Source organism: Oncorhynchus clarkii, chromosome 3, assembly GCF_045791955.1.
Source record: "Oncorhynchus clarkii lewisi isolate Uvic-CL-2024 chromosome 3, UVic_Ocla_1.0, whole genome shotgun sequence".
Taxonomy (NCBI): domain Eukaryota; kingdom Metazoa; phylum Chordata; class Actinopteri; order Salmoniformes; family Salmonidae; genus Oncorhynchus; species Oncorhynchus clarkii.
In genome coordinates this window covers 63556064-63700242 of record NC_092149.1, presented here as the reverse complement: position 1 = coordinate 63700242, position 144179 = coordinate 63556064, and the positions used below count along the sequence as shown (strand labels likewise).

Sequence of the window (144179 nt, the reverse complement as noted above, 5' to 3'; positions counted from 1 at the left end):
GGATGCCTGTATATTTGTAGTGACTGGGTGTATTGACACACCATACAAAGTGTAATTAATAACTTCACCATGCTCAAAGGGATGTTCAATGTTTGCATTTTTTTTTTTTTTACCCATCAAACAATAGGTGCCCTTCTTTTCGAGGCATTGGAAACCCTCCCTGGTCTTAATGGTTGAATCTGTGTTTGAAATTCACTGTTCGACTGAGGAACCTTACAGATAATTGTATGTGTGGGATAAACACTACTATTGCACACAGAGTGTGTCCATTTAACTTATTATGTGACTTGTTAAGTACATTTTTACTCCTGAACTTAATTAGGCTTGCCATAATAAAGTTTTTGAATACTTATCGACTCAAGACATTTCAGGTTTTCATTTTTTATTAATTAGAAAAAAATTATAAGAATCATGTTTCCACGTTGACAATATTGGGTTTTCTGGGTAGGCCAGTGACACATGATCTCAATTGAATCCATTTTAAATTCAGGCTGTAACACAACAAAATGTGGAAAAAGTCAAGGGGTGTGAATACTTTCTGAATGCACTGTATATAACCCAAAGGACCAAGAAGACATATTAAAAATGTGCTGGCATTACAGAGGTTGTTTAGTGTGAAGTTAGCAGGAGGATGTTGGTTTTAAGTGATGGAGCATCACCCTCAACACCCTCAGTGCTAAACACTTAGCTGTGATTAATTGGTGGTAGAAAACTCTACCTCAGAAAGGTACCATAAGGCTTCCATGCAGACATCTGCCACAATATATAATGTTGTTTCAGATCCCTGTTACCTATATGCACCGGTTCTCAGAATGACAGAATCCTCCAATGCCTATTGTGGCCTGTGAGTTACAAATCAGGTACTGTCCTCTCCTGTCATTCAGTAATATAATAGTAGTACTATAATAATAATTAGAAAATAATAAAAGTAATTCAGGCCCATTAAATATTGAGGGACAGCATTGAGTAGATTTAGGGGCAAAAATATTTTCATTTAGTCATGCAATGATGTCACCAGGAGACTAAGTGATAATTTGACTTAAGTGGAAGTTAGTGTTCACCCCTGATAGTCCTCCTGGTGCAAGTTGCAGATTTCTATGACTGGGCTGTGTGATGAATATCTGAGATGTGCTCTCTCTACACTGCTTTTAGGAGTTGGTGCAATTAATATCCATTTGAAATGATTCTCTCCCTTCCTCCAATGTACCCATTACCTTTCTCCCAACTACATAATGTTCCAAGGGTTCACTTCAAAATCCATAAGCATAATGTGGTTTGAAGATCTTACAAATTTTTACTGCTGAAAAAACAGTTATCAATTCGGTATTGGACTGACTACTGTGAACTTTGTGTCCTTAAATTCTTAATCACAGTAATTACGTGAAATTAGATGGGGATCTTAAAATATGCATGCAGCACTTAACTATGCCTTTGCCTTTCTCCCCTATCAATCACACACATAGCTACTTAGTGGATGCTGAGTAGCATTAATATTGTCTTGTAAAGGCTTTTTCCTTATATTCTTCTTATTACCTAAATCATTTCAGTGTCTCATTGAGCTGCCTGACGAGAGTGCCCTGAAACAGTTGTTGCAGTGACGTTCTATTGAAATGGATAATTGCATAGTTGAGTCTTTTGTTAAGTTTTACTACGCGATACATTAAAAAAATGATTACCTACACAAACTGACCATCTCATATAGACAGAAGTGTGCTATATTGGCAGACCAATCCAAACTCATCTCTCAAGCATGTCATCATCTCAGCCAATCATGGGTAGCGGGAAGGTTCCTGGCTTTTTCTGTGGCTGAAACCAACTAGGCTGGAAATTAATCATTTTATTCATATTTACAGATGGCATACAAGTTTGTTATTAAGGCACATGAAAGTTCATATGTCGAGAAGGCATTTCTGCAACAACAACAAAAAACATTTTGATAAAAAAAACCATTTATGTTCAAAAGGCTCTGTGAAGTAGTGACTCTCGACATATGCCTAATTTCCTGAAATGGTCACATATGGTGTCTTATGTATGTATGTGTATAGCAGATTGAGCACCATTAATGTAGGGATTGTCCCTTTTTGTAAGGATGTGTATATCAATATGGTATGAGGTTTCAAAATAATGTTATTAGTGCTATAATCAAAGGACAATGAAAGCCATCTAACTCCTCTATTGCCAGTGATGCTGCTTGGTGCCAATGGTTCAGTATGCTGTCCCTCCTGCAAGGCACAGGCCCAGTGCTCTATTCACATGAATGGTAGGGTGGATGGCCATCTGACACTTTTGGCTCTAACACCCTGCCCAAATGGCACCCTATTCCATATAGTGCACTACTTTTGGCCAGGGCTTGTAGGTGCCCACTATGTAGGGAATAGGGTACCATTTGGGATGTAGCCACAGTCTCCTCCGCATTACCCAGTGCAACTCTCCTGACATGGAGCCACAATGGAGAGATCTGTTAATAGTGCTGTCCTCGTATTGTAATGCCATCTGCTCCTCGCCATGCCGTCCAGGGAACACCATCAATTTGACCGTGCAGATTGAATTTTCACGCTTTCTCTTGTCCTGTTCTTCAGCCCACTCTCTTCAGCCTCACTGACTCTCACTACTGTGAAGCTGTGGGGAGAACAGGACTTGAGATCCCACCATAGTGGGCAGATTATTTCCAGTGAGACTGGTACGTTTTGATGCATGTGGCTTGTTTTTTTGGACTCATATACCATGAATGTAGTATTGGTATGATTGTACAGTATGTGCTGGAATTATTAGAAGCTGATTCCACCCTTTCTTGTCCCCTCAGCTCCAACATTGACAATCCTGTCATAATTATATTTGTGCAACCGGAAGCTGAATTGCAAGGCATTTACATTTTAGTAATTTAGCAGACGCTCTTATCCTGAGCGACTTACAGTTAGTGCATTCATCTTAAGATAGCTAGGTGGAAGGACAACCACATATCACAGTCATAGTAAGTACATTTTCACTCAATAAAGTAGCTATCAGCAAAGTCAGAGCTAGTAAGGGGGAAAAGAGTCAAGTGCGAGTGTTAGTTTATGAAAGCCTTTCTTTGGGACGGGGGGGGACGGGGGACGGGGGGGGGGGTATTTAAGATACTCTTTGCTTTGAAGAGGTAGGGCTTCAGATGTTTTCGGAAGATGGGCAGAAACTCTGCTGTCCTAGATTCAGGGGTGGGAGGGCCAAGAGACCAGAGGTGGTAGAATAGAATACTCAGGTTGGGCTGTATGGTTTGAGCAGAGCCTGAAGGTAGGGAGGGGCTATACTTTCTTTCCTCTGTTGGCCTTCCATTGGGTTACATCATGCGTTATAAATGTTTGATGAATACACTGCATTTTGTGTAACGATGTAACGTGCAATGCAAGGTCATTCCAAGCACATTAATGCAATATTTCTTAAGATGAATGCCTGTGTATAAGCTCTAATATGGGTCACTAAATGGGTATTATTGTACTGAACGAACCAAAGCTCTACTTTTGTTATAGAATACAAAGCAATAGATTGTTTTCCATGCACACGCCTAATCCAAAAAACATAATTTCTCACCAAGAACGAGAAACAATGTGCTCAGGAGGTTAAACACAAACACTTATATTGCATGCACTGCTTGCTACAGTTAAATGACATTTTGAATGAATTTCAAAGTTCTTGTTCATCACCTTACATGTAAAAATACATATCTCATTACTTAATTACTGTGTAAGTACACATAGTTACAGTAGCCAATATCTAGATTGCAACCAAACATAACAGGCATAGAAATAGAATAGGAATTTCCAAATTCTCTTTTTCTTAGATATCTTAGGTTTAGGTTTATGGGTGTCTCTCTGCGACTGGATGACTGGCCTCCCTAATTCCTAATTTAGATGAGCAGGAAGAGGAGCTGCTGCCTGCCTGGAGGAATGAATCTGAACAGCAATGAAACTAAAGCCCAGACTGTCAGATGTGCTGTATCTCAGACAGACTAGTGAGGGATGACAGATTCATTTTCACCACTAGCTGAGTCCTAAATGGCACCTTATTCCCTATATGGAATAGGGTGCCTTTTGGTACATATCTTACATCTCTCTGGGAAATGGCCCAAGACGTTTTGGAAATGGGTTGATGTAGGGTTTTGACATGCTGGAAAATGGACAGATGGATATCTAAACTCTTGAGATTGAGTATTATGATTTATGATTGATTATGATGTAACAGGATCATGAAATGTCTCAGAACAGCGTAATTGAGCTCACAATGTTTACATTTGAAACTCAAATGAGACATATCACGGGTCATTCTATTTCTATGATTATCAGCTCAGTTTCTTTGTGCTTGTATTAGGGTTATGGTTATAGGCCTATCAATAATTTGTATTGCAACCTCAATAGTTTTCTCTCAAAGTACTTTTATCTTTATTCTCTCTGAATCAACAACAGTTTTTACTTCCAAGCTTACTGTTAATATCTCAACTGTAAAAGCACCTCCAATTGCTTCCAATAGCTACATTTTCCTGTTCTGCATTTTGACGTCAACTCATTACCTCAACAATGACAAAACATGAGTCATGAGTTGTGCAAATTGTATGATGTGATTTTGTGTTCTCTATCTCTGCATAATTATATATAACACTGCATGAGCAAAGTGTCTCTTGATTGTGAACATTAATCATACCATCTCATGGGGTCTCTCTCTCTCTCTGTGTGTGCGTGTGTGTGCGTGTGTGTATGTGTGCGTGCGTGTGTAGGGATGGGTGAGTTGGTTGGTTCTTCAATCCTTGTGGGCACCTAAAATCCCCAAAGGTCCCCACAAGGATAGTAAAGCAAGGAAAATTCTCCCTCGTGGGGACATTTCTCACATCCTCATGAGGTCAAAGGCTATATGAAGCTTCAGGGTTAGGTTTCGGGTTACATTTAGGGTTAGGGTTACAACTATGGTTAGGGTAAGGGGTTAGTGGTTAGGTTAGGAGTTAGGTTTAGGTTGAGGGTTTCTGTTAGGGTTACGGGTTAAGGTTAAGGTTTTGGTAAGGGTGAGGGTTAGGGTTAGATTTAAGGTTAGGGGTTATGGAAAATATGATTTTGAATGTCCCCACAAGGGTAGAAGAAAGTAAGAGGTGTGTATACGTGTGCATGTGTACTTGTGTGTATCAACAGTGTCTGTGTGTATGGGGAGGGAGATATTGAGAGAGGGGGCAATGGACTGTGTCATTTTAATGCACCATTTCAGCTTGAGCTCAGACCTCCTGCTAACCATACCAATTGCTTATTCACTGTCTGCCATGCTGTTGTGATGAGTCATGTCAGGTTGCAGGCAGAGAGAGGCAGGAGGAAGAGCCAGGTTGACTCTCATTCAGATGGAGGCCTCCACTTGAGTTGAACACAGTCCAGAAGGTCTTTAACTGGAAGGTGGTGGCACAGCAGGTGGCTTTGTACTAGTTAACCATCATTCTTCACATTATGGCCTTTCGTTGGCCTTTCGTTGACCTTTCCTGTGTTGCATCAGTTGGATGTTTGTCAGTTGTAATCTCTAGTGTTGTCTGGCTGATTGATAGGATGAGGAGGGAGGTATGCTATCATCCCTCCTCCCTATTACATCTATAGGAGTGATTTTTACCACATAATGAAAGCTACTCCTGTATGAATGGGACTTTAAAAATTAAACCAGGGAGTGAAACAATGCCAAAAAAATTATAATAAAAAATACAATGAATAACATTCATGCTTTGCCAATTTACACATTACACTATTTTACAATAGTTATAGTCAAAGTTACAAACTCTTTATAGCACCAACTTCAGGAGTACACTATATATACGAAGTATGTTGACACCCCTTCAAATTAGTGGATTTGGTTATTTAAGCCACACTCGTTGCTGACAGGTGTATAAATCGAGCACACATCCATGCAATCTCCATAGACAAACATTGGCAGTAGAATGACCTTACTGAAGAGCTCAGTGGCTATCAACGTAGCACTGTCATAGGATGCCACCTTTCCAACAAGTTATTTAGTCAAATATCTGCCCTGCTAGAGCTGCCCTGGTCAACTGTAAGGGCTGTTATTAATGAAGTAGAAACATTTAGGAGCAAGAACGGCTCAGCCACAAAGTGGTAGGCCACAGTGGTGGAAAAAGTACCCAATTACAATACTTGAGTTAAAGTAAAGATACTTCAATAGAAAATGACTCAATTAAAAGTGAACGTCACCCAGTAAAATACTACTTCAATAAAAGTCTAAAAGTATTTTAAATATACTTAAGTATCAAGAGTAAATGTAATTTCTAAAATATTCGTAAGTATTAAAATAAAAAGTATAAATAATTTCAAAATCCTTATTAGGCAGATGGATAGTCAGGGGCACACCCCAACACTCAGACATTGACAAATGACACATTTGTGTTTAGTGAGTCCGCCAGATCAGAGGCAGTAAGGATGACCAGGCATGTTCTCTTGATAAGTGTGTGAACTGGATCAACTGTCCTGTTAAGCATTCAACATGTAACAAGTATTTTTGGGTGTCAGGGATGTATGGAGAAAAAAGTACATTATTTTCTTTGGGGATGTCGTGGAGTAAAACTAAAAGTTGTCAAAAATATAAATAGTCAAGTAAAGTACAGATACCCCAAAAAACAACTTAAGTAGTCCTTAAAGTATTTTTACACCATTGGTAGGCCACACAGGCTAACAGAACGGGACCGCCGAGTGCTGAAGTGCATAGTGCTAAAAAAATGTCTGTCCTCTGTTGCAACACTCATTACCAAGTTCCAAACTGCCTACCTGACCTAAAGCCAGTGCCAACTGTCAAGTTTGGTGGAGGAGGAATAATGGTCTGTGGCTGTTTTTCATGGTTTGGGCTAGGCCCCTTAGTTCCAGTGAAGGGAAATCTTAGCGCTACAGCATACAAGGCCATTCCAGACGATTCTGTGCTTTCAACTTTGTGGCAACATTGTCATGGTTCAACCTGTCACCAGAGGGCAGAAGAGACCGTCCTAGAGACATTAATGACACCTGTTAAAAGAGGTGTGTTTTCTGGTTTCTTTTGCAGAAGCTTGAATTGTTTACCATGTGCGCTTGTTTCCTGAGTGTGTTTTCGAGACACAGTGTTTGTTCTTTTTTCCAGTGTACTGTGACTCTGCGGGTAATGTTTATCAGTAAAGTATTTATGTCTATCCTTAACCACTGATTCCTTGTCTGGTCTCTTCTCTGCACCTGGGTCCAACCTCACCATGTCACAAACAGTTTGGGGAAGGCCCTTTCCTTGTTTCAGCATGACAATCCCCCCGACCTCGAGTCCCCGATAACGCTGGCAATCAGGATCGACAACTGCCTCAGAGAACGCGTGAGACAGTGCCTTTGTGACACCACCCCAGTATCCGGGTTTCCTGAGCACCCCAAGCCCCCCGAACCCAGCATTGAGGAGCCCATGCAGCTGGGACGCACACATCTGAGTCCACAGGAGCGTGTCAGGTGAATGCACTACCTCTATTGCGGAGGTCTCGGCCATCTCTGAGCTACATGCCCAGAGCTGACGGGAAACGCCAGGGCTTGCCAGGACAAGGGGAGACCCTGACGAGCTGTGCAGTTACCCCACGGCTACTCTGTCACCGTCTGTCACTACCCGCAACCCTACACTGGGACAACCGTCAGCACCCGATTCAAGCCTTCGTGGACTCCGGTGCCACAGAAAATCTCATTAATCAAGACTTCGCCAGAGAATTACAAATACGCAAGGATATGTTGAATATGTCTCTAACGAGGAGAGGGACTCCGAGCCCATCATCCCCAGCTCCCGCATTGTGGCCACTGTTATATGGAGTATTGAGACCAAGGTACGACAAGCCCAGACCCGAGAGCCTGACCCTGGCAGGGGTCCCACTGAAATTCTGGTGGCACAACATGATTGAGATTGTGAGATCCTTTGTTGCGGCCTGTTCCACCTATGCCCAAAGCAAGTCCTCACGACAGCGACCGGTTGGGTTGCTCTAACCTCTGCCCATCCCCAGCCGCCATGGGTCCCACATGTCCGTAGACTTTATCATAAGGTTACCTCCATCCCAAGGACTTACCACTATTTCATTGCCTTGTCCTTGGCGAAGGAGACCGCTGATATCATGATTACCCATGCCTTTTGACTACACAGGTTTCCCCAGGATATTGTCTCAGATCATGGGCCCCAGTTCATCACATGGTATTTTAAGCCCTTCTGCTCCCTGTTGGGGACATCGGTGAGTCTCTCCTTTGTGTTCCAACCAGAGTCTTATGGGCAAACCAGTAACCGCTGTTTCACCTCTACTAGCCGCTCCTCAAAAAGGCTAGCAACTGAAGCAAGTAACTCGTCTGGGAGGAATATGCTCATAACACACTGCCGAACTCATCCACTGGACTGTTGCCGTTTGAGTGTCAGCCCCCCCCCCTGTTTCCTGTACAAGAGGCCGAAGCGGGGGTGCCATCAGCCGAGGCGTTCATGCAACGATGTCACCGCACCTGGATCAGAGTACGATCGTCCTTGCTCCGCTCCTCTGCCCGACACCAACACCAGGCAAACCGCCACCGAAGGCCTCTTTGGCTCCTCCGACCAGGTCAATGGTTGTGGCTCTCCATCCGTGGTCTTCCCTTAAAGGTGGTCTCGTAGAAGCTCGCGCCACGCTACATAGGACCATTCAAGATCCAGAGTCGCATCAACCCGGTCACCTATCGTCTCCAGCTTCCCAGGTTTACGAGGGTCTGTCCATCCTTCCATGTCTCCAATCTCAAGATGGACCAGTCCCTTCTCCCCCCCACACCTGCCCCTCTGCCCCCTCGACTTGTGGATGGCCGCCTAGCCTACACTGTCCGGCATCTGTTGGAGGCTCGTCAGGTCCGAGGCAGTACCTGGTGGACTGGGAGGGCTATGGTCCCGAGGAGCGGGCGTGGGTGCCTGCCAAGGACATCCTGGATCCGGGACTTGTTCGGGACTTCAACCAACTACGTGGTGGTCGCCCTGGCTCCGTGGCTGTAGCCTCTCCTAGAAGGGGGTACTGTCATGGTTCAACCTGCCACCAGAGGGCGAGAGAGACCGCCCTTGAGACATTAGTGACACTCAGGTGTGTCCTATTACTCATTTTGATTCCCTGTTAAAGGATGTGTGTTTTCTGGTTTCCTTTGCAGAAGTTTGAATTGTTTGCCGTGTGCGTTTGTTTCCTGAGTGAGTTTGAGACTCAGTGTTTGTGGTTTTTTCCAGTGTACTGTGATGCTGCAGCTACTGTTTATCAGTAAAGTATTTATGTCTATTCTTAACCACTGATTCCTTGTCTTGTCTCTTCTCTGCACCTGGGTCCAACCTCACCATGTCACAAAAGGTTTGGGGAAGGCCCTTTCCTGTTTCAGCATGACAATGTCCCCGTGCACAAAGCGAGGTCCATACAGAAATGGTTTGTCGAGATTGGTGTGGAAGAACTTGACTTTCCTGCACAGAGCCCTGATCTCAAGCCCATTGAACACCTTTGGGATGAATTGGAACGCTGACTGTGAGCCAGGCCTAATCGCTCTAAATCAGTGCCCGACTTCACTATAGCTCTAATGGCTGAATGAAAGCAAGACCCCGAAGCAATGTTCCAACATCTAGTGGAAAGAGTTCCCAGAAGAGTGGAGGCCGTTATAGCAGCAAAGGGGGGACCAATTCCATATTAATGCCCATGATTTTGGAATGAGACGTTCGATGAGCAGGTGTCTACATACTTTTTTTGTCATGTAGTGTACTTTGAGAGAGCATTACAGAGCTACTGTAGTGATTACGTCTTCTGTTTTGTACTTGGAACTCCTAATTTACCTCAATTATGATGCTAATGAGGTTAATAAGGTTGAAACTTTGAGGCACATTAGACCAATCATGTACCCCTCATTTTCTAATGAAATTAAACTAATCAGATCCTCCAAAGCTGACTTCTTGCTGTTTGACTCTGCCTGAGTTCATTGATTAATAAAGTATAGACTTTATATCTCACAAGACCAAGTGCATCTTAATTAGAGGTATTTGATAGCACGCTGTGCAAAGATTGTGTGACTGCGGGCGTGTATGTGTTTGAAGGTTACCAAATTCAACCACTGTTATCAACTAAGATCATCACATTGTTTTGTTAAAATAATGTCTATCTTCAACATTGGCGAACATTCATGGCAACATAATAACATTTCCAGTTTCCTAGGTAACAACAGGTGTTGTATTAGTGCACAGTTTATTCACAGTACAAATATGCCCAACCTCCACATAACATTTTACACCATCAGTATTCTGCCACATACTGTATCAAAGAGATTACACACTGTTACCTGCATTATAATTAGCTGCAAGAGAGGCTACAGCCACTGCAGCAAATCCTGAATCAGAATTTGACATATCTGAGGTCAAAAAATCTGTCAGGGAGGAATTGCTTGTTGGTGAGGTACATAAACAAAGAGCACTGAGTGACAGACAACAGAGGACAAGATAACAAGACCATAAAGATAACCAAAACGATGGATATAGGGTTGTGGAATTCACTTATTTGAACATAAATGATGTCAAGAAATGCAGAGTGGAGGATTGTAGTTATGAGTAGTCTGTTTTCTGTAAGCTGCAAGGTTGACCAACATCAGTTCATGTTATGATCGGTCAAAGGGTACCTTGTACTTGGTTGGATTTTGAACACATGGATCACAAGCTACGATAAGAAGATATCTATAATGTGTAATACCTGCAGTTGAAGTCGGAAGTTAACATACAGCCAAATACATTTAAACTTAGTTTTTCACAATTCTGACATTTAATCCTAGCAAAAATTCCCTGTCTTGGGTCAATTAGGATCACAACTTTATTTTAAGAATGTGAAATGTCAGAATAATAGTAGAGAGAAGGATTTATTTCAACTTTTCTTTCTTTCATCACATTCCCAGTGGGTCAGAAGTTTACATACACTCAATTAGTATTTGGTAGCATTGCCTTTAAATTGTTTAACTTGGATCAAACGGTTCGAGGAGCCTTCCACAAGCTTCCCACAATAAGTTGGGTGAATTTTGGCCCATTCCCCCTAACAGAGCTGGTGTAAATGAATCAGGTTTGTAGGCCTCCTTGCTCGCCATGCTTTTTCAGTTCTGCCCACAAATGTTCTATAGGCTTGAGGTCAGGGCTTTGTGATGGCCACTCCAATACCTTGACTTTGTTGTCCTTAAGCCATTTTGCCACAATTCTGGAAGTATGCTTGGGGTCATTGTCCATTTGGAAGACCCATTTGCAACCAAGCTTTAACTTCCTGACTGATGTCTTGAGATGGTGATTCAATATATCCACATAATTTTCCTACCTCGTGATGCCATCTATTTTGTGAAGGGCACCAGTCCCTCCTGCAGCAAAGCACCCCCACAACATGATGCTGCCACCCCTGTGCTTCATGGTTGGGATGGTGTTCTTCGGCTTGCAAGCCTCCCCCTTTTCCCTCCAAACATAACGATGGTCATTATGGCCAAGCAGTTCTGTTTTTGTTTCATCAGACCAGAGGACATTTCTCCAAAAGTTTGATCTTTGTCCCCATGTGCAGTTGCAAACCGTAGTCTGGCTTTTTTATGGCGGTTTTGGAGCAGTGGCTTCTTCCTTGCTGAGCAGCCTTTCAGGTCATGTCGATATAGGACTCGTTTTACTGTGGATATAGATACTTTTGTACCTATTTCCTCCAGCATCTTCACAAGGTCCTTTGCTGTTATTCTGGGATTGATTTGCACTTTTCGCACCAAAGTACGTTCATCTCTAGGAGACAGAACACGTCTCCTTCCTGAGCGGTATGACAGCTGCGTGGTCCCATGGTGTTTATACTTGCGTGCTATTGTTTGTACAGATGAACGTGGTACTTTTCAGGTGTTTGGAAATTGCTCCCAAGGATGAACCAGACTTCTTGAGGTCTACAATTATTTTTCTGAGGTCTTGGCTGATTTCTTTTGATTTTCCAATGATGTCACTCAAAGAGGCAATGAGTTTGAAGGTAAGCCTTGAAATACAACCACAGGTACACTGCCAATTCACTCAAATGATGTCAATTAGCCTATCAGAAGCTTCTAAAGCCATGACATAATTTTCTGGAATTTTCCAAGCTCTTTAAAGGCACAGTCAACTTAGTGTATGTAAACTTCTGACCCACTGGAATTGTGATACAGTGAATCATAAGTGAAATAATCTGTCTGTAAACAATTGTTGGAAAAATGACTTGTGTCATGCACAAAGTAGATGTCCTAACCGACTTGCCAAACTATAGTTTGTGAACCAGAAATTTGTGGAGTGGTTGAAAAATGAGTTTTAATGACTCCAACCTAAGTGTATATTCATTTCCAACTTCAACTGTACATACCAGCTTTGGCTACTCACACATATGGAGAAGAGTCTTAGGGGAAGACTCTTCTTGATGGCCTGTCAATGTGTGAAGAAGAAATATGTGATTGGAACCAGATTGTTCACCACCTCTAGTGATGGTTATTGAGAGAAACTGCTCTAGGGTAGGAGGCCAAAGAACATGAATAAACTTCATTCGCTCAGTTGCTTTAAACCTGACTTCCCACTCATCCACTCCAATGGCTCAGTAATACCGGACAGCAGGTTTGTGTCAAAGACTCAGCTTCATAACACAAAACTGCTTTTACTGCTCTGGTACCTCCTAAGGATAGCTGAGGTGTTCTATCTCCCATGGAGGAGGAGCAGCTACAGAAGAGAGAGAGAGAGGTACAGGAATGGAACTAGACGATCACCGATGTTTCTCGAACGTCAAATGGTCAAATGTAAGGTGTTTAAGGTTACATTTAGACATTAACTCCAAATTATTAAGGCTAGGGTTAAGTTTAGGCATGAACTCCGAAATCATAAGGTTTTAACTGAATGGTTATGGTAAGGTTTAAGGTTTCGGAGAGGCTTAAAACAACTATCTATCACTGGATTTGAATATGTAACCTTTGGCTGACACCCATGCGCCACATCCGTCCACAATGCAGTTGCAAAACCGAAATCTACTTGTAGGTAACAGCGCTCACTGTTGCCCCTAATGGCTGCTTTCCACGTCATTTCCTGATATCCTCAGACATGGATGGACGTCGAATACTTACTTGTATCACATGTGACCTGGCTGGTCAGCCAGGCTAGTAAACTGCAATTTTAACTAGCTCGGGTCCAAAATTTGTGCCATGCAATATTTGAAAATACAAAATTAAACTAGCCAGCGGCTAGTTGGTCACATTTTCTACTAGCCCGGGACGAAAAGTACTAGCCATGGGCTAGCGAGCTACCTTAATTTCCATCCATGGGTGTACACACACACACAAATACACACACACACCAACGAAGAGCGAGTTGTCAAATCTTTAGTAAAGATTATGCCATTCTGCTGACTAATGACTGATTCAGTGTCTCTCACGCCCACTGGCAGGAAGAGGTGTCAACGTGCTGTCTGTGATACCTGTCTGGGAAGAAAAGTATTTTAGCTACTGGCGCTGGTAGGTTTGCATCCAAGAGGATTATACCCCGTGTAGTGGTGCACAGCACATCCCACTGAGTAAGTATATCATTATATCGATGAAAACGAGTTGACTGCGTCTGCATCTTATTTGTTGAATGTTGCATGTTCGAATAAGAGCCATGTGTGTCCATATTATTCACCCTGTGGGGAACTTGGAAAAGCTCATCACCATTGATTATCCAATTTGACAGCCAAAATAATTTGAGAAACTGTCGCTTTGCTTTTAATGTAATTATAACCTTTAATTGTAAACTGAGTGTACAAAACATGCTCTTTCTATGACGTAAAATGACCAGGCGAATCCAGGTGAAAGCTATGATCCCTTATTGATTTCATCTGTTAAATCCACTTCAATCAGTGGAGATGAAGGGGAGGAGACAGGTTAAAGAAGGATTTTTATGCCTTTAGACATTTGAGACATGGTGTATGTGTACCATTCAGCGGGTGAATGGGCTAGACTAAATACTTAAGTGCCTTTGAACTGGGCATGGTAGTAGGTGCCAGGCACACCGATTTTGTGTGTCAAGAACTGCAACACCGCTGGGTTTTTCACACTCAACAGTTTCCTGTGTGTATCAAGAATGGTCCACCACCCAAAGGACATCCAGCCAATAGCCAACATTTGTGGGAAACATTGGATTCAACATGGGCCAGCATCCCTGTGGAACACTTTTGACACCTTGTAGAGTCCATGCCCCAACGAATTGAGTCTGTACTGAGGGAAAAACCGGGTGAAACTCAATATCATGACGATGTTCCTAATGTTTTATACACTCAGTGTTATTCATGATCTGCTTCATTCATACTTATGAGGTAAACATATAGAATGTTTATGTATCATTCTCTGTGTGTGCTGAATGCAGTTACAGTATGAGGACCTACCCTAGAGGTATTTCAGTTGTATTGTAATACGATCAACAGTAGCCTATAAACTAATTGACCTTTTCTGTTAATGTTGCAGATTGTGTTACTGAAATTAGCATAATTCAACATATAGTCGTGGCAGTGGATCTCGTGGCTTTTAAAAAAATAATATTAATTTGGTTGGAAATATTGCTATTCTTCAGGAGATTTGGCCTGTACAGGAAGAAAGTTTGGGAGTGCAATGTAGCGTTGCATCCGTTACTGGGTTGAGGGACACTTTTTTCATTTGCATGTCACTAACTCTGAAAGCTTGGCTTTGAAAAGCCAACTGACATTTACTCCTGAGGTGCTGACCTGTTTCACCCTCTACAACCACTGTGATGATTATTATTATTTGACCCTGCTGGTCATCTATGAACATTTGAACATCTTGGCCATGTACTGTTATAATCTCAACCCGGCACAGCCAGAAGAGGACTGGCCACCCCTCAGAACCTTGTTCCTCTCTAGGTTTCTTCCTAGGTTCATGCCTTTGTAGGGAGCTTTTCCTAGCCACCGTGATTCTACATCTGCATTGCTTGCTGTTTGGAGTTTCAGGTTGGGTTTCTGTATAGCACTTTGTGACATTGGCTGATGTAAAAAGGGCTTTATAATGAAATGTGATTGATTGATTGGTTAGTCTATGTAATTCACCTCTGGTACCTTGTAGGAGTCCATTTGAAGTACAGATGTAGGATCTTCATTTGTTCACCCTGTTGCAGGAGAACTTTCCTGCATTTAAAGAAACGTCAAACTTGTAGTGTAATTTGAGGTTTGAAAAGGCTTCTGAAGTCTGTAATTTACACTTTAAAATTTCAGACTTGGTTTTCCCTTCCGAAAAATGTATCAACCCTTACAAAAATGTCCATTAATTGTAATCCACATAATAATTCACATTTCCTGTTGCTGCTAGATTATTATCCTGCTGTAGCAATCTGGCTCAAATTAAGATTCTACATCTGTACAGTAGTCCATATGTACCTTAGGTTCAGTGACTCTATGCAATATGACTACCAACTCAAATGTTTCTATTATGAGCCCAGCATATTCCTCTGTTGTATGTGCATGATTCAGGTGTCATACCATCTATGGTTTAGAGGCTTACATCCCTTCTCTATATCATAAAATAAAGTTACAGCAAGTAGCTTGACATCAGTTACTCAGTGGGTATAGCAATGTACCTAAACACTGCTTATACCCAATTACCTGTTGGTTTACATAATAAGGATTTATTTATCCGTTTTGATCTCTGTCTTCTGCTATTCACTTTGCTTCAATATAATCTCTCATCAGTCTCTCAATCTCTCATTCATCCAGAGTGAATGGCTGTGTTGTGAGGCAGAGGGCTTTGGAAATCAGCCTTTTTAGTGGAAGTCTCTCCCCATTTGGAGCAGGGCTCATATACTTCCTGAGGCTGCTGCCATCTGCTTATGGGGAGCACAGAAACAGACGCACCAACGATGAGGTTTTCAAAACTGTGTGTGTGTGTGTGTGTGTGTGTGTGTGTGTGTGTGTGTGTGTGTGTGTGTGTGTGTGTGTGTGTGTGTGTGTGTGTGTGTGTGTGTGTGTGTGTGTGTGTGTGTGTGTGTGTGTGTGTGTGTGTGAAAAGCTTGGGAGGTGTGTGTTAGGCTAACTTAGCCCAAGGTTGACTCTTCCAATATAGTATAAACAACTTGCTGACATCTTGCATTACTCATCTCATATGTATATACTGTATTCTATACTATTCTACTATATCTTAGTCCGTTCCGCTCTGACATTGCTCGTCCATATGTATATAGTCTTAATTCATTCCTACTTAGATTTGTGTGTATTGGGTATATGTTGTGTCATTTGTTATATATTACTTGTTAGATATTACTGCACTGTCGAAACTAGAAGCACAAGCATTTTGCTACACCCACGATAATATCTGCTAATCACGTGTATGTGACCAATCAAATTTGATTTGATTTGCAGTACATCCACTATGCTTGACTCGTTATGAGTGGCTCGTTGTCCGCATCTTAACTACCTCAATCAGTGTATACTGTATATTTGTTCCCAGTGTAATTGACAGCCAAGCATGAATGCCAATATCCTCTGACCTACAAACAAATAATGATTTGCCTCTCTCATGTGAAAATGTATTTATAAATGACACTTTAATGCATTGCATGAATATTAAACTGTCCCCAGACGATGGCAAAGGAACAATTGCATTATGGAAAACCTCACAATATATTTAAATACCTATTGAAACACAATCAGATCACTGACATTGGCATATTCATGACATTATTTGGTTTCAGTAAACTAAACATACCTGAAAAACAGAGTTGTACTTTGAGAGAGGGGACAGGGTGCACTAAAATCTCTATATATCTATTTAGGATTGATGTCAGCAGGGACATATCAACGGATCATTAAGCAATACGCTGAGTGTGATGGATGGTTTTGGGGTGTTGTAAAATAGATTTTTTTCATGTTGTAAATTGCATTAGATAATAAAACTGGAAGCTATTACAATGCAAATGTAGTTGTTTTTGCCTCAAAATACAGTGCCTTCAGAAAGTATTCATACCCCTTAACTTATTCCACATTTTGTTGTGTTACAGCCTGAATTCAACATTTCTCACCCATCAACACACAATACCCCATAATGAAAAAGTGAAAAGATTGTTGCAAAATTATTGAAAATGACATACAGAAATATCTCATCTACTGTATGTAAGTATTCACACCCCCTGAGTCAATACTTTGTAGAAGCACTTTTGGCACTGATTACAGCTGTGATTTTTTTCCGGGTAAGTCTTTAAGAGCTTTCCACACCTGGATTATGCTACATTTGTCCAATATTCTTTTCAAAATTCTTCAACCTCTGTCAAATTGGTTATTCATCATTGCTAGACAACAATTTTCATGTGTTGCCGTAGATTTTCAAGTAGATTTAAGTAAAAACTGTAACTCGGCCATTCAGGAACATTTACTGTCTTCTTGGTATGCAAATCCAGCGTAGATTTGGCCTTGTGTTTTAGGTTATTGTCCTGCTGAAAGGTGAATTAATCTCCCAGTGTCTGGTGGAAAGCAGATTGAACCAGGTTTTCCTCTAGGATTTTGCCTGTGCTTAGCTCCATTCCGTTTATTTTTTATCCTGAAAAACTCCCCCGTCCTAAACGATTACAAACATACCGATAACAAGATGCAGCCACCACTATGCTTGTGAAGTGAAACAAAAAGTGAATTGCTTTGCCACTTTTTTTTTTTGCAATATGCCTTTAGTGCCTCGTTGCAAACAAGATGCATGTTTTGGAGAACTTGTATTCGTGTTAGGCTTCCTTCTTTTCACTCCATCAATTAGGTTAGTGTTGTGGAGTAACTACAATGTTGTTTCTCCTATCACATCCATCAAACTCTGTCATTGTTTTTAAGTCACCATTATCCTCATAGTGAAATCCCTAAGCGGATTCCTTCCTCTTCTGCAACTGCGTAAGGAAGGACGCCTGTATGTTTGTAGTGACTGCATGTATTGACACACCATCCAAAGTGTAATTAATAACTTCACCATGCTCAAAGGGATATTAAATATCTGCTTTTAAAATCTTTACCCATCTAACAATAGGTGCCCTTCTTTTCGAGGCATTGGAAACCCTCCCTAGTCTTTGTGGTTGAATCTGTGTTTGAAATTCACTGCTTGACTGACTGACCTTACAGATAATTGTATGTGTGGGTACAGATACAATCATGTTAAACACTATTATTGAACACAGAGGGAGTCTATGCATCTTATTATGTCAAGATTACTTTTATTCCTGAACTTATTTAGGGTTGCCATAACAAAGGGGTTGAATACTTATTGGCTAAAGACATTTCAGCTCTGAATTATTAATTAATTTGTAAATATTTCTAAAAACTTTGACATTATTAGGTATTGTGTCTAGGCCAGTGAAAAATAAAAAAAATTCAGGCTATAACAACGAAATGTGATAAAAGTCAAGGGGTGTGAATACTTTCTGAAGGCACTACACTACCCCTTCACTATACAGACAGTGTTTGTGTGCAGTATAGAACAAAGAGTTGATGAAACCTTTCTTTGTAGTTCAACAAAAACTTGTGCGGTGTCACACACACACACACACACACACACACACACACACACACACACACACACACACACACACACACACACACACACACACACACACACACACACACTCTCTCTCTCTCTCTCACTGTTGAGAACAGAATACAGCTCTTTAAATGCACTAGAATCAACAACAAACTTAACAAGAAAATTAACAGAATGTACAACAAACCATTTTGTTACTATAACATTTAAGGGAGGCTTATCTTACACAATTTCCCAAAACATTAACTATTTTGAACCTAAAAGGTTTTGTCCCACCTGTCATACCCCTCTGTTTGGTACAGCTATCTGAGGGAATCATCTAAAAAGGAGCAACACAGTTGTTGGCAACCATAAAATGGAACCCTAGGTCTTGTATGTCATCAGAACAATTTTCATTTTCTGTCCAAGCCAGAGCTTCCTCCTGGTTTACAGTAATATTTCACAGAAAAATAACAAAGGATCCCAAAGGATCACACGGGTCACTATGGCGGAATTTGTCATAGTTCAAAAACTTTTTCTCCAAAACTAAGACGAATATAAAACAAAGAAAGGTAGCAATAAAACCAAGATTTGTGACTGTAATAACTGAATTACAACACAATGAGCCCAACTGGATAGACACACACTCCATTCATCCAACCATTTTACTGGATATTTCCTATTTTTCTCCCTCTCTATACTTTATATTGTTTCATTAAAAAAAAATGTATCTAGAGGATCTATCAGAACTGGTTGGGGGTGTGGATGGTGTAAAGGGTGATTTATCATTTTCTCTCAGCTGGAGAGAGACCATCTGTTTTTCTCCTGCATGGTGCATTGAAATCACTGAATATTCATACCTTTTCCCCTGAATCCCCACAGAATTCTGCTTGAACTCTGGTCTTAGATAGGACATACAGGGCAAATAGGATATGATAAATTACTTATTAGTTAGTAAGAAACATGGGGTTTCTAGTTATTTATGTGGTTAAAATTGGGCCACTAAAGTAATGTGTCACAATGTTGGCCTTTCCATCACACTAAATACAAAGTAAAAAGGCAACTACAAAGTAAACTTCAAATGTATAAAACTCCTTTACTTGTATGGGTTTTTGTAAGTATAAGCACCGTATAACTAAGCATGTCTAATGAAAGGTAAATGGAAAGGAGGATACCTAGTTAGTTGCACAACATGAGACAGGAGAGCAGAGTACCCACCTTTATCTCTTTATCCCAGTCCACAGGCTGATCTCCTCCTGCCTCTTCTCTCCCAGCCAATAATACAGCTGATTGATGACCAGGGGTTGAGGAGGTCAAGGTAAGGAGAGCTCTTTAGTCAATGGCAATATTTTCCATGTATGTAGATTGATTTCTAATTCTAGCACATTAGGTCTCCATGGGTTCAACTCAGAGTAACGTTTTACTGCAGAGAAGTGGAAATGCCTGATGTATGTGTAATGCTTGTAACGGCAAATTGCCATTTGAGTCATTACGTTACTGTACCTAAAGGTTTTATTGACCAGCAGCACAAAACCCTGCCAGGGAGAGAGGATATATGCTTTTGTACAGTAATGACTGCTTGTTAAAATGGATTCTAATTGCAATGACACAGCTCCATACACATTAGATTATACCAAATATTTTGGTGAAGGAATGCAGTGTTTTTAAGAACAATTCTGTAAGCCTCAGGTTTGTTTTCATATTATTACATTAAGGAGTCATTGTGCATATCTAAACGACATTATGTTTGCAGGAGCTGACAACTCCCCCGTGACACGGAACTAGTCAATGGGCTTAAAAGCTAATTAAACGGCTGGCTTTCATACAGTATTTGAGCCAACTTTATTTTCTTAACTTTTCTTTTTTACTTTTTATTTTCTTTTTTAACTATGGCTTCGACCCCTGTTTTCATACAAACACACATAAGAAATGTAAAGATTGCAGGAAAGGAGCTTTAAAACAGAAAAAAAAGATTTGCGGGAAATTGGATTTAAAACTTTTCTCTCCGCCAACAAGAGGAGGGTGAACAGTTTGCGGTCACATGGGTTGTGAGGAGGGGGTTCGTTATTATGCCGATAAATGACAATATCCATCCGGACCTTTGCCATCTGAAGATTTGTGTGACCAGACCTCAAATAGTAGTTGAGTACCCCTGCTATATTCAGTATATTAAATGTTTTCTACACTGACTATTACTGTTTCCCTCAAATAACTATTTGACAGGTTAAGAGTCATTTAGAAATGTTCAAGGTCAAGGGGACTTTTAATCAAATGGCAAGATGGCTTTGAAAATTACAGTCGAAGTATAGCAAGTGTCATGATCACAAGTGTCAATAGTATCACAATATGTTCAATCAGGCTTAATTATATGTCCAGACTACTTGAACACATTATCAACTATATTTTCACATTATTATTTTACATAATTTACATCAATACTTTGGTAACAGTCCCAAAAATGGTTAATACACCACTCCAAAGTGCTTGTAACAACCATTGCTACAGTAACCAACAACATCAAGATCCAGTTCCACATCACACAACACCAGGTACACAGAGAGCTGGAAATTCAAAGTACTGTCCACTCAGATACAGCTAAAATCTCAGGTGTTTAGCTATGCAGCCACTTTACCTCTCTGAGCATGTCTAGTTTATAAAGCAAGCCTGGCTTTATCATAAGAAATTGAATATGACTTGTGAAATAGCAGCACCAAATGGCCTTAAGCCTCACCATGATAAAGTGTCTATGCTCTCAGAACCCCACTGTTCTGTTGAGGCTCTCTCCATTTGCCTGCTAATAGCCCACAGAAACATGAAGCCGGCAGAGAAAGTTCAGGGATAATTTGTTGCTCTCTTATCAGAGGTGCAAAGATGTGCCGGAGACAGTTCTGTTGACACAGCAGCATGGCCAGTGCTTGGCCCACTCATAATCATCTCTAATTTGAAAATGGCTGAGTCATAGGCTAGGTGACAGAGAGTGATGTTAGGAAGACACACTCATGGAAGTACCAAGTCTTTTATAAAGTAAACATGAAGTAGCAAACTGGAAAACATTCAAACCTTGATATCGAGGCAAACTTTAGTACCTGATATGAAGCAAAGAATGATGTGCATTTGTTACTCCTGTATAGAAAAATCAAAGAAAGGCTATTTATTTAAATTAACAACGCAACATTATCAGCGAAGCCACAAAACAAAGGATGCCACATGCTGGCAATTATTCCCCTGCCTCTGAGTAATTTTCAATTAACTTACTTTATTAAGTTAACCAGTGTTGTCAAGGTGGTGTGGGGATTTTCTGTTAGATTTCATTTTTGTAATTTCATTTTAAAACAAAATCTATTGGAGCAACCTGTTTTACCCTTACTTGAGTTGTGAGATAAAGACTAAAAGCTGGTTTAAACACAAACGACACACCTCTATATACATCAGTGGTGGTCGGTGCCGTTTAAGACGAGGGAGGATCATTATTTTTTTATGAGCATGGCCTTATTTCTATTACAGCATATTGGATGACTGTCATTTATATTCTATTCACCCAGCTCAAAGTAACATTGATAGGTTTAGGCTAATACATGACACTCAATTTTTCCCTGTACCTATCATGAGGTTGCTTCAACCTAGCCTATGAAAGAAAGTTTATAACGTAGAGAATTTTGAGTAATCAAGGTGACAGACATTAGTCCAGACATTAGTCCAGTCATTAGTCCAACAGTTGCAAATGTGAATTTCTTTTGGACAAAATTATTTTTATCCCTGTTTTGTTCCATTTGCTTCCATTTGAGAAATGTTTTTCTACAGAATCGGCAAAATAAATAAACCTCTGATAACACGCAAAACACAGTTCACTTTCATAGCAGCCACATAAAGACAGCATGATCACTTTGCTCGTTGTATATATAATATAATTCCTTCTCACAACTATCTACGCATTCTCCTCCTATCAACTTTTCCCTTCGCTTGTGGACTTCAGTGCACAACACATCAGTTGTCTGTGACCAGGCAAAAAATCCATTCAAAGCCAATCCTTCATATCATGACCGCTATAACCGCAGCACACGACCTACATCATTGTCATGTCATAGTCAACATAGCTAATAGAACTAACATGTTAGTAAACCCTGTAGCTACAATCATACATTCAGAAAGCAGTTTAGCAGTTTCACCAGTGGGCCCTTGTGGCAATAAATTAATAAAATCCAAAGCTTATCTTGACTTTGAAAAGTTCCCGTGTTGGATAGCCATAGCCAGCTAGCTAACATAGCATCCCTATCTGTTTAATCCGTGTGTTTGAGTAGGATAAACTAGCTAGTTGCATCCTCTAGCTAAGTGAAAGTTTTAAAAAATACAACCAAATATATTTAGCTCTCTCTCTCTTTCTCACTTCTCTTTCATTTTCAGAAGAAATTAATTTGTTCAAAACTGTTAAAATATTTTCTTTCTCTCTCTTTGAGTCAAGTACTCGCCACATTATATGCACTACAGTGCTAGCTTTCCATAGCTTATGGTTTCAGGACTAGATTCATTCTCTGATCTTCTGATTGGGTGGACAACATGTCAGGTCATGCTAAAAGAGCTCTGATAGGTTGGAGGACATCCTACGGAAGTTGTCATAATTACTGTGTAAGTCTATGGAAGGGGGTGAGAACATTGAGCCTCCTAGGTTTTGTATTGAAGTCAATGTACCCAGAGGAGGACAGAAGTTAGCTGTCCTCCAGCTACACCATGGTGCTAACCTTCCATAGTGCTGCTGAGGCTACTGTAGACCGTCATTGCAAAACAGTTTGTTTAAATCAATTATTTGGTGACATGAATATATTTAGTATAGATTTATCTAAAGAGGATACTTTTTTAATGTTTCACTATTTTTATTTTATTAAATTCTCTGAGAAAGATGGTCCTCCCCTTCTTCCTCTGAGGAGCCTCCACTGATATATGTCTTGTGTTTTTCTTAAATCATTGACACCCTGACAAGACGTGTATTTATACAGTATATCTTGTTGTTTTATACTGTATTATAATGAGATGTTTGTGACATAGCCTGTAACAGTAAATGTCATATTATCTTAAATACTACACATTGCTCTGTGAAATTGAGGTTTTAAATGTGCCTTCGTACTATTGTGCCTTTCGATGTTATGCTCTAGACATACAAAATCTGAGCACAGTTCAATCAAAAAACAACACTATCCTGCTTGATTCTTTGTGTTCTCTTACAGAAGGATTCCATGCACTGTAAAAAGTGCAATGACACTGTTGTTCATTTGAAGTGCTTTCTCTGATTGGTATGATCCTAAATTACACCTTGGTTCATTCAACCTATTTTATTAAAATTGTCTGAAATCAAATAACGAATTTGACAGATCAATGTGATTTTGTTTCATTGAATGGAAGATTCTAAATTGCTTTCAGGACCTCATGCGCATACGCATCAGAAGAGTTGCGAGACGTGGCCTATTGGGGTGTAACTTTAAGTTTGTTATTTTTTTCCCACCTTTGAGAGTGTTTGTCATTTCAAGTAATTGGTTCCGTTCTTTTTTTAATGATTATATGTTCACTGCCAGCACTGTATCTTAAATGGTATCTACATACACTGTAAGTACCGTGATACTACAGAGCCTGGAAAGCTTTCTATAGATGAGATGGTCACCATTAGGAAAGTGTCTGGAGTCATTATGTTATGGAACCAACTTAATATCTTGATTAACAGGAACTTGATTTAATTGCTTGTAATTGAATTAAATAATATAGTATAGGTAATTCCAAAGTGAAAAATCTACTTGGTACAACATGAAATAATTTGCCTTCAGAAAGTATTCACACCCCTTGACCTTTTACACATTTGTTGTGTTCTAAAGTTGGATTCAAATGGATTTAAAAAAAAAAGGTAAACGATCTACACAAAATACTCTGTAATGCCAAAGTAGAAGAAAAAATTCTAACATTTAAAAAATATTATGGAAAATGAAACACTAATGTACCTTGATTAGATACGTATTCAGAATCAATACATGTTAGAATTACCTTTGTCAACGATTACAGCTGTGAGTCTTTCTGGGTAGTCTATAAGAGCTTTGCATACTTGGATTGAACAATATTTGAACATTATTCTTAAAATAATTCTTAAAGCTCTGTCAAGTTGGTTATTGATCATTGCTAGACAGCCAAAGCCAAAGTCAAAAGTGTAACTAGGCCACTCAGGAACATTCAATGCCATCTTGGTAAGCAACTCCATTGTATATTTGGCCTTCTGTTTTAGGTAATTGTCTTGCTGAAAGGTAAATTTGTCTCCCAGTGTATGTTTGAAAGCAGACTGAACCAAGTTTTCCTTTAAGATTTTGCCTGTGCTCCCTTGTCCTTGTCGTTGACAAGCATACCCATAACATGATGCGGTCACCACAATGCTTGAAAATATGAAGAGTGGTACTCAGTGATGTGCTGTGTTGGATTTGCCCCTAACATAACACTTTGTATTCAGGACAAAGAGAAAATGTCTTTGCCATATGTTTTGCAATATTACTTTAGTGCCTTATTGCAAAACAGGATCTCAGGTTTGGGAATATTTGTATTCTGTACAAGCTTACTTATTTTCAGTCTTTCATGTAGGTTAGTATTGTGCAGTAACTACAATGTTGTTGATCCATCCTCAGTTATCTCCTATCACAGCCTGTAAACTCTGAAACTGTTTTAAAATCTCTTAGGAAGGACACTTGTATCTTTGTAGTGACTGGGTGTATTGATACACCATCCAAACTGTAAATAATAACTGCGCCATGCTCAACGTGATATTCAATGTCTGCTTTTCACCCATCTAACAATAGGTGCCATTCTTTGCGAACCATTTGAAAACCTCCCTGGTCTTTGTGGTAGAATCTATGCTTGAAATTCACTGTTGTAATGAGGGACCTTGCCTATAAATTGTGTGTGGTGTACAGAGATGGAGTAGTCATTCAAAAATTATGTGAAACACTATTATTGCACACAGAGTGAGTCTATGCAACTTATTATCTGACTTGTTAAACACAATTTTACTGCTGAACGTATTTAGGCTTGTCATAACAAAGGGGTTGAATACTTATTGACTCAAGACATTTCAGCTTTTCATTTTTTATTGATTTGTAAACATTTCTAAAAAACATAATTCCACTTTGACATTATGGGGTATTGTGTGTAGATCAGTGACACAAATTCTTAATTTAATCAATTTTAAATTCAGGCTTTAACACATCAAAATGTCTGAAAAGTCAAGGGGTGAGAATACTTTGAAGGTACTGTATACATTAGTTTGGATTTATGTTATTTATTATGTGTAACCAAAGGGGAAAAGTAAGTTTAGTGTTAAAAGGAATAGGTTGCAACTTGAAATATAGGTTTGTTAATAATCAAATACAACAGTTGGTAATGAATCATAGTCCTGTGTGGCTCAGTTGGTGACCCTGGTGTTTGCAATGCCAGAGTTATGGGTTTGGTTCCCACAGGGGACCAGTGCAAAAATGTATGCACTCTCTACTGTAAGTTGCTCTGTATACGAGTGACTTCTAAATTACTCAAATGTTTTAACAAATGTAATTTGTAAAAATTGAATCTAATTTAATTGTAATCAGTTCACAGAATTGTTTTAGGTTGAGCCAAAGAGTCTTTTTTTTTTACAGTGTGTGCAGACAATGTGAGGGGAAGATACCAGGTTGCATGGAACATGGCCTTGGAGGAAGTGTAATTTGTTCTCATCCATTATGATTTATCCATTGAAAGCTGAAGAGTTCATGTCGAGGAAAAAACCCACACAATATTCTTGAATTACTGTGTGGAAAGATTGAAAACTATAAGTTAATTCAGCTTTTCCGCAAGTCGTGTACCCCAATTCACACAATAAGAGTCATTGAATTTAAAACAGATGATGCCAGTCGACTTCTTCAGGACCATACAGGGGTTGTCTCTCGGTCTCGAATCATATTTATTTTTGCCTTGGTAGCTACTTCCTTTTCTTCTTTAGCGTTGTCTGAAATGCTCCGAAACACAGTTCATCACTCATACAGTAGAGGAGATTCATTTTTCGACAGGTAGACAAGTCAGATAAAACATATACTGTATTTCAAGGTAGTAATATTTCACTCCAATGGATATTCACCCAATAGCTTCGTTCATCACTACAATGGATTACACAGCTTCGTAAATGACTTTGTTCAACTTCAGGTTCAAGAGGTGATAGCAATATCCTAAACAGGTGTTCATTTTTTTATAATCCTTTCAGAGATACAACAGCAGAAGGATGTTATCTGTCACCTGTCGTTCAGTATTGGGTCCAATATTGTGAGGAATGATTTATAGGTTCTTCCCTGTTTCATTTTTCAGAATGTGTCTTTTTGGTTATCCTGTGGCACACGAAGATGAAGTGGCCTGTTTGATAAATGGCAGATGCAATATACAAGCTGTCCGGGTGGTTTTAGGAATCTAATGCTGCCTCTGATAATGCCCCCAACATCTCTTATAGTAACCCAAGATTTTAATAGCTTTTGTCTTTGTGTCAGAACCAACTGGTGGTCTTGTTCATATATACAAAAAAAGAGGGATTCTATGTGGACTGTCAGAGGAGAAAAACGATCACACCAGGAGCCATAGTGATGATATGACATCAGACCATGTTCCATGATCAATTTATATATATTTGCATCCACAACTCTAAATTGTACGGTGTGTAGTCATTTTTGTAGTACTAAAGGTTGCTCGGGATTGGCGACGAATATGTAGGGAGGACCAGCAAACGAGAGCATACAGGTCACAGTGGTGGGTAGTATATAGGGCTTTGGTGGCAAAACGGATGGCACTGTGATAGACTGCATCCAATTTGCTGAGTAGAGTGTTGGAGGTTATTTTGTAAATGACATCACTGAAGTCAAGGATCGGTAGGATAGTCAGTTTTACAAGGGTATGTTTGGCAGCATGAGTGAAGGAGGCTTTGTTGCGAAATTGGAAGCCGATTCTACATTTAACTTTGGATTGGAGATGCTTAATGTGAGTCTGGAAGGAGAGTTTACAGTCTAGCCAGACACCTAGGTATTTATAGTTGTCCACACATTCTAAGTCAGAACCGTCCAGAGTAGTGATGCTAGTTGGGCGGGCAAGCGCGGGCAGCGATCAGTTGAAGAGCATGCATTTCCTTTTACTAGCATTTAAATGCTGAGCTGTAGTCGATGAACAGCATTCTTACATAGGTGTTCCTCTTGTCCAGATGGGTTAGGGCAGTGTGCAGTGTGATTACGATTGCGTCGTCTGTGGACCTATTGGGGTGCTAAGCAAATTGGAGTGGGTCTAGAGTGTCAGGTAGGGTGGAGGTGATATGATCCTTGACTAGTCTCTCAAAGCACTTCATGATGACGGCGTGAGTGCTACGGGGCGATAGTCGTTTAGCTCAGTTACCTTAGCTTTCTTGGGAACAGGAACAATGGAGGCCCTCTTGAAGCATGTGGGAACATCAGACTGGGATAGGGATTGATTGAATATGGCAAAGAAGTTCTTTAGTTTGTCTGGGAGCAAGACATCGGGGTCCGCGACGGAGCTGGTTTTCTTTTTGTAGTCCGTGATTGACTGTAGACCCTGCTACATACCTCTCATGTCTGAGCTGTTGAATTGTGACTCTACTTTGTCTCTATACTGACGCTTAGCTTGTTTCATTGCCTTGCGCAGGGAACATTTACAGTATTTGTATTCAGCCATGTTTCCGTTCGCCTTGCCCTGATTAAAAGCAGTGGTTCGCGCTTTCAGTTTTGCGCGAATGCTGCCATCAATCCACGGTTTCTGGTTGGGGAAGGTTTTAATATTCGCTGTGGGAACAACATCACCGATGCACTTGCTAATAGACTCGCTCACCGAATCAGCGTATACATCAATGTTGTTGTTCTACGCTATGCGGAACATATCCCAACATTACCCTCTGCAGTGCCTTGCGGTCGGAGGCCGAGCAGTTGCCATAAAAGGCAGTGATGCAACCCGTAAGGATGCTCTCGATGGTGCAGTTGTAGAACATTTTGAGGATCTCAGGACCCATGCCAAATCTTTCCAGTCTCCTGAGGGGGAATATGTTTTGTCGTGTCCTCTTCACGACTGTCTTGGTGTGTTTGGACCATGTTAGTTTGTTGGTGTTGGTGATGTGGACACCAAGGAAGTTGAAGATCTCAACCTGCTCCACGACAGCCCTGTCGATGAGAATCGGTCCTCCTTTTCCTGTAGTCCACAATCATCTCCTTTGTCTTGATCACGTTGAGGGAGAGGTTATTGTCCTGGCACCATACGGCCAGGTCTCTGACCTCCTCCCTAAAGGCTGTCTCGTCATTGTCGGTGGTCAGGCCAAACTTAATGATGGTGTTGGAGTTGTGCATGGCCGTGCAGTCATGAGTGAACAGGGAGTACAGAAGGGGACTGAGAATGTACCCCTGAGGGGACCTCTGTTGAGGATCAGTGTGGCGGATGTGTTGTTATCTACTCTTACCACCTGGAGGCGGCCCGTCAGGAAGTCCAGGATCCAGTTGCAGAGGGAGGTATCTAGTCCCAGGGTCCTTAGCGTAGTGATGAGCTTCGACGGAACTATGGTGTTGAACTCTGAGCTGTTGTCAATGAATAGCATTCTCACATACTGTAGGTGTTCCTTTTGTCCAGGTGTGAAAGGGCAGTGTGGAGAACATATCGTCTGTGGATTTTTTGGGGCTGCATGCAAATTGGAGTGGGTCTATGGTTTCTGGGATAATGGTGTTGATGTGAGCCATGACCAGCCTTTCAAAGCACTTCATGGCTACAGGCATGAGTGCTACGGGTTGGCAGTCATTTAGGCAGGTTACCTTAGTGTTCTTGGGCATAGGGAATATGGTGGTCTGCTTGAAACATGTTGATATTACAGACTCAGACAAGGAGAGGGTGAAAATGTCAGTGAAGACACTTGCCAGTCGGTCAGTGCATGCTCGGAGTACACGTCCTGGTAATCCGTCTGGTCCTGTGGCCTTGTGAATGTTGACCTATTTAAAGGTCTTACTCACATAGGCTTCAGAGAGCGTGATCAGACAGTCGTCCAGAACAGCTGATGCTATCATGCATGCCTCAGCCTTACTTGCCTCGAAGCAAGCATAGAAGTAATTTAGCTTGTCTGGTATGCTCGTGTCACTGGGCAGCTCTCGGCTTTGCTTCCCTTTGTAGTCTGTAATAGTTTGCAAGCCCTGCCACATCCGACAAGCGTCAGAGCTGGTGTAGTATGATTCGAACTTTGTCCTGTATTGATGCTTTGCATGTTTGATGGTTCGTTGGAGGGAATAGCAGGATTTCTTATCAGCTTCCAGGTTAAAGTCCCGCTCCTTGAAAGCAGCAGCTCTACCCTTTAGCTCAGTGCGGATGTTGCCTGTAATCCAAGGCTTGCACTTATTGATGAAGCCAGTGACTGATGTGGTGTACTCCTTAATGCCATCGGAAGAATCATGGAACATATTCCAATCTGGGCTAGGAAAACAGTTTCTGTAGCCTACCATCTGCTTCATCTGACCACTTTTTTATTGACAAAGTCACTGATGCTCCCTGCTTTCATTTTTGCTTGTAAGCAGGAATCAGGAGGATAGAATTATGGTCAGATTTGCCAAACGAATGGTGAGGAAGAGTTTTATACATGTCTCTGTGTGTGGAGTAAAGGTGGTCTAGAGTTTTTTTTCCCTCTGGTTGCGCATTTAACATGCTGGTAGAAATGAGGTAAAACAGATTTAAGTTTCCCTGCATCAAAGTCCCCAGCCACTAGGAGCGTCGCCTCTGGATGAGCGTTTTCCTGTTTGCTTATGGCTGTATACAGCTCATTGAGTCCGGTCTTTGTGACAGCATCGGTTTGTGGTGATAAATAGACAGCTACGGAGAATATAGACGAAAACTCTCTAGGTAGATAGTGTGGTCTACAGCTTATCATGAGATTCTCTACCTCAGGCGAGCAAAATCTCGAGACTTACTTAGATATCGTGAACCATCTGTTGTTTACCAATATACATAGACCGCCACCTCTTGTCTTACCAGAGGCTGCTGTTCTATCCTGCCGATACAGTGTTTAACCCACCAGCTGTATGTTATTCATGTAGTCGTTCAGCCACGACTCGGTGAAACACAAGATGTTACAGTTTTTTATGTCCCTTTGGTAGGATATACGTGCTTGTAGTTTGTCCACTTTATTAGCCAGCGATTGTACATTAACTAATAGTACCGATGGCAAAGGCAGATTAGTCACTTGTCGCCGAATCCTCACAAGGCACCCCGATCTCCTTCTGTGATACCTCTGTCTCCTTCTCCTACAAATGACAGGGATGAGGGCCTCTTCGGGTGTCAGGAGTAAATCCTTCTCGTCCAACTCGTTAAAGAAAAATGATTTGTCTAGCTAAAAGGTGAGTAATCTCTGTTCTGATGTCCAGAAGCTCTTTTCGGTCATAAGAGACGGTAGCAGCAACATTATGTAGAAAACAAGTTACAAGCACTGCAAAAAATATAAAAATAGCACGGTTGGCTAAAAGCCCATAAAATGGCAGCCATCCCCTCCAGCACCATCTCATCTCATCTCATCTCAATCACTCCCAACAAACACAAGCAAAAACTCTTACCTTAATGTATCAGCCTACACACCTAAATATTTGAGATCTGACATGCTGTATTGCATGGAAACCAGACTATGTTTCAGTCTGATCAACTGTAGGCTACTATCAGCAGTTGCATAGTCTAGTCTTCTGGCTACGGTCAACAACCGGTAACATTGTGTATTTGTAAGAAAATGTGAATTGGAGGAAATTTGGTTAATATTTTCAACTTGTCTAGGCTACCTAGACTTTTTCAATCCACAATTATTAACTGGAATTAATCAACAAACACAGTAGCTGATATAGTTTGTGAGCTATTGTTGTATTATGGTATTATTGTAAATAAGAATTTCTTCTTAACTGACTTGCCTAGTTAAAAATGTAATATTGTAAATTAAAAACTCATGCTCCAAATACATTTGTAGATAACAGCAATGGAAGAGGGAGAAAGGATTTTCTGCTCCAGCTGTCAGAAAAGAGAGTAGGTGTACTAGTTAGATAGGGCAGGTTGTGGGATGACATTATGAAAATATTTTCCAGTTTTAGTCCCTAGAGAGGAAAACTATGAAGCAAACAGAGAGATAATAGTCAGGCTGTCTAATTGTAATAAAATGAAGCCTGTTTCTTTGTGATGTCTGTGAAAGCCTGTCTACAGTTGAAGAGGTCCCAGTGAATGTCCCAAGACACTGCTTGCTCATCCTTGTATGCCATGGGTTGTATGTGCACTTATGTTAGCAATGTTTTATACAACAATACAGTTAAAAGTCACACACACTGTAGGCTACAAACGTATTACAACTGTAGCAGGCCAATCCTTCTCCTTGAGGTATGCTGGGTGTGCAGGCTTCTGTATCAACCCACCATTAACACACCTGATTCAACTTATCAAAACAAATGAGTTGATAATAATGTGTATTATTGCTGGGCTGGAATAGAAGTCTGCTCACCCAGTTAGATCAGGGCAAGGTTGACCACCTCTGGTATGGACTTTTTTGTTTACCCGTAATTATGCTTTAGTAATTATAGCCTTCAATCAATGTTGATTAATTGAAGTGAAGTGCTTAAACTTGTTGTAATTGTTAACTTAAAAACATTATTCAAGGTGAACTAGTGTCAATGTTAATTCATCACAGATCACAATTCTGCAATAAAGAGGTGTGAAGGGGATCTGTCTCTAATTTGTCTGTTTCTGTGTTGCTTTCTCAAAATGACATCACATATGTCTTGTTGTGAGCTCTATAATCCGTTTTATTTGATTGTCACTGTCTCAGGATATCAGCCATGTGAACCCATTTTGCAGCTTATCATAATAGCATGCATCACCAATTCAGCCATAGGCCTACAGTATGATAGTATAACTGGCCTAATGGGCATGTGCAATCAACGTGCCCTTGTCATTGTACATCTGAAGCAGAGAATAGCTAAACTCACACAACATTTGCATATAGATGAGCTAGCTAGCTATATGTTCTCATTTTAAAATGATACATATGGATAATGAATATGAGGCTAACCACAAGACAGATTTTCTACATTATTTTTTCTGACATAAAATTGTTTAGTGCAAATCCAACCCTTGCATTCTAGGTACAGTACTGCGCATAGAAATAAGGAGCAATTTGTGGACTAAATAAAATGTCAAAAAAGGTATGTAATGTGTCCTGGGAGCGTTGTAATTGTACCTCATTTATTTGCTGAGAATGATTTTCAAATACAGAGACAAAATCATAAGGTCAATGGCATGGAGGAGGATTGCAGAGATGTTGGTTTTGATGGTGGTTAAAGTCAAGACGTGCTTTAAGTGGTCCGTTTCTGCCCAGGGAGCTTTTGATCTCCTCAAGAATCGTTTTACATCCGCTCCTATCCTTGTTACACCTGACGTCTCTAGACAGTTCGTTGTCGAGGTTGACGCGTCAGAGGTGGGCGTGGGAGCCATTCTTTCTCAGCGCTCCCTCTCTGACGACAAGGTCCACCCATGCGCGTATTTTTCTCATCGCCTGTCGCCGTCGGAACGTAACTATGATGTGGGTAACCGCGAACTGCTCGCCATCCGGTTAGCCCTAGGCGAATGGCGACAGTGGTTGGAGGGGGCGACCGTTCCTTTTGTCGTTTGGACTGACCATAGGAACCTTGAGTACATCCGTTCTGCCAAACGACTTAATGCGCGTCAGGCGCGTTGGGCGCTGTTTTTCGCTCGTTTCGAGTTCGTGATTTCTTATCGTCCGGGCTCTAAGAACACCAAGCCTGATGCTTTGTCTCGTCTCTTCAGTTCTTCAGTAGCCTCCACTGACCCCGAGGGGATTCTCCCTGAGGGGCGTGTTGTCGGGTTGACTGTCTGGGGAATTGAGAGGCAGGTAAAACAAGCGCTCACTCACACTCCGTCGCCGCGCGCTTGTCCTAGGAACCTTCTTTTCGTTCCCGTTCCTACTCGTCTGGCCGTTCTTCAGTGGGCTCACTCTGCCAAGTTAGCCGGCCACCCTGGCGTTCGGGGTACGCTTGCTTCCATTCGCCAGCGTTTTTGGTGGCCCACCCGGGAGCATGACACGCGTCGTTTCGTGGCTGCTTGTTCGGTCTGCGCGCAGACTAAGTCCGGTAACTCTCCTCCTGCCGGCCGTCTCAGGCCGCTTCCTATTCCTTCTCGACCGTGGTCTCACATCGCCTTAGATTTTGTCACCGGACTGCCTTCGTCAGCGGGGAAGACTGTTATTCTTACGGTTGTCGATAGGTTCTCTAAGGCGGCTCATTTCATTCCCCTTGCTAAGCTTCCTTCTGCTAAAGAGACGGCACAAATCATCATCGAGAATGTTTTCAGAATTCATGGCCTTCCGTCAGACGTCGTTTCGGACAGAGGTCCGCAATTCACGTCTCAATTTTGGAGGGAGTTTTGCCGTTTGATTGGGGCTTCCGTCAGTCTCTCTTCCGGCTTTCACCCCCAGTCTAACGGTCAAGCTGAACGGGCCAATCAGACTATTGGTCGCATCTTACGCAGTCTTTCTTTTCGCAACCCTGCGTCTTGGTCAGAACAGCTCCCCTGGGCAGAATACGCCCACAACTCGCTTCCTTCGTCTGCGACCGGGCTATCTCCTTTTCAGAGTAGCCTCGGGTACCAGCCTCCGCTGTTCTCATCTCAGTTCGCCGAGTCCAGCGTCCCCTCCGCTCAGGCTTTTGTCCAACGTTGCGAGCGCACCTGGAAGAGGGTCAGGTCTGCACTTTGCCGTTATAGGACGCAGACTGTGAGGGCTGCTAATAAGCGTAGAACTAAGAGTCCTAGATATTGTCGCGGTCAGAGGCTCTCCACTCAGAACCTTCCCCTTAAGACGGCTTCTCGCAAGTTGACCCCGCGGTTCATTGGTCCGTTCCGTATTTCTCGGGTCATTAATCCTGTCGCAGTTCGACTTCTTCTTCCGCGATACCTTCGTCGCGTCCACCCGGTCTTCCATGTCTCCTGCATCAAGCCCGTCCTTCGCGCCCCCGCTCGTCTTCCCCCCCCCCCCCCATCCTTGTCGAGGGCGCACCCATCTACAGGGTCCGTAGAATTTTGGACATGCGTCCTCGGGGCCGTGGTCACCAGTACCTCGTAGATTGGGAGGGGTACGGTCCTGAGGAGAGGAGTTGGGTTCCCTCTCGGGACGTGCTGGACCGTGCGCTGATCGAGGATTTCCTCCGTTGCCGCCAGGTTTCCTCCTCGAGTGCGCCAGGAGGCGCTCGGTGAGTGGGGGGGTACTGTCATGTACTGTCATGTTGTGTCTTGTCTCTGTCCTTTCCCTTCACCCTGTCTCCCTCTGCTGGTCGTTGTTAGGTTACCTTTCCACCCCCTCTTTCCCCCAGCTGTGCCTTGTCTCCTCCTAACCACCTCGTCACCCCTTTTCCCACCTGTTCCCTTTTTCCCTCTGATTAGGTCCCTATATCTCTCTCTGTTCCTGCTCCTGTCCTTGTCGGATTCTTGTTTGTTGTGTTTCATGCCTGAACCAGACTGTCGTCATGTTTGCTGTAACCTTGTCTTGTCCTGTCGGAATCTGCCGGTCCGTCTGAGCCTACCTATGTTTGGTAATTAAAGAAGCTCTGTTTAAGTTAATTCGCTTTTGGGTCCTCATTCACGCACCGTAACAGTATATGCATATTCTAGCATCTTGTCCTGACAAAATATCCTGTTTACTACGGGAACGTTTTTTTTCTAAAAATGAAAATACTGCCCCCGAGTCAACAACAGGTTTAAGTTCAATTTTGTAATTCAATTGTTAAATGCTTAATAATGACAAATAACACTGTCATAAATGTCATTCATGTCAGGAAAGAAAAAGTAGTGTTTTATCTCCCAAGATCTATGAAGACTCCAGGCATTAACTCATGAATTATGAACTCATGATCTATATGTAATGATATGCTTGTTTTGATTCAACTCATGTATTATATTGAATGTAGGCTACCTATTCTGCATGTAGAGTTATATTCTCCTACATTCCTTTCATATTTCCACACACTTCAAAGGGTTTCCTTTTAAATGGTACCAAGAACATGCATATCTTTGCTTCAGGGCCTGAGCTACAGACATTTAAATTTGGGTATGTCATTTTAGGCAAAAATGTATCTGATCCTTAAGAGGAAATGTAAAAAAACAAATGCATTGTAAGTATAGGGAGCATTACTTTTTCACTAGCAATCAGAGTTTGAAATCTGGCCTCAGAGTATTTTGTATTATACTGACCCTCTATTTAATATGATATGTTATGAATGACAATTAATATGATATGAATTTGTACAATATGTTACGATTTTTGCAAAAATTTTACAAATTCCAATTTGTGTTTTTTTGCCTTAGCACTACACTTAGCACTACACAGTTGATTCAAATAACCAACTCAAATAACCAAATAACCAACTTTGATTATTTGAATCAGCTGTGCAGTGCTAGGGCAAAAACCAAAACGTGCACCCAGGGGGCAGGACCGACTTTGGGAAACCCTGCAATACAGGGACCCCCGAATGTCATGGTATAATTTGCACTCTGGGCGCACATCTCGTTCAAATTATCAATATTTAAAGACCCCCCAAAGTGTATCTTTTGATGCCTTTAGCGCCCCCTGGCTACCCCATAATTTGCAATCTGTTTCTAAGCATACTATACACTGAGTGGATAAAACATTAGGAACACCTGCTCTTTCCATGACTTAGACTGACCAGGTGAATCCAGGTGAAAATGAGTATAGTAGCATGTGCCAAGAGCACCTGTTTGAGTGTGTCAAGAACTGCAACACTGATTGGTTTTTCATGGTCAACAGTTTCCCGTTTGTGTCAAGAATCGTCCACCACCCAAATGACGTCAAACCAACTTGACACAATTGTGGGAAGCATTGGAGTCAACATGGGTCAGCATCCCTGTTTGAACGTGTTCGACACCTTGTAGAGTCCATGCCCCGATGATTTGAGGCTGTTCTGAGGGCAAAACTGAGTGCAACTCAATATCAGGAAGGTGTTCTTAATGTTTTGTGCACTCTGTGTATAGTTATAATGGGATTATGGACATGTATTATATAGTGTATAAAGTCATATTGTATTTGAATGCAATCCATTAACTGCCTCAGCAGCCCTTTAACGAGGTTCTCTGTTTGTCATTGTGTGTTCCTGCAACTTATTAAACTGTAACACAAGCATTTGGAATCAAGCACAGTAAAATCAATTGGGGCGAAAATACATCTTTGCAGCTTTTAATAAATGCAACTAGTTTCCTATCAAGAACATCAGGAGTAAACTGTATATGATTACCCATAAACCTAGCTGAATTCCATGCTTATTCACATTCAAATTAATCTTGCAGAGAAATTTCAGGAGAGTGAAAGAGTGAAAGCGAAGGGTTTCCCATTGGTTTGGCAATCATCTCTCATGCTAGCTTTGAAATAGTGATGGATGATAATGGGTTGTTGGACATTTAAAAAGATCTCTGATCATTATCTTCACTCTATTAGAGTCTTTTTTCCTTCACTATCCAAACCATTTGTTAATCTTTTTACAAGCTTAAAGGTCCATTGCAGCCGTTTTTATCTCAATATCAAATCATTTCTGGGTAACAATTAAGTACCCAACTGTGATTGTTTTCAATGAAAATTGTAAAAAAGAAACAAATTGCTTATTAGCAAAAAGCAATTTCACAAGCAAACATTTTGCTAGGACTGTCTGGGAGTGGGGAGGGGAAAAATCATTTTTATTGGCAGAGATTTGGAACTCTTTCTTATTAACTCATTTACTTCCTGGTGATGTGAGGCCAAAACTCCATCCCACCAAAACAGGCAAAGAATGTAGGCGTCCTTTTCATCATTTTCACACTTTCACAGTGTCATTCCAACCTCATAAAGGGCCTTTAACCACTACATACAGTTGAAGTCGGAAGTTTACATGCACCTTAGCCAAATACATTTAAACTAAATTTTTCACAATTCCTGACATTTAATCCTACTAAAAATTCCCTGTTTTAAATTGCTTCCAATGATGAACCAGACTTGTGGAGGTCTTGACTGATTTCTTTTGATTTTCCCATGATGTCAAGCAAAGAGGCACTGAGTTTGAAGGTAGGCCTTGAAATACATCCACAGGTACACCTCCAATTGACTCAAATGATGTCAAGTAGCCTATCAGAAGCTTCTAAACCATGACATAATTTTCTGGAATTTTCCAAGCTGTTTAAAGGCACAGTCAACTTAGTGTATGTAAACGTTTGACCCACTGGAGTTGTGACACAGTGAATTATTAGTTAAATAATCTGTCTGTAAACAATTTTCGGAAAAATGACTTGTGTCATGCACAAAGTAGATGTTCTAACCGACTTGCCAACTATAGTTTGTTAACAAGAAATTTGTGGAGTGGTTGAAAAACTAGTTTTAATGACTCCAGCCTAAGTGTATGTAAACTTCCGACTTCAACTGAAGTTGCTGTTTAATTTGGATCATGAGAACATTGTCTTCAGCGTTGAACTTTTCCTCTCCCATTAGATATGTTCTGATGTGCTAATTACAGTAAGCAATAATACATGAGAGGCCATGTTTTATCAGAGCTGCTAACGCTCCCACACCTCTTTTTTTCTGATTAAGTGTGTTAACTTTTCAACTGTGCCTAAATTTGTTTTTTAATGCTAAATCACAAGCATTGTAGGATAATAAGACATAATTTTTTAAAAACCAAAAACCATTGTAATTCAATGTTCCCCAGCTAGCATGCTCTTAATTTCATGCCCAAATAGTCGCAAAGACACTTAAAACCAAGTTGGCAAGTTTTTGAGTGTGTATTCAACTTGAAAAGAATCCTGAATACACCTGACCTGTGATTTTTTTTTAATATTTTTTTTTACTCCATCCTGGTCATGGGCCTAAACCATGTCAAAATACGAAGAATTGCAGGAAATGAGCTTTGAAACTTTTTCGGTGGGAGGGTGGAGGGGGTTGCTATGGAGGCTCTTTCCCCCCTTGCTAGCTAGCCGACTACAAAGCTAACACAATCACATCATGACTTAAGCTGGAAAGACAGCAAACTAGGGGCATTTCGTTTCGTTTAACCTGTTTTTCTATTGACATTTCTTTGTATATATCCATAAAAATTATGCTGGTTCATAATTATGATTGACTGAGAAATCTGCCTGTCTGTCTCATCCCAAATCCCGACATGTTCATTATTATGGGACACAGTAGAGATAAAAGGTTAATATTGCAACAATGTTGCAAATTTCAGATATAATGTCTAGATGCTTTTTGCAGTGGAGATCAAGTTTAGAAATTGCATGGCTGGGCAGATGAGACAGTGGATCTGTAAAAGTAGTAGTAGTAGTAGTAGTAGTAGTAGTAGTAGTGTGTTGCTAGGTAATGACATAAATGATGAATATACTGCCCATGTGTAGGTTGTCTAGTATATCATGGAGAGGATAGACTAACAATGGGAATTCCAAACCACCCATTGTATAATTAAGCAGTAAGTCCCGACGGGGTGTGGTATATGACCAATATACCACGGCTAAGGTCTGTTCTTACACATGACGCAGTGCGGAGTGTCTGGACACAACCCTTAGCCGTGATGTATTGGCCATATATAACAAACCCCCGAGGTGCCTTATGGCTATTTTAAATTATTTTCCAACCTAATTAGAACAGTAAAATAAATGTTTTGTCGAACCCGTGGTATATGGTCTGATATGCCACGGCTGTCAGCCAATCAGCATTCAGGGCTCGAACATCCCAGTTTATAATGGGGGATATCTTACAATTATTGGATAACTAATTCTAAAGCATTTGAAGGTCAGCAGAGAGAAAAAGAGAAGATTCTAAACAGTGCAACATTGTCTTTTTAAAAATACCAATATAACATACTGTAACCAAACCTCCCTGTGTTAGCCATTTGAGTGATGCAGCCTGCACCTTCTGAAATACATTAACATTGGATTCTGCGAGAGCACCAAGTAGAAACAAAACAAAGGTTTTCCACAGGGGGGACGTGTTGATTTATGACTGGGTTTAGAATGCAGCCCCCTGAGTTAAACCATGGTAGGAGAGAATAATAAATCTAACACTGATCGTGGTCAACCCCTAGCCTGAAATATAACAGTCCGTTTGGCCCCCGAAGTCACCTCTGTTGGCCTTGGACCACTTCTAGTAGTAAATCGTTAGCTCTCTGCCTAAAGGGGAGGTAACGTGTGGGCATGGCTAGCTGAGCATGTACACCGTACACTCTCACCTGACGTGCTTCAACACTGTGTCGTCATCTCCATAGTGAAGCCGCATCCAGTTATTTATTGAGAACTCCTACAAACAATTTTCCTACAGTACATATAGCAATCTATAGGAAGGTCCTGCAGTTTGCTTTGCTCCTTTTCAGTTCAGGCGCAATGTTGAACATGCACAAATAAAGCTACACTTGAGATTCAGAACCCTGTAATGACTGTGCCCTCTGAGACCTTTGGAGTTTTAGTTTCCGTTGCATATTAAGCATACAGTATGTTTACACTGCTGTAGCTATAGACTTGCTCTGAAATGATCCAGCCTGTTAGTAGGATTCTCACAGTATGGACTGTCGTCAATGACAACCTAATGTAATGTCAAGTTGCTTTGTGTCAATGTGATTAATCATGATTCACACGCCACTGTTGTTTATCAAATAATTTCCCCACAGAGAGATGGCCCAAGGTCCAAATACAACAGCCTTTGACATTCCCCTTTGACCTCCAACGTTCAAAAGATATAATTTACTCATGACCCATTTGCTTTGATGCTTCTTCACCATTGTGATGCAACTGTCACCATGAAACAGCCCATAATTGATTGTATTAACAGAGATATCAGCATGACTTTGAAGTAATTTTCTAATTGGCATTTCCTTTTGAAATGGATGCTACAAATGTGGCTTAACTATGATAAATGAAATTCTCACCTTAGATTCTGCTGCAGTCGTTTCATCTTTTAGACTAATAGCAATAGCTGTGTTTATCTCCTAACCTCAATCTACTTGAAAGGCCAGTGCTGGTGCTTTCATGTTATGCCCCCTCTGACTTTTATATCATGTTCCAATATGATATTGTTACGCAAATTTAGCCAGAGTTTTCATATGGATTTTGCCAGGTGTGGGTGAGAGTGTATGTCTGACCGTAAGTGATGTAAGTGCAACAGGTCATTTATTTCAAGAGTTTAGGACCATTGAGATATGTGTGTGTGTTTGTGTGTGTGCGTATGAATGTGTGCGAATGTATGTGTGTGTGTGTGTGTGAGGGGGTGGTTGTGGAACGGGACTTGAAGAGTGATTAAGATGGGCAGCGTGTGTGTGTGTGTGTGTGTGTGTGTGATCTAAATCCCATTTAAAAGGCATGATGAGTTATCTCCAGGCTTGTTTACAACAGAAAGGCAGAAGGATAACTTGCTCCAGCTTTATCTAACTGAATGTCAGAGAGGGCCTTAAGCATTATTCCCACACATAAAGATTTTCTCATCAAGACCATGTCAAGGACAAAATACTATCTGCGTTGTGGGATCAGACCTAAAAAACTAAATCTGGACAGTTTTCCTTGTCTATTATAATGTGTGACTAATACAAGAGGTTGTATAACAGTTAGATATAAAGTAAAATAATAATAATACAAAAAAATACCGTAGGATTTCATAAATCATATTGTGTAAGATCGTTAATGCACCATACACTTTTTGAATCATAGCCACGGATATGTCAAATTTGTACATTGTTAGGAAATAGATACAGCTGCAGTAAGGACTATTTATTAAACGATTTACAAATCATTTTGTTTAATTTATTGTACTTTCACGTTTGATGCCATTGAATGACAAAATTCGACTTCTATTGACTTCTTTCTGGTTGGTTGTGTTTGAATCAGTATGATGTGATGCTAAAGCGATCTGCGTTTCCATGCTCCTCTGTTTTAGACATAGTTTATATTTTTTAAGGCCCAGTCTTAGTACCAGTGTTGCTGATCATGCTTGTGTATTTATTCTGTAAATTACCATCCCATTCAGGATGTACATAAAAATTACTAACATCCTGAAAGAGTCCCCCAAGGAGAGAATGGAAGCCTGATTATGGAGTCCTCAGCAGCTAAAAGGGCTTCTGTTCTGTTGTAATATTCCCAGGGAGAAGGAACCCAGGAGATCAACAGAGAGAGTCAGCCCCATTATATTCATGAGGTTACAAGGACAGGCAGTGGGCATGGATTCCGGGCAGCTTTTTAATGAGAATCCTTTCTCTGAGAGATGCTGTATCGTAGCACCAGGGCTCTTAGCAGAGCAAAGACCATTGACAGTGCAAACAATATCAGATTTTGAAAAGAAAAGGTTGTTTTGATGTCACATTATGCAATTATTTGGCAGTATAATTACACTTTAAATGACCTCTGTAGCTTCCATAATTTGAGTCATCAATAAAGTAAAGATTCTATACTGTTAAGCCTCCATTGCAATATACAGTAACATAAGATACAATACAAGGAAAAACATTCACTTTCAGTGTTGTATTTTCACTATCAGTGTCTATCTCCATTCTCAGAAATGTTAAATGCACATATGCATGAACATATCAGGTATAACAAAAAAAAATCACTGAGAATGGATTGATGTTGAAACTTGATGGAGTCTTTATCATAGCCGACAGAGAAGAAGATGGGAAACGTTGATATCTGCAATATGAAGCAATCACTGTCTCTTCCAGTAGGCACGTCCTCAGTCAGGGATCTAAAATGGAATATGGAAGCAATTTCACACACACTCGTTGCTTGTCATCCATTTAATTGTGAAAATCATAAAACCTTTTCCTTTTTGCGATATAGATATGTAATTTATGTCTTGTCAGAGTGGGGATTACTGGGATCCATGACTTCTCATAATGTACAAAATATTGATGTCTCTCTCATCAAAGGTCCTCACCATAAGAAACAAGTTGATCATTCACAGGCATGGCACCATGTTTGAAAGTCAATATGTTTAAAATTTGCATAACCAGGAGGACATTTCCAGTCTTGTACAATTATTGGTATTTAAGTTAACAAAAAAACTGTAACAACTGTAACACAGAGAGATCAGGAGCATGCATTTTTCTGGGCTCCTCTCCCTCTTATTAGTGAGAGTTGGCTGGCTACAGCTGTTGCTGGTGAGAGAGCGAGCAGAGGGTCTGCCAGCCCGTTGCAGTAGAGTGAAAACAAAAATAAATTGGGGAGGTTGGTGATAGCAGCACAGCATGAGGTGCAATGTTTATGGAATATTTTCTGACACCACCCTCCATTTTATTTTGAGTTCTTCTTTCTCTCAGCTTCAATACTTTTAGGACAAACAGTGTACATTTGTGCCTTACATGGGGCAAAGTGGGTCAAAGGAAAACTATATATTGAAAACTTTTCCCTGGCTTGTGTACATTATTAGCTGTATGGTGATCCATTGTAAACCTGATAAATTAGCTTCAGATCCATTATATACTTCAACTGTGATTAGAAGGATAAATTATGAGTCAAATTTGTGGCAGTCAAAATAACATAAAAAAAAAAACTGTCTAGTGCTCATCAGTCACCAATTAGTGCTCCCAATATGTTATCTGTACTGTAGGCGGTGTTATCTGTAGGTGGTGTTATCTGTAGGTGGTGTTATCTGTTGTTGGTGTTATCTGTAGGTGGTGTTATCTATAGGTGGTGTTATCTATAGGTGGTGTTATCTGTAGGTGGTGTTATCTATAGGTGGTGTTATCTATAGGTGGTGTTATCTGTAGGTGGTGTTATCTGTACATTGGACTATTTAATTGTTGGCGTAGTCTGCAGATCAGTCATTACACTATAACCTAAAGCCATGTGGAGGTGCACCTGTTTGGGGAGTTGAGTTTCTTGCTGACGGAGACTATTTTCCAGGCCGGGCAACGCTAAGGGTTCAAAGGCCATCCTCTCCCCTGACTTGACTTGCATGGATTAAGCAGACTCCTGCTCTTTGACTGTCTCCTCATCAACAGAATATGATGTGTTTGCACTTGCACATAGTGTAGTAACTAATATGCACTACTACAGCAACAAATAAATGGCACAAGAGCCCAAGCCCCACACAGTAACATTTTGCAAGTGGTTAAATGTCTGCTGGTTAAATGTCTGCTTAGATGTCTGCTTAAATGTCTGCTTAGCCTATGTGGATACACACATTTGGTAGATCCCTTGCCTCCCTCCCTCTCTTACTATCATATAATATACAGTATACAACAGTAAATCCATACTGGAGTAACTTCTGAACTGTAAAATATAATAGGACAAATGAGGAACCAGCATGAAACCATTATTTGCTGGCATCCAGTGCATAGGTGTTTGGCAGTGACCCTGTATACTGGTGTTCCTGTTGTTGAACAGTAGCTGGACCCTTAAGGAACCCTAAATTGGTTCCCCTTGGTGAATGTATCATCCATTGATTTAATTTGATTCCAGGCTTTTGCCCCCTGGTCCAATCTAAAGTCATGCTCTATGGAGTGGTATTGTGAGGCAGTTAGCGTGCTGAGGTGGTTGGTGAGTAGGAGAGGCTAGGAGAGTAGGAGGGCCGTAGGTGGAAAGAAGTGCTCTTCTGAGTGCACCTAAGATAAATAAGATAGTGTATGTAATTACTCCTATGTGTGCTGTTGTATAAGTGTGATTTCTAAAATAAAATCCATTTCACAGAATGTTGGCCAATGATGCTACTTTACAATCCAAGCAGCACACTCAACACTTATACCATTCTCCATTAAGCTTAAATTATATTTTTTATAACAAGACACCTACAGATGATGACATGATCAATTAAGATACTAATACTAGACATACAGTATATCTTTGTTGACGTTTGTAAACACCAATTGATGACACAATAAGAATTCTGAAACATATATTTTTTGACATCACAGCACACCAGCGAGCTCATGTACTTCATGGCAATGTTTCATTTCAAGCAGGAAGCAGCACCATGTTCACAAAGTTTGCCCTCAGAGGATGATAAATTGAAGTAATGCATGTGTGAACCAGAATCTCCAGGGTAGGTACCTGGATGGGAGTGTGGATACAACCTCTCTAACCCTTCTCTCCTGGGGGAGGGCTAGGGAGGCTGGGATGGTACCGTAGGCTTGGCTAGGCCTTTGGGAGGACATTACCGCCCACCTACCAATCCCCACGAGCCTTACCTCTCTGTGTAATTACCACTGCTTGGGCCTCAGAGTAATATGTTTGTGTTTGGTTTCAACCATGTCTTTCTCTGCTGTGGAGCTCAGCTAGGCTCTTTATGCAGGGGTGCAGGTTTCACTATCAATTGATTGAACCAGTCAGTTCAAGAGTATATGTACTGTACAGCACTGCAGCTAGCTAGGTACTGACTCTGCTTACACAGTCTAAGAGGTTGCCTATGTGGGCAGGTTTATCTCCTAAAATTTCTCACCAGTGTCGCATAATTTGCTGTACATTAGTACTTTAAATGAAATGGAAAATAAACATACAGCACACAACACAACATCAGGAAAAAGGTTACTAAGTCCTTCATTTAGGCAGCAGGGATTTCCTTCCATACAATGGGGTTTAAATCAAAGCCTTGTTATTGAGGTGCATTGATTCACTGCCATCATAATCTCACCTCGCCAGAAAGCGGAAAGCTCAGCTCCCATTACAATACATTTACAGGCATTTGTTTGCCTAACGCTCAGTCTTCTGGGTATTTGGATGGATAAACATTGAGCGGATCATATATAAATACACTAAAGTATGTGGACAAATTCAAATTAGTGGATTTGGCTATTTCATCCACACCCGTTGCTGACAGGTGTATAAAATTGAGTGCACAGCCATGCAATATCCATAGACAAACATTGGTCAAATTTCTGCCCTGGTAGAGTAAGTAAATGCTGTTATTGTGAAGTAGAAACGTCTAGGAGCAACAACGGCTCAGCCGCGAAGTGGTAGGCCACACAAGCTCCCAGAACGGGACCGCCGAGTACTGAAGCGTGCAGCGCGCCTGTCCTCGGTTGCAACACTCACTACCGAGTTCTAAACTGCTTCTGGAAGCAACGTCAGCACAAGAACCGCTCATCAGGAGCTTCATGAAATGGGTTTCCATGGCCCATGCAGCCGCACACAAGCCTAAGATTACCATACGCAAAGCCAAGAGCTTTACACCACTGGACTCTGGAGCAGTGGAAACGCATTCTCTGGAGTGACCAATCACGCTTCACCATCTGGCAGTCCAACGGACGAATCTGGGTTTGGCAGATGCCAGGAGAACCCTACCTGCCCCATTGCATAATGCCAACTGTAAAGTTTTGTGGAGGAGGAATAATGGTCTGGAGTTGTTTTTCATGGTTCAGGCTAGAACCCTTAGTTCCAGTGAAGGGAAATCCACAGCAGACAATGACATTCTAGACAATTCTGTGCTTCCAACTTTGTGGTAACAGTTTGGGAAAGGCCTTTTCCTGTTTCAACATGACAATGCCCCCATGCACAAAGCGAGGTCCATATAGAAACGGTTTGTCATATAGAAACGAGCCAGGCCTAATTGCCCAACATCAGTACCTGACCTCACTAATGCTCGTGGCTGAATGGAAGCAAGTCCCCACAGCATTGTTCCAACATCTAGTGGAAAGCCTTCCCAGAAGAGTGGAGACTTATAGCAGCAATGGAGGGACCAACTCTTTATTAATTCCAATGATTTTGGAATGAGATGTTCGATGAGCAGATGTCCACAAACATTTGTATGGAATGTATATATATAAAATATACAGTATAGTTATGGCCCTGAGACCTAGGAGTGGACTGCTGCTGTAGAGAGGTAATCATCTGGGCTATATGGAATCTCATCAGCCTTTGAACCGGGTATGGTAGTAGGTGCCAGGCGCACCGGTTTGAGTGTATCAAGAACTGAAACGCTTCTGGGTTTTTCACACTCAACAGTTTCCTGTGTGTATCAAGAATGGTCCACCACCCAAAGGACATCGAGCCAACTTGACACAACTGTGGGAAACATTGGAGTCAATGAAGAATGCTTTCGACACCTTGTAGTCCAAGCCCCGACAAATTGTCGCTGTTCAGAGGGCAAAAAGGGTCCCAACTTCCCTCCTCTTACACATCCATACAAAAGGCATTGTGATCTCTATCAGCCTCAGTGAATGGGATTCCCCTGGGTGAAATATGTACCTCTGTCACATGGTGTCATCCTTTACCTCACTACGCCCCCTCCCCCCTCCTCTCCTCCTCTTCCCTCATCCCCTGGTTTGTCACATCATATCTGTCTCAACATGATAAGACACTAGATTAACTTCCATCATCCTGACCTCACTGTGATTTTGGTGTTGTCCAGGGCAGCACATTGGGGGTTAACTGCAGCGGCAGAGCAGCAGCGAGCGGCGAGCCAGCGTTGGTTATCTCCACTTCTCTTCTGCATGGTGATGCGATGCAGCCTGAATGCATAGAGACAACAGGCCTAGCTCCATTACCCCCACTGTCACATTGTGTTTTATGTATCACCCTCGAAGTGAGCCCAGGCTCCTTGTTTGGCTAACAGACATGTAGGATTATACACTCACTGAAGAAGGACAAATAGACCAGACAGATCCGTTATGCTTGGTTATCAGGGGGTTCAATCCTGTCAAAACATTGCCCCGCTAGAGGATAATAGCAGTATAGACACTGCTAGCAATAGTTTGCAATAGCCTAATTCTTTAAATTACAATACAAATAGCCAGAACTGCATCTCAGGTTAATACATTGAGATTAGTAGTCTAAGTCAATGTTTGTATATAGTGTTCCTTATCTTGTTCAAATGCAGATTCCCCTCTCTGATTAGGATAGTCCCTCTGGGTGGGGAGGCTTTTTCTCTCTCAAATCCAATTAGTTATCTTCAATTAGAGATTTTGTAGTCACTTACAGGGACATAGACCTTAGGGCCTAATGGTATCTATTGTATTACTGTAAGTACCTTAATATGATTAATCACATCATTCATATTTGACCCTATTTCATTTACTACTTAAGTTATAAATCTACATTATGACATTGAAAGTACTTGGACGTCATTATCTGAACTAGTATCATATCTAGACTAAGCTGTATTCTAGGTTAAATAAAGAAAAATAAGGGCTGCTAGACAAAGGACATTTTCAGCCTTAATCGAAATGTCACCTAAGTTTTCAGCGTTTTGTCTACAAGGAGTTAAAGCGATACAAATTGGCATTGAAATACTAAGACTGCCTGGAAATAGTACCACACTGTTGCTGTCTGAGATTGACCCACACACCTCAATGATTTAGTTTGGAAGCATCTCACTGCAGCTGCAAGGGAAAACCGCTGAATGGAAGTGTGAGTATTACCATGTGTTCAATACAGTCATCTAGAATGCAGACAGAGTTGTTCAGAACATCACCTGTGGGAGAGGAGAGATCGGTTTGTTGGACTGTTGATTAATCTGGCTTTTCATTGTATTTCCTAATTTATTAAGGTTAGAATTCAATGACAACTGAATTGTTGGTATGTTTCCACATTGAGGGAATAATGTGAGAATGCACAATGTGTTATGATTGAATTCCAGTCTAGTCTAAACTGTCAGTGTCAACTGTTGTTCCTCATGGCACAGAGAGTTCCTGCTAACCTGTAGAGTATTTTCAAAGTAGCATTTCCCTGTTCAAAACTACCCCTGTGTGGAGCAGTGAGAGAGATGGTTACTGTCACCCATTTTCAGAAACACCAGTCAAAGATCTGGGGAGGGCTGTGTGGTTTTTTACTGGACACAAGGGAGGGCTGTGTGGTTTTTTACTGGACACAGGGGAGGGCAGTGTATTTTTTTGCCTAGTTTACATTAGCTATTTTTCAGGTTTTACTATTACATTTCTTCCATCAGAGTCAAATGTCCGTATCTGATTGTATCTCTATGCACCATTCATGTTGACAATAGTGGTAGGTGGATTGTTTGTCCAGATCTGCAATAGTCTAACTAGCAATCATACCATACATAAAAACATTCAAAGCTGCATATTTTTTTTATATGAATCAACAAGAACAAATAGGAATAGTTGATAGGCAGTGGAGAGGCCAGGTGCATCATTGCTCATGAAAGAACAATGCGGCAGGTAGCCTAGTGTTTAGAGCGTTGGACTAGTAACCGAAAGGTTGCAAGATTGAATCCCTGAGCTGACAAGGTGAAAACCTGTCATTCTGCCCTGAACAAGGCAGTTAACCTGCTGTTCCTAGGCTGTCATTGAAAATAAGAATTTGTTCTTAACGTACTTGCCTAGTGAAATATAGGTTAAAAAAAAGGCATGAGACCGACAGCTCAAAAAGCTCTATTGATCTTGTTTAGGGACAATATAATTATCCTACCTAGACGAGCCTACAACACCATAGTGCAGTGAATAGTTGCTTTATTGTTTTCAAGTGAGTGCAACATTCTAGCCTACTCTAGGCTGCAGTGAAAATGTCCTTTGAATAACGGCACAAAACCCCTGCGATTTGAATGTTTCATTTGATTTGGATCAGTTGTGGGTCTACGCTCAACAGTTTATAAGGTCTAGAAATGCACAGTAGCAGGCCAGTCTGGCTGTATTTTTTACTTTTGACACTGAATTCGCTGTCTGTTGCAGATCATCATTCCCCTAAGTCGTCCTATAATAATGTGGTCACATATGCTCCCGGCAGGTCCAGTTATTCAGGAAAATTTAACACATGCTTTGCCTCCTCTCCAATACAAGTGACTATTCCTCGTGCACCTAGAACCTAATGCTGCAATATAGCCTAAATATTTATCATTTTACTTTTTAAACGTATTAGCCTTATATGTGGTATAAACACAACCAGTCACAATGTTTTAATCTGATTAGGCTACTTCAAAAGTCTTCTGTAGGCATGCACAAGTTCATCCAAAATATATTTCCAGCATCCTCAAAATGGCTTGACTTTAACCAGGTTTCCATCCAAACTTTTTATGTGAGTAAAGTAGCATATGTCGTGACGTGACTACCATTAATGCGATGATGGCTATTCATTGAATAATTACATACCACGTTCAATTAATACGCCATTCAATTAATCATATAACAATTAAGTAGTAATCTGGGGCACCACGGGAAAACGGTTATTTAACGAGTTACGGCTGGTTACACTGGTTACACAAGAAAAGGGGCGGGGGAAAGAGAGTGGAGAAGGAGAGACAAAGGAATTCAACTATTGTACATACAGTTGAATAATACGCTCATCGTAAATATGGATATTTAGCACCCCAACAACTGCTCATTCGGATTTAGAAATGCAATGTACATATTTGTGTTTGAATGTCTTTGTTGTCTCACTCTTTTGAAATCTCCCGATCAGTCTGTGACGAATAGTTTGACAGAAAGTATGGTTGTGTAAGTCTCTGGTTGTCCACCAGAGGTCACCATGACCTTGGTAGTTGTAGTAGGTTTCCTTTGTTCTGGAAGTGTCTGTTAGAATGGATACATCAGACGTACCAATGGTTGTTTGATAGCGAAATGTTCTTCCCCTCTCGTCTTTGTTCGACAGCATCCTTCAAAGGTACACAGCATCCCGGGGTTACCTCTTCACTGCTGACGTTGAGACTGGAGTTTTGCGGGTACTATTTAATGAAGCTGCAAGTTGAGGACTTGTGAGGTGAGGTGTCTGTTTCTCAAACTAAACACTCTAATGTACTTGTCCTCTTGCTCAGTTGTGCACCAGGGCCTCCCACTCCTCTTTCTATTCTGGTTAGAGGCAGTTTGCGCTGTTCTGTGAAAGGGAATAGTACACCGTGTTGTACAAGATCTTCAGTTTCTTGACAATTTTTCGCATGGAATAGCCTTCATTTCTCAGAACAAGAATAGACTGACAAGTTTCAGAAGAAAGTTATTTGTTTCTGGCCCTTGTAATCAAACCCACAGTACTGATGCTCAATACTCAACTAGTCTAAATAAGCCCAGTTTCATTGCTTATTTAATCAGCAGAACAGTTTTCAGGTGTGCTAACATGATTGCAAAAGGGTTTTCTAATGATCAATTAGCCTTTTAAAATTATAAACTTGGATTAGCTAACACAACATGCCATTGGAACACAGGAGTGATGGTTGCTGATAATGAGCCTCTGTACGCCTTTGTAGATATTCCTTAAAAAATCTGCCATTTCCAGCTACAATAGTCATTTACAACATCATCCTCTCTGCGCACGGAACCCGCTAGCGGGCTGAAATTCCACAACATACGGTGATCGCTACATAAATAGTCATATTAAACATTCATGAAAATACAAGTGTCTCACTTGTATCGAAAGCCTAGAATCTTGCTAATCCAACTGTGTTGGATTTAAAAAAAGGATTTAAAAAAGGATTTACTGCGAAAGAATACGATGTGATTATCTGAGCATAGAGCCCCATAATTTTTTTTTTTAACCAGCACAGGTGTAACAATCACAAACTGCATTAAAATAAATAGTTTACCTTTGACGATCTTCATCTGTTTGCAATTCCAATGCTCATTGTTACACAATGAATGATCTTTTGTTTGATAAAATCAGTTTTTATAGCCTAACACGAAACATTTTGTGAACCGCTTCTGTCGTGAATTCCGTCTCATTCCATTTTTGACCACACATTCCAGGTAAATAACCTACACAGAACGTGACTTTTCCAGTCATGTTTGGTTTCACTGCAATCAACTGGTTTGGTGGTAACCTGATGTGCCATTTGGCGGGACATATTGACTGAAAGAAACCGATTTGAAGACAACAAGTCATGACATCATTGTGCACCAATGATTTGCCCGCTGTTTCGTTGATTGACTGTATTTTAACCAAATGACCACTGATCGTCTTGAAATCTAGCTGGGTCGATAGCCAATGAGCTGAGCTAAACGGCAATATGCCATGTTTATGTGTTGCAAGACCAACCCATGTAGTAAGCTCCGGCGTAAAGTGAGTCATTCGCTATTGAAGTTTCATACCGGAAGGTGAAGCACATATTACGCACTGCATTGTTTGGTAAACGCGCAGATTCAGCTGTTTATATATCAATCATTATGGCGACTAAGTCAGGGAAAGCTAAATCTAAGTCTAGATATACAGATGTACACACAATTTTAGAATAAATTGATTGGGAAGGTGAAACAGAGATTGTTGTAGTACGCTTCATTTAGCGATTGTGGAGGAATATTTTTTGAACGGGAAAGGACATCGTTTTGGACTGGTAAGTTCTTATCATGCTAATGCCCTTGTTTGAAATTAATAATATAAAATATTATTTGTGATTTAAAAAAAAATTAGAAGCAATGTATAAACATGTAATGTCATGAAATGTGAGATGCGTGTGTCTGCCGCCCCACCCCAACCCACATGAAATAGCCCATTTGAGGCTGTTGAGGAGAGGGCAGGACCACATCAATGGCCAAAGTGAAATGGAGACAGTAGATACAGCTGGTCTGTTGTAATATAATAAAGACAGTAGATCTAGCTGGTCTGTCATAATATAATAGAGACATTAGATCTAGCTGAAATGTCATAATATAAAAGAGACAGTAGATCTAGCAGGTCATAATAATATATTCAACCTAATATATTCAACCTTCAACTCTCTATATATATCTGTTTATTATACCTGTTGATACAGGGCTCATATGTGAAACTATTCTAACTGAACATTTTCTTTCACAGTGACACTGACTCCGAATGAGAGTCTTATCCGGTGTCCTGTGTGAATTTAAGTATGCTCTCTCTAATTCTCTCTTTCTCTCTCTCGGAGGACCTGAGCCCTAGGACCATGTGTCAGGACTACCTGGCATGATGACTCCTTGCTGTCCCCACTATCAGTACGCCTAGATCTGAAAATACGATGAAAATTCATTTAAATGTTTTACTCGGAACATGGAAATTTAACCTCAAAAAGTATTTTTAATGTGCAATACATATTTACACACAGACTTTTATCTGCAATAAGTCAATTTGATGGAAACACAACTCCGATGGAAAAATTATCCAGGGTTTCCCTTAGCTTGTAATTTCCGGGCATTTGGAAAATAGAAAAATTTTAAGCCAATAAATAAAATTGAAGCAGGCCAAATTCTCCAGGAGAAGCTGTCTATCATAGCCTACACCCCAATGTCACATGTGAGCTTGCTGCTGAAGAGAGAGAGAGAGCAACAGAGGAGCCTTGGACTAGGCCACTGTTGATTGAGAAGATGAAGGCTTTTTTCATTTCAGTAAAACAAAAGTTAAAGGATAAAGAATATGCCTGTAGCGAAAAAAACTACTAGGGAAATTTCATATACGTTTTAATATTGTAGTGGACTAAGATTAGAAGAATGCAGGCTACTGTTCAACTCCCTATTCAGGTAGGATGCAATTTAGGAACTTACATTTGTTTATAATAATTTGTTTTATCATTACTATTAGTGTATATTATTGTTATTATTTTAAGCCTATTTATTAATCAAAACCAGTTATTTAAATATGCAAAACCTGTTTTAATTCGTTTCAGACATTTTCATTGGCTAAATCTTTTTAATTGTGTGCTCAGTTTTTAGTTGATAGGTTATAAGTAGGTCTGTTGTAAAATGAATATAATTAGCCTATTTCTGTCATTTGTTGTGTATGGTAGGTAGGCACTTGCTTTTGTTGGTAATTGCTGCAATAGCAATATAGTCTGTTCAAAACTTCTGTGTTTTACTTCATTCTGTTGAGACATTTTCTTTGGCCAAATTAAGTTTGACTCTACTAAGCCTTTTCCTAGCTCATTTGTGAGAATCAGTTATAGCCTTCAGTCCTAGTTTTGATTCACCTGCCTGTTTGCCTACCTGTGTATGACCATTGCCTGCCTGTGACCATGATTCCTGCCTTCTGTGAAGGCTTAATAAACACCTGCCGTGCTCCGCGCATGAATCTACACCTTTTTCTCCCTGTGTATTCATTAGTTGTACTGACAAAGGCAATCAATCATTCAATCCAAACTGTGCAGAGGCAATTTGATGAATGGAAATAGACATATGTTACAAAAAGACCAAAAAGTTTAATGACATTCAGAGATTGTCAAACCAAGATTTCGATACTGGGTAAGAATACAAGGTAGGGAGGATGTGTTTTCTGTTTGTCGAGATTGACATAGTCTATTCATTGTGATGTTGAAAACAGAAACCATGTCGGTATGTTTTGTTTATTGGTTATGTGGTGCATTGCCATTGAAACCTGTTGGTGGAAAATTCATTGCATATATTTGATATAATTGTAAATATGGCATCAAAATGTTGAATATCAGATTCCCCTAGCTGATGATTGTCTGCAACCAGCTCTGAAATAGTGAAGTAATGAATCAGGCAGGGAGAGTAAACTCGTCTGTGGTGGTCGAGGAACCCTCAACCTTCTGGCACGTAGCCCTGCGTGGCATCGACTGTGCCACAAAATCAAAGTAGATATCCACATTTATAAACACAGCTATTGTTATTTGTTGTCTTAACCATTATTTTGAGTTCATTCTGTGAGGGGGGAGGGTGTTCAATGGTTTTTATAGTACAAAGGGATGGTCATCCCCATACAAGTTGGACCAGCATTCTTTCTCTAAGCAGGAGTAAAAACAAATAGCAGAGTGAAAGGTTTCCAATCCACAATCCAGCCCTGGAAGAGACACTCTCGCCAGCTTTGATGCTTTGAGGCAGAAGACATGTTGGTGTACCAGTTTGTATGTCAGCACATAGATATTATGCACTAAGCCTTAGGAAATCCTTCAGTAAAAATCTATCAGTATTTTCGGCTGCTGAAATCTTTTCACATGGTTGTTATCCATGTTTTGACAATACATTCCTATTAATAGATCAATGAAATTAGAAGAAAACTCAACAAATATTATATTGTGTAAAGCAAAATGAGAAAACACAAGACAATACACCTCAAAGATTGCTTCTGGCAGCAGGGAGCGTCATGGTTTGTGAGCATGAGATGAGAGGGAAAAGCAGCGGGATATCTTTCCTGTCGTCTCAGCATGCCACCAGAAGTTAACCAGGCCATTCCTACAAAGCTCATGTCACCAAAGAGATGAATTGGCTCTGCTGTCCTCTGAGTATTACTGATTGGCTCTCAAAAAACAGAAGCCTTTATTTATCTCATTGGCTCAGGTGCTGCCTTTGGTGATTTCAAAGGCTGAGACCTCTGAAGTCCAACTTACTAACTGACAGCCTTTTCACAAGTGCACTTTATCTTTTGTCCCTTTGGTGTGCTTGCCCCTGCGCACTGATAGATGACCCTTGTATAAAAAAAGAATACAAAAAATGTGTTGTGAATCTCCATAATTCATGTCTGCACTATATATATATATATATATAATATCCCCAGCTGGTACCCTCACATAGTTCTCCCCTTTAACCCATTCCATATTTTTAAATGAATAATGTGTTAGAGAAACTATATTTTATATTTTTTAAATGTACAAATGAGTAAATCTGAGATCTGAGTGACCTACAATTTCAAAGTGCATGCACTCCTGCAGAGCTGTTACAGTATGCTGTATATAAATAGAAATGACCTCTGCACTAAGGACCATTAAGCAGTGTTTATTAGTCATGTGCTGTATTATGGATAAATACCCTTCAAAGACTATAATATTATTCTAACTCTTAGTAGAAATCTCATTAGATTAATGTCAAATGAAATTATGCAATTTGCTAGTAGCCTACTGTATATAATTTTTGCACACCTTTTTTTGCCCTGAAAGTGAATTGTCCAATTATACAGGTCATCTGTAATGAAATTGGTGTAACATTTGATTTACTACTTATGGCTGAAGTTTACTCACATTTGCTAGAGGAATGATTTTTTTTCTTCATAAGAACAAAAGGCATGATCACACTGAAACTTTTTATCATTGCTTCCACGCTATATTAAACATCTTTCTCTACAAGCTAGTCAATACGTTCAAGTGGACGCCTGTTGGTCCCTTGGTTTGTAGGTATTAAGGAAAGGTCGCCTAAATTAGAAATAGATTACATGAATTATCTTGTTCAGTGAGTGTGTAGAGTTAAACTAATGCATACAGAAAAAGGCACTTTCTTCAGGAATCCTTCGAAAACCATCACTGTGAGAAGGGCATGTCCCTGTTGTCCATGACTTATTCACAGGGCACATGACCGCCAGAGGCCATGATGACTTCAACCCATGGTGACTGGTAGGACATATCATTACACGTTTAGATAAGCCTCTCCAAAAAGACCTCTCTCACTGGGCACAGACGTCAATTCAATGTCTATTCTACGTTGGTTCAACGTCATTTCAACGTTTATGTACACGTACGCTACGATCCCAATACACAGGCCCTTTATTGTCCGTAGAATTTCTAAGGAAACAGCTGGAGGCAAGGGCTTTCTCCTATAGAGCTCATCTCCCCAGTACTGTAGGTCCTATGATTGAATGTGGTCTGGCGCAGAGGTGCGAAGGTGAATGGCAAGGCACTGGAGTGACGAACCTCCCTGGCTGTCTCTGCCTGGCCGGCTACCCTCTCTACATCGTGATTCTCTGCCTCTGACCCTATTACGGGAGCTGGTCTACTAGTGGTCTTTCATGTCATCCGTAGGAGGGTGCGTCACTTGAGTGGGTTGAGTCACTGATGTGATCTTCCTGTCCAGTTTTGCTCCTCCTCGGGCTTGTGCGGTGGAGGAGATCTTAATGGGCTATACTCAGCCTTGTCTCAGGGTAGTAAGTTGGTGGTCTGTTGAAATCCCTCTAGTGGTGTGGTGTTTGTGCTTTGGAAAAGTGGATGGGGTTAGATCCTGCCTGGTTGGTCCTGTCTGGAGGTATTGTCGGAAGGGGACACAGTGTCCCCCGGCACCCCTGTCTCAGCCTTCAGTATCTATGCTGCAATAGTCTATGTGCCGGGGGGCTAGGGTCAGTCTGTTACACATTTTGTTATGTTACAGTCTTATTCTTATATTGATGAAATAGTTTTTTTCCTTCATCAATCTATACACAACCCATAATTAAAAAGCAAAAACAGGTTTTTGAAATGTTTGCAAATTTATATTTAAAAAAAAACTGAAATATCATATTTACATAAGTATTCAGACCCTTTACTCAGTAATTTGTTGAAGCACCTTTGGCAGAGACTACAGCCTCAAGTCTCAACTACAAGCTTGGCACACCTGTATTTGGGGAGTTTCTCCCATTCTTCTCTGTAGATCCTCACAAGCTCTGTCGGGTTGAATGGGGAGCGTTGCTTCAAAGCTATTTTCAGGTCTCTCCAGAGATGTTCGATTGGGTTCAAGTTCGGGCTTTTGCTGGGCCACTCAAGGACATTCAGAGACTTGTCCCGAAGCCACTCCCGCGTTGTCTTGGCTGTGTGCTTAGGGTAGTTGTCCTATTGGAAGGTGAACCTTTGCCCCAATCTGACGTTCTGAGCGCTCTGGAGCAGGTTTTCATCAAGGATCTCTCTGTACTTTGTTGCGTTCATCTTTCACTCGATCCTAACTAGTCTCCCAGTCCCTGCCGCTGATAAACATCCCCACAGCATGATGCTGCCACCACCATGCTTCTATAGAGATGGTGCCATGTTTCCTCCAGACGTGACGCTTGGCATTCAGGTCAAAGAGGTCAATCATGATTTCATCAGACCAGAGAATCTTGTTTCTCATGGTCAGAGAGTCCTTCAGGTGCCTTTTGACAAACTCCAAGCAGGCTGTAATCTGCCTTTTACTGAGGAGCGGGTCCCGTCTGACCACTCCACCATAAAGGCCTGATTGTTGGAGTGCTGAAGAGATGGTTGTCTTTCTGGAAGGTTATCCTATCTCCACAGAGGAACTCTGGAGCTCTGTCAGAGTGACTATCGGGTTCTTGGCCACCTCCGTAGGCCAAGGCCCTTCTCCTCCGATTGCTCAGTTTGGCCAGGCGGCCAGCTCTAGGAAGAGTCTTGGTGGTTCCAAACTTCTTCCATTTAAGAATGATGGAGGCTACTGTGTCCTTGGGGACCTTCAGTGCTGCAGACATTTTTTGGTACTCTTCCCCAGATCTGTGCCTTGACACAATCTTGCCTCGGAGCTCAAAAGACAATTCCGCCGACCTCATGGCTTGGTTTTTGCTCTGACATGCAGTGTCAACAGTGGGACCTTATATAGACTGGTGTGTGCATTTCCAAATCATGTCTAATCAGTTGAATTAACCACAGGTGGAATCCAATTGTAGAAACATCTCAATGATGTTTAATGGAAACAGGATGCACTTGAGCTCAATTTTGAGTCTCATAGCAAAGGGTATGAATAATTACGTAAGGTATTTTTTTTTTTTTTATATACATTTGCAAAAACTTCTACAAACCTGCTATCTCTTTGTCATTATGGTGTATTGTGTTTAGAATGATGATAATTGTATTTATTTGTCCAATTTTAAACAAGGCTGTAACGTAACAAAATGTGCAAAAAGGGAAGGGAACTGAATACTTCCCGAATCCACTGTATATGGTGTAATTCTCCTGTTTTATCTGGTGTCCTGTATGAATTTAAGTATGCTCCCTCAAATTCTCTCTCTCCCTCCCCTCCCAGAAGACCTTAGCCCTAGGACCACGCCTCAGGACTACATGGCCTGGCTGTCCCCACCTGGTCACGCTGCTGCTCCAGTTTCAACTGTTCTGCCTGCGGCTATGGAACCCTGATCTGTTCACCGGACATGCTACCTTGTCCCGGACCTGCTGTTTTCTCCTCTCCCCTGCTCTCCCTCTCCCTCTCTCTTTCCCCACCTTTTCTACATCTGCATTGCTTGCCGTTTGGGGTTTTAGGCTGGGTTTCCGAATAAGCACTTTGTGACATCTGCTGATGTAAATAGGGCTTTTTTAAATCAATTTGATTGATTGATTGATTTCATTGAAATGACGTTGAAACGACATTGATTCAACCAGTGTGTACCCAGTTGGATTGTCTTCTGTTGTGGAATATTGTAGGGGTATTTGCTGCTGACATTACATTAACACACACTCGTCTGTAGTTTAGATAATTACTTATAGATACATAGAGACTTTTTATAAACTCATACATTTATACATCATTAATGACAGCCCATGGAGGCATCTTATTGCATATCAAAAATCATGCCGATCAAATCAAATCAAATCAAATTTTATTTGTCACATACACATGGTTAGCAGATGTTAATGCGAGTGTAGCGAAATGCTTGTGCTTCTAGTTCCGACAATGCAGTAATAACCAACAAGTAATCTAACTAACAATTCCAAAACTACTGTCTTGTACACAGTGTGAGGGGATAAAGAATATGTACATAAGGATATATGAATGAGTGATGGTACAGAGCAGCATAGGCAGATACAGTAGATTGTATCGAGTACAGTATATACATATGAGATGAGTATGTAAACAAAGTGGCATAGTTAAAGTGGCTAGTGATACATGTATTACATAAGGATACAGTCGATGATATAGAGTACAGTATATACGTATGCCTATGAGATGAATAATGTAGGGTAAGTAACATTATATAAGGTAGCATTGTTTAAAGTGGCTAGTGATATATTTACATCATTTCCCATCAATCCCATTATTAAAGTGGCTGGAGTTGAGTCAGTGTCAGTGTGTTGGCAGCAGCCACTCAATGTTAGTGGTGGCTGTTTAACAGTCTGATAGCCTTGAGATAGAAGCTGTTTTTCAGTCTCTCGGTCCCAGCTTTGATGCACCTGTACTGACCTCGCCTTCTGGATGATAGCGGGGTGAACAGGCAGTGGCTCGTGTGGTTGATGTCCTTGATGATCTTTATGGCCTTCCTGTGACATCGGGTGGTGTAGGTGTCCTGGAGGGTAGGTAGTTTGCCCCCGGTGATGCGTTGTGCAGACCTCACTACCCTCTGGAGAGCCTTACGGTTGAGGGCGGAGCAGTTGCCGTACCAGGCGGTGATACAGCCCGCCAGGATGCTCTCGATTGTGCATCTGTAGAAGTTTGTGAGTGCTTTTGGTGACAAGCCGAATTTCTTCAGCCTCCTGAGGTTGAAGAGGCGCTGCTGCGCCTTCTTCACAATGCTGTCTATGTGAGTGGACCAATTCAGTTTGTCTGTGATGTGTATGCCAAGGAACTTAAAACTTGCTACCCTCTCCACTACTGTTCCATCAATGTGGATAGGGGGGTGTTCCCTCTGCTGTTTCCTGAAGTCCACAATCATCTCCTTAGTTTTGTTGACGTTGAGTGTGAGGTTATTTTCCTGACACCACACTCCGAGGGCCCTCACCTCCTCCCTGTAGGCCGTCTCGTCGTTGTTGGTAATCAAGCCTACCACTGTTGTGTCGTCCGCAAACTTGATGATTGAGTTGGAGGCGTGCGTGGCCACGCAGTCGTGGGTGAACAGGGAGTACAGGAGAGGGCTCAGAACGCACCCTTGTGGGGCCCCAGTGTTGAGGATCAGCGGGGAGGAGATGTTGTTGCCTACCCTCACCACCTGGGGGCGGCCCGTCAGGAAGTCCAGTACCCAGTTGCACAGGGCGGGGTCGAGACCCAGGGTCTCGAGCTTGATGACGAGCTTGGAGGGTACTATGGTGTTGAATGCCGAGCTGTAGTCAATGAACAGCATTCTCACATAGGTATTCCTCTTGTCCAGATGGGTTAGGGCAGTGTGCAGTGTGGTTGAGATTGCATCGTCTGTGGACCTATTTGGGCGGTAAGCAAATTGGAGTGGGTCTAGGGTGTCAGGTAGGGTGGAGGTGATATGGTCCTTGACTAGTCTCTCAAAGCACTTCATGATGACGGAAGTGAGTGCTACGGGGCGGTAGTCGTTTAGCTCAGTTACCTTAGCTTTCTTGGGAACAGGAACAATGGTGGCCCTCTTGAAGCATGTGGGAACAGCAGACTGGTATAGGGATTGATTGAATATGTCCGTAAACACACCGGCCAGCTGGTCTGCGCATGCTCTGAGGGCGCGGCTGGGGATGCCGTCTGGGCCTGCAGCCTTGCGAGGGTTAACACGTTTAAATGTCTTACTCACCTCGGCTGCAGTGAAGGAGAGACCGCAAGTTTTCGTTGCAGGCCGTGTCAGTGGCACTTTATTGTCCTCAAAGCGGGCAAAAAAGTTATTTAGTCTGCCTGGGAGCAGGACATCCTGGTCCGTGACTGGGCTGGATTTCTTCCTGTAGTCCGTGATTGACTGTAGACCCTGCCACATGCCTCTTGTGTCTGAGCCGTTGAATTGAGATTCTACTTTGTCTCTGTACTGACGCTTAGCTTGTTTGATAGCCTTGCGGAGGGAATAGCTGCACTGTTTGTATTCGGTCATGTTACCAGACACCTTGCCCTGATTTAAAGCAGTGGTTCGCGCTTTCAGTTTCACACGAATGCTGCCATCAATCCATGGTTTCTGGTTAGGGAATGTTTTAATCGTTGCTATGGGAACGACATCTTCAACGCACGTTCTAATGAACTCGCACACCGAATCAGTGTATTCGTCAATGTTGTTGTCTGACGCAATACGAAACATGTCCCAGTCCACGTGATGGAAGCAGTCTTGGAGTGTGGAGTCAGCTTGGTCGGACCAGCGTTGGACAGACCTCAGCGTGGGAGCCTCTTGTTTTAGTTTCTGTCTGTAGGCAGGGATCAACAAAATGGAGTCGTGGTCAGCTTTTCCGAAAGGGGGGCGGGGCAGGGCCTTATATGCGTCGCGGAAGTTAGAGTAACAATGATCCAAGGTCTTTCCACCCCTGGTTGCGCAATCGATATGCTGATAAAATTTGGGGAGTCTTGTTTTCAGATTAGCCTTGTTAAAATCCCCAGCTACAATGAATGCAGCCTCCGGATAAATGGTTTCCAGTTTGCAAAGAGTCAAATAAAGTTCATTCAGAGCCAACGATGTGTCTGCTTGGGGGGGGATATATACGGCTGTGATTATAATCGAAGAGAATTCTCTTGGTAGATAATGCGGTCTACATTTGATTGTGAGGAATTCTAAATCAGGTGAACAGAAGGATTTGAGTTCCTGTATGTTTCTTTCATCACACCATGTCACGTTAGTCATAAGGCATACGCCCCCGCCCCTCTTTTTACCAGAAAGATGTTTTTTCCTGTCTGCGCGATGCGTGGAGAAACCTGTTGGCTGCACCGCTTCGGATAGCGTCTCTCCAGTAAGCCACGTTTCCGTGAAGCAAAGAACGTTACAGTCTCTGATGTCCCTCTGGAATGCTACCCTTGCTCGGATTTCATCAACCTTGTTGTCAAGAGACTGGACATTGGCAAGAAGAATGCTAGGGAATGGTGCACGATGTGCCCGTCTCCGGAGTCTGACCAGAAGACCGCCTCGTTTCCCTCTTTTTCGGAGTCGTTTTTTTGGGTCGCTGCATAGGATCCACTCCGTTGTCCTGTTTGTAAGGCAGAGCACAGGATCCGCGTCGCGAAAAGCGTATTCTTGGTCGTACTGATGGTGAGTTGACGCTGATCTTATATTCAGTAGTTCTTCTCGACTGTATGTGATGAAACCTAAGATGACCTGGGGTACTAATGTAAGAAATAACACGTAAAAAAACAAAAAACTGCATAGTTTCCTAGGAACGCGAAGCGAGGCGGCCATCTCTGTCGGCGCCGGAAGATCACACCAGAGACACAGGTGTTCAATATCAAAGATGAAAAACATTGACAGTTTGTTATCTCTGATCACTTCTAACTTGCATCCCAAAGACTAAATCTGATCCAATCTTTGATTCCACAATGTCAGTTATTTTAAATTGACACCTGGTCATCATTGATAGTCAATGTGCTGAGGCCTAAACAGTTGCAATCACCCTGGACTCTCAGGGAAGCGCGTCACTGCTAATATGTTGCATTTGATTTTCTCTGTTCACTCATCTCATTTGAAAACAAACTCCGATTGTCAACAAACAGGTGCCGTAGTATTTTGTTGTGAGGTTTGGCAGGTGTTTGTACCCAAGAGCAGGAGAACATATGCACATCCAGGTACTTTGTGCAGGTGCTGGAGTTCTAGGTGAATGAATGAATAATAAAAAGGAAAGCGCCGCACAATGCTGCTCATGCTCCCAGGTGATTTTATTTGAACAACATTTGCAGACACCACATGGTTTTTAGTGTTCTCTCTTTGCTTTCCATAGCAACATATTTTGCCTCTTTAATGTCCACAGTGAGTATTAAAGTTGTTGCATTTCAGCCAACTGTCTAAGAGGTGTTTTAAGACTGTTCGAAGATTCTCATAACATGTTTTTATTGAAATTTGTTTTGGAGTTCACAAAAGGATGATGTTTGATTCAAAATCGTTCACATTCTCAAAATCCTACATATTCTCTCTGAAGGATAATGGTGCAAGAGGCTGATGTTTTACAGGCTCCTAACCAACTGTGCTATTTAAAAAAAAATCTGCATTGCTTGTACAGTGCCTTGCGAAAGTATTCGGCCCCCTTGAACTTTGCGACCTTTTGCCACATTTCAGGCTTCAAACATAAAGATATAAAACTGTATTTTTTTGTGAAGAATCAACAACAAGTGGGACACAATCATGAAGTGGAATGACATTTATTGGATATTTCAAACTTTTTTAACAAATCAAAAACTGAAAAAAAATTATTCAGCACCCTTAAGTTAATACTTTGTAGCGCCACCTTTTGCTGCGATTACAGCTGTAAGTCACTTGGGGTATGTCTCTATCAGTTTTGCACATCGAGAGACTGAAATTTTTTCCCATTCCTCCTTGCAAAACAGCTCGAACTCAGTGAGGTTGGATGGAGAGCATTTGTGAACAGCAGTTTTCAGTTCTTTCCACAGATTCTCAATTGGATTCAGGTCTGGACTTTGACTTGGCCATTCTAACACCTGGATATGTTTATTTTTGAACCACTCCATTGTAGATTTTGCTTTATGTTTTGGATCATTGTCTTGTTGGAAGACAAATCTCCGTCCCAGTCTCAGGTCTTTTGCAGACTCCATCAGGTTTTCTTCCAGAATGGTCCTGTATTTGGCTCCATCCATCTTCCCATCAATTTTAACCATCTTCCCTGTCCCTGCTGAAGAAAAGCAGGCCCAAACCATGATGCTGCCACCACCATGTTTGACAGTGGGGATGGTGTGTTCAGCTGTGTTGCTTTTACGCCAAACATAACGTTTTGCATTGTTGCCAAAAAGTTAAATTTTGGTTTCCCAGGTGGCTTATGGCAAACTTTAAACAACACTTTTTATGGATATCTTTAAGAAATGGCTTTCTTCTTGCCACTCTTCCATAAAGGCCAGATTTGAGCAATATTGTTGTCCTATGGACAGAGTCTCCCACCTCAGCTGTAGATCTCTGCAGTTCATCCAGAGTGATCATGGGCCTCTTGGCTGCATCTCTGATCAGTCTTCTCCTTGTATGAGCTGAAAGTTTAGAGGGACGGCCAGGTCTTGGTAGATTTGCAGTGGTCTGATACTCCTTCCATTTCAATATTATCGCTTGCACAGTGCTCCTTGGGATGTTTAAAGCTTGGGAAATCTTTTTGTATCCAAATCCGGCTTTAAACTTCTTCACAACAGTATCTCGGACCTGCCTGGTGTGTTCCTTGTTCTTCATGATGCTCTCTGCGCTTTTAACGGACCTCTGAGACTATCACAGTGCAGGTGCATTTATACGGAGACTTGATTACACACAGGTGGATTGTATTTATCATCATTAGTCATTTAGGTCAACATTGGATCATTCAGAGATCCCCACTGAACTTCTGGAGAGAGTTTGCTGCACTGAAAGTAAAGGGGCTGAATAATTTTGCACGCCCAATTTTTCAGTTTTTGATTTGTTAAAAAAGTTTAAAATATCCAATAAATGTCGTTCCACTTCATGATTGTGTCCCACTTGTTGTTGATTCTTCACAAAAAAATACAGTTTTATATCTTTATGTTTGAAGCCTGAAATGTGGCAAAAGGTCGCAAAGTTCAAGGGGGCCGAATACTTTCGCAAGGCACTGTAACTCATTTTGTACATAATGTTGCTGCTACCTTCTCTTATGACCAAAAAGAGCTTCTGGACATCAAACAGTGATTACTCACCTCGAACTGGGCAAATATTATTTATTTTTTGAGTCCGACGCGAAGGATATACTGCTTTGTTGAGACAAGGCCGAGAAATGTACAGTACATAATATGAAAATGCACACAAACAACTTACTTTGAAGAATGTTTTAAAAAAAAAATGTATATGTATTCTTATCAACGTTTGAGTTTAACATTAACAGTTTTATGTGTTTGGGAAATCCATAAAATAAAAATTGCAATGACTGTAGAACGCTCCATCCAAACCTAATCATGACAAGCATACTTTACATTTTTGACAGTTTTACAATAGTTCTGAATTTGAAATGACAGTTGTAAATTAGCCATGTCTTAATCACTTGACTTGACATGTCTAATCTAATCTCAGGCTATGATGACTGTTCCCCTCTGGATTGGAGTTCTAATCTGTTGTAATTACAGCAGATAGCAGAGTCTGCTATTGAGTTCCTCTCTAACCAGCTTGTCAGGCAGATGAGGAAGCAATAAATCAAATGTGTTCTCATGCAGATTCCTGTGTCAAGAGTTAGTCCACCGTGACTGTCTGAGCCCACTGTCGCCATCCCAGCAAAACACGCAACCTGGCCCAAACCTCCATGCTGCTCACTGGAATATCCCAACAAGCCACAACACAATATGGGCTCTTGATTGTGAGATGATTTAATATTAAGGGAGATGATAGATCTAACTTTGCCTTCTCTATCAGTCATTAAGATGTTTTAATCTCTAGCTGTTAGAAAGATACAGGGGAAATTGCTATCATGGGAAGCAGAAGATATTCAGTAAGTAATGTTTTCTCTGCCTGAGGCCACGGCTCGGCTCCGAGTGTCGACCTCCACATTGTGAATGTCATGATCTGCAGGGCAGGAGCGAGATAACAGCATACTTTAAATTGAAATGTCAACCCTTGCCATCAGAGCTAGACAATAACCATAATGGAAACTTTGTAACTACAGCTATTAAATGTTCATTAAGTGCCAGAAGCCTGCTGAAATCCCCCAGCTCACAGAGGAAGAGCTCTGATAAGAGCCTCTCTTTTACGGTCCATTATTAATGATTAAGCCTCTGGATGAGACTCATCATCTTCACCATCTGACCAAGATCCTCCTCGACAAGAGAGATGGAGAAACATACAGAGGACATGGGTTCAACTCCAGATTTTTGGAGATATAATTACAAACTGCTGTCTTGGTATTACTGAAATGCTATTTATGTGAAGATTGCACCATCAGTGTTTAGTACGCCATGAGTTCTGCATGCTTTCCATGCTTGCTCTTGTGATTAAATCTTACTTAAAAAAAATGTATTTAACCTTTATTTAACTAGGCAAGACAGTTAAGAAGAAATTCTTATTTACATTGACGGCCTACCAAAATGCAAAAGGCCTCCTGCGGAGAAGGGGGCTGGGATAAAAAAAGATGTATGCATATTGTATATATATATATGTATACATATATACAGTTGGAGTCAGAAGTTTACATACACTTAGGTTGGAGTCATTAAAACTCATTTTTCAACCACTCCACAAATATCTTGTTATCAAACTATAGTTTTGGCAAGTCGGTTAGGACATCTACTTTGTGCATGACACAAGTAATTTTTCCAACAATTGTTTACAGACAGATTATTTCACTTATAATTCACTGTATCACAATTCCAGTGGGTCAGACATTTACAGTGCCTTGCGAAAGTATTCGGCCCCCTTGAACTTTGCGACCTTTTGCCACATTTCAGGCTTCAAACATAAAGATATAAAACTGTATTTTTTTGTGAAGAATCAACAACAAGTGGGACACAATCATGAAGTGGAACGACATTTATTGGATATTTCAAACTTTTTTTACAAATCAAAAACTGAAAAATTGGGCGTGCAAAATTATTCAGCCCCCTTAAGTTAATACTTTGTAGCGCCACCTTTTGCTGCGATTACAGCTGTAAGTCGCTTGGGGTATGTCTCTATCAGTTTTGCACATCGAGAGACTGACATTTTATCCCATTCCTCCTTGCAAAACAGCTCGAGCTCAGTGATGTTGGATGGAGAGCATTTGTGAACAGCAGTTTTCAGTTCTTTCCACAGATTCTCGATTGGATTCAGGTCTGGACTTTGACTTGGCCATTCTAACACCTGGATATGTTTATTTTTGAACCATTCCATTGTAGATTTTGCTTTATGTTTTGGATCATTGTCTTGTTGGAAGACAAATCTCCGTCCCAGTCTCAGGTCTTTTGCAGACTCCATCAGGTTTTCTTCCAGAATGGTCCTGTATTTGGCTCCATCCATCTTCCCATCAATTTTAACCATCTTCCCTGTCCCTGCTGAAGAAAAGCAGGCCCAAACCATGATGCTGCCACCACCATGTTTGACAGTGGGGATGGTGTGTTCAGCTGTGTTGCTTTTACGCCAAACATAACGTTTTGCATTGTTGCCAAAAAGTTCAATTTTGGTTTCATCTGACCAGAGCACCTTCTTCCACATGTTTGGTGTGTCTCCCAGGTGGCTTGTGGCAAACTTTAAACGACACTTTTTATGGATATCTTTAAGAAATGGCTTTCTTCTTGCCACTCTTCCATAAAGGCCAGATTTGTGCAATATACGACTGATTGTTGTCCTATGGACAGAGTCTCCCACCTCAGCTGTAGATCTCTGCAGTTCATCCAGAGTGATCATGGGCCTCTTGGCTGCATCTCTGATCAGTCTTCTCCTTGTATGAGCTGAAAGTTTAGAGGGACGGCCAGGTCTTGGTAGATTTGCAGTGGTCTGATACTCCTTCCATTTCAATATTATCGCTTGCACAGTGCTCCTTGGGATGTTTAAAGCTTGGGAAATCTTTTTGTATCCAAATCCGGCTTTAAACTTCTTCACAACAGTATCTCGGACCTGCCTGGTGTGTTCCTTGTTCTTCATGATGCTCTCTGCGCTTTTGACGGACCTCTGAGACTATCACAGTGCAGGTGCATTTATACGGAGACTTGATTACACACAGGTGGATTGTATTTATCATTATTAGTCATTTAGGTCAACATTGGATCATTCAGAGATCCTCACTGAACTTCTGGAGAGAGTTTGCTGCACTGAAAGTAAAGGGGCTGAATAATTTTGCACGCCCAATTTTTTTTCAGTTTTTGATTTGTTAAAAAAGTTTGAAATATCCAATAAATGTCGTTCCACTTCATGATTGTGTCCCACTTGTTGTTGATTCTTCACAAAAAAATACAGTTTTATATCTTTATATTTGAAGCCTGAAATGTGGCAAAAGGTCGCAAAGTTCAAGGGGGCCGAATACTTTCGCAAGGCACTGTACATACACTAAGTTGACTGTGCCTTTAAGCAGCTTCGAAAATTCCAGAAAATTGTGTCATGGCTTTAGAAGCTTCTGTCATGACTGTCCTGATCAGGTCAGGTTACAGGAGACCACAACCCTACAGATTATCTCTCAACCCCAACAGAGGAGGAGAGATCTAGTGGTCTGAAGATGTGGGGGGGTTTTATGACCCCTCACGCCCCTGGTAAATGTCAGGCCACAGACAAATTCCTTTGTCCTGTTACTTTGGAGAACCAGCCTCAGAACATTAAACATTAAATAAAGGGACTTTGGAACAATGGTTTCCGTTAGCCACAATGGTGGTCATGACGATAGATGGAATATGAAAATGTATGTCATTTCTGTTTTGTTATTAAAGGTTAAAACCTGTTATGGCTGCAATCCCGATACCGGGATCGATATGACAACTATTAGTGAAAATAGAGGGCGCCAAAATTCAAACCACAGAAACCTCATAATTACAATTCCTAAAACATAAATGTGTCTGATGTCATTTTAAAGCTATTCTCGTTGTTAATCCCACCAAATTGTCCGATTTCAAATAGGCTTTTCAGCGAAAGCACTACAAACGATTATGTTAGGTCTCCACCAAACCACAATAAGCACAGCCATTTTCCAGCAAAATATAGCATTCACAAAAACCAAAAATAAAGATAAAATGAATCACTAACCTTGAATTATCTTCATCAGATGACACTCATAGGACTTCATGTTACACAATACATATATGTTTTGTTTGATAAAGTTCATATTTATATTAAAAAAATCTGAGTTTACATTGGCGCGTTAGATTCACTAGTTCCAAAAACATCAAGTGATTTTGCATATCCACATCATTCAACCGAAATACTCATCATAAAATGTAGATGATAATATAGTTATACACATGGAATTATAAATATACCTCTCCTTAATGAAACCGCTGTGTCAGATTTCAAAAAAACTTTACGGAAAAATAAATGCATGCAATAATCTGAGACGGCGCTCAAAAGTAAAAACACCACAGCCGCAAAGATATTCCCTTAGAGAGATGCGCCGGAGTAGCGCGTCATCGAACAGCTGAAGGCCTACGCAGAGAATCCTCGGAGATCATCCCCACGTAATGACATCATTATATTCTGACCCATAAGAGCGGCAGTTTCGGGCAAGGCTAGGGTTAGAATAGCATAGCTGACAAATTCACCCAAATGTATATTTCTCTTGTGTACTTTCTGTTATCTCTCTCTATTGAAATCCCCATCGTGGGTAACACACGCCATAGTGTGTTGGCCCGTCATAAGTTCTAATCAATAGCCTATAATGTGTTTTGTCTATGTGTATCTTTTATCATCATTTTAGCTTTTTAGTAAATAAATATTCAACTAAGATTGGTGTGGTACGAATTCATTGGTGAGACCCGGGTCCGTGCAGATTCACGGGCTATGCGAGGTTCAGAACGAGATTGGGAGAGGAAACTGGTTAATTAGCGACTGTTGTAAAATCGCTATTCTGATATTCTTTGAGTTAATTTGGGAAATAGAAACTAGTTTTCCCATGGTGCCCCAGGTTAATGAGTTAATAATTGCTTGATTCAGTTAATCACGCAATTAGAAACTTTAATCGTTCGATCAACAACAGTGATCACTAATACAATGTCACGGCACTTCTGATAGGCTAATTGATATCATTTGAGTCAATTGAAGGTGTACCTGTGACTGTATTTCAAGGCCTACCTTCAAACTCAGTGCCTCTTTGCTTGACATCATGGGAAAATCAGAAGAAATCAGGAAAGACCTCAGATTTTTTTTGTAGAACTCCACAAGTCTGGTTCATCCTAGGGAGCAATTTCCAAACGCCTGAAGGTACCACGTTCATCTGTACAAACAATAGTACAGAAGTATAAACAGCATGGGACCATGCAGCCATCATATCGCTCAGGAAGGAGACGCGTTCTGTCTCCTAGAGTTGAACGTACTTTGGTGTGAAAAGTGCAAATCAATCCCAGAACAACAGCAAAGGACCTTGTGAAGATGCTGGAGGAAACAGGTACAAAAGTATCTATATCCACAGTAAAACAAGTCCTATATTGACATAACCTGAAAGGCTGCTCAGCAAAGACGAAGCCACTGCTCCAAAACCGGCATAAAAAAGCCAGACTACAATTTGCAACTGCACATGGGGACAAAGATCGTACTTTTTGGAGAAATGTCCTCTGGTCTGATGAAACAAAAATAGAACTGTTTGGCTATAATGACTTCAACTCTATATCTAAATATAGGACAAAACACACATCACGACAAGAGATACAACATAACACTACATAAAGAGAGACCTAAGACAACAACATAGCAAGGCAGCACATGACAACACAGCATGGTAGCAACACAACATGACAAATACATGGTAGCAACACAACATGGCAGCAGCACAAAACATAGTACAAACATTATTGGGCACAGACAACAGTACAAAGGGCAAATAGGTAGAGACAACAATACATCATGCAAAGCAGCTACAACTGTCAATGATTGATTCTTTGAATGAAGATATTGAGATAAAACTGTCCAGTTTGAGTGTTTGTTGCAGCTCGTTCCAGTCGCTATCTGCAGCGACCTGAAAAGAGGAGCGACCCAGGGATGTGTGTGCTTTGGGGACCTTTAACAGAGAGTAACTGGCAGAATGGGTGTTCTATATGGAGGAAGATACTCAATGATACTGTATGGAATAACTCAGACTTGTGTACATCATTAATTGACGTAATTGGGAGACATACTGTAAGTGTGCAGATCCCAAGTCAGAATACATCGTTAATTAGCGTTAATTATTGTAAAGTTCCAGTAGTTTCCCTGAGAGATAAACCTGACTCGTTGTCATTCACATCAGGGGGAGAATTGGAGATTGCCCTCTACCCCTTTGTTACTGCGATCAGCTGTGTCTGAATGGAAGAAATCCTGCAGGAGCCAGCTAGTATTGATCCAACCAGCAATCTCACAGAAAGCTCTATACATTTACAATAAAAGGGTGACAGAAAGGGTGACACTGCTCTCATTTGGAGTGGAGTGGTTTATAGGGAGAAACTAGTGGTTGTCATTGGTTGCCTTGTTTCATATTCTGTCTTGGTCCACCCAATTTCCTAAATGCCTCTGTAGAGTATATGCAAAGTACAGTGGATAGATGCTCTGGTTGTTGTAAAATGCTGACTTACTTTGTAGCTGATGGCGTCATGGTGCCACTTCAACATTGGATCAACATTTCATCATGTTTCAAGAAGCAGAGTCAGATTTGAATTAGGATATGTGTCCAGAATAATAAACCGAGTTGTGAGACTGAGACTTTAACCAGTTTAACAGTAGATTGCACTGGATGTCTTGAAAAGACAGTGACAGTTACAACCCAGCAGCCATTTTGCCTTCTGTTGGATCAGGTTGATTTAATCTCTGACTGCTGCTTGATTTTGTCAGACTGTTTCCTCAGGCAAAATGTAAGTAAATGTAAGCATTTAAGTGAATTGAAAGTTATGTGGGATGTCTAAATTCAGTTTAGTGAGACAGAACACACAACAGTTTACATTTCTGATTCATGCCCAATTTATCATCCTTCACAGACCTGTTGCCTTCAGTGTCATTCGGTTTGACAGTCAGTCAAATGCAATTTTCCCATTCATTTCAGTTTTACATTAATATGACTCACTGTTGCCCTGGCAACAAAGGAATAGGCCCTACCCATGATGCTATTTAAATTCAGAGATTTCATCAGGCTAACCAATCAATCCTTCCTGTTTGGCCCTGTCCGGGGGTGTTCTCGGATGGGGCCACAGTGTCTCCTGACCCCTCCTGTCTCAGCCTCCAGTATTTATGCTCCAGTAGTTTATGTGTCGGGGGGCTAGGGTCAATTTGTTATATCTGGAGTACTTCTCCTGTCCTATTCGGTGTCCTGTGTGAATTTAAGTGTGCTCTCTCTAATTCTCTCTTTCTCTCTCTCGGAGGACCTGAGCCCTAGGACCATACCTCAGGATTACCTGACATGATGACTCCTTGCTGTCCCCAGTCCACCTGGCCGTGCTGCTGCTCCAGTTTCAACTGTTCTGCCTTATTATTATTGGACCATGCTGGTCATTTATGAACATTTGAACATCTTGGCCATGTTCTGTTATAATCTCCACCCGGCACAGCCAGAAGAGGACCACCCCACATAGCCTGGTTCCTCTCTAGGTTTCTTCCTAGGTTTTGGCCTTTCTAGGGAGTTTTTCCTAGCCACTGTGCTTCTACACCTGCATTGCTTGCTGTTTGGGGTTTTAGGCTGGGTTTCTGTACAGCACTTTGAGATATCAGCTGATGTACGAAGGGCTACATAAATACATTTGATTTGAATCAAAACCCCTCAGGAAGAGTATAACATTGACAGGCATTACTTTTCCTGACCTTGAGAATAATTATAATCTACTATTCTTTTTTTTTCTAGATGACATTACACAGCTCATAAATATGATTAAGTATTAACATGCACCATGTGTTAATGATCATAGGCACATAACATGATGTTCTGAAATGATTTACATCACCTTTGATTTCAAAGTGACGACAACAAAATATAACTACTACTCATCTAAGAACTGCCTGTCAGGCAATCATTTCAATTACTTAGTCTCTCACTCTAGGTAGCGTCCTCTGTTAGGGGCGGAGTCTAGGAATATCCAATCACAGAACGTCTGCCGTCATAGACAGACAGGTGTAGCGGCTAATAGTGGACCACTCTCTATAAGGGGAAGTAGTCTGATCCCATCTTCACTTCTTTCGTCTTCCTCACAGATTCGATTAAGATCAAATAAATGTCCAATAAAATTTATTTATAAGGCCCTTCTTACATCAGCTGATATCTGAAAGTGCTGTACAGAAACCCAGCCTAAAACCCCAAACAGCAAGTAATGCAGGTGTAGAAGCATGGTGGCTCAGAACAACTCCCTAGAAAGGCCAGAGAGGAAACAGGCTATGAGGGGTGGCCAGTCCTCTACTGGCTGTGCCGGATCCTCTACTCTCCTCAGCTATCGACTTGGACTTCTGCTTTCCTGCTTACCTGTGGGCTGTCAATGACTCCACTTTCAAGCGTAGGGCAGCAGCTTCTTTTCGAGAGAATTGAGCTCCCACAAAAGCTAGCTCTCGCCGTACCAGCTCCCTTAGCTCCCTGCTTGGTGCTGCTTATTCCCTCCAGGGTGGAAGAAAGAAACTACGTGTTGTGTGTATGTACTGACATGTACTGTATGTGTAACTGATAGATGCACACACACACACACACACACACACACACACACACACACACACACACACACACACACACACACACACACACACACACACTACATGTTAATCTTTTTAAATGTATGTACATTTTAAAGTCCTTTGTCTGTAATGTCTTTTTCATTATGTGTTGGACCCCAGTAAAACTAGCTGTCGCCATTGGCGTTGGCTATTGGGGATCCTAATAAATCAAATCAAAAATCAAATCACAAGGAAAGACGCTTTTGAGATTTGTTTAAACACACTATGTTAGTGGTATTCAAAGTCCAGGGGAACTGCAATGGGGTCGCCAAAATGTTTTTAAAAAATGGGAACAAAAATGTAAGAGTACAGATTATTGTATGGGACAATATACAAACGTTTTTCAGAAAGATAAGTTGAAAAATACAATTTATTGAGAAAATGTATTCGTTGGTTTATTTTCATTTTTATAAGAGATACAGAAAATGTAATGAATTGAAAGTTATTTGTTGACGTCAAAATTAAAAATTACCGATCTTAAGGTGGGGTGTGGGGTGGGGTCGCGAGAAATACAAAAAAAAATGGGTTCCCCTCTGAATTCCTTTTTAATTCCACTTCTCTAAGTTAACCTAGCTAGCTAACAAAGAATGCACATTCTCTTTAGCTAGCAGTGCGCTTGCTATAGCTAGGCTACTAACCCTCAAAATGAACGCTAGCTAGATAAATGCGGGGACTAGCTGGCTACACAGCTAAGCATTGGCAAAACACACAACTAGAACTAGCTAACTCTCTCTACTTACGCGGTAGGATTTCTCTCTCACCCAGCTTACCAGAGCCCTCGCTATCTTACCAGAGCGCTCGCTAGCTGGTCTTAAGGGCCCTCTAGCCTGTAGAGCAACTTCACCTTGTGGTGCTCTCCGGCTTACTGCTTGCCATTTACGACAGGCCCATGGCTATCGCTTCCCCTTGCCAGGTGACCCATGCCAGGCACCCGAGCCCCATGTCTGCCCCTGCGGCTCTCGTATCTCAGAGAAAGACTCCCATCCTCTCTGCTTTGCCTGTTTGGGACAAGAGCATGTTCGAGATGCAGTCAATTACCCTGAGTCTTGTCTGCCCTGCAGCACACTGTCTAGGGTTAGCCTAAGAACAAAAATACATCTCCTGCTTTCCATAATCCCCCACCGGTGGAGCCCCCTCAGGTTAACTATCTTAACACCTAACATAGTGCACCCATTCGGTCAGAGCACTTAACGTGTCCACCTTACTTACAGCTTATCAAGCTGAGCTGCTGAAAGACATGGCAAGTCAACGCACAGCTGACCCTGCTATGTGGGAGGAAAACTGTGATCAAAGATCTCATCCTCCATGCCTCTCCCGATGCCATACTGAGTTGTGGCAGTACCATGAGCCTTGCGGTAGTAGGAGAAAGGGCCCTTTGGCTGGACTCGGCCAGCCTTACAGTCAGGGAAGAATCTAGCCTCTTGCATGTCTTTATTACCATCAGTGGGTTGTGTGGGCCATCTGTCACTGCCATCCATCAGAAATGCAATTCGTGGTCCTCCCGAGTGTCGCAGTGGTCTAAGGCACTGCATCGCAGTGCTATAAGCATCACTACAGACCCGGGTACGATCCCAGGCTGTGTCACAGCCCGTCGTGACCGGGAGACCCATGAGGCGGCGTACAATTGGCCAGCGTCGTCCGGGTTAGGGGAGGGTTTGGTCGGCCGGGATTTCCTTGTCCTATCGTGCTCTAGTGACTCCTTGTTGCCGGCCGGGTTCAAGGTGACTTCGGTCGCCAGCTGGAAGGTGTTTCCTCCAACACACTGCTGCGGCTGGCTTCCCAGGTTAAGCGAGCAGTGTGCCAACAATAGGGCTGTGGCGGTCACGAAATTTCATCAGCCAGTGATTGTCAAGCAAATAACTGGCGGTCTCACGGTAATTGACTGTTAATTAACATAAAAACATTTAGCATCTCCTGGCTTCCACACGTACCCTACAAGCCACCAATAAAGACCCCTTTTTAAGGGGTAATATACCCTAAACCTTCACAATAAATCCATTATTTATTTTAGACAGGTCTTAAGAAGCATGATATGAAGAAAATGTAGTCTATTTCAGAAGAACAGAATAGCATACTCTGGTCTGTCCTTATGTTAGGTCCTGATCTGGCTATGCAAAATGGCTGTGTCTACACTAGTTCATTTAGCAGACAAGATTCGCTTAAATTTCCATGGCATTATTTTATAGTATGAAGAATACAATTGAACAAAGCTGAATAAAATATAAATATTTTCTCTGAACGTTTTGAGGGAGTGCACACATGCGGCTATTCTGTGTTGAGCGGTTAACAAAGAAATAGGTGATCCTTGTACCTAGCTTAATTTAGAGTTATTAATGTAACTTTAGTTGTTCTACAAATGTTGGGCTATATGTTTTGATTTTTAATACATGGTAAGGCTGCATGATGCAACTCTAACGAGGATTTGAAAAATTTGAAAAAAATAGCTGCTTTGTTTTTTAGCGCAGGTAGTACACACTTCATTGGTCTCTCATTCACAATTTGACAAGCACTTAATAATGCTTCGAATTTCATGGTGGCATCCCCTTTGTGGCCGTAATGCACCCATGCCTTTTACGGCCAGTGGCCATTGTGCTCTTGGCCCGGAGTGCTGCGTTGTGCCGTTCTCCCTGAGTGCTGCTCGCTCCTAAGCACCTCTCACTTACATGGCTCTCCATCATGTGATCGGGTCTTTCTCACAGGCTATAAGTGAAGACAGACACGTCGGGGACCCAACTTCGTGTGTCCTTATCCAATTCCGAGGTGCATATTGAAGATATTGGAAGAACTATCCACATTTACTCTTCATCAGCCAACAACATGAATAGGCCTAATGAACAGCAAATGCACTAGCCTATGTCAATCTACTATCCCCCATAGTATAAAAGTCAACCTATTCTATTCTGTGTGAGAAATAAACAAACATAGTCTGGGAAATTTTGGGATGCAATAGATCCCAAATGAATACAACCACTAGCATAAAAAAACTGTTTTAATTAAGCAATGTGGCTAAAGCAACAGATCAGAACATTTCACTTAAAATGTTGATAAACTATAAGGCTATTTCTTCACAGTATAAGCTCGATTGTTCCATCAGCGGGAAAACACAATTATCAAAAGTGACCGCAAATGTGATTATGCATGGATGCTTTTTTTTTATAAAGGTGCATTTTTATGGTGAAAATGATCTTCCACAAACTTGAAACTCATGTGCTGCTTATGTTTGCCAGTTAGCCTCTAAACCCCTTGTAAAGTGGATGAATGTTTAATTTTTTGGGCCACTTTAGTTGTGATAGAAACCTTATCAAAACATATAGGCCTATGGGCTAGGCTATGTGCGACTATGATTTTAAAAAGTCACACAAAAAAAGGCAGTTTCTTATGCTGGGCATCATTAACAAGTGATAATTTATAATTCAAAAGTGATAGGCTAATATTGTCACCCATCAGACTATTCTTGATTTAATCTTGTCTTTACATATACTAAATAATATATGTGTGAAATGTGTTTTGATTTAGAATGGACCATTATCATGCACCGGTCTCGAAACAGCACTTAAATAGCGAATGGAGGATGCTTTTCCAGTGGTTAATTTTCATGCCAGCCAGGTAGGCTATACTCCTGTTGTAAAGATAATTAATGTGCATAATAATGGGAAAGTGGAGAAATAAATATAGTAGACCTAGGCTATAGAAAGCTGATGGGATCCTCCTGTTTTTGATAGAGGCCATCACTCTGTTTTCTCAGCAATTGCATAGTGTCCTGTCTTTGGCTATGCCGGATTAAGTAATATGACATGATTTTTTAATATCTACCTCATCTCTGTACCCCACACATACAATTATATGTATTGTCGTGTCTTTGGCTATGCCGGATTAAGTGATATGACATGCTATTCTATAAAATAATTTCTCCGTAATTACTATTACCTGATTGAGCTAATCATGTAAAGGTAATTAGCTTGAGAGTCGGGCACCACAAAATAATATTTATAGAGCTGTTATCTTCCGAATAAACTCTTAAAGACCTAGTAATATTTTACATCAATAGCAGTCAATAATAATCGTCATCTTAATTCAGTCTCATCTGAAAGTTGTAAATTCTTGGTTATCTGCACGAACCCTGGCTCATAAGTTGAATCAGCAATACAAAATTGGATTTAATTATTTATTTACTAAATACCTAACTAATCACACAGAATTACACTTACACATAATTAAATCATAACTTGATTACAAATTACGTCATAAAGGAAAACGTCCCTGGCGGGCGGAACAGATATGACAGCTTGTTACACAAAGAAAAGGGCTGGGTTTGAGTGAAAGAGCGAGAAGACTGAGGGACACAGGGAGAAGCTATGCTATCGTAAATACAGTATCTTATGCATTCTAAATTACCGCCCATTTGGAAAAGGAAAATGCAATAAATATTTACTCTGAGCTGCGCTTCGGTAGGTTGGTGGTAGATGGAAAGCCGTGTTGCCAAACCGAGTCCTTTGAAGAATGTCTCTGGTTGTCAATTGGATACGTTGTAGTAACGTTGTTGGGTGATAGACTGGTTACTCTGTCTGTTCCTTCCTAACCCTCGTTGCATCTGCTGTTGCTAACTCAACGGCTAGGAGGTATCACTTCTGTATTGAATAATAGTTCAAAGTTCATACCATTCGCAACCAAAGCTCACGCTGATGTTGGTTTTGTTCTGTAGTTATTATCTGAACCATTCTGACATAGGACCGTTGTCCTACAACCTTGGAACAGGAAGTTATATTGTCGTCAAGGGCTTATATAGGAAGGGAGAGGAGGGCGTGTTTGAAAAGTTTTATAGCACATGTCCCTTCACAGGGGCGGGCCACTGCTTGAGCAGAGCCATATCTTATGAAAACCCAAATCTCACATTTTAGAAGCTAAAATCCCATTCATCCCATCACGAATAATTTCATATTCAAACATTTAAATAGAACATCAATTCCATGTGAATCCGATAACTCTGATGTGTAGACTTTCCACTTTGTCTCCTTATCATTGATGAGAATGTTTCAGATGAGAACCGAACTGACATAATATTCATTAAGTACCACCGCATATGTTCAATTGTTCGGATTACCGGAATATAGTTAATTTCCCCGCACCTTCTGATGTTCCCAGAATCTCTATGTTAACCAAGGGTTTTGCAAATGGAGAAAAAGGGGTAAAAGTAAAAACGTGAATTCGTTGGACGGAGGATGAAGTTTGACTTCTGTATGCGCCACAGACCCGGGCCCTTTGGAGCCTCTTTTGGTCCTGCACTAACACTCCCAGTGGGGGTGTTTGGAAGGGCACAAACAGTCCTTAGCTGCAATGTCAGTTAAATTCCCGCCCATCAAGCCCCCTGGTGGCCTGAAGGACCAGAAAGTCTAGGAGTCACTCCCTAGCCTATGAGAAAGGCAGCACACACAGCACTCAGTGGTCCCTGCCTTACCCTCTCTCCAGTTCGAAGAAGACATCTTTCCCCACCCGTTGATACAGAATCATTTCTCTATGTCAGTTCTACCTATCCAATATACAGCAGCTCATATTTTTGACCATGCTACACAGTGGTAAGGCTGGGAGAAGCCCTCACGCTCATAGCTCTCCCCCCGAATACCTTATTCGAGCCTGAAGACATGTTCAATCTCCCTCGGCAGAGGACGGCAGAACATCAGTTGCCCTTGAAGCACTACCTCTCATAAAACTTTTCCAGGCATCCCGCCTTAGGCTCAGAGCACGTTATTACATTTTAATAGACAACTCCTCACTTCGCCACTACAGGACATTCTTGCCTCAGGCATTTGAAAGTCTCAGCACCTGCCGTGCATGCGCAGTCTCCCCATGGATGGTATACTTGGTTGCTTGGGGAACATAGGCTTCAGCCCGAGACCCTAACGGGCTCCTGCGTTTTCGGTTCTTGGGGACTTTCAGCAACGCGAAAGGCTCCATTGCTAAAGGATTTGCACTGCCTCTCTTATTACAGTGGTTCTCCTCGGGGACCCCCAGACGGTTCACAATTTTGCTTTTGCCCTTAACTAGCTCACTTGATCATCTAATCAAGGGCTAGATATTTATTTGACAAGTTGAATCAGGTGCACTAGCTCCAAAATAGTTCAAATACATGGAAAGCTGGGGCTCCCCAAAGAGAGGTTTGAGAGAGGCACCTACCCACACAGGGAGGCCCTTTTCTTGCCAGCGTTTGTCCTAATGGATAATGGAGGCTGTTATAATGGCATATCAGAGCAATGGTTTAACGTCTCCGACGTGCTTAAGGGCTCACTCCACCAGAGGTATGACTACATCGTGGACATTTTTCAAGGCATCTCTGTTCAAGAGATTTGTACTGCGGCATATTTGGGTATCCCTCTTCATGAGGGTCTACCGACAATGTCACTGCGCCCTTGTTAGCTCATATGGTGCTTAGAGTCGGGGCTTCTGAGGGTTTATTCTGTCTAGACTTGACTTCTTAGAGTATGTGAGCACTACAGGTGTCGGCTACTTTATAATTGAAATAGAACAATGATGGCGAACTTTGGCTCTGGTAGGGACAGCTCAGGGCTTCATGCCCTCTTCTATCCCTCTTCTCTGTTTTCAGTTGAGGTTTTGGATTTGGGTAAGGGAAAAGGTTGGGGGGAATTGTACAAACATTGTGGTTATGGTTGTTGTAATGAGCTTTGTTTAACAGATGCGGGCAGAGAAGATTACAGAAAGGTCAGGTCCTTTCACAGTTACAGTGCCTTCAGAAAATATTCATGCCACCTAGACTTTTTACACATTTTGTTGTGTTACAGCCTGAAGTTTTGTCACTGGCCTACAGATAATACCCCATAATGTCAAAGTGGAATTATGTTTTTCAAAAAATTATATTTAATTCTTAAATTAAAAGCTGAAATGTCTTGATTCAAAAAGCCTACATAAATTCAGGAGTAAAAATGTGTTTACAAGTCATGGACTCACTCTGTATGTCACAATAGTTAACAATTATTTTTGAATGACTACCTCATCTCTGTACCCTACACTTACAGATAATTGTAAGGTCCCTCAGCCGAGCTGTGAATTTCAAACAGAATCAACCACAAAGAACAGGGAGGTGTTCCAATGCCTCGCAAAGAAGGGCAACTATTGGTATATGGGTAAAAATTAAAAAGCAGACATTGAATATCCCTTTGAGCATGGTGAAGTTATTACACTTTGGATGGTGTATCAATACACCCAGTCACTACAAAAATACAGGAATCCTTCCTAACTCAGTTGCCAGAGAAACCGTTCAGGGATTTCACCATGAGTCACCAATAGTGACTTTTAAACAGTTACAATGGCTGTGATAGGAGAAGACTGAGGATGGATCAACAACATTGTAGTTACTCCACAATACTAATCCAATTGACAGAGTGAAAAGACAGAAAAATGTACATAATACAAATATTCCAAAACATGCATCCTGTCAACAAGGCACTAAAGTAATACTGCAAATTCACTTTTTGACCTGTATTGAAATGGTTGTTTGGGGCAAATCCAATCCAATACAACACATTACTGAGTACCACTCTCCATATTTCCAAGCATGGTGGTGGCAGCATCATGTTATTGGTATGCTTTAAATCGTTAAGGATGATAGTTTTCCAGGATAAAAAAAACAGAACGGAGCTAAGCACAGGCAAAATCCTAAAGGAAAACCTGGTTCAGTCTGCTTTCTACCAGACACTGGGAGATTAATTCACTTTTCAGCAAAACAACCTAAACACAAGACCAAATCTACACTGGAGTTGCTTACCAAGAAGGCAGTACATGTTCCTGAGTGACCTAGTTACAGTTTTGACTTAAATATGCTTGATAATCTATGGCAAGTCTTGAAAATGGGTGTCTAGCAGGGATTATCAAACAATTTGACAGAGCTTGAAGGATTTTAAAAATAATATTGGGCAAATATTGTAAAATCCAGGTGTGCTAAGCTCTTAGAGACTTACTCAGAAAGACACACAGTTGTAGTTGCTGCCAAAGGTGTTTCTAACAGGTATTGACTCAGGTATGTGAATACTTATGTAAATGAGATATTTCTGTTTTTCTTGTTCAGTACATTTGCTAACATATCTAAAAACATGTTTTTACTTTGTGTAGATAGGTGACATTATTTAAATGGTTTTATCCATTTTGAATTCAGGCTGTGACAACAAAATGTGAAATAAGTCAAGCAATATGAATACTTTCTGAAGGCACCGTAATGATTGGTTGAGGTTTTTAAAAGGCCTTCCAGGTAAGTACATGTTTTTAAAGCCATTCTTATTTTTTAAAGTTCATTACAGGAAAGTATACATGATTAAATGGCAAACATGTCTTTAAAAAGCCATTCCGGGTAGGTATATGGTAAGTGTAACTGTTTTTATAAAGATTTGTTAGGAGTTAAGAAAGGGTGTGTTCATTTCCATTTAAAATGTCCTAAAAACAGCCTCAGGCATACTGCTCCTCCATAAATTGCATATGGGCAAGTAAAGTGTCAATCTCCAGCGCATAAAAAAAACATATGGTTAAAATGTCCTTTTTCAGGACCGTTAAAATTAATAGAATTAATAGTGGATCAAATCTGGTTAAAGTACAACATACTTGGCTGGCCAGGTTCTGAATGACTCGCAGTTTGACATAAGACTTCCCCGCGTTACACCAGTCTGGTGTCGCATGCTCAAAGAGTGGCCAGATGTAGCTCTGGTACACTCGGATGGCTGTTCCTGGGGAGGCTCCTCCTTTTCTTCTGCAGAGTATCCTTAGGTGGTTTAGGTGCTTCCTTCCCTCCTCCAAGGAGGCTATGTGGGCACTCCAAGACATGTTCTCTTGGAATGTGACCCAGAGGAACTTGGCTGTCTGGGTCGTCTGGAGGGCCTGTCCATAGCTTCAGGTTCACTTGGCTGTTTCATTTGGGGATTTTGGAGAAGTGGGCAAATCAAAAGTAATTTGTCACATGCTTCGTAAACAGATGTAGACAAACAGTGCAATGCTTACTTATGTGCCCTTCCCAACAACGCAGAGAGAAAAAATAGAAAAATAGATGCACTGGATTTTCAGGGGATTTAGTGTCACCCGACACAGATTGGCCCAGTTCTAGATCGCTGTTGTGTTCTCTAGCTTTTTTCGAGCTTGGGCAAAGTTCTTGGAGGCCCAATAACAGAGATTGTCTGCGAACTGGGATACTTGTCCCTCTCTTGGATAGAGGTAATAAATATCACATATGTACTTTAAAAACAGTACAGGGCTTAGGGCAGAGCCTTGGGGTACTCCCACCTCTGGGGAGAACCTGCATGATGTGGCTTCTCCCACCCTCTCCCGCTAATTTAAAATGCTATTTTAAAGCCATATCTTATCGAATGCCTTCTCGATGTCGAAAAATACTGCTTTTGTTGAATCCCCTTTGTACATCGTCGGCCTGGTGTACTCTGAGGGATCCTATGTGGTCGAAGTGCCTCTGGAGTCGGTCGGCCAAGACTCTTTCCAACAGCTTCATCAAGTTGATCAGTAGGCTGATGGGCCTATAGTTGACTGTGAGGGTCCCCGTACCTGGCTTGGGGATCATTGTGATAGACTTTCAATGGTGTCCTTTCATGGTGCCTTGATCTTCAGTTTCTTGATGTGTTCCTGCAGCTCTGTGACGGTGACGGAAGTGATGACTGGGCGACTGGTGTCAAGAGTGGGGCTGGGTAGAGATACCAACCTGACGGTTAACAGTGGTCTTCCACTTAGGGTTAATTAAACAAGGGGTCATGTCAGGGCAGGAATGGACGTTTTTAAGATGATCTTTAACTATTTGATGCATACAAATACAGGGGTGTGATCATTCTACAGTGGTCCCTGCAGCATTACGCTCAAACTTGTGTGATCAGAACACTTTGTTAGAATGTCTAGTTACGATTGACACAACAGTTAGCATTTGAGTTGGCCACACAGTTTTTTCACTGAAAGATTTTGCCAAACAGTCTTTAGAATGGTAGGTCCTCAATGTGAGCAGTACATTTTATTTTACTAAAAAAAAAAAAAAATTATGCAATGTTCAGACATTCACATTGTCATCCAAATTGGAAAATGTAGGCTATATTATTCCAAGCACTAACTGAGGAAAGAGGGAGCTAACACAAGCATTCATATTTGCCAACTCTCGGCTGATAGGAACTTTAACATAAATGAGCTAATAGCAATTACTGTTTACAAGTCATCACATCATGGGTGAAATAATTGAGTAAAACACTTTCTAAAAGTCTAAAGTAAACCAACGGTGGGTAGAGTTTGTGTGCACGGCCATATTGTTTTTCCACGTCAACCAAAGAAAAGGTGACAAGATGAGTTGTCTGTAGTATGCATGTTCACCTCATTTTGTTGTAACATCTTTGGTCTGACATACATTTACGTGACACCCAGAATGCATTGTATGATGTCAACAAACATGGCACAACACATAGATGGCTATTAGCTTAGCATTAGCTCATCATAATCAGTACAACCTAAAAAAAGTATTTCACACACATTATAGGTGTCCATTACAATCTATGCAAGAATCAGAATGCATGATTTGTCACCAGTACTTGAAAATGTGAATAAAACAGTAAACAAATTGTTTCCACACAAACCATTTTCTGAAAAGTATTTATTGATACAGGTGGAGCGTGCCGGCAGTCAATCACATAACCTATGACACTCACTTGGAGCAATTCAATGTTATGGTTTATGTATGTAGCTAGTGGGCTAAGCTGTAGAAATAGCATTATCTTTCAAAAGGAGACAACTCACAACCTCTCCACTGTCCATACAGCAACCATGTCAGCCACAGGGAAGGTGGACCACCTGACGGGAGAGAAAAATATCAAACCAGATTGTGTGCTTGACTATAACCTCAAAATGGGGGCAGTGGATATGGCGGACATGATAAACAGCTTTGTGGAACGCGCTGGGAAAACTACCAAGTGGTATATGAAGATATTTCTTCCATCTGATCAACACTGCTGTCCTCAATGGCCATTGTTCACTGCCAGCTAACAGGTGAGATTATTACTGTAATTGGACATAGAGTTAACATACAAATCACATACAGTTCCATTATGCAATTATGATGACAATATCTCACCCCCCTCCCCACTCCCCTATCCTCCCCACAGGGGAGATGATTACCAACCAAAAATACAGAGAGAACCTCATGAGAGAACCCCATAGAGAACCCCTTTTCTGTCTGAAGTCCCTCAAACTGCTGCTCAAGGCAGTCGCACACAGAGGCACTGCAAAGTCTGCCAGTCCGGCACCAGGAAGAAGGAAGCAGAGGTTGACAAAGTACATGTGTTTAGCTTGTGACACACCCCTGTGTTGCACAATGCTTTGGGTAGTAGTGTACTCTCAAGCACTATTGAGCACATCTGGAGCAATTACTGACTGATGGACTGACTGACTTGACAGGTGCCCTGCCATGATACTATGTATTTTTTTCTCTCTAGTAAAACTGGTTTTGGTTGTTGTTGTTCAACTACTACTTTAATAAAATAGACAGCAATTACACATAGGCTTATGTCTTTTCTTGTGGTTTTTTCCTCCAGCAAAACTGTAAAGGAGTGTACATTCAAACAGTATGTTGCTAGCATACTAAAACTGGCCTAAATCGTCGCCTAGAAAGATGTGCAGTCCAAGTTATGATGTCGGCAAATAATGTTAAATTCTGTTTGTGTGTGTGGTTTCTGAAAGTATAGAATGAAGAGGAATTATTAGTAATTTAAATACAATATCATGATATAGCAATAAAACAATATTACACTGCTATAAAAGTTACACTAAACAATTGAATGATATTCATAAGCAACAGTAAGAAACAGTAACTGAAGAGCTCCACAAGTGGGCAGGGCAGTAGTGATGGGACGTTCGGGCTCTTTTTTCTGACTCTAATCTTTGTCTCATTCAGTCCAAAAAACAAATCTTTCGTCTAATTTTGTTCATTTGAGACAGTAATGCCCAGAGAACGCAGGACCCCCTACCGGTGAACAATGAACTGAAAACTCAAAATAGTCATGATTCTACAAGCATCTTGTTCACAATAAGGGGCTTATTGGAGCTGTCATTTGTGCCCAAGACATGTAAAAGCCTGCAGCTGTACTCTGGACGTAAGCTGGGGCCAATCCACCACCGCTCTCACCTACCCAGTGTCCATCTGTACGCTCTCTGCAGCAATGATGTAATCCAGAAAGGGTATGGTGGCTCGATAGAATTCGCACTTTCCTGATTTTACAAAAAGCTGGTTCGCCAGGAGACGTTGGAGAACCTGTCGGACGTGGAGCACGTGTTCTTGGGTGGAGCAGGAGAAGATGAGGATGTCATCGAGGTAGACAAAGACTAACCAGTTCAACATGTTGCAGAGAACATCATTAACCAGAGCCCTGAACACAGCAGGGGCGTTGATGAGACCAGATACTCGTAGTGACCGCTGGCCGTGTTGAAGGCAGTTTTCCACTCGTTCCCTTCCCGTATCTGCACCAGGTACTAGGCGTTCCATAGGTCCAGCTTGAAGAACACGGTGGCCCCCTGGAGCGTCTCGAAGGCTGAGCAGATGAGGTAGCGGGTAGTGGTTCTTCACCACGATGTCGTTGAGACCTCGGTAGTCGATGCATGGGCACAGGGTTTTGTCCTTCTCCATAAAGAAGAACCCTGTGCTGGCATGGGAGGCAAAAGGACGGATGAACCAAGCAGCTAGGGAGTCCTCAATGTAGGTCTCCATAGCCTTGGTCCGGAAAAAATGAGAGTACAGTCGTCCCCCAGGAGGAAAGTTTCCTTGGAGAAGATCAATCACACAGTCATATGGTTGATGTGGTGGCAGCAAAGTGGCCTGGGCCTTACTGAACACCTCCTGAAGGTCCTGGTACTCCACGGGAATGGTGGAGAGGTTCGGGGCAGCTTCTGAGCTCCCAGGAAAATGTCCTGGGGCAGGCTGTGCTGATTTTGTGGCAATGGTCGTGGCGGAACGGGCTCCAGCCCATGATGGCACCGGCAGACCAGTCAATGAGGGGAATGTTTCGCTGGAGCCAGGAGAATCCCAATACCACAGGAACCTGAGGAGACTTAATGAGCAGGAACTGTATCATCTCGCTGTGGTTCCCTGACACACGTAGGTTGATGGGGGCGGTATTGTGGGTGACCTGGCCAATAGAGTGCCCGTCCAGTGCACTAACGTCCATGGGAATGAAGAGGGGCTGAGTGGGGATATCCAGCTCGTAAACCAGGGTAGTGTCCATAAAGCTTTCATCAGACCCATAGGCAATGAGTACCCTGAGATTTTTTGACTGGTTCCCCCATAGCAACATGCGATGCAAAGGAATGTGAGTAAGGTGAGAGGAAAAGTTCTCCATATGGCACACCAGGGTACTCGCTCCTACCAGTGTGCCTGGTCTTTTAGTGGACAGGTGGAGACAAAATGACCAGTAGTCCTGCAATACATTAACTCTTAGTGTGAAGCTTGTATAGCCGTTCAGCTGGAGACAGCCTAGCTCTGCCTAGTTGCATGGGCTCGGGAAGAGGTGAATCGTCCGTCTTCGGAGGCTCTCATGGGAACTCGGGTAGCCTCAGGGTTCTCTCTGCAACTGAGCCGTCGGGGACTTGCCGGGATACCTCGGAGGCACAGTGGCATCGACTCTCCTCCCCTTTCCTTCATTCCTATAGTCACCCATCTTTCTGAATGGTCAAGGCGATGAGCGAGTAGAGATCCATCGGTAGTTCCCGGGCTGCAAGCTCGTCCTTTACTTCCACCGATACTCTGTGTAGGAATGTGTAGAACAGCACTACCGGGTTCAAAGCACTCTGTTGCCAACATGCGGAAATACACTGCGTAGGCTGCCACAATGTGGGAGTCTTGGCGTAGTTGGAGCAGCGTGCAAGCAGCCTCTCTCCAGGACAACGGAGAATCAAACACCTTCCGAACTTCCTCCACAAACTCCTCCAGACTGAGGCAGATGGTGGATTGTTGCTCCCACACTGCCGTGGCCCAGGTGAGTACCCTCCCGGACATCAGCGTAATGATGTACGCTATCCTCGAGCGGTTCGAGGGGAAAGAAGAAGGCTGCAGCTTGAAAATGAAGGAGCATTGGAAGAGAAAAGCCGGGCAGGATCCGAAATCTCTTATCGTAGCGCTCCGGAGGAGGTAAGCAGGGTTCTCGGGACACTGGGGAGTCGGCGCTGCTGTTAGCCGTGTTACTGAGGGGCTGGGAGGTTATCATCGTGGTAGGCTGCCTAACAGACAAGCCGTGGAATTGCTCCAGCAATGTGTTCAACACATGGTAATGACGTTCGGCCAAGGTCTGGAAACCTTCCATAAGACCGCGAAGCAACCTCTCGTGCCTTACAATGGTGGCTACTTGTGAGGAGATGGCTTTGCGGAGCTGGTCCAAGACTGCTGGGTCAGTCATGGCCAGTTCGTACTATCACGTTTCAGGTATGAACCAGATGTAGACAGCGTCGAAGAAACAAAAGTTTATTTCTCAAACAGGGGCAGGCAAACGACCCTTCATATGTTATTTCATCGTTTTGATGTCTTCACTATTATTCTACAATGTAGAAAATAGTGGAAATAAAGAAAAATCCTTGAATGAGTAGGTGTCCAAACTTTTGACTGGTACTGTACATCAAAGCTGATATTCCAACATTTTAAGGTCACCTAATGTAACCTTGGTTCTATGATATTATTTAAGGTCACCTAATGTAACCCCGGTTCTATGATATTATAAGTGTCTCTCAGTATGGGTAGTGTCCCATTTTAGGGGTGGTGTCTAGGAAGATCCAATCACACATCTGTTGTAGACAGACAGGAGCAACGGCTATAAGTGGACCACTCCACTTCCTATATAAAGGCCGTAGTCAACTCCCATAAAGTACTGAAAGAGCTGCTTCCTGTGCTTGGCCCTCCTATGTTGAACATAATAAACGGCTCTCTATCCACCGGATGTGTACCAAATTCACTAAAAGTGGCAGTAATAAAGCCTCTCTTGAAAAAGCCAAACCTTGACCCAGAAAATATAAAAAACTATCAGCCTATATCAAATCTTCCATTCCTCTCAAAAATTTTAGAAAAGGCTGTTGCGCAGCAACTCACTGCCTTCCTGAAGACAAACAATGTATACGAAATGCTTCAGTCTGGTTTTAGACCCCATCATAGCACTGAGACTGCACTTGTGAAGGTGGTAAATTACCTTTTAATGGCGTCAGACCGAGGCTCTGCATCTGTCCTCGTGCTCTTAGACCTTAGTGCTGCTTTTGATACCATCAATCACCACATTCTTTTGGAGAGATTGGAAACCCAAATTGGTCTACACGGTAGAGTTCTGGCCTGGTTTAGATCTTATCTGTCGGAAAGATATCAGTTTGTCTCTGAATGGTTTGTCCTCTCTCAATTTCGGTGTTCCTCAAGGTTCCGTTTTAGGACCACTATTGTTTTCACTATATATTTTACCTCTTGGGGATGTCATTCGAAAACATAATGTTAACTTTCACTGCTATACGGATGACACACAGCTGTACATTTCAATGAAACATGGTGAAGCCCCAAAATTGCCCTCGCTAGAAGCATGTGTTTCAGACATAAGGAAGTGGATCGCTGCAAACTTTCTACTTTTAAACTCGGACAAAACAGAGATGCTTGTTCTAGGTCCCAAGAAACAAAGAGATCTTCTGTTGAATCTGACAATTAATCTTAATGGTTGTACAGTCGTCTCAAATAAAACTGTGAAGGACCTCGGCGTTACTCTGGACCCCGATCTTTCTTTTGAAGAACATATCAAGACCATTTCAAGGACAGCTACGTAACATTGCAAAAATCAGAAACTTTCTGTCCAAAAATGATGCAGAAAAATTAATCCATGCTTTTGTACCCTTTGTATTGATGACAGCTTTCACAACTTTTCCGCATTGTTTGACCTTCATGTCTTAATGGTGGACTGTCATTTCTCTTTGCTTATTTGAGCTGTTCTTGCCATAATATGGACTTGGTCTTTTACCAAATGGGGCTATCTTCTGTATACCAGCTCTACCTTGTCACAACACAACTGATTGACTCAAACGCATTAAGAAGGAAAGAAATTCCACAAATTAACTTTTAACAAGTCACATCTGTTAATTGAAATGCATTCCAGGTGACTACCTCATAAAGCTGGTTGTGAGAATGCCAAGAGTGTGCTAAGCTGTCATCAAGGCAAATGATTGCTATTTTGAAAAATCTCAAATATAAAATATTTTTTGATTTGATTAACATTTTTTGGTTACTACATGATTCCATATGTGTTATTTCATAGTTTTGATGTCTTCACTATTATTCGTAGTAAAAATAAGGAAAAACCCTTGAATGAGTAGGTGTGTTCAAACTTTTGAATCATACTGTTTATGTCTGAATACTGTATGGTTCACATAAGGTTCAAAGCAGTATAGTATAACATCTGTGCACTGCAAAGAGTTAACATGGTTGAGTATTGTTTAAAGCCTTGCACTGATCAGAGAAATACCTTCATATTGCAATCATACGTTTGCATTTTATCTCTTTATTACAGAAATATCTTGGCTTTCTTGGTAAAATTCATGAATATCCTCTCATATACATCACGTTGGATTCCCATGCACATGATCAATCATGAATGAAAAGGTGAACATGCTACCTGTGACAGTGTTAGTAACTTAAGCAAGGGGCTCGTACTGTAATAAATAGTTTAAAAAATATATCCTTTCAATAATTGGTTTGATAGTGAGAAATGCAATGGCAGCAGGTATGACCAATATCCTCTATATGCTGAAATCAAGACAGTGGAAAGATGGATCTGCTCTTGAGCTTACAATTTCCAACAGGGGTCATTCTATTCATAGACATACAGTAGAGGATATGTGCAACAGCGGTTTCAGCACTTCTGTATGATTCATGTCACAAATTATGGTGCCTCCCCTATCAGTGATGTACAGTGCCGTGAAAAAGTATTTGCCCCCTTTATAATTTTCTGAATGAATGTTATCAGAGCTTCAACCAAAACATAATATTAGACAAAGGGAACCTGAGTTTAAAAACAATATATACTTATTTTACTTGTTTAATGAACTAATTTTTGCAACACCCAATTCCACCGTGTGAAAAGTAATTGCCCCCTCACACTCAATAACTGGTTGTACCACCTTTAGCTGCAATAACTGCAACCAAATGCTTCCTGTAGTTGTTGATCAGTCTCTCACATCACAGTGGATGAATTTCGTCCCAATCTTGCATGCAAAACTGGTTTAAATCAGCGACATTTGCAGTTCAAGCATGAACTGATAGTTTCAAGACCTTCCACAACATCTCAATTGGGATTAGGTCTGGACTTTGACTAGGCCATTCCAAAACTTCAAAAGTGTTGCTTTTGAACCATTTTCATGTTGACTTGATTGTGTGTTTTGGATCATTGTCTTGCTGTATGACCCAGCTGCGCTTCAGCTTCAACACGGCCTGACATACAGCACGGCCTGACATACAGTGGCTTGCAAAAGTATTCACCCTCTTGGCATTTTTCGTATGTTGTTGCCTTACAACCTGGAATTTTTTTTGGGGGGTGTATCATTTGATTTACACAACATGCCTACCACTTTGAATATGCAAAATATTTTTTTATTGCGAAACAAACAAGATATAAGACAAAAAAACTGAAAACTTGAGGGTGCATAACTATTCACCCCCCAAAAGTCAATACTGTCTAGAGCCACCTTTTGCAGCAATTACAGCTGCAAGTCTCTTAGGGTATGTTTGGCACATCTAGCCACTGGGATTTTTACCCATTCTTCAAGGCAAAACTGCTCCAGCACCATCAAGTTGGATGGGTTCCGAGCAAGGGTAGCATTCCAGAGGGACATCAGAGACTGTAACGTTCTTTGCTTCACGGAAACATGGCTCACTGGAGAGATGCTATCGGAGTCGGTGCAGCCAGCTGGTTTCTCCACGCATCGCGCAGACAGAAACAAACATCTTTCTGGTAAGAAGAGGGGCGGGGGCGTATGCTTCATGGTTAACGTGACGTGGTGTGATCATAACAACATACAGGTACTCAAGTCCTTCTGTTCACCTGATTTAGAATTCCCCACAATCAAATGTCGACCGCATTATCTACCAAGGGAATTCTCTTCGATTATAATCACAGCCGTATATATTCCCCCCCAAGCAGACACATCGATGGCTCTGAACGAACTTTATTTGACTCTGTGCAAACTGGAATCCATTTATCCGGAGGCTGCATTCATTGTAGCTGGGGATTTTAACAAGGCTAATCTGAAAACAAGACTCCCTAAATTTTATCAGCATATCGATTGCGCAACCAGGGCTGGAAAAACCTTGGATCACTGCTATTCTAACTTCCGCGACGCATATAAGGCCCTGCCCCGCACTCCTTTCGGAAAAGCTGACCACGACTCCATTTTGTTGATCCCTGCCTACAGACAGAAACTAAAACAAGAAGCTCCCGCGCTGAGGTCTGTTCAACGCTGGTCCGACCAATCTGACTCCACACTCCAAGACTGCTTCCATCACGTGGACTGGGATATGTTTCGTATTGCGTCAGACAACAACATTGACGAATACGCTGATTCGGTGAGCGAGTTCATTAGAACGTGCGTTGAAGATGTTGTTCCCATAGCAACGATTAAAACATTCCCAAACCAGAAACCGTGGATTGATGGCAGCATTCGCATGAAACTGAAAGCCCGAACCACTGCTTTTAATCAGGGCAAGGTGACCGGAAACATGACCGAATACAAACAGTGTAACTATTCCCTCCGCAAGGCAATCAAACAAGCTAAGCGTCAGTATAGAGACACAGTAGAATCTCAATTCAAAGGCTCAGACACAAGAGGTATGTGGCATGGTCTACAGTCAATCACGGATTACAAAAAGAAAACCGGCCCCATCACGGACCAGGATGTCTTTCTCCCAGGCAGACTAAATAACTTTTTTGCCCGCTTTGAGGACAATACCGTGCCACTGACACGGCCCGCAACTAAAACATGCGGACTCTCCTTCACTGCAGCCGACGTGAGGAAAACATTTAAACGTGTCAACCCTCGCAAGGCTGCAGGCCCAGACGGCATCCCCAGCCGCGCCCTCAGAGCATGCGCAGACCAGCTGGCTGGTGTGTTTACGGACATATTCAATCAATCCCTATCCCAGTCTGTTGTTCCCACACGCTTCAAGAGGGCCACCATTGTTCCTGTTCCCAAGAAAGCTAAGGTAACTGAGCTAAACGACTACAGATAGCACTCACTTCCGTCATCATGAAGTGCTTTGAGAGACTAGTCAAGGACCATATCACCTCCACCCTAACTGACACCCTAGACCCACTCCAATTTGCTTACCGCCCAATAGGTCCACAGACGATGCAATCTCAACCACACTGCACACTGCCCTAACCCATCTGGACAAGAGGAATACCTATGTGAGAATGCTGTTCATCGAATACAGCTCGGCATTTAACACCATAGTGCCCTCCAAGCTCGTCATCAAGCTCCAGACCCTGGGTCTCGACCCCGCCCTGTGCAACTGGGTACTGGACTTCCTGACGGGCCGCCCCCAGGTGGTGAGGGTAGGCAACAACATTTCCACCCCGCTGATCCTCAACACTGGGGCCCCACAAGGGTGCGTTCTGAGCCCTCTCCTGTACTCCCTGTTCACCCACGACTGCGTGGCCACGCACGCCTCCAACTCAATCATCAAGTTTGCGGACCACACAACAGTGGTAGGCTTGATTACCAACAACGACGAGACGGCCTACAGGGAGGAGGTGAGGGCCCTCGGAGTGTGGTGTCAGGAAAATAACCTCACACTCAACGTCAACAAAACTAAGGAGATGATTGTGGACTTCAGGAAACAGCAGAGGGAACACCCCCCCTATCCACATCGATGGAACAGTAGTGGAGAGGGTAGTAAGTTTTAAGTTCCTCGGCGTACACATCACAGACAAACTGAATTGGTCCACCCACACAGACAGCATCGTGAAGAAGGCGCAGCAGCGCCTCTTCAACCTCAGGAGGCTGAAGAAATTCGGCTTGTCACCAAAAGCACTCACAAACTTCTACAGATGCACAATCGAGAGCATCCTGTCGGGCTGTATCACCGCCTGGTACGGCAACTGCTCCGCCCACAACCGTAAGGCTCTCCAGAGAGTAGTGAGGTCTGCACAACGCATCACCGGGGGCAAACTACCTGCCCTCCAGGACACCTACACCACCCGATGTCACAGGAAGGCCATAAAGATCATCAAGGACAACAACCACCCGAGCCACTGCCTGTTCACCCCGCTATCATCCAGAAGGCGAGGTCAGTACAGGTGCATCAAAGCTGGGACCGAGAGACTGAAAAACAGCTTCTATCTCAAGGCCATCAGACTGTTAAACAGCCACCACTAACATTGAGTGGCTGCTGCCAACACACTGACTCAACTCCAGCCACTTTAATAATGGGAATTGATGGGAAATGATGTAAAATATATCACTAGCCACTTTAAACAATGCTACCTAATATAATGTTTACATACCCTACATTATTCATCTCATATGTATATGTATATACTGTACTCTATATCATCTACTGCATCTTTATGTAATACATGTATCACTAGCCACTAACTATGCCACTTTGTTTACATACTCATCTCATATGTATATACTGCACTCAATACCATCTACTGTATCTTGCCTATGCCGCTCTGTACCATCACTCATTCATATATCTTTATGTACATATTCTTTATCCCCTTACACTTGTGTCTATAAGGTAGTAGTTTTGGAATTGTTAGCTAGATTACTTGTTGGTTATTACTGCATTGTCGGAACTAGAAGCACAAGCATTTCGCTACCCTCGCATTAACATCTGCTAACCATGTGTATGTGACAAATACAATTGGATTTGATTTGATTTTACATGTAACCTTTATGTTGCCTTGGTAGGAACTATAGAATATAGTCTGTATGATTATTTGATGATGGAGTACACTGTGTAACTCTCTACGAGAACATCTAATCGTCCCCTACCGCTACAGTGTGTTGCTTTTAGCTTCAGAGATTTTACTCATGTCTGCCCTATTCCCTATATGGTGCACATCTTTTGACTAAGGCCCATAGAGCTTTGGTCAGAAGTAGGTCACTACAATACAGTATGTGGGGAATAGGGCACAATTTGAGACACAGACCATGCTTTACACATAATCATAGGTAAGACAGGCTGGATACTGATGTGTTCATTCTCAATCTAATTACTTTAATTCACTCAGAAGACAAGGTTATTGATTTCATGGTTAGGCCCAGTGAGTAGGCATATTGATCAAGTCAAGGACATTTCTCCCCAAAACACAATTTCATGGTGGTTAGTGAATAGATTATGTTCGGCAGCACGTTTTTCTCAACTGAGGCAAACCATTGTTTTCTGATAATTCTCTTCGATGTCAATGAGCTAAGAAATTACAGCATTATATTAATGAGAGGGAGAGAGAGAATGATAGGAGATAATACTAGAGTGATATGGCTTCTGGATGCTGTTAAGTTAGGAAATACAACATTGGTTATCCTACATCTCAATAGTCACCTACCGTATCCAGGTCCTGGTATTTATGTTGTTACTGTACCATACATTTCAGAATTCCACAATGTTTTAAATTACCAATACATCTCCCTCCATTAGTGCTATACAAAAATCATAATTATATCATTGCTGCTACTCAAAGCAATGACTCCAATTCTAACCATTTTACAGCTTCTTCTTCCTGCATCATCGGTTCATGACAGTTCTGTATAGATACACTATATACAGTAGCTTGACAAAATATTCACCCCCTTGGCATTTTTCCTATTTTGTTGCCTTACAACCTGGAATTAAAATTTATTTTAGGGGGTTTGTATTATTTGATTTACACAACATGCCCTACCACTTTGAATATGCCATTTTTTTTATTTATTGTGAAACGAACAAGAAATAAGACAAAAAAAAATGAAAACTTGAGCGTGCATAACTATTCACCCCCCCCCCCCCCAAAGTCAATACTGTGTAGAGCCACCTTTTGCAGCAATTATAGCTGCAAGTCTCTTGGGGTATGTCTCTATAAGCTTGGCACATCTAGCCACTGGGATTTTTACCCATTCTTCAAGGCAAAACTGCTCCAGCTCCTTCAAGTTGGATGGGTTCCGCTGGTGTACAGCAATCTTTAAGTCATACCACAGATTCTCAATTGGATTGAAGTCTGGGCATTGACTAGGCCATTCCAAGACATTTAAATGTTTCCCCTTAAACCACTCAAGTGTTTATTTAGACGTGTTCTTGGGGCCATTGTCCTGCTGGAAGGTGAACCTCTGTCCCAATCTCAAATCTCTGGAAGACTGAAACAGGTTTGCCTCGAGACTTTCCCTGTATTTAGAGCCATCCATCGTTCCTTCAATTCTGACCAGTTTCCTAGTCCCTGCCGATGAAAAACATCCCCACAGCATGATGCTGCCACCACCATGCTTCACTGTGGGGATGGTGTTCTCGGGGTAATGAGAGGTGTTGGGTTTGCGACAGACAGTGTTTTCCTTGATGGCCAAAAAGCTCAATTTTAGTCTCATCTGACCAGAGTACCTTCTTCCATATGTTTGAGGAGTCTCCCACATGCCTTTTGGCGAACACCAAACATGTTTTCTTATTTTTTTCTGGCCAATCTTCTGTAAAGCCCAGCTCTGTGGAGTGTACGGCTTAAAGTGGTCCTATGAACAGATACTCCAATCTCCGCTGTGGAGCTTTGCAGCTCCTTCAGGATTATCTTTGGTCTCTTTGTTGCCCTCTCTTGGCAGGTTTATTGTGGTTCCATATTCTTTCCATTTTTTAATAATGGATTTAATGGTGCTCCGTGGGATGTTCAAAAAATTATAATGAATTATAATTATAATGATAACCCAACCCTGATCTGTACTTCTCCACAATTTTGTCCCTGACCTGTTTGGAGAGCCCCTTGGTCTTCATAGCGCTGCTTGTTTGGTGTTGCCCCTTACTTATTGGTGTTGCAGACTCTGGGGCCAATCAGAACAGGTGTATATATACTGAGATCATGTGACACTTAAATAAAGTCCACCTGTGTGCAATCCAACTAATTATGTGACCTCTGAAGGTAATTTGTTGCGCCAGATCTTATTTAGGGGCTTCATAGCAAAGGGGGTGAATACATATGCAAGCACCACTTTTCCATTTTGTATTTTCTTAATTTTTTTTCTTTACCAGTTTGGACTATTTTGCGTATGTTCATTACATGAAATCCAAATGAAAATGTATTTAAATTACAGGTTGTAATGCAACAAAATAGGAAAAACACAAAGGGAGGTGAATACTTTTGCAAGGCTCTTTATACAAAGTATGTGGACACCCATCAAATTAGTAGATTTGGCTATTTCAGCCACACCCATTGCTTACAGTGTATTAAATTGAGCACACAGCCATGCAATATCCATAGACAAACATTGGCAGTAGAATGCCTTACTGAAGAGCTCAGTGACTTTCAACGTGGCACTGTCATAGGATTCCACCTTTGCAACAAGTCAGTTCATCAAATTTCTGCCCTGCTAGAGCTGCAACGGTCAAATGTAAGTGCTGATATTGTGAAGTGGAAATATCTAGGAGGAGCCACAAAGTGGTAGGCCACACAAGCTCACAGAACAGGATTGGCGAGTGCTGAAGCGCTAGTGCATAAAATTCGCCATTGGACTCTGGAGAAGTGGAAATCCGTTCTTTGGAGTGATGAATTACGCTTCACCATCTGGCAGTCCGACAGACAAATCTGGATTTGGGGGATGCCAGGAGAACGCTACCTGCCCCCATGCATAGTGCCTACTGTAAAATTTAGTGGAGGAGGAATAATGGTCTGGAGCTGTTTTTCATGGTACAGGCTAGACCCCTTACTTCCAGTGAAGGGAAATCTTAACGCTACAGCATACAATTACATTCTAGACGATTCTGTGCTTTCAACTTTGTGGCAACAGTTTGGGGAAGGTAATTTCCTGTTTCAGCATGACAATGCCCCCGTGCACAAAGTCAGGTCCATACATAAATGGTTTGTCAAGATCGGTGCGGAAGAACTTAACTGGCCATACATAAATGGTTTGTCAAGATCGGTGTGGAAGAACTTAACTGGCCTGCACAGAGCCCTGAACTCAACCCCATCAAACACCTTTGAGATGATTTGCCTCCAGGTCATCTATAAGTCTTTGCTAGGTTAAGCCCCGCCCTATCTCAGCTCACTGGTCACCATAACAACACCCACCCGTAGCACACGCTCCAGCAGATATATCTCACTGGTCATCCCCAAAGCCGCCTTTCTTTCCAGTTCTCTGCTGCCAATCACTGGAATGATTTGCAAAAATCCCTGAAGTTGGAGACTTATATCTCCAACACTAACTTTAAGCATCAGCTATCTGAGCAGCTCACCGATCGCCCATCTGTAAATAGCCCATCCAACTACCTACCTCAGCCCCAAATTGTTTTTATTTACCTTGTTTTGCTCCTCTGCACACCAGTATTTCTATTTATATCACTCCAGTGTTAATTTGCTGAATTGTAATTACTTCGCTACTATGGCCTATTTATTGCCTTACCTCCTTACTCCATTTGCCCACACTGTATATAGATTTTTCTATTGTTATTGACTGTACTTTTTTTTATCCCATGTGTAACTCCGTGTTGTTATTTTTTGTCGCCTGCTTTGCTTTATCTTGGCCAGGTCGCAGTTGTAAATAAGAACTTCTTCTCAACTGGACTACCTGGTTATATTAAGGTGAAATAAAAAAATTATAAAATGTTGGAACGCCGACTGCGAGCAAGGCATAATTGCCCAACATCAGTGCACAGCCTCATTAATGCTCTTGTGGCTGAATGGAACCAGGCTGTTATAGCAGCAAAGGGGGGACCAACTCCATATTAATGCACATGATTTTGGAATGAGATGTTCAACAAGCAGATGTCCACATACTTTTGGTCATCTAGTGTAAGTGTGAGCAAATTGAACTTCTAAAGAAGCCAGTAAGTATGTCTAATCCCATTTTAAATAGGCCAGTGGGGAAAAGTTGGCTAATATCCACTTCATCCAGCCAGTCCCAAAGCATGGAGATGCTGGTGCTTTCTGCTTGGACCTGCAGATCTGGACCAGAGGTAGGGAGCAATTGAATGAGTGAGGAAGAGAGGGAGGGAAGGAGGGAAGTCACAGGCCCTGCATATCTGGACCAGAGGTAGGGAGCAATTGAATGAGTGAGGAAGAGAGATAGAGGGAGACCACAGGAGAGTTGTTGGGGGTACAGTACTTGTCTCTGGGGGTGCATACCACAATTAGGCTTTACTGGAGGCATCAACAGTCAGGCCAACACCCTGGGGGCAAGGCTGGGATCAGGGATGGGTTCTACTAAGGGAAAATGAGGGCAAATAAAAGATGTCTCTTCGGTACAAATAAAGGACTGACATGTAAACTGCAAAAAAATAAATGTGCTCTCACAGTCAACTGCGTTTATTTTCAGCAAACTTAACATATATTTGTATGAACATAACAAGATTCAAGAACTGAGACATAAACTGAACAAGTTCCACAGACATGTGACTAACAGAAATGGAATAATGTGTCCCTGAACAAAGGGGGGGGCGGGGGGGGGGGGGGGGGGGGTCTAAATCAAAGTAACAGTCCGTATCTGGTGTGGCCACCAGCTGCATTAAGTACTGCAGTGCATCTCCTCCTCATGGACTGCACCAGATTTTCCAGTTCTTGCTGTGAGATGTTACCCACTCTTCCAGCAAGCTAGACCTCACCCTCCGATCAGGTCCCAGAGGTGCTCAACAGGATTGAGATCCGGGCTTTTTGCTGGCCATGGCAGAACACTGACATTCCTGTCTTGCAGGAAATCATGCACTGAGCGAGCAGTATGGCTGGTGGCATTGTCATGCTGGAAGGTCATGTCAGGATGAGCCTGCAGGAAGGGTACCACATGAGGGAGGAGGATGTCTTCCCTGTAATGCACAGCATTGAGATTGCCTGCAATGACAACAAGCTCAGTCCGATGATGCTGTGACACACCGCCCCAGACAATGATGGACCCTCTACCTCCAAATCGATCAGAGTACAGGCTCATTCCTTTGACAATAAACGTGAATCCGACCATCACCCCTGCTGAGACAAAACTATGACTCCTCAGTGAAGAGCACTTTTTGCCAGTCCTGTCAGGTCCAGCGACGGTGGGTTTGTGCCCATAGGCGACGTTGTTGCCGGTGATGTTTGGTGAGGACCTGCCTTACAACAGGCCTACAAGCCCTCAGTCCAGCCTCTCTCAGCCTATTGCGGACAGTCTGAGCACTGATGGAGGGATTGTGCATTCCTGGTGTAACTTGGGCAGTTGTTATTAACATTCTGTACCTGTCCCGCAGGTGTGATGTTCGGATGTACCGATCCTGTATTGTCACACGTGGTCTGTCACTGCGAGGACGATCAGCTGTCCGTCCTGTCTCCCTATAACGCTCTCTCTTTGGCATCTCACAGTACGGACATTGCAATTTATTGCCCCGGCAACATCTGCAGTCCTCATGACTCCTTGCAGCATGCCTAAGGCACGTTCACGCAGGGACTCTGGATATCTTTCTTTTGGTGTTTTTCAGAGTCAGTTGAAAGGCCTCTTTATAGTGTCCTAAGTTTTCATAAATGTGACCTTAATTGCCTACTGTCTGTAAGCTGTTAGGTGCATGTTCATTATTGTTTATGGTTCATTGAACAAGCATGGGAAACAGTGTTTAAACCCTTTACAATGAGGATATGTGAAGTTATTCTTTTTTTTGAAAGACAGGGTCCTGAAAAAGTGACGTTTCTTTTTTTGCTGAGTTTATACTCCCAGTTTCTAAAACTACATCCAGAATATGCTGCTGTGCAAATCAAAAACACTTCTGGAAGCACAGCACAGAAAATGATTATCTGCAATGATTTCAACAATTACAGTGCCTTCAGAAAGTATTCACGCCAGTTCACTTTTTCCACATTTTGTTGTGTTACAGCCTAAATTAAAAATGTATTAAATTAAAATGTTGTGTCACTGGCCTACGCACAATACCCCATAATAAAAAATGAAAAGCTGAAATGTCTTGAGTAAATAAGTATTCAACCCCTTTGTTATCGCAAGCCTAAATATGTTCAGGAGTAAAAAAGTAACTTAAGTTTTGTGGACTCATTCTGTGTGCAATATGTGTTTAATGTGATTGTTGAATGACTACCTCACCTCTACCCCACTTATACACTTCAACCACAAAGAGCAGGGAGGTGTTCCAATGCTTTGCGAAGAAGGGCACCTATTGGTAGATGGGTAAAGAATTTTAAAAAGCAGACACTGAATATCCCTTTAAGCATGGTGACGTTGTTAATTACACTTAGGATGGTGTATCAATACCCCCAGTCACAAAGAGAGCAAGTAAACCATTCAGTGTTAGGAGAAAGCTGTGGATAGATCAACAACATTGTAGTCATTCCACAATATTAACCTAATTGACAGAGTGAAAGGAAGGAAGCCTTTATAGAATAAAATATTCCAAAGCATGCATCCTGTTTGCAACTTTTTGTCCTGAATATTATGTGTTATGTTTGGGGACAAATACAATACAACACTCTCCATATTTTCAAGCAAAGTGGTGGCTGCATCATGTTATGGGTATGCTTGTAATTGTTAAGGGAGTTTCAGAATTTACAAAAATAAACAGACTGGAGCTAAGCACAGGCAAAGTCCTAGGAAAACCTGGTTCGGTCTGCTTTCCACCAGACACTGGGAAATGAATTCACCTTTCAGCAGGAAAATAACCTAAAACACACGGCCAAATATACACTGGAGTTGCTTATCTAGTTACATTTTTGACTTAAAGTGGAACTGACAGCATTTAAACAACATAAAATATTATACAAATCTGTCATATACACCCCCAGGATGAATGTGACCCTAAGGACACAAGGCGAGACCCAGATGCAGACACAGGAGGCAGGTGGTTAGAGTCCAAGATGTTTATTAACAATCCAAAAGGGTTAGGCAAGAGAATGGTCATGGACAGGCAAAATATCAAAACCAGTTCAGACTTCCAGAGGTACAGAATGGCAGGCAGGCTCGAGGTCAGGGCAGGCAGAATGGTCAGGCAGGCGGGAATGGAGTCCAGAAAAACAGGCAAAGGTCAAAACCGGGAGGACTAGTAAAAGAGAATAGAAAAGCAGGGGCACGGGAAAAACACGCTGGTTGACTTGAACATACAAGATAAACTGGCACAGAGAGACAGGAAACACAGGGATAAATACACCAGGGAAAAAATAGTGACACCTGGAGGGGGTGGAGACAATCACAAGGACAGGTGAAACAGATCAGGGCGTGCAGTGACACCTTTTTTTCAGACAAAAAAAGCATTTAGCATTTTCATACATTCATAGAATTTTGGGGAATTATGTAGAGAAAGGCATTTGTGAAAATCATATACATGTAGCAATTGTTACGAACCGGCTCATAGCCGTAACAAAGAGAAAGACAACGCGGAGATAGAGAAACAACAAACAGATTTTTTTATTTGTTTATTTTTGTAAATAAATTTAACCCCTTTTCTCCCCAGTTTTGTGGTATCCAATTATTAGTAGTTACTATCTTGTCTCATCGCTACAACTCCCATACGGGCTCGGGAGAGATGAAGGTCGAAAGCCATGCGTCCTCCGAAACACAACACAACCCAACCAAGCTGCACTGCTTCTTAACACAGCGCACAACGCGGAAGCCAGCCGCACCAATGTGTTGGAGGAAACACCCTGCACCTGGCGACCTGGTTAGCGTGCACTGCGCCCAGCCCGCCACAGGAGTCACTAGTGCACGATGAGGCAAGGATATCCCTACCGGCCAAACCCTCCCTAACCCGGACGACGCTAGGCCAATTGTGCGTCGCCCCTCCCTTTCGCAGCCGGCTACGACAGAGCCTGGGCGCGAACCCAGATTCTCTGGTGGCACAGCTAGCACTGCGATGCAGTGCCCCAGTGGATGGATGCGTGCATAGATGGTGATAATGAGAGGTGTTGAGAGGCACCAAAACAAATTACCCCAAAAAGCCCCAAAATGCCACAACCAAAACCAACAGAGTGAAGAGAGTCTCCTCAAAGTATGGGGGAAAGATGTATTTATCCCCCAAGCCCAGGTGTGTCCCATTTCGCCCAGGTGTGTCCCATTTCACTGACTAGCTCTGTCCACCGACATCCTAGTAAGGAAAACAAGAGCAAAGAGTAAGAATTTGGCAAACAGAGTGGGAGGGTCGTCTCACAATATATAGTGGCAAAGCAGCCGTACGCTTGGACAATTAATAGACACTGCAGCAAATAAACCCTAATACAAACATCTGTCTTGTCCAGGACCAGAGTCTACACAGACCGGTGTGCCATAGCCAATCAGAGCTACAGTAGCAGTAGGTGCCCTTCTATATGCAAATAAGCCATTTGCCACACAGGTTTGCCATCATTCACTTTGAACTGGATTGTGTGTTTACAGGCAGTGGCAACCGCGCATCTTTACATCATTAGAAACCATTCGCCGAAAGCCACAAAATACACCTGAATGGATTTCTTACAGTTCTCTTACATGTGGGAACATTAGAGTCCTATTGATTTAAAAAAAACATGAAAAGGTGGGCTCTCTCCCCCTCAGTTGTCTATGCACATCATCAACAAGAAGATCAACAACTAACGTTAGCCAGAGCAAGATGATCTAATTTCTAATGAGGGAACAGTAGATAAACCCTCTCAAACTTTTTCAACTGTAGTTGGCTGCTAAAATTGCACTGATCAATGATGGGGAATAGTAGCCTTCTCGCCCTTCTGCAGCTTGCCTCCAATGCATAACTGTCCCAACCCAAATTTTGATAACTGAATGGGAACTTGCCTGCCTGCCCACCCATTTGATCGATGCCAAATAGACTTGATTGACGACTAAGAGATATGCTAACTGTGGATAACAGTCGTTCAAGTTCAGCATAGCTAGTTAGAAAATGGATTAACATATATTGCTAGCTAACTAATGGCACCTGTATCTCTAGCTGTAGCCACAACAAAAACAATATGGTGGGAAGAAGTCGGCCACTCGTCCAATGATAACATCCTCCCAGCAGCTAGCTAGCTTTCCAACATTAGGCTCTGTGTTTCTAGCTTGGTAAATAAACAGCTACGTAAATAGATAAGCTAGCCTATTAGCCACTTTTTGATTGACTTGTGATCATTGCACTTGCTAGTTTGATTGTATTGACATTCCCAGCCTTAGTTACATTTATCAGTTTTTGTTCAAATTCTTGAGTAATTCAAACTGAAAGAGTGCATCCCGAATGGAGGACGCAAACAATCTACCAGATCAGCTGTGATTTACAACCTGATACCAATATTTGTTGGATTACCAAGATCATTTATTGCTGTATTATTTTAATCATGCAACTGCATCCATCTATTTTGCCAACAATGCCATACTCTATGTCATATAATTTTAAGTAAGATAAAACCTATTTTAAAAACTCTTATAATGTAGATTTTGTAGCATAAACTAGGAATTCAATATTTTTGACTGATATTATGATTGTCTGTTTGTTTCATATCAAAGTAGTTAAAATGCTGTCAAAAAATATTGAATCCATATTGAATACAGGCTATAACAAAACAAAATGTGGAATAAGTCAAGGGGTATGAATTCTTTCTGAAGGCACTGTAAATCCTGTCCGAGATTCTACAACAATTTAATTCTGGCATGTAACAATGCGCACCTTACTGTCATTACACTGTACCTGTCTATTTCACTGCTATTCAAATACAAAGGTGGTAGGAGGGACATTAATTGTAAAGTGGAACCCCACAGTATATCCATAGTCCCTACTGGTGACAAAGAACATGCACATTTCTGGATTGGATAGACCACAGATACATTTAACCTACCTTGTCGTACTTTACCTGACACAAATAATTCCTTGCTGTGAAGTGGAGACATAACCAATAATGATTATAAATTGTTTGGTTTTAAATGGGGCCCCTATCCTACTGGCAGACTCTGAGAGTTCTTGATTTTGGAGGAAGATGATTGATTTTCCATCTTTTCTAATGCCTGCTAAAATGCCCTACCCATCGCTAAAGATAGTAGAGGGAAATAAAGAGGCACTCACATTGAGAGATAACAGAGTGCTGCTCTGATTGCCCCAGCAGATAGTGGCAGGTGACTTCCTTGTGCATTTTGAACCATACACACAGTCAGCCATGCATAGATATTAGGTCATCGATGAGCAGAAAAGAAAACAGAAAAAAATTATGAGGGAAATGTTAATCAAGTGTAATGACGAGTATTCACATAAAAGCAAATGTTTATATATTCTGACAACTATCAGAATATAAATATGATAATCATAATATACGTATGCATAAGACTATCAAGTGGGTACTTAGTATTTCTCAGTGTTTCTTGAATCATTTCTATTTTCTAACTGTTCTTTAACACTGAGGCACAACACTAGGACCTAAATTTGCATGATTCAAGGGGTGACAATTTAATTTGCATACATTTAATGAGCTTTTCTGAAAAATGTGGACACCTGCAGAAAAAAGCTGACATTGTTCAAAGGCTTTTTTACAACTCACAATAATGGCCTTGGCTTCCAGACAAAGCCCAGTTACACAGCTAATCAGTGGATTTGACATCTCTGTCACTGGGAGGTTGTTTTCTTTGGAGGGAAAATGTGCATGGGAGATGAGATTTCAACACTGCTAAATGGATGACATAGATAGTTAGTCTGATACAGGGATGAAGACTTGTTTTGGAGGGGAAGTGGTGCACATTGCACTATAGGGTGGCTGTGCTGTGTTGCTGGTTGCTGCGGTACTACGCCAGCCTCAGTCTGTGGTATGTTGATGAAAGCGGTTCAATTGTCAGCAGCCAAATGGGCAAACTAATTACCAGTGCAGGCTGATTTCCTGGTTCAAGCTCTCCACAGGAGTGCTTCTGCCCAAGCACAGGGGGTGATTGTTAAACTAAGAAAAGGTGCATGTTCTGGGTACATACACCAGAGACTGGCTAAATGAATAGAATAGGGTAGGAGGGAATTGAAATAACTGTATCTTGGTGGTTGGTTGCGTGGCTACATGAATTCCAATGTGAAGAAAACTGTCTCGATATGGCATCGACAGACAGTAAAATAACAGACAGGAAAATAAGGATGTTTTAAATCTTCTCTCTCTTCAACCTTTTAATGTAGATCTATGTTACAGAAGACAACACCAGTCAGATCTACTGTCTTGTTATTGGCAGATAAGACAAACATCTAGTTGTTTCATTGTGAGGTCTCTTCTTTCATTTAGAAGTTGTTCTTTGTGAGGATATATTTCACATGTTTGATAGCTTATTTACTTATTTATGTGTAACTTCACTTGGCAGCTTTAGTTATAATTAGTTATAATTTTTGCATATGATTCAGCCCCTTAATATTCCAGTTGTTGAGCTCTGATGAACAGGTAAGCTAACCATTGCAATGCAAAATATCTCTTTTGGTTGAGCTTTAACTTTATTGATGAGCCAACCATGTCTCAGGGCCAAGAGGTTGGAGGTTGTTGATTGTATCGCACCAAAGGCGTCATCCTGTCGTAAATTGAATGAGATCGAGATCTAACATATCTTTGACCTGGATCTCTCCGCCTGACCCCCTTTCCCCTCCCCCTACAAACCCGACAACCAGATGGGGAACATTGATGAAGGGATTTATCCAGAGGAGGCTGGAGGACATGTTATCTTTAGCCATGCCATCAGCTCCATTAGCCCCCATGCTGTCTGGGAGATAAAAAATAACAGTGGCCTGCATTCCGCCTCAAGTTATTGCTCAGAGAAAGAGATGAACAGCACATCAAAGTCTTCAATAATTCATTTCTTCCTGTAGATGTGTTGGTGTAAACAGCCCTTTGATTGAGTCTCAAGTGCTCTTATGTTTGAATGTTGTACTGTCCTTTTTTGTCATATTTGTCATACGCTTCCACCAGTACCATTACCATTACAAGCCATATTTCTTATATTGATAGTCTTACTTCTATATAGCTTCCATTTTCTTTCAACCTCATCGTGCTAACAGTGTTTCTCATTCACCTGCAGTATTCCTTTGGACAGAATTCAGTAGTCCACTTCTAAGTTGTCCTCTTATGCCTTTATAGGTTAACTAAGAGGAACAAAGGAAAAACGGTTTCTGCCTAGTATCCACAGTAGAAGTGTGACATTGGCAGTCGGTCACACAACAGTGGGTTGTGAATGCATCACGTCCATGGTCTGGCCATGGGTGTCAACCGCATCTGAGTGTCCAGAGAGCAGGTCCCTTGGTTGGGCAGAGGGGTTCAATTCTGTTTGGTCTCATCTCACAAGCTCCCAGCAGCAATGGTAACATGGACTGACTGGCCAGCTCCCCAATATTACCAGGAACACAGTGCAGAGAGGAATCTCTATATTATCTATATTCTATATTCTTCAATCTCTATATTCTACTGTTAACTCGTCTTACCTTGTGTTTGTCAACTGTACTGAACAGTCATCATTAGTTAGAATCCTAACGGGACTGCAATGCCCATGAAAATGAGAGTAGTGAACCATACTGCCCGTTGGACCACCTTAACCCTAGAGAAAGCTCCTTACACACATTCTGTGCTAATAACTATGTAGTTGCAACTTATATTTCAATGTTGACATGGATCCAAATTTAACGTTCAAGTGAATTACCTTATTAAGAGGATTGGGGTCAATTATGAATTGAGTTGCGAATTGCTCTTTAATTACAATTCAATTCTTGAATTTGAATTGGCCACACTCCACAGGAAGCAGAATTTGAATTGAATTTGAATCAAAGGAAGTATAATTTAATTAAATCAAATGTAATTGAATTAAAATGGCTTATTCTACACATCACCATATACATTTTTATTTTGACATCATACATGGTTACCAATACCATGTAGCATTAGGTTGAAACATTTCATTTTTATAACTCCCTCTCCTAAAACAATTTTAAGTAATTACAGTGGTCTGGAAATATTCTAACTAAGATCATGTTGTGGGTTATCTATAATAATTAATCATTCCCGTAATGTTTTTAAATATGAGAAGAAGAAAAAAAAAAATCCCAGAATGCATTTGATCAAACACTGCAGTATGGAAGCGGACAATCTAACATCTCATGACAAAGAAAAATACTGTTTGAGTTATAATCAAAGTAAGATTTGAAATGGTGTGTGTATTCTTTGCATTAATAAGTGGCATATCCTTTAAATAAAATATTTCTCAAATCAATGAGACTTTCATGACTCAGTTGAATTGGTTTAAATTGTTTAGACTTAAATTCTACTTCCTTTAATTCGAATTCAATTCAAATTCTGCTTCCAGTGGGGTGTGGCCAATCCAAATTCATAGTTTGAATTTAATTACATTCAGAAATTCCGAATTGACCCCAACCCTGCTTATTACAGAGATTATAATTAGACAGTCTGGCCTGAGGGAAAATGTTCTGTGTCTACTGTAACATATTCATGAGGAGGAATATCCTTTTGGGTACGACATAGCTTATTAGCATACTTGAGACTGTTGTGAAACCATAATGTATGCACAAGATGACAGGGGAGGACTGTGCCTCTGTGAGTTGGATATATCATTGATGTTATGTACAAAGCCCGTTTGTTTGAGATTAATCATCTGCCTTTTCCCATTTATTAGCCAAGTACACACCTACAGAACAGTAAGTCATGGATAGTGTTAGAAAATACTGATGATGGTTTCCACTGTGATTATTTTAATGAGAGTGAATGCTTTAGCTGAATGTGTTTTTATCATATTATTGTACTCAGTGTGTGATTATTCTCCCATAGGTCCCCTATTCTGTTCTCCAGCTGGGCTGTAGAATCCTCAGCATCATCCTCCCCACAGAGACACATCAAACTGAATGAGCCCTGATTAAAAAGCCTGCTTGAAACTTCACTGAATATTTTCAAGTGTTTAACCTGGGAGGAAGATAATAAATTGTCCAACCTTTCCTTTCCTCTGCTGTAATTGTTCACACCAGGGGGAAATGACTTTAGGTAATGGTAACATAGGACACAAACCAAGGGGCCCATTCAATCAAAACTAGTCACCATGTTTCTGGGTATAAATACATAATTTCCTCTAGGACTACTACTCTTTATAATATCAAAGCATGTTTTTAATTTGAGAATATATGTGTGTTAGTTTCATCTAGTTAATACACTCACCTATCACAAGTATGGAAGCTTTATAATGACATCTGAGGCAGATGAACAATAGCCTACCAACACTTGTTAATCAACACCTGACAGAGCATAGCATATATCTCCTTATAAAAGTCAGTGAAAGTGAGTGAGAGGTTAATTGACAGATGGACAGCACACCTCCTATAATTCCCCCTTTTCCTCCCTTTCTACCTCACTCCCTCCCTCTCCTCTAAGCATCATCCCCCCCAACCTTACATGATTCTCCCAGTGCTGCAGTTCTCTCTCTTGGCAACAGGTGAGTAGAGGCAACCTGAGCAACTGATTACACAAGCAGCAGCATGTACTGTAATTTCCATGTTTTTATGAGTGAGGCCAGCAGAGAATAAAGCAGATGAAAGCCTTCCAGCTGGATCCTGTCACATGTGAGAGAACTGTTAATATAGTGTGAATGCACACACTAACAAGTGGTGAATAAACACTGAAACTCAAAGCACGGAGGAACTCTACTGTATTTCAATGAGTACGTTTACAGTTTTGGGCGACCCAACCAATTTCACATCTGTTCTATGTGTGCTATTTATATGCTTCCCGTTCTTGAGTTTAGTTTTTGCGTCTCTTATTTTCGGTTTTGTGCACAAGTTTCAAACAGCTGAAAATAAAATATTTTTGCTTCTGGAAAATATTTTTTCACACCGGTTTAGATGGTATAATGAGTACAGTTGCATGGACACAATCATGTGATTATTGTGGATAGTCAAATTAACATGATAACATAGTTTGACTCAAAATGTTTACATGCTTTGCAAGAAGAACAATTTCCCTAATAATCCTGTTTGCATGGACACATCTGAAATCAGGCTACCTGACAGAACTCTGATAATGTAGAAAATCACCAATCAAAGTAAACGTTCTACCACACCGACCATGTTAGTTTTGGGAAGCATATTTGATTCTGAGTTCAGACATATAAAGTTTGCATGTGAAAACTACTTATAAGACTCATACATTGTTGTTCCGAACTCACTTCACTCACACTAAATAGGGAGGCTCACTTGGCTGGTGCAGATCAAATACACTGCTGGAACGCCGATTAAGGTGTTACATGTCCTAATAATTCGAAAGACTGCTCAGAAAACCAGGTGTTTAATCGGTGTATGCTTACTTAGATTTTGACCTTACAGGGATTTAGATAAGCAGAGTAAGGTGTTTACATGAATATTGCCATAATCAGTTCAATATGATATTATTACACAATGACTGCTTGTTTTGTCACATAAACTGAAATTCGGGGAACTATTCAAATTTTTGCAACCAGGAAATGGCAGAGCATCTTCTGCATTTTGCACCTTTAAACTGATTACGGCAGTAGGCCGAGTATGGAAATAGTCATGTAAAGTTTTCAAGTACAAATGTTAAATGTCCAAACTCAGAATCAAATATGCTTCGCAAAAATACGATTGTCACTGTGTTAGAAGGTTTATTTTCATTGGTGATTTACCATCAGGTAGCCTGATTTCAGATGTGTCCATGTAAACAGGATTATTAGGGAAATTGTTCTTCTTGAAAAGCATGTCATTTTTTAAAAACAAACTGTCCTATTAATCTGACTATTCACAATAATTGTATTATTGTGTGCATGTAACCGTGCTCAATGAGTTGTTGTATGCCATAATTCACACACGTAAGGTATAATTTACAGAACCTACTGTTTACATGTCAGTATATTCTTATTTGTTCTAGTCCTTATGATAAATCACACAAACAACCCTTTCAGTCCCATCTGAATTGGTGTCTTACTGAGTCTGAAAGATTACATACTGTATACAATTCAGTGCCTTTTGCCTTATTCTCATTCGACAAGATCCTTTTAATAAACAACAGTGGAGGAGTTTTAAGGTCTTTGAATACGGAGAAAAACATCAAATCAAGATGAAGATATTTTGGCATGAGGCACTGTCTTGTTAGTGCACCTGAAAAGTTGTTTTGTGTCAGTAATAGATTTGAAGCAACCTGTTTTCTGGAGAGGGGAGAAACTCAAACCACCTTTCTCTTTTCAACCCCATCAATAGGTTTTCTATTCGTAAGAGTTTTGTGGGCTGCACTTAGAGATACAATGTGTGTAGGCCTACTCAAGATGAGGAGAGTATGACAAGGAGTGCTTGGTAATATCAGGTTTGCTTTGACCATACCTCTATTTCCAGTTTGTCTATATTTTAAGCACACTTTTTACCATATCTATTCATAAAAATAAGAATTTGAATTTGTACTAACTTCTACCCTTTAAAACTTGTTTACTAAACTGTGATTCATTTAGCATGTCTCTCTTGGTCCATATTAATGTATTATTGCACTCAAGCACATTTACATACGGCCTGGAGTTAGACAGGCTCTATACACAAAATAACTGCAGTGAGATTCAGGGTTCTCAAGGTGTCGCGCATATTCTACATTAGGTTAGGTTTGTTTTCAAAGGGTTATGGCACCACTCTTCTTGCTGTATATAACATGTATACTAAAACTACTCTCAAAGTACTTAAAATATAGACACAATTAGTTCTGTTGTGACTAGGGTTGCAAAGGGAGTGAATATATGGAATTTTATCAGTACCTTTTTGGGTAATTCAGATTATCACAGGTGTCTATAATTATCTCTTTCCCTCTATGTGGACCTTTGATCACACTCTGATAAGGTTGATCAATTCAAACAATAATGTTATCGAAGAGAAATTTCATGGAGTTTAAACACTGTCTTCTGCCACTTCAACTAGGTAGTGTTACTATAATGTGGTCTGATGAAACATGGGACCTAATATGTTTCCAACTGTTCCAAGATTCAATATTCTATAACTGCCACACAACTACAGTACAGCAGCATACTCTTACAGAACTCAAACAGAGATTCCTTTGTCATAACCTCGGTGTCACGGTCGTCCTCCTCTTCATCTGAAGAGGAGAGGCGAGAAGGATCAGAGGACCAAAACGCGGCGTGGTATGTGTTCATAGTGAATATTTAATAAAGAAAGTACTGAACACTGCATACAAAACAATAAACAAATAACGACTGTGAAGCTACAAATTAGACTTGTGCTGACACAAGCCACTAACATAGACAATCACCCACAAACAAACAGTGCAACCCAGGCTACCTAAGTATGATTCTCAATCAGAGACAACCAATGACACCTGCCTCTGATTGAGAACCATACTAGGCCGAAACATAGAAATCCCAAATCATAGAAAATCAAACATAGACAGCCCACCCAACTCACGCCCTGACCATACTAAATAAATACAAAACCAAGGAAATAAAAGGTCAGAACGTGACAGTACCCCCCCCCCCCCCCCCCCCCCAAAGGTGCGGACTCCGGCCGCAAAACCTTAACCTATAGGGGAGGGTCTGGGTGGGCGTCTGTCCGCGGTGGCGGCTCTGGCGCGGGACGCGGACCCCACTTCGCCATTGTCTTAGGCCGCCTCATTGTCCGCCTCCGTGGCTTCCTAACCATGGCAACTCTTCTCAATGGACAGAGGGGCAGCTCGGGACAGAGGGGCGGCAGCTCGGGATAGAGGGGCGGCAGCTCGGGACAGAGGGGCGGCAGCTCGGAACAGAGGGGCGGCAGCTCGGGACAGAGGGGCGGCAGCTCGGGACAGAGGGGCGGCAGCTCGGGACAGAGGGGCGGCAGCTCGGGACAGAGGGGCGGCAGCTCGGGACAGAGGGGCGGCAGCTCGGGACAGAGGGGCGGCAGCTCGGGACAGAGGGGCGGCAGCCCAGGACAGAGGGGCGGCAGCTCGGGACAGAGGGGCGGCTGCTCGGGACACAGGGGCGGCTGCTCGGGACAGAGGGGCGGCTGCTCGGGACAGAGGGGCACTGGTGCCTCTGGGATGAGGGGCTCTGGCGCCTCTGGGCTGAGGGGCTCTGGCGCCTCTGGGCTGAGGGGCTCTGGCGCCTCTGGGCTGAGGGGCTCTGGCGCCTCAGACTCCGGCAGCAGCGCCGGACAGGCGGGAGACTCCGGCAGCAGCGCCGGACAGGCGGGAGACTGCGGCAGCAGCGCCGGACAGGCGGGAGACTGCGGCAGCAGCGCCGGACAGGCGGGAGACTCCGGCAGCAGCGCCGGACAGACAGGACCACCTGCAGGGAGGAGACAGAGAGACAGCCTGGTGCGTGGGGCTTCCACAGGAACCACCAGGCTGGGGAGACCTTCAGGAGGCTTGGTGTTAAGAGGCACCTGAAGGACCGGGCTGTGGGGGAGCACTGGAGCTCTGGTGCGCAACCTTGGTACCACTTCCCCAGGCTGGACAACCACTCTAGCCCGGACCCTCCAGAGTGCAGGCACAGGTTGAACCGGGCTGTGGGTAAGCACGGGAGATCTAGTGCTTACTACACGCACCTCTCTCTTAGGATCCATTCCCATATTCGCCCGGCACGAGCGGAGTGCAGGCAGAGGACGCACTGCACCCTCCAAGCGCCCCCCCCGGAGACACAGCACGCAGAGCCGGCGCAGGATACCCTGGACCAAAACTGCGTACCGGCGACCAGACCCGCTGCAGGCACCATATGCCCTGGCTCGATGCCCGCACTCGCATGACACTCTCGGGGGCTGTCCTATAGCGCACCGGGCTATGGACACGTACTGGCGACACCGTGCGCTTAACCGCATAACACGGTGCCTGACCAGTAACGCGCTGCTTATAATAAGCACGAGGAGTGAGCTCAGGTCTGCTACCTGGCTTAGCTCCACCCCTCGTGTGCCCCCCCCAAAAAAATGTTTTGGGGGGCTGCCTCTCGTACCTGTCACACTGCCGTGCTGCCTCCTCATATCGCCGCCGCTCAGCTTTCGCTGCCTCCAGCTCTGCTTTGGGGCGGCGATAATCCCCAGCCTGTGCCCAGGGTCCCTCTCCGTTCAGTATCTCCTCCCATGTCCAGGAGTCCTGTGATACCGGCCGCTGTTGTTGCTGCTGCTGCTGCTGTCGTCACTGTCTTTTACCACGCCGCTTGGTCCTTGGTTGGTGGGTGATTCTGTCACGGTCATCCTCCTCTTCATCTGAAGAGGAGAGGCGAGAAGGATCAGAGGACCAAAACGCGGCGTGGTATGTGTTCATAGTGAATATTTAATAAAGAATGTACTGAACACTGCATACAAAACAATAAACAAATAACGACAAATTAGACCTGTGCTGACACAAGCCACTAACATAGACAATCACCCACAAACAAACAGTGCAACCCAGGCTACCTAAGTATGATTCTCAATCAGAGACAACCAATGACACCTGCCTCTGATTGAGAACCATACTAGGCCGAAACATAGATATCCCAAATCATAGAAAATCAAACATAGACTGCCCACCCAACTCACGCCCTGACCATACTAAATAAATACAAAACCAAGGAAATACAAGGTCAGAACGTGACACTCGGAAGCGAATACCCTTGCCTTCATATTAAGAACAGACATGGGGTAGCTCACCATGCTTTCATAAGAATCCGTTCAAAGTACCTTAAATAGCACCATTAATGAAGTCCCATTCTTTGTAGGTTTATATTTAGGATAATGTTTGACAGCTTTGTCATTCAATTTTATTATTTGAACATCGTCTAATAAGACGCTTTGTATGTATAAATAAAGCCATTAAATTCCAAGAAATCTACATGCATCCTGACTAATTGGTGGCAATTTCCTACCTACAGAGCATAAAAAGATGGTGAAGACATTTATTATTACATGCACACATATAGCAGTTATGTCACGGATAGCTAGGAGTGGTGGGTGTGGAGTCAGGCACAGAGAGCAATGCTTTAAATGCATAAGTTTATTAGCTGGGTCTAGCCAACAAACAGGCAAAAATACCAATAAACAGGTATGTCCCCAAGACCAGGGAAAATAACAGACAGCAAAACGTAAACACAACAATCTCACCACTGACAGTGAGAATAAGCCCGCACAAAAGTTTTTTTGAACATTTTCTAAGTTATTATAAATAAAAACTAGAAATATCACATTTACATAAGTATTCAGACCCTTGACTCAGTACTTTGTTGAAGCACCTTTGGCAGCGATTACAGCCTCAAGTCTTCTTGTGTATGACGTTACAAGCTTGGCACACCTGTATTTGGGGAGTTTCTCACATTCTTCTCTGCAGATCCTCTCAAGCTATGTCAGGTTGGACGAGGATCGTCGCTGCACAGCTATTTTCAGGTTTCTCCAGAGATGTTCGATCGGGTTCAAGTTCGGGCTCTGGCTGTGCCACTAAAGGACATTCAGAGACTTGTCCCGAAGCCACTCCTGCATTGTCTTGGCTGTGTTCTTAGGGTCATTGTCCTGTTGGAAGGTGAACCTTCGCCGCCAGTCTAAGGTCCTGGAGGAGGCTCTCTGGAGGAGGTTTTCATCAAGGATCTCTCTGTTCCGTTCATCTTTACCTCAATCCTGACTAGTCTCTCAGTCCCTGCCGCTGATAAACATCCCCATAGCATGATACTGCCACCAACATGATTCACCGTAGGGATGGTACTAGGTTTCCAGATGTGACGCATGGCATTTAGGCCAAAGAGTTAAATCTTGGTTTCATCAGACCAGAGAATCTTGTTTCTCATGATCTGAGAGTCCTTTATGGGACTTTTGGTAAACTCCAAGTGAGCTGTCATGTGCCTTTTACTGAGGATTGGCTTCCGTCTGGCCACTCTAACGTCAAGGCTTGATTGGAGGAGTGCTGCAGAGATGGTTGTCCTTCTGGAAGGTTCTCCAATCTCTACAGAGGACCTCTGGAGCACTGTCAGAGTGACCATCACCTCTCTGACCAAGGCCCTTCTTGTGCTCTGATATCTACTTCACTGAAGCCTGGGTTTTCTGCACGTCAACAGTAGAAGCTTATTACCTAAAATGGATAAATTGAAAGTGTGGGTTCACAGCTCCAATCCAGATGTGTTGGTCATTACTGAGACGTGGTTAAGGAAGAGTGTTTTGAATACTGATGTTAACCTTTCTGGTTATAACCTTTTTCGGCAAGACAGATCTTCCGAAATTGGGGGAGTGGCAAACTTTACCAAGGATCACCTTCAGGGCTTGGTTGTCTCCACCAAGTCTGTCCCCAATCAATTTGATTTGCTGGTTTTAGGCATTAAACTTTCAAATTGCTCTTTGTTGACTGTTGCTGGGAGCTATTGTCCTCCATCAGCACTGGCCTGTACCATACCTGCCCTAAGCTCTCTCCTAGCCCCTTACACTAAGTCTGAATTTGTCCTGCTTGGTGACCTAAACTGGGACATGCTTAAACTACCTGACCAAGTCCTAAAGCAATGTGACTCTCTAAATCTTTCTCAGATAATTACCAATCCCACAAGGTATGACTCCAAACACCAAGAAAAGGCTACTCTCCTCAATGTTATCCTCACAAATAATCCTGATAGGTATCAGTCTGGTGTTTTCCGTAATGACCTTAATGATCACTGTTTTACAGCCTGTGTTTGTAATGGCTGCTCACTGAAACAACCTGTCCTGATCTGTCAAAGACGCTTGCTAAAAAACTTTAATAAGCAAACCTTCCTTCATGAAATGGCCTAAAATTGTATAGAATCAGCTTGATCCCCTCTGTCAAAGACGAATGGACCTTATTTTTTAAAAATATTTTCAGTGGTATTGTTAACAAACACGCCCCCATAAAGAAAATGAGAATTAAAAACAGGTTCAGCCCCTGGTTCGACCGTGATCTTGCAGTTACTCCACCTCAAGAATTGCATTTGGCAAAAGGCTCGGCACACGCATACTCAGGCTGACTGGCTATCGTTCAGGCAAATGAGAAATAAGTGCACTCAGGCTATCCGGAAGGCCAAAGATAGTTACTTTAAGGAGCAACTCTCTCTCTGTGGGTTTAACCCCAAGAAGTTCTGGAAAATGGTTAAAGACCTAGAGAATATACCCTCCTCCTCATAGCTGTCCATGTCCCTTCATGTTTATGATGTGGTGGTTACTGACAAGAAGCACATGGCTGAGCTCTTTAATCACCACTTCATTAAGTCAGGATTCCTATTTGACTCAGCCATGCCTCCTTGCCTGTCCAACATTGCCTCATCTCACCTCCCTTCTAATGTGACTATCCCCAATGTTTCTCCCTCTTTTTCCCCTGCCCCTCTACAAAGTTTCTCCCTGCAGGCAGTCACCAAGTCTGAGGTGCTGAAGGAGCTCCTTAAACTTCACCCCAAAAAAACATCTGGGTCAGATGGTATAGACCCTTTCTTCTGTAAGGTTGCTGCCCCTATCATCGCCAAGCATATCTCCAACCTTTTTAACCTGTCTCTCCTTTCTGGGGAGGTTCCCATTGCTTGGAAGGCAGCCACGGTTCATCCTTTATTTAAAGGGGGAGATCAAACTGATACTGACTGTTATAGGCCTATTTCTATTTTACCCTGTTTATCAAAACTTGGCGATAATCAACTGACTGGCTTTCTTGATGTCTATAATACACTCCCGGGTGTGCAATCTGGTCTCCGCTCAGGTTATGGATGTGTCACTACAATCTTAAAGATCCTCAATGATATCACCATTGCCCTTGATTCTAAGCAATATTGTGCTGCTATTTTTTTATTGACTTGACCAAAGCTTTTGATACGGTAGACTATTCCATTCTTGGGGGCCGGCTAAGGAGTATTGATGTCTCTGAGGGGTCTTTGGTCTGGTTTGCTAACTACCTCTCTCAAAGAGTGCAGTGTATAAAGCCAGAACATCTGCTGTCTCAGCCACTGCCGGTCACCAAGGGAGTACCCCAAGGCTCAATCCTAGGCCCCACGCTCTTCTCAATTTACATCAACAACATAGCTCAAGCAGTAGGAAGCTCTTTCATCCATTTATATGCAGATTATATAGTTTTATACTCAGCTGGCCCCTCTCCGGATTTTGGGTTAAATGCTCTACAACAAAGCTTTCTTAGTGTAAAGCAAGCTTTCTCTTTTCTCTAACCTTGTTCTGAACACCTCCAAAACAAAGATCATGCGGTTTGATAAGAAGAATGACCCTCTTCCCACAGGTGTTATTACTACCTCTGAGGGTTTAGAGCTTGAGGTAGTTAGTTACCTTATACAAGTACTTGGGAGTACGGCTAGACGGTGCACTGTCCTTCTCTCAGAACATATCAAAGCTGCAGGCTAAAGTAAAATCTAGACTTTGTTTCCTCTCTAGTAATAACTCCTCTTTCACCCCAGCTGCCAAACTAACCCTGATTCAGATGACCATCCTACCTATGCTAGATTACGGAGACATAATTTATAGATCGGCAGGTAAGGGTGCTCTCGAGCGGCTAGATGTTCTTTGCCATTCGGCCATCAGATTTGCCACCAATGCTCCTTAAAGGACACATCACTGCACTCTATACTCCTCTGTAAACTGGTCATCTCTGTAAACTGGTCATCTCTGTATATGCATGGGGCGGCAGGGTAGCCTAGTGGTAAGAGCATTGGACTAGTAACCGGAAGGTTGCAAGTTCAAATCCCCGAGCTGACAAGGTACAAATATGTCGTTAAGCCCCTGAACAGGCAGTTAACCCACTGTTCCTAGGCCGTCATTGAAAATAAGAATTTGTTCTTAACTGACTTGCCTAAAAAAAATACCTATCACAAGACCCACTGGTTATTGCTTATTTATAAAGCCCTCTTAGGCTTCACTCCCCCCTATCTAAGATATCTACTTCAGCCCTCATCCTCCACATACAACATCTGTTCTGCCAGTCACATTCTGTTAAAGGTCCCCAAAGCACACACATCCCTAGTTCGCCGCAGTAGGTGACTGGAACGAGTTGCAACAAACACTCAAACTGGAGAGTTTTATCTCAATCTCTTCATTTAAAGACTCAATCATGGACATTCTTACTGATAGTTGTGGTTGCTTTGTGTGATGTAGTCTTGTCTCTACCTTATTGCCCTTTTGTGCTGTTGTCTGTGCCCAATAATGTTTGTACCATGTTTTGTGCTTCTACCATGCTGTTGTTATGTTGTGATGCTACCATGCTGTGTTGTCATGTGCTGCTGCCTTGCTATGTTGTTGTCTTAGGTCTCTCTTTATGTTGTGTTGTGTTGTCTCTTTTGATGTGATGTGTGTATTGTGCTATATTTATATTGAATTTATTTTGTATTTTTTATCCCAGGCCCACGTCCCCACAGTTGGCCTTTTGCCTTTTGGTATGCCATCATTGTAAATAAGAATTTGTTCTTAACTGACTTTTGCCTAGTTAAATAAAGGTTAAATAAAATAAATATAGAAGGTGTGTGCCTTTCCACATTTGGTCCAATCAATTAAATGTACTACAGGTCGACTAAAATCAAGTTGTAGACTTATCTCAAGGATGATGCAATGGAAACAGGATGCATCTGAGCTCAATTTCGAGTCTCATAGCAAAGGGTCTGAATTCTTATCTAAATAAGGTATTTTTGTTTATTATTTGTATTAAATTAGCTAACCTTTCTAAAAAACTATTTTGTTTCTTTGTCATTATGGGGTATTGTGTTTAGATTGATGAGGAAAACAATTCATTTATTACATTTTAGAATAAGGCTGTAACATAACAAAATATGGAATAAAGTGAACAAAATGTGGAAAAAGTGAACAAAATGTGGAAAAAGTGAACGGGTCTGAATATTTTCCAAATGCACAGTATACTTCCTTTCATTTTTTAAACTGGTACTGGGGACCTTTTGATGAGTCTTGTGATGCTTGTGTGCATGTTATTGCGGGTGTAGAAAAATGCTTGTGTTCCTAGCTCCAACAGTGAAGTAGTATCTAACAGTTCAGTAGGATCTAAAAACGATTCACAACAATACACACCAATCTAAAAGTAAAAGAATGGAATTAAGAAAGAAATAAATATTAGCTTGAGCAATGTCGGAGTGGCATTGACTAAAATACAGTAGAATAGAATACAGTATATACTGTATTGAGTAAAGCAGTATGTAAACATTATTTAAACATTATTAATGTGACTAGTCTTCCATTATTAAAGTGGCCAGTGACTCCAAGTCTATGTAGGGCAGCAGCCTCTAAGGTGCAGGCTTGCTTAACCGGGTGAAAGCTGGCTAGTGATGACTATTTAACAGTCTGATGGCCTTAAGATAGAAGCTAATTTTCAGTCTCTCGGTCCAAGCTTTGATGCACCTTTACTGACCTCGCCTTCTGGATGATAGCGGGGTGAACAGACATTGGCTCAGGTGGTTGATGTCCTTGATGATTTTTTTTGCCTTCCTGTAACATCAGATGCTGTAGGTGTCCTGGAGGGCAGGTAGTTTGCCCCCGGGGATGCTTTGGGCAGACCGCACTACCCTCTGGAGAGCCCTGAGGTTGCGGGCGGTGCAGTTGCCATACCAGGCAGCGATTCAGCCCGACCATCCTAGAGCAAAAAGGAGAACACCATCGTGTTCATGAGTCTCATCTTTCAAAAGAGTGGTGATATTAATATTTGTAGGCCAAACCATCTGGACGCTAGAGACGTTTTGGTGAGAAATCCGATTTGCGGGATGTCTCATGGTCTGACAAACACGGTTCTAGCTCTGCCACCTTTCGGTGGATGCGGTTCATTGAGATGCAGCCTATGCAAAATATCAGATTTTGATGATTTGGTGATTTTGATGGGGATTTGTTTTTGTTATGTTAAATAGATTTCCGCAGGGGTGCAAAAATTGTAGGCTATGGGTTTTTCAAGTATAAATTATCAAAATTACCACAGATTGCAATAGATTACCTATTAATTACCAAAATTACAGAAGATTCCGGTGACTTTGTAAATTACCGGTAGCTTTGGAACCATGGCTGTGACTAAGTTGTTGCATGGCCATAAAAAGAACACACAACATTTTATTTATATTCTGGACTGATATTGCTAATTATGATATATATATATATATATATATATATATATTTTAATTTTACCCCTTTTTCCTCCCCAATTTTGTGGTATCCAATTGCTGTAGTAGCTACTATCTTGTCACATTGCTACAACTCCCGTACGGGCTCGGGAGAGACGGAGGCTGAATGTCATGCGTCCTCCGATACACAACCCAACCAGCCGTACTGCTTCTTAACACAGCGCTCATCCAACCCGGAAGCCAGCCGCACCAATGTGTCGGAGGCTACACCGTGCACCTGGCAACCTTGGCTAGCGCGCACTGCGCCCGGCCCGCCACAGGAGTCGCTGGTGCGCGATGAGACAAGGAGATCCCTACCGACCAATCCCTCCCTAACCCGGATGACGCTAGGCCAATTGTGCGTCGCCCCACGGACCTCCCGGTCGCGACAGAGCCTGGGCGCGAACCCAGGGACTCTGATGGCACAGCTGGCGCTGCAGTACAGCTCCCTTAACCACTGGGCCACCCAGGAGGCCCACACAACATTTTTTAAACAACTTTTACTCCACTTTAAAAACATACATTTTCAGCAAGCATACAGTGACAGTTCGTTGATGCATTACTACAGTAGGCTCCCTGCACATGGAAATTAAGAAAATTATATTTTGCAACTAAATGGCACCCATTTGTCAGTCAACAGGGGACACTTAAGATACTGTACTTTTGGGGGGGGGGGGAATTGACCCCCCTTTTCTCCCCAATTTCGTGGTATCCATTTGTTAGTAGCTACTATCTTGTCTCATCGCTACAACTCCCGTATGGACTCGGGAGAGACGAAGGTCGAAAGTCATGCGTCCGAAACACAACCCAACCAAGCCACACTGCTTCTTAACACAGCGCGCATCCAACCCGGAAGCCAGCTGCGCCAATGTGTCATAGGAAACACCGTGCACCTGGCGACCTTGGTTAGCGCTCACTGCACCCGGCCCGCCACAGGAGTCGCTGGTGCGCGATGAGACAAGGATATCCCTATCGGCCAAACCCTCCCTAACCCAGACGACGCTAGGCCAATTGTGTGTCGCCCCACGGACCTCCCGGTCGCGGCCGTTTGCGACAGAGCCTGGGTGCTGCAGTACAGCGCCCTTAACCACTGCGCCACACGGGAGGCCGATACTGTACCTTTTGAGTGAATTAAAATATATACATTTCCACTCTATTGTCAACTCTTGAGAAAAATTAATAACAGTGCATTCTTACAAAAGTACTGTCCTTTTCCGAGGTTGTCATTTAATGTATACCATTATAGAAGTATGCATGTATTTAGTCTATACAATATAACCAAATGATAGTTGTACTGTACTAGTATATTACATTTCTGTGAATTTGTTTTAGCTGTGTCAGTATCACCTAAATATGTACAAATGTGTATTTTTCGTATTTTTTGAACAAATTAAACATTTGGGAGTTTAACATCTAGCACACTATCTGTAAAAATTGTATCACTTAAAAAAAAGATCCTGCCACATATTTGATTTAACATGAACTGAAGTCCTCAACCATCCTCTTAATTAGCAGCATTACGGACAGGGCATGTTGAGCCAACTCACAAGAAGTGTGATTAGCAGGAGGACTTGATATTCCGTAGATGGGCTCACCTCGGGTTCAAGATGAAACAGACTCTGATTGGACTAAATTAAACCTCCCACCCCTGAGAGTGTTTCCCAGGGCAGTAATTTGGAACATTTTCAAATGGGCCTCAGATGCCTTGAGTTAATTAAAAATTAACCAGAAATGATTAATCGACATCCTTTATCAGAGTTACATTAACAGACTTTTATTAGCTTGACTAACAAATGGGCATTTGCTATCAAATTACTGTGGTCAGAAAGTGGCATCAATCAAACAACAGTATGTAGTTTACTTGAACTTCTCTTTGTTCAAGGTTGACATTGTGGTTTGTACATGACTGCAGCATGTTATCACGTTTCAGGAGAAGACTCAGATGTAGACAGTGTCGAAGTAACAAAAGTGTATTACTAGAACAGGGTGCAGACAAAACGACAGGTCAAGGGCATGCAGAGGTCAGTAATCCAAATCAGAGTCCATAAAGTACAGAACGGCAGGCAGTCTCGGGGTCAGGGCAGGCAGAGGTCAATAATCCAGGGTGGTGTGACAAGGTACAGAATGGCTGGGAGGCTCAGGGTCAGGGCAGGCAGAAAGGTCAAAATCGGGAAAACTAGAAAACAGGACGAACAAAACGAACTGGCAACAGACAAACAGAGAACACAGGTAAAAATACATTGGTGATAATTGGGAAGATGGGCAACACCTGGAGGGGGGTGGAGACAAGCACAGGCAGGTGAAACACATCAGTGACACATTTTGCCAAAAGTATATTGTCAATTTATCATTTTTATACAAAAATCATCTTGAACACTTTCCCTTCACATGCTCACAGAAACCAACTTATCAGGTCAGTAATGTATTTCATATTTGAATTTAGAGAAGCCAGTGTTTCACAACACAAGCAGCAAATTAAGACAATGATTGATTCGCTTCTAACAAGGATCTGTGCTATCTGGGATGCTTGGATGTCCCTACCCAATTGAATTTGACATTTCAAATGGTTAAGGTAAGGGTTAGGTAAGGGTTATGGTTATGGTTAAAGTCAGGGTTTGGATAAGGGTTAAGGTCAGGGTTACGGTTAGGGTTTAGGGTAGTGATGTCGCAAGGATCCCGGATAACACTAACCTTAAGTCCTAATTTCTATGTAACTGTTATTCAAAAACATTAATTGTGCAGCTTAAATACACTAATTGAAATGATTTCAGAGGATACACATCAATGCCTACAGTTGCCTTAGCCTGGGTTGCTATCTTACTCACTAAGCAAATTAATGAACTGCATTGTCAAACCTTATTTAGGGAGCTTTATTCTCTGTTGCAGTTAAGTTCTTAAGTGGCCTAGCTACTCCTATGCATTCAAAAGGTTTCTACATGAACTTTAAGTAACACTTTAAAACCTGCAGGTATTTTGCATGATGGGGTTGTTATGGCATTGTTATGGCATTGTAATACTGGTCATACTGGTCATAAGCATAACCATTTAATGTCTGATTATCATCTCAAAATGATTCTGACAAATTACCAGCCATTTTAAATCAGTTTAAATGTTGGTTCCTTAGAGAGACATAACACATTATAACCCTTATTATAATGCTTGTAAAGGGTCATAAAGCATCATACCAGCAATATTTAAGTGGTAGAGAAGATTTATTTAAAAGTACTGTTAAAGTACATAAGCCACCAACAAGGTTTTGTCTCCTGTAATAGCCTAAATCTTCAAAATACGATCAGAAAAACATTTCATATCTGTCAATATTTCCATCCAAAACCCATCTGGGGATCTTTCTGCTTCTCTTTCCAGTTGTTCCTGGTTACACACGCTGGGCTCCTTCAATCAACACCGGTCCCATTAATCCCTGTATGGCAGCAGGGCTAATGTGATGATGGTTACGAGCATGTCCCACTAATGGCTGAGACTAAAGAGCTGCAGGAACGCATGCCTGGTGGCCCCAATATAGAGTGAGACTCCCAAAAGGAGACGTCTGTCGGATGTATTTCTGCCTCCCTCTCCATGACACTGTGATTCTGTCATTCACACAGCAACAACACACACAGCAGAGGGAACACCCCCCTATCCACATCGATGGAACAGTAGTGGAGAGGGTAGCAAGTTTTAAGTTCCTCGGCGTACACATCACAGACAAACTGATTTGTTCCACCCACACAGACAGCATTGTGAAGAAAGCGCAGCAGCGCCTCTTCAACCTCAGGAGGCTGAAGAAATTCGGCTTGTCACCAAAAGCACTCACAAACTTCTACAGATGCACAATCGAGAGCATCCTGTTGGGCTGTATCACCGCCTGGTACGGCAACTGCTCCGCCCACAACCGTAAGGCTCTCCAGAGGGTAGTGAGGTCTGCACAACGTATCACCGGGGGCAAACTACCTGCCCTCCAGGACACCTACACCACCCGATGTCACAGGAAGGCCATAAAGATCATCAAGGACAACAACCACCCGAGCCACTGCCTGTTCACCCCGCTATCATCCAGAAGGCGAGGTCAGTACAGGTGCATCAAAGCTGGGACCGAGAGACTGAAAAACAGCTTCTATCTCAAGGCCATCAGACTGTTAAACAGCCACCACTAACATTGAGTGGCTGCTGCCAACACACTGACTCAACTCCAGCCACTTTAATAATGGGAATTGATGGGAAATTATGTAAAATATATCACTAGCCACTTTAAACAATGCTACCTAATATAATGTTTACATACCCTACATTATTCATCTCATATGTATACGTATATACTGTACTCTATATCATCTACTGCATCTTTATGTAATACATGTATCACTAGCCACTTTAACTATGCCACTTTGTTTACATACTCATCTCATATGTATATACTGTACTCAATACCATCTACTGTATCTTGCCTATGCCGCTCTGTACCATCACTCATTCATATATCTTTATGTACATATTCTTTATCCCCTTACACTTGTGTCTATAAGGTAGTAGTTTTGGAATTGTTAGCTAGATTACTTGTTGGTTATTACTGCATTGTCGGAACTAGAAGCACAAGCATTTCGCTACACTCGCATTAACATCTGCTAACCATGTGTATGTGACAAATAAAATGTGATTTGATTTGAACATCTGGAACGCTGAGTTTAATAGGCCACCATCAGTCCCATCTCATTTGGGTTACTAATCAATTGAATTAAAAACTATGACGAATAAGTATTCAAAGACAGAAAAAGCAACGTTAGAATTCAATATGAATTTGATTATTTGTCACTTTATTGATAAAAGTGAGGCAATTGTGGTGGACTAACTCACAAATGAACACAAGTGACTGCTTCCTAAATACTGTATAAAGGAAATGAAACAACTGAAACACCCAGGGTAAGTAGTTCAGTGTTCCTCATCCTGTCTGTCCCCCCCCACACACACACACACACACATCACAGCCACAGATGCCTGAATGAGAAGGGCATTTCTATACCTCAGCAGCTGGGGTTCATTTGTCATACTGTAATGTATGCCCGCTCACATGGTGAAAGTTGCTACGGCTTGGTGCAAACCCCCTCGTCTCCATCAACAGAGCCTTCTCTAAGAGGGAGGCGTTAACAGAACTCCAGTCTATAGAGACGAGAGAAGAGTAAGCCTACTTCTGGACTGAATCCCCAGGGACAGGTGTTTCGTAATGGTCTCAGTGCTCAGAGGCAGCCCTCTAGAGCCTAGGAAGGCTTTCCATTATCATGAGTTGCACTATTACAGCAATCAGATTCCATCCATTATCTGCCATTGTTTAGAGCAGCATGCAGGGTTGGGCAATCATTTTGGCTCGAGGGCCACATCAGAATTTCAATATTCAGAGGAGTGCCACACATTTTTTTCTGACCTATTTGTTCGTCAAGAGCAATTTGCGGGCCAGAAAAAGGGCAGTTATTTGAAAATGTATAGGTTCATTGTAAATGTGTCATACTTTTTTATCTAGTTTTAGCCGTTCAAGGCCTGGAGTGTTTAAAAATAATAATAATTTGCTCTCTGGCAACTTGGGAAGGCTTGCTGTTATCATGAGTTGCCCTGTAACAGTGATCAGATTCCACCCGTCATCTGCCATTGTTCAGAGCAGCGTATTTTGACGTAGACAGAACTTTATAGGCAGAGGAGAGTGAGAGGAGAGTGAGCCTACCACTGGACAGAGTATCTTGGGATAGGTGTTTCATAATGGTAGGTCAGTGCTACAGGGAAAGTCCATAAACTTCAGTTGTACTGGTACAGTAATTACATTACCTGTCTCATAGAAGCACCTGTTCTTTTCATCTAAGGACTACACCATTTACTAAAATCTTCATTATTAATGCCAATTTACATAAATGTTACCAAGTTTCAGATTTCAGGTGCTTTACCTGTAAAGAGAGAAGGAATCTCTTTTCTGCCTTTTGGCTAAGATCAAGTGTAGTATATGTTCTTATCAACAAACAAAAAAGTAAAAAGAGATAGAGAAGGCACCGAACTGCTTTAATAACTTGTAGTAATTTCAAGGTCATATCAGAGTAAGATCCCTGTGGAAGGATGGTACCATCCGATAATATTGAGTGCACACAATCACATGCCGCCTTTGCCCTGATTAAATTATCCCCCAGTCAGCATGTTCAGTACATGGGCCCGGATGGCTTCGTCAAATAAATTAAATCATTAAGTAGCAGGGGTCCTATAGATGTGGCCTTTCGCAAATTATGCTGCACACGCTGTTCAGAGAAAAGGTTTCCAGCTGTGCAACTTTATATGAATAACTCTGGAAATTCAGCCTCTGCTTAATTTAGCAGAACCACCCCACCTCCTTCATTTCGTTGTGCATGTGGGTTGTAAATGTAATTATAAAAATGCAATTTTCACCACTGCTTCACTTGATTATATCAACTTGTTGAGATTTTTCCATCTGAATTAATCAATAAATAAATACATAGGGTACCCTCTGTATCGTTACTCAGAACAACATGACAACTCATCGTTACAGAGGCTTTCTTAAATTACACAGTAATTCATATTTATTAGGTCTGTTGTTTTCTGTTGTGTGTCTGCACCAGCCAGAACTGTTTTCGGTCGTTTCTCTTTGGTATTTTTGTTATTTCCGTGTTCATTTTAATAAATATGGACACATACCACGCTGCACCTTGGTCCTCACCTTCTTCCACCAACATCGGCCGTTACACTGGGAGACAAATTCAACTTTCAGCAGGACAATAACCTAAAACACAAGGCCAAATTGGTACTGGAGTTGCTTATCAAGACGACATTGAATGTTCCTGAGTTGCCTAGTGACAGTTTTGTCTTAAATCGGCTTGAAAATCTATGGCAATACTTGAAAATAGCTGTCTAGCAATGATCAACAACCACTTGACAGACGTTGAAAAATTAAAAAAATAATGATATATATATATTATAAATATTTTATAAACTCTTAGAGATTTACCCAGATAGACTCACAGCTGTAATCCCTGTCAAAGGTCATTCTAACTATTGACTCAGAGGTGTGAATACTTACGTAAATTAGATATTTCAATATTTCATTGTCAAATAATTTTCCAGAACTTTCTAAAATCATGTTTTCACTTTGCCATTATGGGATATTGTGTGTAGATGGGTGAGATCTATTTATTTATTTAATCAATTTTGAATTCAATGTGAAATAAGTCAAGCGGTATGACTATTTTCTGAAGGCAATGTGCATCTCCTTATGCCCTACATGACTCCATATATAAAACAGGGATTTGACATTACTGTCTCTAACAAACCACTTTTTACGTAAACAATTCAGTATAAAAACCTCTATCATTTCAACTCAATACATGGGCCTACCGTCTATGGCTACCCACTGTATACATGAACAATTTGGGTTAAAAAAAACGCAAGCATTTCAATTCAATACATGCCTACACAATATGGCACTCTCTATGGCCAAATTATCCAATTCCCAATCATTCAATGTAATCACCTTTTACGATGTCTAAATATAGTGAAACAGTTTAGGAGATAGTTTTATTGGACTTCCCAGGTCTTCCCCTCAGGTGATAGTACAAACAGCAGAACCCCACGCTGCTGCCCCTGCTCAGGTCCATGCTGTCCAGACCAACTGATGAGCCTGACTTTGCCCTGAGTGAGAGAGGAGAGAGAGAGTCCCTATAGACCCTTTAGCCTCTGTTTTGAAGTCTTGGTGATCTAAATGAGGATGTCAAGCCTGGGTCCTGCTTTCATCTGTACAAAGCTATGCTGGCTCAATGAAAGTACTCTGCAGTGATTAGCCACTGACTGGTTTTCTCCAAACACAGTGTGGTTTCACATGAGATGGTTGTTGAGGTAGATTGCCCGTTTGGTTGCTTGCATTTAGCTAAATAAAATTGGTGGTCTTTCAAGTACTGCTTGTGGTATTGTTTGTTGTGTGAGAAATTACATTTATTGTAGATGATACAAATGTATTTTAACATCTGACAACTTGCAATCTTACTTATGGTAAATGTTTCTATTACTAAAAGCAACATTTTCAGTTGCTTTCATATCTTACTGAAGGGTCTTCATCTCTGCAAATCTTTTTTCCATATCTGTTGCTGAAACAATTTCCATTCTGCTGTTGTGATTGTTAGACTTCCTCTCTCACGTCACCATTTAATACCAATCTCAAAAGCATATCTTCCCTCTATTGCTCCACCTCTGCTGACAAAAAAGGGGTTTACACTCAAACATGTTTTCTCTTTCTAATGTTTCCTTGAACTCCTTGAGGTACCATTTCTCTCTTGAATGTGTGTTGCTTTTACGGTGCATTTACACTGATACATACAGTACATTGTATTTGCAAACAACAAAACACCAACTCTACATATTTGCTCTAAGTATTATTTACCCTTCAGGGCACCATAATGTATGACATACTCTTAAGGTAAGGCTTAAACAGGTGTGCTGGCGCCTGGAAATTAGATTTCGCTGCATTGCCTGCTGGGATGTCTTGCTCCCTGTCCTCCTTGTTAACGGTCTATGCTCATCACTACTGAGCTTCTAGATGGTGATAGTGGAGCTAGCTCAGCTTCACACATCCGTTTTCACCTTCTACACACACATACATGCAGGCCCACACAGACACACACACATACACAAACACACACAGGGTGTTAGGTTCTGATTGACTTGTCAAGACCTAGGTGTGATCATGGGCTAAGAGGGCAGGTGTTAACCTAACCTGGTAGAGGAGAGGAACTGGGTCACAAAACCAGACAAATCCAGGGGCAAGGAGGACCCATTGTCCTTCTAACCTCAGGTGTTTCATTGCATAATTTAATATCAGAAAGGCCAATATGTTAGAGTATTTTACTGTGATCTATTTTGTAAGGAGTAAATTGCACACAATTCAGCAATACCATAATATGGTGAAGGGTATAGGAGTATTACGTTGATTATAATTGTTTGTTCATTAACCTTTTCATTCATAATGTGCACACACTGTTATTCAACTATGTCCATACATTGAGTTAAATGTTACAATTATCAGTGTTGTAGCACTCTAGACCGGTCTTGGTCTTGAGTCCAGTCTCAAGACCTTCCATTCAGTCAAAGCATAAAACTGCTTCGTGAGGCCAAATATATACACTCCTTTCTTAAAACATGAATATCTTAACTATCTTATAGACATATAGACAAAGCCACTTCACCTTGGTGATGTGCAGACTGGTTTTATATTATTCTTAACGATTTCGCACAAACCAGAAAAAAATGCAACAATATGTTTGTGAAACTATATATTCACAGTATTATGAATGAATTGTGGTTTACTAGTACTGTACTAGGTTAGAGGTGCGCTATTTGATAGATTCCCCCGCTCCCCCTACCATGGGCTTCCAGTGGGGAGAACTGAGGTCAACCTACCCCCGCTTCCCTCCCCATCTCGTACTTCTGAGTGGGAGGCCTTCCCTGGCAGTAGCCTGCCTAGCTCACAAACTAGAATCAAGGCACTCACTACCACTAGGCTAATTGACCCACAGTCCCACACGGTGACATGATATCATTGACGTGACTTGCAAATGAGCAATAGAAAACCGATCGCACAAATGTCACCATTCAAAAAACATTGTGCCGCCCCCGGCAAGATGCCGCCTTGGGTGGCTGACCATGTCACGTATACCTTAATCAGTCACTGGGAACATATCAAAGTAGTGTAGTGGAGGTATATGATTTATAAATTATGTAGTACAATAGAGAAATCATGCACAAAGTAGACTACACATTTGCAAAGGACATGAAATACACTGCTCAAAAAAAATAAAGGGAACACTAAAATAACACATCCTAGATCTGAATGAATGAAATATTCTTATTAAATAAATTTTTCTTTACATAGTTGAATGTGCTGACAACAAAATCACACAAAAATTATCAATGGAAATCTAATTTATCAACCCATGGAGGTCTGGATTTGGAGTCACACTCAAAATTAAAGTGGAAAACCACACTACAGGCTGATCCAACTTTGATGTAATGTCCTTAAAACAAGTCAAAATGACTTAGTGTGTGGCCAGTAGTGTGTGTGGCCTCCACGTGCCTGTATGACCTTCCTACAACGCCTGGGCATGCTCCTGATGAGGTGGCGGATGGTCTCCTGAGAGATCTCCTCCCAGACCTGGACTAAAGCATCCGCCAACTCCTGGACAGTCTGTTGGTGGATGGAGCGAGACATGATGTCCCAGATGTGCTCAATTGGATTCAGGTCTGGGGAACGGGCGGGCCAGTCCATAGCATCAATGCCTTCCTCTTGGAGGAACTGCTGACACACTCCAGCCACATGAGGTCTAGCATTGTCTTGCATTAGGAGGAACCCAGGGCCAACCGCACCATATCACAAGGGGTCTGAGGATCTCATCTCGGTACCTAATGGCATTCAGGCTACCTCTGGCGAGCACATGGAGGACTGTGCGGCCCCCCAAAGAAATGCCACCCCACACCATGACTGTCCCAAAGCCAAACCGGTCATGCTGGAGGATGTTGCAGGCAGCAGAACGTTCTCCACTGCGTCTCCAGACTCTGTCACGTCTGTCACATGTGCTCAGTGTGAACCTGCTTTCATCTGTGAAGAGCACAGGGCGCCAGTGGCGAATTTTCCAATCTTGGTGTTCTCTGGCAAATGCCAAATGTCCTGCACGGTGTTGGGCTGTAAGCACAAGCCCCACCTGTGGACGTCGGGCCCTCATACCACCCTCATGGAGTCTGTTTCTGACCGTTTGAGCAGACACATGCACATTTGTGGCCTGCTGGAGGTCATTTTGCAGGGCTCTGGCAGTGCTCCTCCTGCTCCTCCTTGCACAAAGGCGGAGGTAAGGGTCCTGCTGTTGGGTTGTTGCCCTCCTACGGCCTCCTCCACATCTCCTGATGTACTGGCCTGTCTCCTGGTAGCGTCTCCATGCTCTGGACACTACGCTGACAGACATAGCAAACCTTCTTGCCACAGCTCGCTTTGATATGCCATCCTGGATGAGCTGCACTACCTGAGTCACTTGTGTGGGTTGTAGACTCCGTCTCATGCTACCACTAGAGTGAAAGCACCGCCAGCATTCAAAAGTGACCAAAACATCAGCCAGGAAGCATAGGAACTGAGAAGTGGTCTGTGGTCATCACCTACAGAACCACTCCTTTATTGGGGGTGTCTTGCTAATTGCCTATAATTTCCACCTGTTGTCTATTCCATTTGCACAACAGCATGTGAAATGTATTGTCAATCAGTGTTGCTTCCTAAGTGGACAGTTTGATTTCACAGAAGTGTGATTGACTTGGAGTCACATTGTGTTGTTTAAGTGTTCCCTTTTTTTTTTTGAGCAGTGTATATTCACATGCGCACCGCACACATAGCTTAGGTTCAGCGGAATATCATCTGAAAGGCAGCAAGTGTGCAGCTCTCAACTGGTTTCGGTATGGAGCAGCTCACAGAATAATGACATCGGTAGCCGGTAGGGTAGGAGAGACGTTTCAATTTATGATATCTACCAGTAAATGCTAACTAAGGCAACAATGGTTATGCAAACCAGGTATTGAAAGGTTTAGTCCGAAGTGATGCGCAAATGTCATCATGCACTGTTTGCATTAGGGACGTAGACATGAATGGACCTGGGTAGACACAGGCCCACCCACTGGGGAGCCAGTCCCTGACAGGCCCACCCAACCATATGGATGTAGTTTAAGCATTCTTGTGGACTGAGACAATCACATTTGTGTCTTTTTATCTATTAAGCAATAATCTGCAACTAGTTTGCAGATATGAAACAAACAGACAATCATAATATCAGTAAAAAATATTAAACTCCCAGTTTATGCTACAAAAGCAACTTCATAAGAGGTTTTAAAAATAGGTTCTATATTACTCAGCGTTCCATGACGTACACTAAGGCTATGTTGGCAGAATAGATGGATGCAGTTCAAAGCATGATTAATATAATTCACCAATACATTTCTTGGTAGTCCAAAAAATATTGCTATCAGGTTGTAAATCACAGTTGGCTTGGTACATTGTTTGCTGAGTCCATTCAGGATGCACTGTTTCCGTTTCAATGACTTAACATTCTAGACAAAAACTGACGCATATTGCTAAGGCTGGGAATGTCAATACAATCAAACAAGCAAGGACAATGATCACAAGTCAGACATGACCAAATATCTATTTCGTATCTATTTATGTAGCAAGCTAAAAACACAGAGCCTAAAGTTAGCTAGATAGCTAATTAGCTAGCTGCTAGGAGGATGTCATGCCATTGGAGGAGTGGGTGAGTGACTGACTTTTTCCCCTCATATTGTTTTTTTGGTGGCTATACAAAGCTAGAGATGCAGATGTCATTTGGTTAGCTAGAAAGAACTTGAATGACTGTTGTCCAGTTAGCATATCTCTTGCATTCACAAATTCAGTCTGGCTATCTACTCTGATTTCAGAGCACTCTTATCTGAGTGTGCCAGAGCGCAGAGTAACTGAATACCCGCTGAATATGACCAGCGTCAGTAAATGTAGGCAAAAATAGTAATAGTTAGTCAAGAACACGATAGATAACATGTATATAGCCTAACCAGCTCTGCTACAGTGAGTAAAATGGTCAGAGTTCGGTGTTCTCTCATTTATGTCTGGAAGAAGCTAACTAGCAAGCTAGCCAATTTTAGCCAGTGAGCGTGGGTGCTTGGTTGGGACAAGAATACATTGACAGTCAAGGTGCAGAAGGACAAGGAGGCTACAAAACCCCATTGTTTATCAGTGAAATTTTCATCTTGCTTTGATTAGCATTCATTGTTGATCTTGTTGTTGTTGATGTGCATAACTGAGGGAGAGAGCAGGGTGGTAGGTAGCCTAGTGGTTAGAGCATTGGACTTGTAACCGAAAGGTCGCAAGATCAAATCCCTGAGCTAACAAGGTAAAAATGTCTTGTTCTGCCCCTGAACAAGGCAGTTAACCCACTGTTCCTAGACCATCATTGAAAATAAGAATTTGTTCTTAACTGACTTGCCTAGTAAAATTTAAAAAAGATCCTTCCTTTTCATAGCTGTTTGAGCAATAGGACTGTAAAGTTCCCAAATGTAAGAGGACTCCCGTGGTGTTTACATATTTGCAGAAATCCATTCAGGTGTATTTTGTGACTTTTGGCGAATACATTCTAATGATCTAAAGTCACATTGTTGCAACTGCCTGTAAACACACAGTCCAGTTCCAAGTGAATGATGGCAGTGTTGCAAATAATTTTGGGGCATAAAGGAATACTGTAGCTCTGATGGTCCTGGACAAGACAAATGTTTTTATTCTGTTTTTTTCCTGCAGTGTCTATTAATTGTGCAAGCGCTCGGCCACATTCCCATTGTATATTACTATAAAAATAAATCTTCACTATTCTGAATGTCTAAAGATTCCATAAATACTGAACATTTTGAACTCTTATTGTGATTTGATAAAATGACAATCACTGTCTTTAATTGGACTCACATTTTTCTGGTCTCGTTCTTGACTCAGTCTTGCCCCCTCTAGTTTTGGTCTTGATTCAGACTCGATTTGCTCCGGTCTTGGTCTTGATTCGGTCTCGCTATAGGTGGTCTCGAACACAACACTGGCAATTATCAAGCAATGCCAATCATCATATGCTGTAATGCAATGGAAGCGCAAGCTTCCAAGAGGTAAAATCAATGTAATGATTAGTCCCAAATTAATATGAATGTGATTAATGTTGTAGATTATGTACAATAGTACCACCCTAAAAACTCAAACAGTTTAGCAGCATAATCTGTACTCTGTGGAACATATTAAAACAAAATCCTGTTGTGGGAAGTTGAATGTGCAGCAGTAGCTCATTGGTATGCAGATATTCACACATTCTCTCCCAGCAACATTGCTAATTGGTTTCATGTTGATTTAAGTGCTGCCAGCCAAAGGCTATGCGACTATGAGGGATTTAAAGATGAATGTAGATGAGTATAGTAGCACAGGGTAGTAGGAGCTACCTCTCCTTCTCTGACAGGTAGTAGAGGCCAACTGAGTATCACAAGGCACCCAAGGAGACGAAAGTGGCACCTTATCGGAAAACACTACTTGGCCAACAATTGTCTGACAATCAGATTGGAGGCGATAGAACAACCACAACATAAATAATCAATGTTTACACAATTGTCTGTTTTCACAGGGGTGGATTTTGCAATAGCTTGTTTTCATATCTCTTACAGGCACTCAGGACTACCTGCACTATCATTCATGAATATCTTTGTAAAAACCAAATGGGGATGCACTGAAAAGCTTGGGAGTTAAAAGTTTGCATAGAATTCATGTTCCTTTTCTGGGTAGAGTAATCTTTGTTAAATATTAAAAAACATCTTTCATTCAGAAGATTGGTTAGCAATGTAAAGGTTTCAAACCAATTTTGAAAGAACACATGTTTTCAAATAGTGTTTTCAAAGAGCAACAGAAAATGGCTCTATAATAATGTTATGGATTTTTTTATGTACTGTACGTGTGGAAGAGCCATGAACCACAATTTAAACAGGGGCACATCTAGAGGCTCAGGATGTAAGGTTTAGGTCCACAATGAAGACTTCATTAGAAATGTCTCTGATTAGCATACAGTACATCACAGTGATATACATTACCATCGTATGCACAATGCATAAAAAGATTCAGAAGTCAGATAAAATACTTCTTAAATACTCTTAAATCTGAGCACAGCAATGTACCATGTACCATATCTAGTGCTTTCAAAGATGCAGTAGTTTAAACTGTTCATAGTTTTTGTTAGTTACATGATTTGCATTTCAGATAATACTGTATATAGTATTTATAGTATTAGTATTTTGACAAGGTAAAAATACCTTGTTATAATATATAGTATTTTGACAAGGTAAAAATCTGTCGTTCTGCCTCTGAACAAGGCAAGTAACCCACTGTTCCAGCCCGTCATTGAAAATAAGAATTTTTCTTAACTGACTTGCCTAGTTAAAGAAAGGTACTTAAAAAAAAAAGTATTTATCAAGGCTCAATATTTCCTGATAGTCTCTCTTTCATAGAGCAATAAAACATTTGCAGGTTGTCAGAGTAAAACCGTTGTATTTCTACTGTAAAAGTATGAACTGTAATTCACTTCTATTTTTGCTCTTTCTCCAAAACAGTAGAACTGTACTGAATGAAATTTGCAGTGACTGTATCTTGTGAAAATCAGTTGTGTATGCTCATACTATTCAGAAATTGTATATTTTCTTCCATTACTCTTTATTTCCATCCCTGTAGTGCATGGCCTAGTTATATGTTGTATACCATTTCTCAAGTGACTCTCCAGGCTTTATAATCTTATCAGACATTTCCATGAGGCCCATGCTATCTGTCATTGAATAAAAAGTAGCCTTGAAATAGCATCTGTAGGTATTTTGGCACTGGGAGCATACAAAACAAGTAGCATCATGACACATAGTCCAATAAACCTATCTTCCCATTGTCAAGGCATTGTGATTGACAGAGCCATCCTTCAAAAGGTGCACATACTCAAGACCTAATAGGCTATAGAAGAATCAGCCTACTGTTGGACTGAATCCCCTGGGACAGGTGTTTCATGATGGGTTACTAATCAAGTGATCTCTGAACCTATTGAAGAACCTTTTGAAATAGACAAATCCCAGCCCAGGTGGAATGAAGGATTCAAACAGTAAAATAATGACTCTCTGCTCCATGGTGGGTATGAGGAAAAAAATAAAAATCCTTCAGCACCACTCACTTACTTTCTCAATACATAATTTGTCCAAAAAAAAGTTGTAAGCCATGAGTTTCATTGTAAATGCAATTATATTAGTGCTTTTTACCACTGCCACACTGTGGGTCTGTATTATTAAGCCCAGTCGTTTTTTATTGATGTATTAAGGGAAGGGAGAGGGAAGTGTCTAAATCAACGCCTTTCCTTTTTTAGGTGTAAAATTGGACTCTCCACTCTAATCGAGGGCCAGATTGATCTGATGAGAGCAATTCCATTATTTTGGTTATTCCATTTTTGATAATGGATGATGTTATTGCCTGGTCGGTCTGTGCAATCTGAAAGCTATAATGGGTTTTTCTGAATACCCATAGAATATTTGATTGCACTTTATTTGAAGGGGGTACACCTGGCAACCAATAATAATATAAGGACTAATACTATACAAAGCAGCTTGCATGAATGTGTCATGACACTTCTTACAACTGAGTGTTTTGCTAACATCCATAAGAACATTTGCAACACATTTATTCAACATCAGTGGAGAGATTTGTCAAAATATAAGTGTATTTCTATTACAGTACAGCGTTTTAAAGAATAAGATATATATTATATTGTGTTGTTTTGACTGTAATCATATACAAAGCGAAAAGTGAAATTACAATACAAGGCTGGCACCGCTGGCACCGTCGTTCCAACAAGTCAGTTCTTCAAATTTTTGCCCTGCTAGAGCTGCCCAGGTCAACTGCAAGTGCTGTTATTGTGAAGTGGAAACGGCTATGAACAACAACGGCTTAGCCCGCGAAGTGCTAGGCCACACAAGGTCACAGAACAGGATTGCCGAGTGCTGAAGCGCGTAGCTCGTAAAAATTGTTTGTCCTCGGTTGCAACACTCACTACCGAGTTCCAAACTGCCTCTAGAAGCAATGTCAGCACAGCTGTTCGTTGGGAGGTTCATGAAATGGGATTCCATGGCTGAGCAGTCGCACACAAGCTTAAGATCACCATGCGCAATGCCAAGAATCGGATGGAACATTGTAAAGCTCGCCGCCATTGGACTCTGGAGCAGTGGAAACGTGTTCTCTGGAGTGATGAATCATGCTTCACCATCTGGCAGTCTGGGTTTGGGAGATGCCAGGATGCATAGTACCAACTGTAAAGTTTGGTGGGGGAGGAATAAAGTTCTGGGGCTGTTATTCATAGTTCGGGCTAGGCCCGTTAATTCCAGTGAAGGGAAATCTTAATGCTACAGCATACAATGACATTCTAGACGATTCTGTGCTTCCAATTTTGTGGCAACAGTTTGGGGAAAGCTCTTTCCTGTTTCAGCATGACATTGCCCACGTGCACAGTGAGAGGTCCATAAAGAAATGGTTTGTCGAGATCGGTGTGGAAGAACTTGACTGGCCTGCACAGAGCCCTGACCTCAACTCCATTGAACGCCTTTGAGATTAATTGGAATGCCGACTGCGAGCCAGGCCTAATCTCCATCAATGTTACAACATCTAGTAGAAAACTTTCCCAGAAGAGTGGAGAATGTTATAACAGCAAAGGGGGCGGGGGGGTCAACTCCATATTAATGCCCATGATTTTGGAATGTGATGTTCATCGAGCAGATGTCCACATACCTTTGGTCTGCCCTATGTACATAGTCATGGAATCATTAGTCACTATAATAATGTTTACATACAATTTTTCTAATTTCATATGTCTATACTGTATTGTAGTCAATGCCACTCCGACAGTGCTCGTCCTTATATTTATATATTTCTTAATTCCATTATTTCACTTTGAGATTTGTGTGTATTGTTGTAAATTGTTGGATACTAATGCTGGTGTCCGAGTCTGTGTATAGGTGAAAAGTCAGGTGCAGGAGAAGAAAACTTAGTGGAATAGAGTTGTTTAATGACTTTAAACATAACTCAAACTATGAATAATATAAAACAAAGTGGGTACGTGGACCCGTCGCGCACCAATACAAACACAAAATCTGAACAACAAACAATCTCTGACAAAGACATGAGGGGAAACAGAGGGTTAAATACATAACAGGTAATGAATGGGATTGAAACCAGGTGTGTAGGAAGACAAGACAAAATCAATGGAAAAATACAAATGGATCAATGGCTAGAAGACCAGTGACGTCGACCGCCGAGCACCGCCCGAACAAGGAAAGGCATCGACATCAGCAGAAGTCGTGACAGCTGGAGCTAGGAACACAAGCATTTCGCTACACCCGCAGTAACATCTGCTAAATATGTGACCAATACAATTTGATTTGGTATATATATACAGTATATTTGCCATAAACAGCTTACAAGTTGATTTAACAACTTTAGAGAGCAAATCAAGGCGATCATTACACTTTTACTTAATTCATGGTAATTATTTGAATTGCTGAGTGCTTTTATAATTGCAAAACTACTGCTTGCAGATGATTTACAGACACACTTTGATCACTGCAATTAAAGCTGCTAGTTCTGACACTTATCACATATTTACTTCATCTGTTGTTTGATGAGTGAAACTGCTGTAATGCTGATTGTTTAATGCAATTATTTGCCATGGCCGAAAGCTCTCTCTTGAGTCTGCGCTGCAGCCTCGCTGCGTTTGTGAATGGAATGGAATAATATGTGTCTAAACACTTCTACAATAATGTGGATGCTAGAAGTATTTAGAAACATATATAAATATTATACTTTGACTACGTTAATACACAAGGGAATTTGTCCCAATACCTTTGGTTCCCTAAAATGGGGGGACTATGTACAAAAAGTGCTGCCATTTCTAAATGGTTCACCTGATATACCCTCAAATGAAAGCCAAAAGTCTGCCCTTCAACCTCATAGTCATTTATAAAAAAAACTTTATTTAACTAAGCAAGTCAGTTAAGAACAAATTCTTATTTACAATGACTGCCCACCCCGGCCAAACCCTAACCCGGACGCCGCTGGGCCAATTGTGAGCCGCCTTATGGGACTCCCAATCACGGCCAGTTGTGATACAGCCTGGAATCAAACCAGGGTCTGTAGTGACGCCTCTAGCACTGAGATGCAGTGCCTTAGACCGCTGCACCACTCGGGAGCATTGTATCATTTCAAATCCAAAGTGTTGGAGTACAGAGCTAAAACAGGAAAAACATTTGTTACTGTCCCAATCATTTTGGAGCTCAATCAGATTGACATCCGCATAGCGTTGTTTTGACGGTGTCGGAGGTAGAACTGCTTTAGAGCTGTCAAATCCACAAGCAGCTTGTTGCGTTACCTTATCGTGGACACTACCATTGGTGACACTCAACTATAATCTGACAAATACTATGCACCCACGTTACAAGTTCAAACACTCAAATTAGACTGATAGGCAATAACGCTCCATCCAAATGAACACGAAAACATGCGTTAGCCTAACATCACTGGTTTGGTATTTGAGAGTCATTATTTCTATTATGGATAGAGCCTACACTTTCTACTGCCGTTTTGAACTTCTAATGCAGTAGGGATAATAAGGAAGGGAGTGGTTTGTGACACACTAGAGCAGCCACACTCACCTATATGTTAGCTCATACATCAGTTACACCTCTAACACCGCCAAAAGATCAGCTATGTGGATGTCGGGCAGCGCTAGTTAACGCTGGTTACGCTCGATCTGATTGAATCCAGGCTTACGTTTAAAACCTTTGCATACAAATTAAAAGCATGTTTTTCCAAGTTCTGGATTCAATGGATTTCCGTGGAAGTTACGATTTGAAGTCAATAACTGGATGGCACTGAATTCCCAGGTAGACTGCTCAAAGAAATTAAATATAGACATCATCTGAGATCCGCTTTAGCCCTTCAGTATGTTCTCAAGCCTTCCAATAGATACATTGTATAATGTATTACACCACCATAATGTCACATTTTCCTCAGTCATAATCTTGATTGACATTATGTATAGCTATAGTTTGGTTCAGGCTCACCGTTACTCATTTTACACTATATTCAGATGTCATATTATGAATAAAAACCAGCCAACTGCAATATTAAATAAATGACAGACATCCTTTGATGTCATCATTACTGGGACTTTTATCTCTTGAAAGATGTGTCGGAGTAAATTGCCATCATTTTTCTAACTCTTCTAATATGAGTCGGGATGTGTAACTAGTGATCCTCAAAGGGTGCTGGGATAGGATGAGATTGATCTATTTTACCTATAATTATATTTTCAGAGTTATTGGCAGATAACATTATGATCCGACTGATTCACTTCAGTGTCTTCAGTTTGGTCTGCTCCATATCGCCTATTATCACCACCCATGCATGCGTACTCACTCTGTGCTTCGTCCTCTGAGCTCTGTCCTTGATGGATAAGTTAGCCTCAGACTCCCATCTCCCAGTTCAAGGTGGGCACACCTGACTATTACCAAAGGATTTTGGGATAGCTCAGAAATAATCAACTGGGTTCACTGATGACATGTGATATATGGGTTATTTGGAAAAAGACCTTGTTGTATGTCAGAGGGCCTTTTTTATGATTATTCCTTTTGACACAAATTACTTTTTGATTTGCTTGATTTGCTCATTTGGGTAGATCCATCCTGTTCACATGGCCTGCCTGGGAACCTCTATTGAAGAGTTTTACTCTCTGACACAATCTTGAAGGCACGGCTTTCCACTTTCACCACTAATCTTCCTATTAGTTAAAACATCTGTACTCACTCTGTAACCAAACCGCTTTCTAGTCTACATTGTGGTCTTAATTAACCATTCTCCATAGATTCATTTAGGCAGACCTCTAGTGTTGAAATACCATGATAAAATCTGGCTTCAGCATATCTGTCCGGTGAGTTTTGATTTGACGTCTTCAACAAACAATTCCCCCCCCAAAAAATTCTCCATACACACTAAGCAGGTGACCCTCTAGCCCACACAGTTTTATGCCAAACTTGTATCACGGTCAGTTAAGCTCAGTAGGAGTGTTTTTAGGGATAGTGCAGCCATGCATGCAGAGAGAGCAGGAACATTGACTGCCAGAGAGATGGTAAAAGGGAAGGATGCTGCTAAATGTGCTTATTGGCCTATCTATAGAGAGTATTATGTAATACACTCACCTCACGGTTTAGTGCCTCTACATCTCAGCTTCCTAATTCCCCTGATCAAACTAGTGCATATTTTATAACCTGTCATCTCCATGACTTCATACTGTATATAGAAGTGGCATCATGATTTGGCTATATTTATAATGAAACATACAAAGCGAAACCCTCCATTATTCCTCACCTACATTACAGAGAAAATATGCTAGATATGCATTAATCAGTTTAAGGGAATCAGTTTAATGGAATCTAAACCCTTGTTTCGTTCCCACACTTAGGCACGCCCACATGCCCACATCCCTTATTTTGACCCAGAGGAAATTAGGAGATGTGTGAGCTGAGCTTTATCCTGAAGATGGGATTGTCTCAGTCACCATTCATGATGCAACAATATGTCATTAACAGGATTAGTTTGAATGAACCATAGCAAAGATGTCCTACTGAGAGAGGATTTAACGTCTTAGATGCAATACCGCCCATCAGTGAGATACGGTGATTATTGTGTTGCTTTGTGGAACGCTTTTTGGTCATGTTTATTAAGGAAGTTGTCATATAAAACAGTAGGATATACTGTAAAAGTAAACACAGGGCATAGATCAATGTTCAATGTTAAGACCCATCAATTCATTCCGTCAAAATGTTTGGTTTAAAAACAAATGTATGTATTTGGCACATTTGTCAATGTTTTTTCTTGCTCTTCTCACAGACTTCATAGACGTTGTCATTTCCAGACTTTATATTCTTTCAAATTGTTTTTTTTCAGACTTCATCATGCCCTAGTTTCACCCGAGTTCCAGTTGGGTCAAAATGAACATTCTCTTTATTTGTTTGGAGGAAAGAACATCAGGGTATACTAAATGTATTGACTTTCCAGTTTGGGTTTAGGTGTCAATGACCTGCACTGGTCAAGACGGAATTAATTGTATGTCGATAGGCCTACCTGGTCCCTTTTGAATAGGCTGACCTTAATAATGTGGCTCGCTCAATGGCTGCACCCTACGTGAACTGTATTAAAGACTAGCTGAAATATACTAATTTCTTTATGTTTTTCCACTATAGAAAAATCCACAAGGGCATTCCTGGAAGAAGTCAAAGACTGTCGCTCTGGCTTCATGTACATTGAGGCAAAATTAGCATAACATTAACAAACACTGTGCAAGGTCAGATGAACATGGAATAGATCAAACAATTATGGTGGGTAACAATCAACTACTTATAAAATGGGATGTGATTAAATGTATGAGGGTATTCACACTCACAGGCCTGTGTAAGCAGTTATACATGTCATATGCCTACAATGTTACATTATGTGATTAAAATACAATCTACTAGACAGGCAAATCTGCTGCGGCTATAGATGCAGTATTTCCAGGCGTGGTGATTATGGCGCTTTACAGCGAGTGGGAAATTAGCAGTAAAAGGCTTTTGTTTGATTTATTTATGTCCCCGCAGCATTTTATGTTTCATATTTCACAGCGAAATAAAAGCGGGGTTAGATGTGGGTCCAATCCCTTGATGCTTCCAACCAAAATGAGACAGTAAAAGGAAAAGTAGCATACTGAAAACGTCCAAACGCAAAACTGAAATATTTAAAAGACTGATCCATCCTGTTTTTTTATTCTCGCAAGGCGTATAAGAAAGAGGAAGAACATCTGAGAGTCCATATGGTACACACAGTGAGATGTTATGCTTGTGTCACTTTCCCAAATGAGGAGAAAAAATGTTTTTGCCAGCCACATTCCTTAGTTGATTCTACTGCCACAATTCTCATCATCTGTTTAAGTCTCTGATATGGTCCCATGGGTGGTCTCATGGTATTGATACAGGGCCTTAAAATGAGTGGAAGTCAGCCATAATGGCGTGTGTGTGGGGGGGAGGGGAGGGCATCATTAGTTTCAATAAAAGTATTGGATGCATGTCAATCTGGTGGTGTGTCAATCCGCTGTGTTTAAGGGGGTGGTAAATTAGCTTTCATCCTGATTGATTACAGAGCAGAGGGCTGGGCTCAGCAGGAAATCCTCTCTAGGAAAATGTAATTTTCTCCCAACAGGATGTGTTAGGATCACTAAATGCACTACACCCCATCACCATACATTTCACCCAACATATGCGTTTGTTACGGTGGCCCTAAGGGACAAAGTAGCTAGGATCACTAAAGTTGGAACATAGTCAACAGATGTGTTAAGATCACTGAAAGCACAATCCCCCATCACACCTTCAGATCAGTGTCTCTCTCACCACACCCGGCTCAATCAGGCTAGACTAATAGACTGATCCACAGGTTATATAGCTCAGAGGCTAATGTGTACAATGTGAAAGAATACACTGTACAGCAAAGATCCCATGATTTGACATCAGCTGTAACATTTCCTAATATATGCATTTAAATAACAGGCACCAAGAACAATAGCTGAAGACAAGCCATATCTATCTTCAATTATCCTTTCTCTCAGTTTGCTTCTCATCTCAACCTGTATTTTATAACTCTCTGTGACAGCATCATAGTTTGCTTCTGTGGACAGTGGGTTCCATGACCCTCTGTACCTATTCGTTTTTCTTCCTGGACACAATAAATGGGTTGTGAAAGAGAAGATGACAGCTGAGGCACTGAGTGTTGTGGCAAGCTTTTAGCCTCTCTCTGCCCAGACCAGAGCCCCACAGTCTATGAGTGCTTTATGACCTACCTTTCTCTCCTCCCCCTCCTCCCTCTCTGCAGGTCCTTCCACTCCTTGCTCTCAGAACAATTTTGCTGCTTGAAAGTGGAGAGAGAGAGAGAGAGAGAGAGAGAGAGAGAGAGAGAGAGAGAGAGAGAGAGAGAGAGAGAGAGAGAGAGAGAGAGAGAGAGAGAGAGAGAGAAATTCTGCAGTGGAGTGACTGGCTCATATTGCAGAGGTTCCTGATTACTGAGCAAGGACATAGAAAGCCTCAGGCTGGAGTATAATGTTCCTTTGAACATCCAGGAACAAGAAAACAAGTGTTTTTGGTGTACTTTCTGATATTAGACTAAATTATCGATATACTATATGTGGACAATAAACCATTGGGTACATCTGATCA

At 41.7% G+C, this 144179-nt stretch overlaps 1 pseudogene; it reads left to right on the top strand.

Annotated features, from left to right (window-relative positions):
• The first annotated feature begins 126237 nt into the window (after positions 1–126237).
• Positions 126238–126379, top strand: LOC139406220 (U2 spliceosomal RNA; annotated as a pseudogene).
• Positions 126380–144179: the final 17800 nt, after the last annotated feature.